This window comes from Python bivittatus, unplaced genomic scaffold (assembly GCF_059951505.1).
Source record: "Python bivittatus isolate LINGU-HERP-01145 unplaced genomic scaffold, Pbiv_v1 ctg000100_np1212, whole genome shotgun sequence".
Classification (NCBI taxonomy): Eukaryota; Metazoa; Chordata; class Lepidosauria; order Squamata; family Pythonidae; genus Python; species Python bivittatus.
Window position 1 is genome coordinate 423,048 of NW_028277038.1, and position 134,312 is coordinate 557,359.

The window sequence follows — 134,312 nt, forward strand, 5'->3', positions numbered from 1 at the left end:
CTTAACGACACCGCTCCGGAGCCCGGAGATTAATGGGTGGTTTATTCTGGGACGACGAGCCCTTGAGGTGAGAGACGGGGCTACGGGCAGCCGGGGAGGGCTGCGGCAGCGCAGGGAGGCATCCGAGCCGAGGGCCGGCCGGCGGCTGCTCCTCGACCCCCGGTCCAGCTGCGCGCCTTCGACTCATCGGCCGCTTCACTCCAGCGGCGCTTGGAGATCTGCGGAATCCAAACCCGATGCAATACAAACCGCACCCCGCACCCCCCCGGATCCAGAGCGGCAGACCATAATAGCGCAGAGCTCCCTCCGCGGCTAGCCTGGGCTCCCTTGGCTTTGCCATGGCCGTTCCGAGGGTTGGGCGGGTGCCTCGTTTTCATAAAGTTTTAGAAATCAACTATGCGCGCCGCCCCCCCGCCCCGCCCCGCCCCGCCCCGCCCCAGAACCATTGCCTGTTACAGGCAGCAGCAGAGGCCAGGGCAGGCCGAGCAAGCGCAACCCACTGGGCTCCTACATTCCACAACTGCCCTGGGGGATCTACCCATGATACCCCCAGCTGATTTTGCCAGGAGGCGCCCTTCAGGTCTGCAGGGACTGATGCCGAGGCCCCCCGCCAGCAGCCTTCTGGAGGAGCGGGTCTTGGACCGGAATGAATTCCGAGCTGGTTCAAAGGGCTGCCATAACGAAGGGGCTCCGTGGGAGTGAGAAAAGAAGCATTTCAAAGCTTCTAAGCCCGGGCACTTCCAACCATCTTCCCACTGCCTTGGGAGGCAAAGCGCAAAGAAATTAGTGCATGCCAGCCTTTCCCCTAAACTCTGCAGCCGCTCAGCCGTTCCGCCGCCTCCTCCCTCCCTCCCCGCCTCCCGCCGTGCAACAGCAGTTCTGCCCAGAAGCCTGCTGCAAGAGCTTCAGTTTTTTAAGTAAATCATTTAAATTGCTAAATCAAATTAGTTATCCCACTCCAGGCCTGATCTTGCAAGTAGAATGGCAAAGGGTGGAAACTTCTAGAAAGAATAATAAGGCACCGGTTTGGTAGTTGGGGCAACTGAGGTATGCCCCCCCCCAAAAAAAGCCGCTGGCAAAAAGGCTAAATCGCAGGTGGCAGTTTGTTCATCAGCCAAAAAGTATAACAGGCCCTTCTTTACTTCAGTAAAAACTACCGGATTTTCTACCAAAAGGCAGAAGGGTCAGCTGCGCATGAAATCTCTGCAAAGGCTCCGCTGTGACGGCAGCCTCCGGGCCCCCCTCGCTTGGACCCCCACGAACACCGCTTTCCCTTCAGGAACTAAATCACTATCTCATGGGGGGGGGGCTTTAGCTGGGATGCAGGCAAACAGAGATGAGATTGGCAGATTCCCAGCAAGGAAGTCGGCTGAAGGATTGTGGCACGTTAAAGGAATGCAGAGTGTTGCCGAAAGGAAATGTATTTGCTCCCCAGTTTTTCTGGGTTCCTCTGTTTGCGAGCTGAGGCACTCCCCTTGGCCCGAAGTCTTCACCACCCAGGGAGACAGCCAGTTTGGGCGCCTCTTTGGGGGTTCCTCAGTGATGCTTCAGAAAGGCTTGGAGGAGAGGTGCCATCTTAACCTCTCCCCAGCACCCCCCCCTTTCCTCGGCCACGGTAGCTTTTCTGCCAACCTCATCTTCCAAGACGCTGCAGGACATTCTGCGCGGCCCTTCCGAGCACCAGGCAGACTGGCATCAGACGCAACCGGGGGGAAGGGGACGATGAGCAACTGCATTTCCGTGGCAGGGAGGAGCGTGGCAGCCAGGCATCCTCAGCTCACCCCTACCCTAGGGCCCAGGCAGGCGTTTTCTGGCGATTGGGGCTTTGGGGTGCTTAACCCCTCGGATTTCTCCGTGACTCAGACCAGCTGAGAAGGAGAGACACGTGAGCGAGGAATGAGATCTGGAAACCCGTTTCTCCAAACAGAGCCATTTCTTAGAAACGCCAGAAGCTGCTGAGAGAAATGCAGGAGCTGTGGGCTTGGCCTTCCTTCAGAAAATGGCTCAGCGACAGCAGCCCTGGCCCAAATCCAGGATGGAATGACGGTGGGAATCCTGGCTTAGAGGAGCGTGAAGGGGAGAGCCTCCCCCTGCCCTTCCCACGTGACTTTCCTCCTCCATTCTGGCTTGGGTGGCCCTTCGCAGATTTCCCAAGGGAGAGCAAAGAGGGGGGCAAGGAAGGAAGCTAGGTTGAGGGCCCGTGTGTGTGTGTGTGTGTGTGTGTGTATGTGTGGGCGGGGGTTAGTTGCAGAAAGCTAAGTGTGACGCTGCTTCAGAACGTAGGTGTGCGTAGGAAAAAAAACAACGTGCCTAGTTGTTGGGAAGTTGTGCAAAGGGCAGTATTGCCGACTAGGTTGCCCGCCCCCCCTCGTTTTTAAGTTAATTTCTACCATTTTAACTAAAAGGCCGTGGAAAGAGGGGGAGCCCTCCCCTCCGCTTCCATCGAGGACCGGTTTTCTCTGCAGGCTGCCTTTCCTTCTCCGCCCTGGCCGAGGAGGGGCAGCGCTGCCAAGCCTTTCTCTAACCGCCGGCAGGGGGCGCTATGCAATTACTCTGTTGGAAGTGGAACGTAATTACAGTTAAACTGCAACACTTTGGTTGCTAAAAATTGCAACCCTCGGAGAGTGGTTTGCCAAATACATTTAAAAGAGATTAAAAGGGTGGAAAAAGGCTTTTATGATCTTATTTATGAGAAAGGGGTGGGGAAAATATACCTAAACAACAAAGAGCTTTCCACCTGGGGAGGTGAAAATGCTCCCCTCCTCGTGTGACCATTTTAAAAAGCGAACATTACCATTTAAAATAATAGCCTCTAGAAAGTTGACTAATTTCTCATTAGGTCTGGTGGGGAGGGGCTGGAGGAGCAGCTAAACAAATTCTGGCTCAACGAGGCATGATGCGAAAGCCAGTCCAGAGTCGGGCCCTTTCTCGCTCTGTCTGAGCCTGGCAGGATGAGCTTGGCTTTGTGGTCAGGCTGCAGCAGCACCAAGTTGGGGAGGCTGAGAAGAGCCCCGCCCCGCTCCTGCCCTGCTTGCAGCGGCCCGGAGGTGCTTGCTCAGGGTCTGTCATCTCAGAAGACCCCTTTCACCTGGGCGCATCTGATGCAGGGAGGTTGGAGCCTCTTTTCTGGGGGGTGGGGGAGAGGGAAGCAGCAGGTCGGGTGACCCGTGGAGAATGAGGACAGAGAGTAGCTCTGGCTTTCTTCAAAAGAGGCTGACGTGGGAGCACCCAGGGAGGCTCCCAAGGCAGCTGAAGGAAGAGGGGCCGCTTTGCACCGAGCAGAGACTCACCTGCTCGTGGGCTGGCCGAGGCCTTGGGAGAGCCCAACCTTTAGCGCTTACGACTGTGCAGGCTGCCGAGACCTTGAGAAGGTCACTGCTTGAAGGGAATGGAAGAGGCCCTTCGCGTGTGCAAGGAGATCCAATCAAGCGAAGAAGAACAACGCAGTCTTGTAACCAAAATCTTCCATCAGATCAACCCTTCCAGCTTAGAGTAATGACTGGGAACGGTGTTCAGGGCCTGAACATGCTGGGACGAGCCCAAACCCCCTGTCTTCTGCGGGGAAGGCTGAATGGAGCTTGACCATGCGCACCCAGAAGGAGAGGTGCGCAAGAGGAGGCCTTGGCGTCCTGTTTGTCCGCATTCGACCGTTTCTGGAAAAATCTGCTTGCTTTTTTTTTTTTAAGTGCAGGCAGGAAATGTGTTCCTGAGAGCAACCTTTGTAACCAACCAATGGTATAAGGATTTTCTTTTTGGATTTGATTGCACCATATTTGTGCACGTACCTACTTAACATTTATTGGGTTTTTCTTTTTTCTTTTTTTAAAAAAACAAACCTCTTTTGCCATCTTCTTAATGGTCTCTCCTGCACGTTTGCAGAACTTGTGTGGCAGATACGGATTCCTATCTCCTCTAACGGCTTCCTTCCCCTGAAACGGGAGAGCGACCACAGATCGACAGCAGTTGATCCCCGGCAGGCCAGAGAGCGCGCGCCCGTCCCGTCTTCCCTTCACCCACACGGGCTTCCTCTTTTTGAAAGAACACAAGCTACTGCAAAGTCCTCATGCAGAGTTTTTCAAAAAAGAGAATGAAATAGAACGGCAATTTGGAAGCCAAAAGACTCTAACCAGAGAAAGGAATCTCCCTTCTTACTTCATTTCATTCAGAGGGGTTAATAAAGTCACTTCTGCAAGAGATTTATCTAGGTCAGTCCATTCTGGCTGCCATGTGCAGAAACCTTGCTGCCTTCCCATCTCAGCTCTTTGGCTAGATTAATTGTCTTGATAATGGCAACAGTAATGAGGGGGAGGCAAAGAATTGTCCCAGATCCCAGTCGATGAGCAAATCCTGCCAGTGACTCAGACTTCAGTGGGATCTCAGCATCTCCTTCCTTCTGCCACCTCCCTCCCTGCAAAATTAGGGAATGAGGCAGAAAGCCTCTCATCACCATACTAAATCCACAGGGAGACATGCCTTGGCAAATTAAGATCCTGACCTTTGAATGATCTCAGGGCATCGCCACATTGCAGGGAAGGGGGGTTTCTGAAGTTCTGCAAGACATTCTTTTCTTCTTTTAAATCCACTGCAGAAGTGTTGCTCTTTCTCAGTAGCTGGGGCCCCTTTGGGCTGCCAGCTTGTGTGCTGGCATAGCAAGACCCAGATTCTAATTCCAGCTTCGTCAAGAACCCCCTTGCTGGGCCTTCAGACACTTTCCGAATCTCAAATTCTCCCATCTTACAAGGGGTTGAAAAGGAAAGAAGAAACTGCTCTGAGTTCTTTAGAGACAGAAATGTGTTTAGAGGGCAAAAAAAGGAAGCCTTAATAGGTAGGAAAAAGGAGATCTCCTGAATTGTTTCTGCTCAGCTGCTGAGATGTGCAGGTAGGCTCCCACTGAACATGGAAGTTTCATTTATGACCACAAACAGCTCTTGACAAAGCGCCAAAACAGGTTCCCCTCCTCCTTGAAACTGTCCAGACTTTAATTTCAGGAATATCTCACAACTTACACTTTGCAAAACGTATTTGTTGCTTTTTGTTTAACAAAACCCTCTGTTCTCTTTGGAAGGTTCATGGGCAGGAGACCAACCAAGCAAATCCTTGCAGCAACAGGAAAACTCAGCAAGCCCTTTTTAGCAGTGACCAAATTAAAACCAGCACGTTGGCAGGCTAAAACCGTCCATTCAGAGGATGCAAAAATAAGGATGCTCATTATAACAGACGCCTTTGCTTTGCATTGTCAGCGGCTGTTTCCTGCCCCTTTCTTGATTGTAATCCAAAGAAAGCGCATGAAAGGGCCACGATTGAAGGGGGGGGGCTCAGACACTGCTGGAGGGCCTCCAGTGGGGGAGGCTATTCTAAATCGAGCCCAGCGGTTGCCTCTGAATCACAGCCTGGGCTCCTCCTGGCAAAACGTGGTGCTGCCCAGCTCTCCTGCCCCTGCGTGCCCTTCCTAGGAGACGCTTTCTCCTTTCTTCTCTCTGGCAGCCCCCCTTCGGCTCCCCCCACCACAACTCCTTGCCTTGGCAGTCATTCGCTGCACATTTACATCTGCCCTTGAAAGTCCCCCCTGGGGAAGCCCTGGAGAAGAATGGATTGGGACAAATTCTCCCAAATCCTCAGAAAGAAAAGGAGGCACTTGTGGGCCCTGAAGTGGTGGGGCGCCACCCATTGCACAGGGGCTGCCCTTCAGCTGAGGGTGTGGGCACCTCCCAGGCCAAAGCCTGCCCCTCTGGCCAAGGGGTGGCACGCAGGGCAGGGCAGGGCACTGCTTCACCCTGGCCCAAGAAGGGAGCCAGTGCCCCCAGGGGTCAGGGAGGCAGCATCTTCAGCTGGGTCAGCATTAGCCTGCCCTGGTTTTTCAGCCCCCAGAGCCAAAAATTGGTGGTGCGACTTCTGCCATGTTGGGAGGCAAAACACTAAAAAAATAGCTTAATGCCATTTTTAAAACAAAAGACTGGCTGCTACCTCAACGTGGACAAAAATGGAGAACCCCGCCCTGCCCAGATCAGGGGTACCCCAGGTCATTCCCATCCATAGACTCCAGGGGTGAATACTGCCCCACCCATCTTAGGCGGCTGCCCACATTCACACAACCGCTGTAAGGATGACAATCTGACCTAAAGAGGCTGCCATGTTATGAGAAGGCACCAGCTCTAACCGAGAGTGCCCATGCATAACCACCCAGTGCCAGATGCCAGGGGCCATTGCACACTTGCTCTCCTTGCTAACGGCTTTGCGTGGCTGTTTCCACCACGGAGATAGAAATCCCCGGATGCTAAAATGAAGGACGATAGAAAAAAACGTGAAATATCTGAAGACGATCCATTTGTCACAATTCACCATTTTTAAAAAGGGTGGATTTGGCTCCCCCAAGATAGTCCCCCCATTTCCCAGTGAAAAGCTTTCTGAAAAGGGGGTCCGTCCCCACAACCCTCCCCTTGCGGCGCTTTGATGTGCTCTGCCCGCAATCTCTTCCTTGGGGTTTAAAAAGCAGACCGAATTAGGAGGCATCCAATGCAGTTTCTAAAAGTTAAAACAGTAAAGATGGTTTTCCTTCCCTCCTCTGGAGGAAGGCGGCCCCTCACTTCCCCACGGACACGCTCCCTCCCTCCACAACCTCTGCTTTCTTATTCTGCTCAATTGGTCTTAATTATATTAGAAAGGATAATGATAGTCCTTTCCGAGGGAGTGCGTACATTTCGCATGACAGTGACGGCCGGGCTGTGCCAAGAATCCCTGAGCGGTGGCAGCGGGAGGGCAGGGCGTCTGGGTGGCCGGAAGCAGCTGCCCTGCTGCCCGGCGGGGCTGCTGCGGGCCCCGGGCTGAGCCAGGCAGGCTGAAAGCCAGGAAGGGCAGCGCTGTCCGACCTCCCGCTGGGACGGCCCTTGGAGGCCGGCCAAGACAGGGCTCCCCCAGGCAGGGCCTGAGGCCCAGGCAGGACGAGCTGCGGAGCGACTCCGGACCCCGAGCCCAGCCTTAGCAGGAAGTCCAGAGGTTGGGACGGCCCGGCCAGCAGCCCCAGATGGCAGAGCGGTTGGAGGTGGCAAACTGGAAGGGAGGCCGCTCCTGTCGGCCATGGGAGGGGTCTCTCCCCACCCCCACCCCGCCACCTTTTCCCCTTTCTGCACCACCCTCCATTTCCAGAGTGACACATCCCCTTGTCCTGGCCCGCTGCCAGACCCACCACGAGGAATTCACCTGGTCATCCCCAAGGAGGTCGCCGGGCTGGCCGGATCGGACCCCTGCTTCAGATGCTGGTCGCAACAAGTCAGCTCCATTTCCTGCATTTGCTCTCTACTCTCAGCACACAGGATCACACCAGCACAAAAAGCTGCATCATCATCATCATCATCATCTTTGTTATTATTATTAGGGTTAGGGTGCTTGCTTAAAATATAATTCTGTGCCGCTTGGACTGGGAGGAGCCACCTGTACATTGCCCGGAGAAAGGGCAAACAGAAGGCACGGAATTGCCTTGGCGAACTGATGGGGGGCACCTAGAAGTAACGCAGACGGCTGTTCAAAGAAAATCCGAGCCATTTCAAAATGCACAGTTCTTCCCAGGAGCCGTCTCTGGAGCTAAGGAGCAAATGGAAAACTTCAGGGACCCTAACTCCTGTGCCTCACGGGGGCTCGGGTCTCAACTGAAACCCTGAAGACCCAGAACCATGTTTGCACTTGACTTCCGTTCCCCTGCAGCGTTAATTTTAAAACCTCTCTTCCTTCCGATTTTGTCAGTTCTTTGCACAGGCACCCAGATGCGGAGTAAGCTCTTTGGGTGCCCTTACTTCCCAGCGAACAGCCACAGGCCTGCAGAAAGTACTTCTTGGGGGTAAAATGAGATGTCTGCGCAATCCCTGGGCCGCAGCAGCAGCACCGCACACGTCACGCCTGCCCGCTGGCTCCGCCTGCTCCCTCAGCCGGGCTCCTTGCTTTGCCGTGCCCGGCTCCCGGAGCCTCTCCTGGCAGGCAGGTGAGGGGCAAAGCCGGATCAATATCCCATCTGACCCTTTCCTAGCGATAATCACACTCGCTCGTCACGAGAACGCTGCTGGGCAAAACGAGGCAAGCGCCAGAGACGCCGGCTTCTATTTCCCATAGATTGGAGCGAGCGGGGAGTTCCAGCATTGCGCCTCCAAAGCTCCCCCTTGCTCTTAACCCCTTTCCTACTGGCCAAGAGGTCTGCTGCCAGTGGTCCAGAAAGCAGAGGGGAGGGCTCCAGGGGGGTCCTGGCCCCCTTTCCATGCTCTGCCCTTCACCCGTTGATGGTTTTTGCATCGGGAGACACAGCTATTTCTTCCAACCCCGCCCCTGCCCCCATTGGTCCCTTTTTACCACTGTGGTGAGTAACGTGGGCGAGCTAGATCCCCTCTGGCATTGCTCCTCTTTCTGGATAAAGTCTGGGAAGTGTTGCAGGGGCAAGGTGGGGAGGGGGAGAGGAAATAGCTCCCTCCCAGGTCCCGAGCTCAGAGTCCAGCTTGGAGACGTCTCTGAGACATAGGCCGGCCTCTGGAAACAGCTCCGGAGTGGATCAGGCCTTCTCTGGCCCCTTTGAGGCCTTCTGTTCCAAGGAACCAGCCCTAACAACACCAGCCACCACCCGAATGCACCACAGACCGGTGTGAAGCGGGTTTATTCCCAGTGACAACACAGAGTCTGCAGCAGGCTGTCAAAGATAAAAACCTATTAAACAGATGGTTGCAGGGTGTTCTATGTATTAATAAAACTAAGGGGACTTTGGATTATTAGTCCACGGCTCTGGTGCTGCTGCAGAAGTAATGAAATGCACATTTAACCATTTACAAGCCCATCCAGCGAGAGGGCCCCTCTCTCCTGGCCAAGACCCTTGTGCAGAAGAGACCCGCTGCTGGATGTGTGCTGACAGGTCTTCCTCAGTGGCATAAAACCAGAGGAGAATACCTGTGGCGTGAGTCCAAATAAATCCCCCACTGCCGAGCGAGCGCCGGAGGGAGTGAGCAGGGAGAGGAGGGTCTACTCCAGGAAGGCTTAACCCTCTGAAGCCTGTCCTTGTCCCCTTGGTAGGCAGGCAGGCAGCCATGGAACCGGGTTTGGGAGCCTGGAAGAAAGCCCTGGCCTGCCCGGGCCGAGGGGGAGGGTCGTTTCCACATCACAATCCCCGAGGCTTGCGTAGTGTCGAACACAACCAGATCTAGTGGGTGAAATGGTTTCAGTGCCAACTCACACAAATTCTCATTAACCGCCCCGGGGGAGATGTTGGGGGGCTATAGGAGAAGCCGTCTGGAGGCCCTGCGCAGAATGGCCAGGAGCCAGCTGCAGCCTCCTGGCGGAGGACGTGCTCCTTCCCCCCTCGTGAGGTGGAGCAACAGACCTTGGGCTGATTTCATTCCGAGCAGCGCCAGCGCCTGCTCAGCTTCCTGGTCCCTCCTTCTGCCTCCACCGTTCCTCCCTGGGAAGTCCTCCAAGGCAGGAAAGAGGCGATTGGGGAGGCAGGCAGAGAAGGCCAGCACCCTTCTCCAAAAACCCCCGCAAGTAGACAGGAATCCGCGTTAGGAAACAAAAAAGGAAGAAGAGAGCCAGAAGAGGAAGAAGGGAGGACGAGAAGATATGATGCCCCCGAGCAGAGAGGATAGCAAATTTGGAGACTGAGTTTGGCAGTCATGAAGTCTGGAGACCACAGTTCCTGCAAGTCAAATTCCTCTCCTAACTCTTCACAGACACATGAAGTCTTTCTTTCTTTCTTTCTTTCTTTCTTTCTTTCTTTCTTTCTTTCTTTCTTTCTTTCTTTCTTTCTTTCTTTCTTTCTTTCTTTCTTTCTTTCTTTCTTTCTTTCTTTCTTTCTTTTTCTTTCTTTCTTTCTCTTTCTTTTCTTTCTCTCTCTCTCTTTCTTTCTTTCTTTCTTTCTTTCTTTCTTTCTTTCTTTCTTTCTTTCTTTTTCTTTCTCTTCTGCCCTACATTCACTTGTCAGAGTAGAAACCCAGCCAGTTGTTGAGTTCCAACAAACCATGGGTTACTGCAATATCTGAAGCCACCCCACTGTCTGTGTGTGTCCTTCTGCTGCTCTCCTCACTCTTGTTCTCACCACCACCACATTGCAATCCCTTTAACTGAGCCCTGATGAAAACAGGTTCCTAGAAGGAAATTCTCCTACTTGGCTTTGCACTTTGGCACCCGCAACAGAGACAACCTTTTTAAAAAGCAGATGCCAAGTTTGAGCTCCAGGGAAGCAAGAGAGGCTAAGGAAGGCTTAGCAGAGCAAGAACTGGGGGCCAAACACCTTCTGCACCAATGGATGCCAAAGGCTGCCCAACGGCCACTTGCGGATGAACGCTCACACAGAGCCAGCCGTGAATCTGCAGCAGCCGAGAGCCTGCTCGGCAGAGGGCTGGGAAGCGAAAGCAGTGGACCGACAGGCACCTGGGGCTCCTCTCAGGGCTGAGAGAGGGGACAGACTGGACCAGCAGGCCCTGGAGCAGGGAGGAAAAGCTCATCTCTCCCCGAGTGCTCACCACAAATGCAGGAAAATTAAATGGCAGCTCCAGCCGCTCACGTTTCCACAGACCGCTTCTGTGAGTTTTCTTCTCTGCCTCCCAAGCAGGTAATGAACTCCAATGGCCAGTTGCAGCCTTCAGCTCGCAGGACTTCTCAGTGGGTGGAGTGGTTTACAAGCTCCCGGGGCCAGGGATGGAGTGCAGGAAAATGTCCAGATTATGAGAGGTGCCGAGCTAAGACTGGCCCACCGGCGGGAGGCTGGAGACAGCCCGGCCAAGCGCCTCAGGAAGCCACGTAGCACCTCCCTGGCCAGAGGAGTCCACCTCCGCAGGGGAAGCGGCACTTTGGAAAAAGATGTTTCGACACACACAGCAGCAGCCTTCAAATGCCCAGATCCATTCTGTGGTATTCCATCAGCTAGACAATTCCGCTCAAAGGCTGAATCAAGCTGCCTTCCAATCGGGCTCCAGATTAAAGGTGGGATTCGTGGCCACAAGCCCACTAACGGTTTTCCAAGGGGACGGGCTGAGCTGAGGGAGGAGAGGCCTGCTGAGGGCCGTTCCCTTTGGAGACGCCATGTTACCTCTGGTTGAGTGCACCACCCCTGCAGAGGCATAATGGCGGGGAGCGTTACATCTCCATCTCCTCTCTGACAGCGGCCCAGAGGCATTTGCTGGCCGCATGAGAGGGAGACGCTGGGCCAGGAAGGGCCCCGGCCGCTCTGCGGTTCCCAAGCGCTCGTGCACAGGACTCACCCTGAGTGTGGCTACCGGCCCTCCCACCCGGGATATGTCCCGGCCCTTCTTAGTGACCGCAGCCCAGAGCAGGCCCCGTGCCTCCCCCAGCTGCTGCTGCTGCTGCCACATCTCTGGCCCAGCTGCTGGAACCAAGTCCTTGGAGAGGCTCCTTAATCGGCAAGCCCAGACGCAGCGCATTTCTGTCTGGTCTCATCTTCCTGGTTATTAACTGCAGAGTCGGATTCTCTCGTGGGCCTTGGGCAGAGGGCTCCATTTAATAGACTCGCCAGCCTTTACTCTCACACAGACAGGCCCTTAATGGGAGGCCCACACCACGTGAGAAAGGAGCGTCCTTTCTGGCCAAGCTGGCTGCATGTCAGCCGGGCTGGGCTGGCCTGGGCCGGCCGTGTCTGTTCCTTGCCCTGGAAGTGGCGAAGGGTGAAACTTGGGTTTGGCGGCAGGGGCAGGGCTCAGCTTCTCCAAGCCTGAAACTTTGGGTGCAGCTGCAGGATCCAGAGCGTTGGGGAGTCTGGCCTGTCCCTAAGCTCAGCTCTGCCGTCAGGTGGTGCTTCTCAAAGTGGGCGGCTGTTTTCTCTCCCCACCTCTGGCTGGCCTGGATATTCAGAGCCGGGGGCTGGAGGAGGGTTTCCAGCTTTCTTCCAGAGACACAGAGTTTGACCCTGCCTGACGAGGGTGCTCTGAGCTGCTGCCCGAAGCACTGGTCCCCCCCCGCCTGAGGAGAGAGCTGGCCCTGCTCCAGCCGAGAGAGTAGGCAGCCAAGCTACGGCCTTCAAAAAGACGCCCATGGAGACTGATTCACCCGGCAGCTGAATGGTTGTGCAGCCATGGACGTAGGAGAGCATCTCCCCAAAGGCGCAGCAAGGCTCCAATCCCCGGTGCTATTCTCTGCCTCCCCAGCATCCGTCTGGTGATTGGGCAGGTCCAGTTCCCGCTCTGGCATCTCCATTAGTGGGCCTGTGAAAAGGTCCCAGCCTATCCCAAACTTCGGCAAACGGTCCCCCGTCCAAGGAAGGGATCCCAGGAGGAATCTTCCCGCACTGGACAGAGCGGCTCCCTGCAGAGGGTGTACCCCAGTCCAGCATTTGGCACCACAGGTAGAAAGATGAGCCAATGGCCTGCTCGCCCGTGACTTATGCACTCTCCTTCCGTTGGGTTCCCAACACTTTACAGAAATGCAGTCCCAGAGACAGTCATTATACAATCAATGACAAAAGCAAACGGCAGTGAAAACAGAAGAGGGCCAGAGGCAAAGCCAATCTAAACAAAGAGGCCACACACACACACACACAGCAGGTTTCATTTAAACTGCTTTTACACCTCTTCCCTGTTTCTGGCCTGCATACATGGAAGATAGAAATATAATTTGAAATTCTTGCACACCCAGTGTTTTGATCCAAAGAAGGCAGATATTCAGTCACTTCATTTTGTTATTACTGGTTTGGTCACTCATGCATCGGCGTTCCCTTTCGTCCTTAGTCTTCCTCCCATTTGATCAGCAACTGCCCTCTGCTCCCTGTGCCTCCACCCTCACCTTTCCTCCCTGGGGCCTCCTCGTTTAAAGGCTAGGAAGTGTCGCTGTGTGTGCTGCTTCCTCCCTGGGACAGCTTCTGATCTCCGGCTTCTGCACATCCAGCCCAAGGAAGTGGGTGAACCAGAGGAACAAACCCCATCTTTTGCCTGGCATCGATGCCATGGGCCTCCCACTTCTTGGCATGCGTTGCCCAACCTCCGCGTGTCATCTGCATCTGGTAACTACATCTATCTCTGCCCTGGCTTAGCTGGGAAAGCAGTGCCTGATCTTCTGCCAGTCTGTGCCAGCTCTTTGCCTCAAGATTCATTCTCAAAACTTTGCAGCAACCTTTCCAGGTGATTCAAAAATCCACTCTTGCATAATCGAATCATTTGGCAAAGGAAAACCACATCGATCTGAGCTACAGGAAGGACCTGCTTGAGCAGGTGGGTGCTCATCTCATTCATCTGTTCTGGACCCCCAAAGGAGAGGAAGCAGAGGACTTTGGTGGTCCCAGCACAACTCTAGTGGCCAGGAAGCAGCACCAGGCTAAATCTGGGAGGGAAGGGAAGGGAAGAAGGGAAGGGAAGGGAAGGGAAGGGAAGGGAAGGGAAGGGAAGGGAAGGGAAGGGAAGGGAAGGGAAGGGAAGGGAAGGGAAGGGAAGGGAAGCAGGAGAACACCTTTCCTCCTTCCCTGGCTGCTTCCCACTGTCACCAAAGGCTGTGGATGGAGCCCAATCACTTCTGAGGAGGGGAGAGAGAGAAGGACTTGGGTGGGATTCACAGCTAAAGTGCCAACGGCAGGATGAACAAGACAGGTTTATTTAGGATGCCAGCTATCCCACAAGCCGAAGAGAATTCATTTGCAGCGTATCAAACTCAATTCCAGAATAATCTAATTGCAGACCTACGAAATTGTTTTGTACAATGAGAGATGAGAACTGTCTTCCCCTTGGATTGTGGAAATGTCCTCTAGATGAATCATGTTGGAAGGATAGCAGATCACACCTGGCAGCCATGGGATCAATTCTTCCTGGGAAATTGTGTTTGTCTCCACCCACCCAACTTCTTTTGTGCCTTCAAGTCCGTCTTGACTCCTGGCCACTGCCTGGACAAGTCCCTGCCGTTTTCTTGGCACCGTTTTCAGAAGTGGTTTGCCCTCACTGCCTTCTTCCTGGGGCTGAAGAGCACAACTGGCCCAGAGTCACCCAACTGGCTTCATGACTAAGGCACAACTAGAACTCACAGTCTCCTGATTTCTAGCCCAGTCACTAGACCCAACTGCTCATCGCTACACCCAAGGCTCAGAGTCCCCTACAATCCTGCGCGAGCCAACCTTAAGAGTGCCAGGGGAAGTGGCCTAGAGCCATCTCCCTGGACCTTGCAATAATTTTCTGCTTTAAGGAAATGGTGAGACCCAACAGTCCCAGATCACAATGCCACATTATTCTGAAAACCCCTCTGCACAACTCATTGCAACCCGTATTGAAATAAATGTGCAGCAGTTTGCTGCTGTTTCGTGGCACCACGCCAGGTGTCCCCATCCCTCTGCCTAACGTGGCCCCTGGCCTGCAGCGTGAAGGGAGACCCTTCAAAAATGGCAGGTGAAGACAAGGAAGAAGTCCGGGGGGGAGAAGAACTGACTTGTGGATCAGCACTTCCCCTCCCCAGATCCTCTTTCATTCTTCTTCCCCCTGATATTGTCGTGCTCAGTATTCACCAGAATAATGTGATTAAGCATGCATTTTAAAAACATGTCAGATCATTTAAGCTCATCAAAAACTTTATGTAAAGGAGCTCTGACCTTCCCTGCTTGAACAAGGGCCACAGAAGCTCAAGAATTCTGCGTGAACCTGATCACCCCAACATTTACGTCTTTGCAAAGCCAGCTCGCCTTTGGAAGGTGCCCCAGAATACCAGCCCCAGCCTTAAACTGTCCCCTCTTTATGGAGAACATCCCCAACCTTCTTCCGGGAATGTTAGAAAGGAAATGCCAGCATCAACATGGCACTTGGGGCACCCATAGAAGGACTCATCTGCCTTGTGGGTTCTGGGGAAGCAGCTTCTCTGGAGCCAAGGCCCAATTTGGGGGTGGGCGGAGGGTCCTTGGGCCTCCCTCTCCTTTTTCCAACCTGCCCATGCTTTCCCACCCCTATTTTCGTCTTGTTTTTCTCACGACAGAAACTACGTTCTAGAGGGAAATCACGCAGAGCTGCATCAGCCTGTTGCTCCTCCGAGCTGGACACCGGTCTCTGGAAGCCAAAGGGGGCGCGGGGGGCGCAGAATCCGGCCCGGCCTTTGTCTCCGTCTCCCTGCAGTCCGTCGCCCTGCATATAAGGGGCTCGTGGTTCCCATGGGGCGCGCCGGCGAGCTCTGGCCCTCCTGTGCCACGGTGGGGCCTCCCTCGTGGCTCCAGGAGACTTCTGCTCCGGAGCTTTGGCTCTCCGGGCGGGGCAGCCACAGAAACGGACAGAGTTGCCCCTTCAGCTTCCAGACGGCCCTGACCCCCGCTGCCTCAGAACTGCAGCCACATCAAAGGCCCTGCAAGTTCCCGTTAGCGGAGGCGCCCAACCCGAGCGCGCACAGCCGCGACCTTCGCCCGCGCTTGCTTTTGAGCGGCGGCGGCGGCGGCGCGTAACTCGAGCGAGCCACAACCCGCCGCTTTCCACCGCGCGGAGCTCCGGGAACGTGTTGGGGCGGGGGGAGAAGTTCCCGGACGCCCAGGCCTGGGAGGGGCGGAGCAGGCAGGCAGGCAGGCAGGCGGCGTGGAGCTGTCCGGCGCGGTGGTGCTGAAAGCAGGCGGCCAGAGCGGCGACAAGTGCCCCCCACAAACAGACACACGGGGGGGGGGGGTCCCCCACAGTGCAGCGAAGCCAAGGGGCGCCCGTATTCAGGGAGGGGGCGGCGACCCGGCCCGCCTTGGTGATCGCCTGCGAACTTGCGCCCGGGATGGGCAGGGGTCCCCCGCGACGCAGAAGCCGCCCCCATGTGCCGGAAAACTCCGGGCTGGAAGTCTCAGGTCGGGAAGGGGCTCCGCTGCTCCTCTTTCGCCGAGGAGGGCCCCGCCGCCGCCGCCGCCGCCGCCGCCGCCGCCGCTTCCCCGAGGATACGGACAGACTCTCCCCCCGCCCCCGCCAGTCGGTGGGTCCTACCTTGGCGGGTCCTCTCGGTGCGGCCGCCCACCAGGCGGAGGAGGAGGAGGAGGAGAAGCGCGAGCCCCCGGGGCCCCGTCATGATGCTGGGAACCCGATCCCCGCGACAAGCTGCTCTCCAGCCGAGCCGAGCCGGCCGCTCCCTGTTCGCGCAGCCCGGCTTGGTGGCGGCGGCGGCGGCGGCGGCAGCGGCAAGGAAGCCCCTCCTTTGCCAATCCGAGCTGGCGCTGCGGGAGGGAGGGGGAGCGATGGGCTGCCGCTCTGCCCCGCCTCCTGCCCACCCCGCAGGAAAAAGCCGGGGCTGAACCGGCGCCCTCGGAGCCTTCCGCCGCGGAGCCGGTCCGAGGAAGAAGAGCCGAGAATGCCACTGAGCGCGTGCAGAGTATACCGTGCCCCGCCCGCTGCCGCAGTTCAACCCTCTGCTCGGGGTGGAGGGCAGAGAGGAGGAGGAGGAGAAATTCCCTTCTCCTGTCTCACTCCCTGGTCTCAGGCTGGCAGCCGGCCTTTGCCCCTCCTCTCCTGGCCAAGCTTGCCTTCGAAGGCAGAGGTGGGCATTGTGACCACGGCCTCCCCAAAGGCCGGCCCACCATTCCCCTTCTGGCAGGCTGGGAGCAGGAGGTCCTCACAAATGCCCCTGCAGCCGCCCAGGAGCCAAAGCTGCTTCTCTTGGGGGGTGGCAAGACTTGCCCCCTGAGCCCTGGTGCAGCAGCCGGGACATCTGCCACACACATATGCCCTAAGGAGGACAACCCTTACGAGGGGCTCTCTTGGATGGGGGGGTGTTCCCTGCAGACAGCTGCTGAACTAAGGCACGCCAGCTGCTCTCGAAGGCACTTAGCAGGGCTGGATGAGAGACCACGAGGAAATTCTGAAGCTATAGGCTACCCTGGGAAGAGGGACGCCACCCCCAAGAAGACAGCAGCAAATGATTTCCATACCGTAGCTGAGAAACCAGCACGGAAATCTCCAGTCAGGCACATCAGCCACCTGCCCAGTTGGGGGGAGTGCTGGGAACTGCAGTTCAACAACATCTGGATGGCAACAGCTCCACGCCCAGAAGTAGATCTTAAGCCCAGTACTTAAGGGCTCTCTGTTTGGCAAGACAGCCCAGACTAGCCTAAGTCAGGCCTGGGCAAAGGACGTGAGGCTGTGGCTCCTTTTATAATTTCCTCTCTCAACTGCGCATCTCGCATCCACCCATGCTGGACGTCAAGGTAAGGAATCAGTTCTGAGGCTGGGTCCCCACATCACATGAAAGTGCCATTGTTTCCAACCACGCTTTGTTGAAAAACAAGCCACAACGGGGCCATTCAGATAGGAAGCTAAGCTGCAAGGGTTGGATTTGTACATCAGGCTCAGTCAAAGACCAAAGAAAATCACCTTGTAGATTAGCCCAAGGACAGCCTCACTGGTGAATGTCCAGAAAGGCCTTTTCTTAGCAGTCAGGTTCCCTGGGCTCTTTGCAAGCCGGGCGGCCAGAGCAGAAAAATCCCTCGGGCCTCTGATGCCCACCGGCCAGAACTTAGATCTCCCAGCGGGGCCAAGACGGGGGGTAGATGGAGCCTTTCCCGGACCCTGCAGATCTGAGACAGGCCCAGGCCGGTTCAGCCTTTCCGGATTGGTGCAGCCGAGAGCACGGAGCTTGCAGGAGGCTAAGGACACCGGCTCGGTGGGCCCTGCATCCTGAGAAGCTGTTATAACGTTTGCATTAAAAAAAATTAAAAAGCGATTACGGCAACTTTGGTCGCCTCAGCAACCGTCATCACAGAAAACGGTATCGCACAGAAGATCACAGGAAGACAACTTGGAAGGAGAGAGGGGGCAAAGTTACTTACGGGTACACAGCAGCCGGGGACTCCCCTTGGTGGGCTTCTTGGGGGCTGGAGATGGAGGGCTGGACCTCGTGCTCCCAGTTCAGTTTGGCCCTTCAAAGCAAACCCCAAGTATCAGCCCCAAGGACGGGGGCCGCTCTGCCTCCTCTCGCGTTCAGTCATTCTGGGGCCGGAGGCAGAAGAGGGTCACCCTGAGAGATGGAGGAGGGCTGCGGGCAGGGCCTTCGCCACAGTCGCGCAATTCCCCTTCGCATCTGATCAGCCGCAATGGGAGAAGTTGCTGGACCGGATTCACCACTTCCTTGCTCCATCGTGTCATGAATGGCAAGCAAGGACACAGAAAGCTTGCTGACTGCAGGGCCCTGCTTGGCCTCCTCAGGCCTTAATCAGGAGCATTTACACTAGCAGGCCTTCTGCCTTTCTTCTTCGTTAAAATCTCAGCCAGAAGAGAAAAAGAGGGACTAATGGGGATGGGAAGTCAATGGCCCACAGTCCACAAGGTCTTCTGCTGGCCTTGCTTCCACAGGCAACTCACCCACCTTCTGCAAAAGCTGCAGGCCAGACGTTTGGACACAGCCCCATCCTTTCAGAACCAGCTCCTGCTTTATATTATAACATCACTGGCTTTTATCCAGATTTCTGCATAGAAACAACAGCAACAAAACCTTCTCCTTCTCCAGAAATGTTATTGTGCTCTTTTGCAGGCACGCACACACACACAAAAAACAAAGCCAAAAATGGCTGGTGTGGGTCTTCTGGGCTGTGTGGCCGTGTTCTTGAAGTTTTGTTTCCTAACGTTTCGCCAGCACCTGTGACCGGTATCTTCAGAGGGCAGGAGCACAGACAGGAGCAGTTCTCTCTGTGCCCAGGAGAACTGCTCCTGTCTGTGCTCCTGCCCTCTGAAGATGCCGGTCACAGGTGCTGGCGAAACGTTAGGAAACAAAACTTCCAGAACACGGCCACACAGCCCGGAAGACCCACACCAGCCATCGTATGCCGGCCGTGAAAGCCTTCGACAATACAAAACCAAAAATCTTGAGCATCAAAAGTCTTTTGCCTGTTTTAAGAGCTGCACAGCACTACCAGTTAAGACCTGGGTCAGTTTGCATTAATGTGCCAAGCCACACGGTCCCCAAATGAGCTTCCTTTCTTGGGGTTCCTTGACTTTGAAGCCAAGGGAAAGGCCACAGATCAGGAAATGCTGCCGAGTTGTGCCAGCAGGAATGTGGGTGAAGCGTTTCCCTTAAAAGTGTACTTGTCCAACTGTCTTCCTCCTGCAAGGTCAAGCCACGGCTCTCCCCCCGCCCTGCCCTCCCTTGCACAATTTACAGGGTTTGTTTTGGAAAAGTTGCTCTTTTCTTGTTCTGCACACCATGGGGAAGCCTTCCCCCAATTTCCTGAAGGGAGCCCACATCTCCAAGTGCACCTTCTCTGCGGCATGTCTCTGTGTCGTTCAAGACCTGATGGCTTAATTGACCCATTTGTCAAATGCCTGACAAGAAATCCAACTGGTGTTAGAGGTTTCCAGCAGGAGAGTCTGTGGATTTCGAACCGTTGTTAAGGGTCCCAGAGCTGTGTTCCCCTCCTTGTCTCCACTCTGCAGGGGCTGGACAGTCAGCCACAAGATCCTTTCCCAGCTTGAAGTGGGCAGAGGACCCATGCAAGGGGTGCACAGCTTCCCACACCTCCGGCCAGGTCAGATCGATCTACCAGAGGTCTCGAGGGACGACAGGCAGGGACTCCTGCTTCAAGCTCGCCTCCCTTCCCTGCCCTGCAACTCTGCATCTTCAGCCTCTGACACTTCACAGCTAAAATGCTCAAGATCCCATTCGAGTGAGATTCATGGCCCTATCTCAAGACCCCTGGATACGGAGCCCAAACCTCTGCCAACTCGCCCAGTATTCTCAGTTTTGGGCATTGACTGAACTTGAGCCCTCCTGCCTGCAAAGCTGGGACTCTGCCATGAAGCTGGTCATCAGCTGGTGGTTACAAAGACAAGTGAAGGAAAAAGGACGTTGTACTATAGAAGAATAATATTCTAATGGGGGAGGCGGGAGGGGCTGCAAACTTCAGAGCTGTAAACCTCCAGAGAGAGAGGCTGGGCAGTTGTCCCACAGAAGGACCTCTCTGTCTGGCTTGCACAAGACACAAGGCCTGAATGCCCTGGTTTGGCAGGGCAACTCGTGGGATGTAAGCTAGGCCCTGCAGCCAAAGGTCAGCGTCTTGGCTTTCACCATCAAGGAAGAAGAAAAATGGCCAAGAGCCGGGGGGGGGGAGGGGGTTGTTATTTGAGGGCCAGCTGGGCCAGGAATTTTAATTGTTTTCAAGTTCTGTGGGCAAATACCCCATTCCCCACCCCAGCACCCACTTTTGCAGTTCAGCCTGTTAAAGTGTTCCCTCAGCCTCAGGGGGTCTTGTGAAAAGGGCGTCTCTGGATCCCAGATTTCTTCTAAGCTCCAGGCAGAATTACAACCAATACCTGGGGCAAAATCCAGTAGGAGGGAGGCAGGGAGGGAGAGGGAAAGCAGAGAACAGCACACAGAAGTGACCGAGACAAGAAATGATGCCAAATACAGTGGAAAACCAACATGGTTTCAGTTAATGTACTGAAAACTGCACAGAACTCTCTCCAAAGGAAAATGTCTTTCCATCTTCCCCAAAGGTAAATCTTTTTCTGCCTTGTTGGCTGTTTAATGTGTCCCATTAACCCCTCCCTTGCTCTCTGAAGAGGAAAGAGCAGAGAACTGGAACGGGCTGGTAAATATCGCAGAAAGGGGGAGGAAAAAGTCCCCTGTGCCTGGTCAGAGAGCTGCGCCTGCGTCAGCTCCTTTGCCCTTCAACCCTTGTGGGGTCCCACACATCCTGCCGGAGCCCCCCCATTCCAGCAATAAACCCCAAGACAAGGCACCAGGCCAGTCTGAGGGCGCTGCAGGGTCAACCCCCCATTTCCTCCAGTCAGGATGGGGATGATGGAGGTGAGAGTCCAGCTCCTCTGGAGCACATCAGCTGCAGGAAGGCACAGGCACAAGGGCAGAGAAATCCTCCAGCCCCTTCCTCTGCCTCCAATGCCTGCAGGATTCCCATGCCCGTTGGTGCTCAGCCCTAGATGCAGCCCCTGTGGAGGCAGCTCGGAGGGGAGGGGAGGGGAGGGGCGCAACCACTTCCCCCGACCTTCTTTCCTACTTGCAGCTAGAAATGAGGCAGAATTGCAGGCAGCCTCCTTTCCAATGGCGTCTCTTCCCCTCGTATATGTAACGCCAGGACCGGTGCCCAGAAGCGGCTGCGGAGAGGCTCAGAACAACCCCCGAGCCTGCTCTTCTAATTGCGGTTCAAGCCCGACCCGGGCTGGGGCTCCTTTGCCTTCCCTCCCTTTTAATCCTCGGCTGCCGAACGTGAACTGCAGGCCACCAAGGGCTGGCTGGCATCCATCGCTGGTCTCAGGGATTGTAAATCTATTTAACAGAAAGGCTGTTTGGGTGCCAGTTTGAGGCTTATAAATATGGAGAACGACAGCACCACACCTTGAGCAAAGCCAGAGAGGAGAAGAGCCCAAGAAGACTTTGTTTTCTGAGTGAAGGTAACCAGCCCCGATACCAATCAACGCGGCCAAGATTTTTGAGATGCAGGAGGGGACCCTGCTTCTGGGTTTGCCCCACCATTGCGGGAAAACCCAGAAGGACACGAGGGAGGCCAAGAGACTCAGCCTGCCCCGTCTTGGTAGGTGGGGGCGCCCCTTAGGCAACGTCTCCCCAGACCCCCTGGGATGAAGGAGGGAAACGCCAGGCAACTCGGCCCCTCTCTGCGGCCATGTGGCAGGGCGGCTTCGGACGGCTGCCCACCACGGCTCTGGGGTTGCAAACGTAGGAGGATCGCTCCAAGGCCACGGTTCCCATGGCAACCCCATCGCCAGGTGGACTGGCAACGAGAAGGACCGGCACCTGTTGCAGAGAAGCAGGCCGGCCAAGCCCTTCCCCAGCCGGCCCTCCCCGCCTTTCTGTTGCCCCCTCCCCAAAATCAGTGAGACAGGAGCAATGCTTGGCTCAAGGCTCAGAACCTGAGGGGGTCTCTCTCCCCGCGGGCTGATGGGGAGCCAAGTGACCATCAGACTTTCTGGCCGTGGGAGCAGAGGCTGCGCAATCCTCCGCTCGGGGGCCCTCGCAAGGGGCCCAGGACTGACGCGCTTTCCGCCTGGGGGCAGATGGAGACCTTCCGGCCTAACTTTTGGAGTGGCAGGGACATTTTTCCAATAGCCAGTTATGGCCCATGTTGTGCAATCTTGTGCCGAGTCAACACCACAATCCACACATCTGTTTTTTCAACCTGCTACCACACCCGCTTTCAACAGCACAGAGACCTTCATTGGGGAACACGAAACAGCCGCTCATCTGAGCCTCCCTGGCTTGCTTTCCAGGTCATTTGCTGATGCTTCCCATCAAACCTGACTTCCCAAGCAGGTGAGATTTATAACACTTGGAATTTACTCCTCACTCTCCTCCTTCAGCAAAGGCTTGTGCTCTCTTGCACACACACACACACACACACACACACACTGACATTTGCCTTGGACAAGCCTCACTTTGGGTCCATCCAACCAGACAGAGCAACGTGATTCCCTGTGTCTTTTCGGCGGAAAGAGAAAGAAAACCCAGAGCATAAGGCTCCATCTAGAAATACCCTTCCAAACGCACCACTTGGCTGTCTTGCTCTCTCCACCCACCACAGGTCTGGGCAGACCCCAGGGTGTCACTTAGTTTGTCCAAAGGTTGCCTACCTTGGAGACTCAGGGTGCTCTGTCCTGGTGCCAACAGTTGATCCCACCCGATCATGGGTTCCACTCATACCAGTCTGGCCTGACGTCAGAGAGATTCTTTTGCACCGAGTGCAGAAAATCACTCAGCTGTAAACAGACAATAAGTGTAATTTCAGCGGCATGCAATCAGCTGCCCTTGGGGCTAACCAGGCCCAGCTGCCTGGGAAACGCCTCCATCCAGCCTCCTGGAAGGCCGCCTCTGTGGCCTTACCGGAGGCCTCATTCTGCACATGGCAGCCTAACTTTTCTGGAATTAAATGGGGATGGGATACAGCCCTGTAGCCGAAAAGCCACAGGACACTGCAGTCTTCCTGCCATTTGGAATTCATTAAGAAATGGAGAATTCAGAGCATACCAGGTAGAGGCCCCGAAAGAAGCAAAGAATGTAATCCCTGGGATTATCAGCCTAATTGTTATGGCAAGTGAACTGCTGCAGAATCTCTGCTGAAATTGTCTTAACCGTCCTCCCCCTCTTCTAAAAATATAAGCAGGAAGATTCATTCAGAAAGACCCCTTTGAGGTCCAAGGAAAAAGGCGGGGAAGGATCACCAAGGAATGCATCTATCTGGGGAGGGGGCTACGAAAGGGTGTCCGAAGTGGGCGCTAGGAAACCTCCCTCCGCATACCTCTCCAGATCCATCCACCCAAATTACTGGATGCAAATTACTCCTGCGATGGAAAATAGAAAGAGCCCCCATCTCACCCCAGGGGGGGAGAATGTGGCCAGACCCTGCTTCAACTGCTGCTCCCTGGGGGTGGGTGGACCCCCAGCCAACTAGAGCAGGTGACAAGGAATGAACTGGCACGCCTCTGAAAACCTGGATTTCACACCTCAAACGCTTAAGGAGGAAGATGAGGCATAAAGGGAGGAGAGGAGAGGAGAAGAGAGGAGAGGGAACTGGGCGCCCCAAAGACCCCGCGTAGCACAGGAGTCCATGGGCTCTCACCAGCACGGTCAGACCCCTCCTGAGCTGGTCATTCTCAGACATTTGGCGCCTAATTGGAGCTGCTGGCTGAATGCTCAGCAGGGAGGGGTGCTTGGACCTCGCTCTAAGGGCCAAATAAGGTTGCCACAGATTTTGTTTCTGCTCAAGAGCCACGGAGTTTCTGGAAAAAAGGAGGCAGGAGCTCCAGCTTCAAGACTGCTTTTAACGGGAAGCAGTAAAAATAAGTGCAGCAATTTCTTGATTAGGGACCATTTTCCTTTCGTTCTTTGAGCCCAAAAACATTTGGGCCTGCTGTAGAGTTCAGTGAAACCTCAGAGCTCCCACACAGCTGCTTCTATTGACTGTCCTCCTATCTACTTAAAGGCACTAAAAAGGTGCCACCCCCCAAAGAAAACAGGTTTGTCTTCCACAGGCTTGTTGTGGGTCACATGGCTGTCCATCCTTTGCTCCCCGAGAGCCAGCCGGCCTCCACACCGAGCCACCGATCTGGCCTTTTTATTTTCCCTCCAGGAAATCTTTCCATAGTCCCCTGGTTTTGTCTCCTTCCCACCCAACCCACCCAAGTGTGTCTGCATGCAGTGTGTGTGTGTGTGCGCGTGCATGTGTGCATCCCTGAGCGCTTTCTGTTGCTCCAGAAAACCACCCAGCAGCCCCAGTGGGCGAGTGAGCGGTTCGCAGCAGCGGATCTGTATTCCGTCGGTTCACCCTGTCTGAGCGCTGCCTGAGAGCTGCATCGCTTCTGTTGCTCCATTTGTCTCCTTGGCCGCTTCAGCCACCACCAGCAAACAGCAACCCCCTCTCCACAGCTGGGCCCAGGGCAAAACTGGGCAGGACAGGCGGGGGCGTCCGCGTGGGGCCCCTCTGCCGCCAGTTCCTGGGGACAGCCAGGGTCCCGCGGGAGCTGCCGAGGGGCGTGGCTTAAAGAGGCCAGGGCACGTTTCAAAATCACAGTCACTGGGGAGGGTCTTGACTGGGGGTACAGAAGTTCTGATTCAGACAGAGATAAATTTACAGCCTGGACCTGTCCAAAGGCTGAGCTAGCTTGATCCCGGCTTCCATGGTGATGAAGTGGACATTTCCAGGAAACCCAAGTCAGGACAGGGCAGAAACACCTCGCCAAGTCTCCCGCCCCCACCCCCAGGTTCTCCAGCTTCCAAAACCTCAACCGTGCACCTCTCCAGGGCCTCCTTCGCCCCAAACTGATGGGGAGAGAGGTGTTTTCTCTCCCTCTCGGCAGGCAGCGTCACTCACATGGCTTCCGATCAGCGCACCCACACGCCAATTCTCCAAGCCGCCTGCTTGGAGCTTCCCGCCAAGTTTTGTCAAGGATGCTGGTGGGCTCAGCAGGAGCCCCATGTGCGTCACCCTCTCTCCACCGGCCGCCTCCCACGGCTTCAGTGGGGCCAGGTGCCTCTTGGCCAGCCGCCGCCTCCGCCTCCTCTCCCACCAGGGAGTGGGGCAGCTCTGCCACCCACCGGCACAAGTCAAGCCGCATCTTCGCCGGTGCCTCGCTCTGGCCCAAAATCTGGCACGAGAGGTTCCCTTTCGTAAGAGCTGATGTTTTATTCATCAGGATGGAACAAACGCATTATGGCTTTTAATTAAAAACAAAAAAAAACAGAAGACAAAAGATGCATCACAGAACCACTCCAAGAGCGCCTTGGGTTTTTTCTCGAGGCTGGGTCTCAGTGCCCTGCAAAGGAGGAAGGGAAGGGAAGGGAAGGGAAGGGAAGGGAAGGGAAGGGAAGGGAAGGGAAGGGAAGGGAAGGGAAGGGAAGGGAAGGGAAGGGAAGGGAAGGGAAGGGAAGGGAAGGGAAGGGAAGGGAAGGGAAGCGTTCCTGCCACTGGGCTACCCGGATCTGGCCCACCCGGCACAGCCAGTGGCTTCCCTGATTCAGCAGGGCGGGAAAGAAAGCCAAAGGTGGGGCTGGTGACCTCGAGGATCCCTACGCTTGGTTCTTTAGGAAACAAAGACACTATAAAAACGTCCAAAAAGCAACAGATGTAAAACATCCCCCCAAATTCTCGGCAAGAAGCGAACCGCCCTGCCATCCAGGGCAGAGGGCTCCGCGAGAGGGCCGCCACTGGGGGGCTCGGCAGCAGATCCTCCCCGAAGGCCCTGCAGCTTCTGCAGGCGTTTCTCAAACTGCTCCTGCTTCAGCGGCTGCCCCCACCTGCCCCGTCCTTGGACCTGGCTGGCCGGTCTCCTTCCTCTCCCCCCAGAGGAAGAGCGGTAAGCGCAGGGCACCCAAGGGAGCTGGCTTTCTTGCTCTCCCCAGAGCCTCGCCCGCTGCCGGGCTCTGGGCCTCGCTGTCTTGCCCACCAGCTCTGAGTCTCGCCACAGGGCTGGCTGCCCCTTCTCCCCCCCCCCCCCGCATGCTTGCCCTCCAGGCCCCCTTGCTTAGCCTGGAGAGCATCTCTGATGACATCTGCCTCCCCCGGCAGCAAGGCTGGGGGCTGCTCTGGCCTCGCAGGGCCCCCACAGGGTGACAACTGCTTCCGCCACTTTTCGCAGGGCCTCCTTCCAGCCCCTCCAGGAGGAGACAGAGAGGGCAGTTGCACCCACGCAGCCACACACACACGCACACACACGCACGCCCCTCTCTTGGGGAGAGGCTGCTTTGAGAGCCAGCACCAACAAGAGAAGTCCTTGCTGCTGGGATGGCAATGGTGGGGCTGGGGTGGGGAGGGGAGGGCCGGGGGCAGAGGGGAGGAACAGGCCAGCAGAGACTTTCCTTGGCGCCCGCTCCAGGCCAGGCACCCGGTGCACCGCAGTGGAAGGGTTCAGAGGCCAGCCCTCTGCCGCGGGGGGGCGGGGGGCTCTTAAAGGGCTGGGTGAGCACCAAAGGTGGCTGGAAAGATGCTGGTGGGAGCCAGGCCCCAACCGGTACCTGACTAAAGAGGCCACGAAGAATCCCCTTTCCGCCAACCTGCAAGCGCTGCTTGCCAGGCGGCCGTGCCGGCCCGGCTGAGGGCCAGACTCACACCCTGACGCTGCTTTGGTCGCGAGGGCCGCCTCGCCCCACCCTTGGAGCTGCGGCAGAGAAAACAGACGCTCCGGACTGGCAGAAGCCCCTCGGCCACGGCCCAGCGGGCTTTCCTGTCCCCGGCCGACAGGATCAGGGAGCTGCTCGCAGAGATCCTGGGTGGGGGCTCTATTTTTAGCGCCCTTGCAGAGGCACAGAGAGAAGCCTCCAAATTTGTGCTCCAAAGCCCATTAAGCTTCAGAACAAACTGTTCAAACACGTCTTAACCACCAGCCGCCACGACCATCTGTGGCACAGAATGCAGATGCCGCCTCGTGAGGCGGCTTCGTTCTCCTCCCCGGCGCCTTGAAGGAGGGAGCCCTCTGTCCTGGCCACCCCCAGGGCTGGCAGAGGAGGGATGGCAGGGATCCCTTCCTCAGCCTTCTCAAGCCTGGGGGGGGACGGGGCACAGCTCCGGATGACCCTCATCACAGGAGACCCCCCCCATCCAAACCTGCCTTCAAAAGGAGGAAGAAGAGGCAGGACAAAGCGCCAGCTGACAGAGGAGCCTTGCTGGGCCTGACCAAGGCAGCCTTGCAGCCCAGCAGGACTCCTGCCAGCAAACGGGGGGGGGGGGGGACTCTGCAGATGCAGCGCAGCTCCTCCTCCTCCTCCTCCTCCTCCCACTCCCACAAACATCCCTTAAAACCCTTGGAACTGCCCGTCCCTGAGTGCAGCCCAGCCCTCCCAGGAAGGGGGCTGGGATCCACGCCCTCTGGGGCAGGGCGGGCCAAGAGGGCAGGCCGGAGAAGCTTCTCCAGCTGCGTTTCCCCCCACTGCGTTTCCCCCCTATTTTCGCACTCCCCAATCCAGTTCCTCCCATAGAGAAGAGAGACGCCAGGCAGAGGGGGAGAAGCCAGGACTGCCGAAGCCAGGACGAGGGGCCAGGAGGAACAGCGAGGTCTCCCTTGCCCTGGGGGGAGACCAGGGTGCTGCTGCCCTCTCCCCTCTCCTTCTGCCCGCCTGGGGACGAGGGCAGTGGTGGTCCAAGAGCCCTGGAAGGAGGCACCAATGCACGAAAGGCCCCTGCAGAGTCGGAGGGATGCCCAGTCACGTGGAAGGAGGGGCAGAGGGTTTTCCAGGAGGAGGGCGCTCTCAGCATCACCCCTAACAGGGCAGGAGGGCTGCCAGGGTCCTGGAGGCCAGTGACCAAGGCCACAGCCCCATCCCCGGAGAAGTGGATGGTGGGAGAGGCGGGAACATCCTCTCGGCAGTCTACCCCAGAAACAGCTGGACTTCAACAGAGCAGCTGCAATCAGGAGCCTCCCTCCATTTTTGCCTAACAAATGACATTTATTCTGATGAAATGTGCTTACAGTCGCAGAAAAAGCCACTTCTTTAATTGAAGCACAGCCAGCATTTTAATAAAGCCATAAAGAGGATGTAAACAGGCCCATGAAATGGGAGCAATGGGAGTTTCGGCATGAAGCCGCACGGGAGGGCTCCCAAGCCAGCTTAGCAGGAGGGCTGGGGGTCCCCACAAGAAGGCAGGGGACACCTGAGCCATTCCCCCAACGGCCAGGCCCCCCGCGGCCCCTCCCTGGTGGTGGTGCTTGGCCACTGCTAAGGGGAGGTCCAGCCCCACCAAGGATGGGGATTCAGCTGCCCCAAAGAAGCGACAGCAGAAGGCAGTCCACACGAACATCTCCAGAGCGTGACGGCAGGAAGACATCCGTTCTGCCCCAGAGCCAGAGCTGGCCATGGGTGGATTTGGGAGCAGTGGAAGCATTCGTACCCAGAGCCTCCCTTGACTGAATTCCTGATGCCCCAGCAGCGGGAGGGCTGCCAGGTGGGGCAGGAAGGCAAGGGGGAGTGGCCTCCTGGGGTCTCTGCTGCCCAGCAGGGAGAAAGGCTGTCGCCCCCAGAGGGAGGGGGGCCTGGGCATGTGAGAAGGGGGCCCTGGCTGCCCCGCCTCACCGGCAGCCCTCTCTGGCTGAAGAGCAGCTTTGGACCACGCTGGCTCTCTCTGGCTCTCGCCCACACGTGGCTTGACTGAGTTTACAGAAGGATTTTTACTTCTGGAGAAAGGCGAATTTGAATAAATTAACATAATTAAATAATAATTTTAAAAAGATCTTTTAAATAGGGATTTAAAGACCGAGGAGAGATGATTAAATTACGCTGCTTTGCACCAGTCCCCTCCGCCCCGGCTGGCTCTCTTCAGGGCCAAAGCGAAGAAAAGGACACAGCCAGAAAGCGGTGTGTTTCGTGTGCGGGTGTGCGCGTGCGCGTGCATGTCACTGAGATGGCCTCCTGATGGTCTGGAGTTTTGCTCTCAAATCCTCCTTGGCAGCACCCAAGGAGGCCGAGCTGAAACAAGGCGCTTGGTTGATCCACCTTTTAGGAGTCCTCTGCATTTGGACGAATTTGCTATTTCCACCTCCAGTGTTAAAGCAGACGGGCACCAGCCTCAGAGGGCATTCCTTTGGGCAGCCTCTAGCTTGGGGTGGGAGAAGAGAGGGGCCAATGGCAGCCAGGCCTCCCCCCCTCCCTCCCGTGGCTCTCCCCACCAGTGGATGGATGAGCCACCCTCGGGGGTCCCGCGAGGCCTCCGATCAACCAAGTGGGAGCCGGCTTGGGGTCCCGGTGGAGTCCTCGTCCTCCCATAGGCACAGAAGCCGGCCGGGTGAGGTTGGGCTGGTCCCCTTCTCTCGGCCCAACCCACCTCGCAGGGGTTTTGTTGTGGAGGAAGCTGGGGGAGGAATATTATGCATAGTGCCTTGCGTTGTCCAAAGTGAAGGTGGGAGAGAAACGGAATAAACAGGGCATTTTAAAACAATGGGAGAATTGGGGAACAAGGGGACCCCAGGCAGAATAACAGCAGCACGGGAGTTTGACACAAGCCCTTGCGTTAGATCATTTTTTGTCTCAACTGATGAGAAAAGATGCTCCAGCGAATCAGGCAACGCTTGTGTGTTGTCTAAGAGCATCTTCTTTTAGCATCTCATGTCAGCTTCAGCGGATGCTTTCACTACACAATACCTGCAATTTGTTCTGGGCTCATTCAATAGAGATTCCTTTGTTTGCTTCTCCTCCAGGCTGTGCTGGGGATTCGCGCCTTGTCCTTTGCCTCCTTCTGTGGCGCTCACTCAGCTACTTTTTTTTATTTTCCAGGGTTCCCTTAAACTCCTACAAGGAGGCTGTAAATAAAAACGTGATTTTCAGTGCTGGTTCAACAAATAGCCCGCTGCCTTGGAAGAAATCTCCCAGGCTATGACGCAGCCCTCAGAGAGCTTCAAAGCAGGGATTCCCTTTGGGGGGCAGTCAAAGGGACCCCTGCATGACATCAGTCCTCTTGGCCAGACCCCCTGCCTGGCAGGGCCATAAACCGCCATTCTCCAGATCCTGACTGCATATTCGGGAACTTGCTGACAGCAGCAGCAGCAGCAGCAGCAGCAGCAGCAGCAGCAGCAGCAGCGCCCAGACCTGATGCGGCTCAATCGGTCACTTCAGCGAACAAGAACAGGGCCTCTGAGCACAGGCTTTAAGATTGGGAGAGGCTCAAGGTTGACCTGCTGGCTCTTCTCGCACAACTCTTTGAGTTTCATCTCTTTAAATGAGGTGTCTGTTTGCCTTTGAAGGCTTTCTGGGGCCAGTGGGCTTTCTCCAGATTGCCACTCCTATTCTAGTCTTCTTCGGATGCCCAAATCCTCACTCAGAAACTGCCACTTGCCTGAGAATTATGGGAAGTGTACATCGGAAGACCTAGAAATGCTGTCCCGGTCACTTCTCTGGAGAAAGCTGTGCGGCTCTTTCCCGTTTCTTCTCAATCTATGGCCACCAAGACGAGGACCTAGACATCCTGCCCTTGATGAAGGAAGTGCTCCACCTCTCTTCCATTCTCCAGAGCGTGTTTCATCAAAGCCTGGGCTGAAAGGGCTCTTGCGAGCATCAGATCCGACCTCCCACCACATGGAGAAACCCAAAGTCAAGCCTCCCCAGCAGGGTCACTGGATCTCTTGCCAAACCAGACAGGATCCAGGCTGATCTATGCGGGAGAGGAAGGGTGCGGGGTGGCGGGAAGAAAAAAAAGGCATGTAGACAAAACAAGGCCTTCACACTCCTCCGGGCAGCGATGCCAATGGGGCAACATGCCTCCTTTCCAGGAAGGTGCCCATGCGCAGAAGACAGCCCCAGCGCCTTCCGTCCGCTGGCTAGGGGCCACAGGGCCCACGCGGCCTGCTCTGGAGATTCAACTCTGGATCTCAAAAAATGCTGACAGAGGCTCGTCTTCAAGAACCAAAACGTTTTATTTGGAACAAGTCCAAGAGAGCTCCCCAAACAGCTTCTGACAGGTAAGGCCTGCACATCAATCTTTCTCTCTCTCTCTCTCTCTCTCTCTCTCACACACCTAGGCACACACATACACATGCACACACACACGTGGTTGTGCACTGTGGTTCTGGCAGCTCCAGCAGGGGGGAAGCCGTTGTCTACAGAAGAAAACCGTGCTTGCAGATCCATTTTTCTGGCTGCTTCCGACGAAGCCTTGGCCCTGGAGGGAAGAGGAGAGGATGGGTCTGCTTTTCCCCCTCCTTGGCAAGCACCCTGGCTTCAAAAAGTCCCCTCCCTCTTTCCCCCTGCTTGGTTTGCAGTCCAGACCCTCACCCTGACTCACTTCTGAACAGTACCTCGGGGAGTTCCCAAGTCGTGGTACAAACACACTTTGAGAGAGAAAACCACCACAAGCTGACGCCCCGGATTAGAGAAACCCGCTCGGATAAAAGCCACCCCGGAAACGTCACCCAATTTGCACATAAACGAAGAGGACATTTTATTGTCGAAGGCTTTCACGGCCGGCATACGATGGCTGGTGGGGGTCTCCCGGGCTGTGTGGCCGTGGTCTGGAAGTTTGTTTCCTAACGTTTCGCCAGCACCCGTGACCGGCATCTTCGGAGGGCAGGAGCACAGACAGGAGCAGTTCTCCTGGGCACAGAGAGAACCACCACACAGCCCGGGAGACCCACACCAGCCGAAGAGGACATTTGCCTGAGCCGCTCCCATCAAATTTCTTAATTGGCTCTTAATGAGCTCACTTGTCAGCAGAGCAGAAATGCAAAATGCTCCAGCTTGATGCAGCATCCGAAATAAAGTTAGCGAGGGCTGCGAAAGGAGTGGAATCTCCTCATGGTTTCCCATGGATTTGGGGTGGGGGGACGGCTGCAAATGCTACCACCAGCCCTCTCTTGCCCTCAGGTTTTATGGCAGCGGGGGAAATGACAAGCCCTTGAGGCTTGGAGGGGGAACTCAGTGGGCAGCCTGGGGGGCCTGTTGAATCCCAACTGGTTGCACCGAGTCTGTGGGTCGCGTAGAGCTATTTTCTGCTGAGGACCTCTGGCTGGCTTCTCCCCATGTATGATCCTTCAGTGCAAAAGGGTCAGAAGCACCAGAGCCGGGCATGTGTGTGTGACACAATAAAACCACCAGAAATAATGCAAGAGATGCTCTTTCTATCATGACTCCTTCTGGCTGGGTTAAAAGCAAGTCCAGAATTCATCCCGAGTCCACTTCCTCTCCCCCCGCAGCCCCAGAAATCCAAATCTCAGTTTCCTGGGACTGATTTGACGCTCGCGGCCCCAAGCCGCCCCCTCGGGGATGCAGATGGCGGCTCCTATAAAGAAATGTTTTATTAACACAGGCAAGTCGCCTGGCGTTGCTTTAGCAGATTTGATCACAGCAGGGCCCGGGAGAAGTCGGTCCAAAGGAGGCATCACCACAGAAGGCCTTAATTTGTTCCAAGCACTTAACGACAGCGGTGGAGGAAGGGCTCAAGAGCCGGCATTGCCACCTGGCTCTGGGCTGTCACATCCCTGAGGAAATCCAGCACTGCCTCTGGGTTGGCTGACTGTCTCTCCAGGCTGGGGTGGGGAGAGCGCTATAGCAAAGCAGCACCCCAACATCGAGCACCCCCTAAGACCTTTGCTGGCTGACTCACCCCCCAACAAGATGGGAAAGCAATGCTAAAGGAGCCGTGGAGACCCAGAAGTTGCGCGCATGTTCAGGGGAGAGTTGCAAGACCTGAGGAGGGCCCCACCTGAGGAGCCTCCAGAACTGAGAAGAGCTTCCCTCATCTAAGGCTGAGGAAGGAAGCCTCCTCTGGGTCCGGGCCGGGGAAAATGGCTTAGCTGACCTTGAAGAATGGGGGGAATGCTGCTTCCCAGGGTCCTTTGAAATGTTGGGGTATCAAACCAGGCAGCATCTACATGCAAAGCAAGTCCCACTCCTTGAATTCCTTCTCTAGGGACCCACCTGCAGACCATCAGCACGATGGTGTGAACTAGAGATTTCCACTAAATGGCCCAACCATCACCTTGGGCCCAAGGAGAAGGCCCTGAGGTTTGGACAGTCCATCCATTTCATCACTTGGTGGGGACAAAAGTCAACATTCACCAAGCAGGAAATGTGTCTAGGACTGACCGATCTTTCAAGGGGTCTACACTTTACCTTACTCTTTTCCAAGGTACTTCATCATGATACTGGTTACATCATCTTCTTTCCCTTCAGCCTCAGACCGTGGGTCAACTTTAGCACCTTCAGTGCTTCCTTTCCCCACACATCCTTCCCCTTCCTGCCTTTGGATTTTAGGCCGACACTTGATGCTGTCAGCACTTTTGAAAGACATCACTGAGCCAGAGGAAGAAGATGAGTCAGAGAGATTTCCACGGTCCTCTTTAGATTTCGACTGTGGAGATAAAATGGTCTTTATCTCAGATAAGAAGGTGCGGTGAGGGGTGACTTGGTCTTCAAAATGGACACTCAAGGGCCGCTGTCCATCCTTCTTCTCCTTGGGACCTCTAGGCAAGCTATTGGTAGACTGGGCTTTTCGGATGGCTGGGAGAAAGTCATCTAAGTCAGCATCTGTTTTTCGCTCGTAACTTAGTGTTGGTATTTTCCAAGAAAATGGATCCTTTCCTTCACTTGGAATCTCACCCAATCTCTTGCTTTGGAACATCAGAGGTTCTTTCCCAAAATCCATGCTTTCTTCCAAAGATGGCTCCAGGCAACTTCTCCATGGCCTTAGTCGTGATGTGCTGACTATGTCTTCACCCAGGATTGGAGAGCCAAGTTTTGGGTAAGTGTCATCTATATTCTGAACAAGGGAGTCATAGGAGCCAAATCTGGAGGCCCTTTTCAGAGCTGGGGAGAGAGATGGCCGTACCATGCAATCTGATGAGTTGCTTCTCAAATTGGAGGAGCGAACCAGGTCAACTCCAGGATTTGCACCAAGGTCATCCAGGCTTATTTGAAAATCTTCATTGTCCTTCAAAGTCCTACATCTTCTTAGGAAGGAAGCCCCTGTTGTTTGGTAAATGGGCAAAGAGGAGGCCTCATCCAAAGGCTCTTTTTCTTTCAATCTTTTTCTCCGCAGCTCTTCAATGTACTCAGAAAGTGCAGAGGAGGAGCGGGACAGCTTATCCTCTGCCAAAGGAGATATTCTTCTGTTCAGAGAAGGAGATAAAGGACTTGGAAACTTCTCTTCAGCTGCTGCTGGAGAGGACATCTGCCTCACTGCAGATGGTGACACAGCATCTAATTTGGGGGTGCTGTCAAATCCCTCCTTGCAAATGGGCTTCCCATATTCACGTCTCAGAGGGCCAATGGAAGGACTTTCAGCTTTGCTGGGAGCAGAGTCCCCTGTGCATCTTCCATATTCCTTTCTTTTTGCATTCAGCGTTGGCATTGGCTGCCAGCTTTTCTCTAGGTCCTTGTTCACCCTATGAGGAAAAAAGTTGAAAAAGAAACTCTGAGCTGGACATTACACAAAGGCCCCATCTCCACAGTCGCCGGAGTTAAAAGAGCAAACAAGACAAACAAACCCTGCATAGGAAGGACATTTAACACTGACATTAGAAGCTGCTGCTTCCCCGTCTTGTGGAATGCAGTTCTTGGTCCTCACTCAGCTAGACCCAGGCGCAGAGCCCATTTCTCTCCCTCCAGCGTTTGCTCACGAACGCTGCAGGACCAGCGGAAGAGAGAAGTGCACCCAGATGGGCAGAAAAGGGACCCAAATCCATCCCTGCTTGACCCCGAACAGCGCTGATCCCAAACTGAGTTTGCCAGGGAGCTGGGGGGCGGGGGGGGGGCTCAATTTCAGAACGCCTTTTCCTCCTGAAAGGCAGGCGTTAAAAAACCTCTTGAATGGGGAAAGGAAGGGAGAAAGACCCTGCTGTAAAATTGCAAGGGACTCTTCTTTTTCCTAGCTTTCGCTCTGCTTTGAGAGAGACAGTCGTTAAAACATTTAGGCTTGACAATAATAAACCATTCTCGCTAAGGAGAAGGGATCCCATTGCCATAGCAACCTCACACCAGCCTGTAATCTCGCAAAGTCAAGACCTCGGCCAGGTTGACCTGAAATGAAATCTAGCCAGAGAAATCTCTCAGGACGATCTCTCCATCCATCCATCTCTCCATCCATCCATCCATCCATCCATCCATCCATCCATCCATCCATCCCCTTGGGAAAGAAAGGGGCCTTTGGAAGGTCTTGGGCAAAGAGTCCAGCTCCTGAAGACCCCCTTCCAGCCATGTGGGGAGGTGACCAAGCCGCGACGGGGCAGCCTCAGTTTTCAAGGACAGCCCAGACCTACCCTCAGCTGGTCTCAAATCCATGATGGAAAGAGAGGGATTCTTGGGCCAGCCTCAGTCAACTCATGACTTGCCCTTATAAGACATGCCTACAAATCAGTAATTCAACCGCGCCCTTCCACAATTCTGCTACCATCCCAACAAAACGAGCTGAAATGGTGGGAAGAGGCAGCCCTGCCATGCTACTTGCAAACCGCTCCTCCTTTAAGGCAGGGCCATTCCTCTGTGCCCGACTCTCAGAGAGCCAGGTTCCGCTTAGACAAAGGCACCTGGCAGCCCTGCAAACGGAGGGGTGGTGCAGAAGGATTTTTGCCTTGAAAGCTCCTGCAAACTCCTCCAGGTTAGTCACAAAAGCCCCATGCCACCCACGGGCGGGCTTGGTGGGACTCGTGCACCTCCTGCTGCAATCCCCCCCCCATCTGCTCCCGCCTTGCATCACTTGCTTTTCTGGCTCCCTCCTCGCCAAAGACTGACACAGCCTGGATCTGTTTCTCCTGCCCGCCTGGCGCCCATACTCTGAGCATCACAGAGCTTGTTTACGGCACCTTTACAACAAAGGAAAGGATGCCCTTGATTTGCACACCCCTCCTTTATCTCCAACAGTGCCTGGGCTGTTTTGAGGGGCAGGGGGAGAGGTAGCATCACAACGGGGTGTAAAAAGACATCAGAACCAATTACAGACAGTGACTGGGCTCAGATGCCAGCCTTTGGACGTTGGCCTTGCACAAGTACCAGTCATGCCAGGAGCTCCCGTGCCCCTTCTGGAAGCCCCAGGGGCTTGAACTTTGCTTTGCTGTAGGTCCAGCCTCCGAGGCCAGGCAACGCTTGCCGTGCTTATGAAAGCCAAGGCGGTCCAGGGCGGAAACTCTCGGCACCTTTGTTGCCTTAGAAACCAGTTCAGGCCTCAGCAGATCCAAGAGGGAGCCTGTGTGTGTGTGCGTGTGCGTGCGCGTAAAGAACAGATCCCCCATCTTCTCTCTCTTCCAGTCTATCAAAGGGACCAGCAGGAGACCGGGCAGAAGAGAGACCCAGGGCTTTCCTTGCTATCAAAAGCCTTTCAAACGCAGAATGCTTGCCGTAGACCGATCCAAACGGATGGCACGTTGCTTCCAATTGCAAGCTCTGCCTTCTCCCAGATTCACTCCTCTGCGACCGAGGAGGAGACCCTTGCTCAGAGGCCCCAGCAGGACAGTGCTCTGTGCTGCCCGGCCATGGCAACACTCCTCCTGCCCAGCTAATGGGCCGACATCACCAAGCCCGCCCGCAGATGGGCACAGGGGACCTACCACCCGCCCAAGGGAAACCACCAGCAACTGGGAATCCTTGCAGGAGCTGCCAAGGGAAGCGGGAGAAGCTCGGGAGGCGCCCATTCAAGAGGCTGGCAGCCGATCCAGGCAGGCCTTAATTCCCCACAATCGATGGCTTGGGGGCCTAGCCAGACCCCTTCCCACCTTACAGGTTTGTCGTAAGGGCCACCTCCAAGGCGGCTGGCTTTGGACAAACACGCAGGGGACCCTCACAGCCCAGCTTCTTAGGGAGAGAAGCAGCTTCCTCGGGCAATGCGGTTCACGTGACCGAGGAGCAGCTCCCGTGTCCTGAGGCGGAAGAGGACTTTCTCGACACGTGCTCCGTGCCCTTCAATCTAACGAGCGGGAAAAGCAAAAATGGCCTCCAAATACCGCAGTAGCTTTCTTCTGTCTCTTTTTTCCTCCCCAGGTTTTTTTAAGGGAACCTCTAGTGGGAGAATCTGAAAGCATCCTGAAGCCAAATAGGATTTTTGCAGTGTGCAATCTGCACCAAAGCAAATGATATACAACAGTAATTAGTGAAGATTACACAGCAATTAGGATGATTATTATGCTTATGCTAGTGGAAATAATTTATGCAATAATATCTGTTCTTGAATTGAAGCATAGAGCATGTCCAGAGACAAAAGGATAGGAGCCGTAATTGCAGGGAGGGATGGACCAGGCTGAAGCACCAGAGAGAAGAAAAGCCGGTCGTTGCTGTCGCGAAATGCCAGCATTTCCTGGGATACCACCTGGCTTCAGCGCTCTGGTGGCACCAGGAAATTCAGGACACATGTCTGCCAGCTGCTGCCAGATCTTTCTCCAGAGGCTGGTAAGACTGTTCTGCTTCAGTTCCTGCAAGAGGGAGGCTGACTCAAAGAGGAATGGCAGAGCTGCTGCGCCTCGCACCAAAAAGGGCCCCCAGCAGGCCCGCCTTAGTTTTGCTTCTGTTCCCAACTGTCCTGCCCAGGCACGAAGCTGAACTCTCCGAACAGGGCATTCTCTCTTCAAACCACTCCAGGAGTCTTCTCCTGCTTGAAGTAAAAGTGTGGCCTCTTTCTTCCAATCATAGTCAGTCAGGAGCACCCTTCTAGCTTTGATCTTCTGCTGCCCCACCACGTGGGCATCGCAGAAGTCACCTTCCAGCCCCTTCACCGAGGCCCCCCAGTGTCTCCTGCACTGGAAAATCACTCCGGTGGACCCTTCCTTCTCAGGAGCTCTCACGCACAACTTCTTTCAGCTGACTAGGGAATTTCCTATATGCCTTCACATCCTCTGTATCATGCAAACCTTTCAAAACTGCATTGACCCCTCTGAACGTTCATAGCACAGCAAATATTAGGAACGTAATAAAGAGGCATGGTTGCTGAGATAAATCCAGCTAAAGTTTCTTGAAGCTGATTCCCTTTTGCAGAGTGTACTTCCAGACAGAGAGCCACAATTATATTTGCCAGAAAGAGGAAGCAAGCACGTCTCCGACTTAGCCCTCGCCAGTACACCCTGGAAGGTGCAGACAGAGTGGGGGAAGCCAGCAGCTAACAGAAGAAGCCCCCCAGCTCCCCCAGGCCTTTTCAGAGTTCAAACGATGGGAGCAGCGCTCCTTGGAAAGGCAACCTGTGCCTTCCCGGGAGCAGATCTGTTCCAAGAGCCTCTGCTCTCTGCTGAGGTGGGCCCTGTGAAAGGATTACAGGGGCTTACATCCAGCGCGTTTCTTCCTGAAAGGACTTCCAACCTTTACAAGAGCTAAATATCAGCCAGCGCTCCGCACTCTGAGTCAACACCACCCCGGGAAGCCTCTGAACAGCCGGAATAGGCCACGGATTTAGACGTCTCAGGCTGTCGGTGGAAAAGAGGGGCTTGTCTGCTCCCCTTCCAGAGAGGCACCCCACGCACAGAGGTGGCAGAGGCTGTGGGTCAGACAAAACAACCCTGCCAGCATCCTGCTCTTGGCAGGGACAAAGTGAGACTCCCCTGAAGCTGAGAGTGGGGCAGAGCCCCTCCGTGGGACCCAGCCTCCAGAGGCAAACTGCCTTGGCCAGGGAGGCCCAAGGCCCCACCGCCCCCTTCGAGGCCCTCACCTCAGGCCTTGGGTGCTCCGGCTGTCGACGGAGAGCTGAGACGTGCTTCCAGCCAGACTGGGAGCGGATGGAGAAGTCCAGCCTGACGCCGTCTCCAACCAGGACCTGACACTTCCCTCAGATTCCAGATTTAAGCTCAGTGTTGAACTTGAGCCCAAACTCAACTGACTGCCCCTGCGAGGAGAAGAAGAAGAAGAAGAACGGGAAAGCTGGTCTCCTCCGAGGAAGACATGGGCGGTCCCCTTACAGCCAGAGCCAGCGTAAGGTAGCCACGCGGGAGACAACCCCAGGCTCTGACAACTGCCGCATCTGAAAGGTCCCCCCGCCCCGCAAATTCGGGCTGGGAGTCAGGCAACATATACGTTGAATGAATTATGATGATGATGATTTAAGCTGCTGAGTCCAAGAAACCTCTCGGCCAGAGAGGGGCTTTTGGGCAGAAGACTTGCAAACTGGAGCAAAACCCCTTGGACTAAACATCAAGTGAGTGAACACTGGTGTTTCTCAACCTCAGCAACTTTAAGCTGTGTGGACTTCAACTCCCAGAATTCCCCAGCCAGCATGCTGTATCTTTTGAGGCCCCTCATGCTGGCTGGGGAATTCTGGGAGCTGAAGTCCACACAGCTTAAAGTTGCTGAGGTTGAGAAACACTGATCTGTGCAATGGCATCCCGTAACAGCTAACGCGGACCCTTCTGCTAACTGCATGGGAATTGCTGTGTTCAAGGCACACCCACCATCGCCCACAGACACATCCCCAGCCACTCTCCTGAGTGTGCACCTTAAAAAAAAAAGAAAGCAGAACTTTTTTGGCCAATGAACTCCTCCATCTCTGCCTGAGCTACCAAGAGAAACGGAAACCTCTCCTCCGTTTATTCTCCATTAGCAGGGAGAAGCTGCTAATAGGCAGAGCGTTTGGGAAGAGCAGTCTGAATTCTGAATAAATCCAAAAATCTATGAAAAGCTAATCGGTCCCTCCTTTCTATTGGCTTCCTCTCAGCAAACCCTATTTTTCACAGCTGCTAATCAATGGGCTTTATTCTGCAGTCACCCATCAGCCCCAGCCAGGCACCCCCTTCAGGTTGACTTACGTCTCCTGCCGTGAATTGAGGGAATCCCGGGCCGTCTGGACGCTGGAAGGAAGGAGAAATCTGTCAGGGTTCCTCATGACAGGCTGCCCCCTCCCCAGGGCCCCAGGGAAACCAGGATCAGGCCTTGTCAGAGGAGTTTGAGGCCCCCTGGGATCCATGATAGACAACCCCAGGTCTTGAACTGCCGTCAGGTGGGACAAAGTCAGCCAGGGCTGAACCTCCACTCCTGCACCAACTTCCTTCAGAGCAAAATCACAAACGCCTCAACCCAGCAGAGGAATAGGCATTCCTAATGACCTCCTTTGTAAAAGAATTGGGGGAGCAAATGCTGCTCTTCTCAGGCACTCTCAGCTTCACACAGAAAAATGGCAGATCCTGGAATTGCTTCCTACATACGTGCTCTTGAAATACATTCACTCACCAACATACGTGCGGTGAAATTGAGACCCATTCTAAACATGTCATTTCTCATGCACAAAAGCCCGCAGAGGCCTTGACCTCTCACTGGGGGGCCTCATCTAGGTCCAGAGGACAACCAGAGCTTTCTCATCAGGTGAACAGATTGCAACCCCCCTTGGCATTTGGGAGGGCGAGGCTGCAGGGAGAGGCAAGATCCTGCTATGAAAAGCAGCACCATTCCCACGAGAGGAACCCCTGCACTGAGCAAAGGGCTCCTACCGGAGAGAGACACCTAGGCTTAACATCTGAGGACAGAACTGGGGGAGAAATGCCTGCAGGATGGGAGCCCCCTCCACTAAGTCTGCTTCTGCTAGACCTGCACATCGCCTGCCAGCAGAAAGACACATGCCCTGGAGCCGTCAGGATAAGAAATGCCCAGGCAGATGGGTTCTAAAGAGCTGGGGGAGTATTTCCGACAAGGCTGCAGAAACGGGGAAGGGGGGCAGGGGGCATAGGCTGGCACCTTGGCAATTTCATTGTGATGGCCAAGGCCAACCCTGACAGAGCCGCATCAGTTCAGGAAGAGGCTGGAGAACAAACAGCTGTGATTTCTGGCATGCAGAACTTCCAGGCAGCCCCCGCCCCAGGGCTGCCCTCCTGGGGGGAAGGCTGAGCCAGCACTGGATAATCAGCCAGGAAGGGCAAGGGCATGGTACCCTCTCAGCAGGTAGCCGAGGGAATTTCCCAGTCCGGGAAAACAGATTCCCACTTCTGGCATCAATGATGGCTTTTCAGGTTTTGCAGTGCACTCCTCCCCACCCCCCAGTCTTGGGAATCTCGCCTTGTAGGGTGGAGCCTTAGAATGACTCTCCCAGGGCAGGAATTTCAAAAGGGGCTCCTGTTTTTTTTAAAAAATAGATGCTTTTTTTTTTCATTTGAAAATTCAGATGCGGTCAAATTTTTTTCTGTATGGAGTTTATAAACAATTGGATGTTGGCATTATTAACGCTAGATAAACTGACCTGTGGCTCTCTCTCTCCCCCCTCAAAACCTGAGTCTGAAGTGAGTGAAAATGAGCCGTCATGCAGAGTTGCTAATGCTCCATTAACATGCTTAATCATTGCTATTACCAAGGAAAATTATTCTGTGAATTACGCTAACATCAACACATCAGAGAAATCAACGGGCAATGGCTTTGACACGAAGGTAACAGCTATTCCACTTCCATCTTCTTGTTACAACCACCAGGAAGGTCCAGTAAATCGTGAAAATATTTTTCTTTCTGGCAACTCAAACCAGCATCTTGGTCTGAACTATCAGCCCCTCGAGCATGCAGACAGGAAGGGGAGTCTCTCCAAATAACATAGCTCTCTACAGATGTGACCCCCAAATACTGAGCCCCTCAGTATTTTTTGCAATCCTCCCCCCTTCCCCCCAGCCCTAGCTCCAAGTTACCAACTTGCCTTGTTGCACTAATCTGATTGAAGCAGACAGGAGGAGGTCAGCGCATGACTGTCTGTGGCAAGGACCGTGCTGGCTGGGCCAGCACATACCACGCTTCCCTCTTCCTCCAGCTTCCATTTCAGTCACGCTCCGCAGCTCAGCAAGGTTCACATCACAATCAACCCAGTCTTTACATGCACACTCGTCGTCTGCTTTTGAAAAAGATTCCTTTGTGGTTTTGGCTCCTGGGATCAATTCCCTTTCCTGTTCATTGCGCAAACCCCAGAGCTGGAGAACAGGAAGGTTGGGGGCAGTCGACGAGAGAAACAGTGAAACTGCACTGGGAAAACAGAGGCCCTATGTTTGGGCTTGCTTTCCCCAAGCCTCCTGCTGCAGACAGCCATCACACTTCGTCGCTAAGAAAATGACCGAATTTCAAGGAAACACACTTTGGAATATAGCTTGGCATTAAGCAGAGGCCTCGAAAGAATGGAATCAGAGCTAGCCAAAGAAACGCCTGGGGGGTGATGCGACCCCAGGCCCACTCCCTAACCCACAGATCCCAGGATGCAGGATGTGGCCCAGCCACAGGGACTGGGCAGAGACACCTATCCAAGGACACTTCTAAGCTCCTTAAGAAGACAAAGGTGGACCACTTGCTGCACAGTAATGACATTTCCAGAGTATTTTCAGCTGAAAGGAAATGCCAGGCTGGTCTAGATTCTGGAACCAGTTATCAAGCCTTCCCCGAAAGTATGTGTGTAGGGGGGTAACTTCTACTGCACCCCAATAGCAGTTGGGAGGAGGGTTCTTGCAGCACCCGGGAAACTCTACTTCCTGGGCCCTGTCCATGGTGCTGAAACCGCCTCAGCGGTGCAAAGGGGCAGAGTGGCACCTCTCGGTTCACCCAGGCCCTGACCCAGGCCCCAGAGCAGATTTCCACCTGTTTTAGCCAGCGCCATGGCTACCTGCCTTAGGAAAGCCAAAAGCCTGGAAAAAGATCCGCCCATGGCCGGAAATCTGTAAAATTGGAGGGGAAAGACGAGCCAGGACAGAGGTGGGCTGGAAAGCCGGCCTCCTTGGCGCACTCACCTCTCCGTCTCGCTCTCATCGCTCGACTGCACTTCTTCCAAAGCCACCTGCAGGTCCGCAATGCGCCGGATCGAGGTTTCCAGGTCTGCCTGCAAAGTCTGCCGTACCGCCGAGAGCTCGTCCACTTGCTTCTCCTGAGGAAAGGGGAGTGGGTTTCAGGGCGGCCGGAGGCCAGGCAGGTAGGCTGACTCCCACTCAGAACAAGGCTGTGGGGCCTTTGCATCTATTTCATTGATTAACGCAGAGAGACAACGCAGAGAGACAACGTTTGACTCTCGGCCAGGTTCACACAACACCCTTAACTAGGTTACTGCATTCACCCATTTTCTGAGTTTAACCCAACGCTGACCATAAATGAACCAAAACGGCTGGTTTGTACAAGCGCTGAAGGTCTGCTCTGCCCTGGAGCAGCAGCGCCCCGGCCGGTTGTCTTTCCAGCCCCCGCTGGCAAGCTTTCCTTGGAAAGCAGCTCTCTGGATCTCTGATCGTCCTGCATTTGCAACAGCCGAATCTCAAGTTTTTATCCTTAGAAAATGGGTTTGGCCACTTCCTCCCCCCCCCAAAAGAGTGGTGAACGTCGCCAGCGTTGCAGAGCCCCGCGATTCCACTTGACTGAGGCTGCCAGCAATGACATGATCACCACGGAGGTGACAAGGAGAGCAAGGCGCCCACACAACCCTGCAGCTCCTGAGAGTAAATCCAAGAAGGCCCAAGGCTGGAGGGCTGGATGAGCCGAAAGAAAACAGGACTGTGGCTTAAAAAAAAAATAGTACAAGAAATGTAGTGTGTGCAAGAGGAAACACTCAGCTCCGAAGGACGCCTTTCGGTTGGAGAACAGCCCAGCAACGCTCCCAATGTGGGAGGGAGGGCAGGAGCACCGAGCAGTGAGCTTCCTTCGGCCGAAAGGCAAATGCCACCACCAGGCCGCACAGAAAGCCAGTGGCCCTCTCGCCCTGGAAGCAAAAATGGAGGTAGCACAGACGGCCAGAAACGTCCCCCCCTCGGCCCTTTCCTGCCTCAGAGAAGGCAGCTTTGCAGGAGAACAGGCTGAACCCAGGACGGGAAGAAACCGAAATCTGTGGCCCCGACGGTTTGCTCAGGGCTGCCTCTTTAGCAGCACGGAGGAGAGCGGCCGGGCCCAAGACGAGGAAGGCCGTGGGGTGGTCAAGAAGAGAGCAAGAGGGCTGCCTCCTCCTTGGAGGCCAGAGCGGGGAGGGAGGCGCCGCGTGGCTTGCCGTCTGGAGGAAGGGGCCGGGAGCCTCCCCCCGGGGCAAAAGCAGGACCCCGGAAGAGCGCCTGCCCCTTCTGTGGTGGCTGGAAGCGCTGGTTGTGGAAGAGCTCTTTAAAGCTGACCCCGTGCGGAAGGGCCGCCTCGCTTACACCAACAGATGCAAACAAGCATGGAAAGATGGCCTCTTCCAGGGAGACCAGCCCAGGGCTCCCCAGGCAGCAGGAGCCATACTTGGACATTTGGAGGGGGGAAATCAAGAAGGCAAACAGACTATTGATCCTAAAGACGCTTGGCCGATAGCAGCCCCCATGAAAACAATTTCCTCACTCCCCGTCTTCCGGGAGCGGAAATTCAAATCTCAGTCCTTCTGCCGGCCAACAGCCGTGGGGCAAAATCCCTTGGCCTGGTTCAGAAATGTCACCCCGCCTGCTCTCCTAACCGGGGGCCGGCGACTGGCGGAAAGGCAGAATTCTCCAGTGCCAGCCCCAGCCGTGCCATCGCTGCCCTCTCTGCTCTTGGCTCGGAGCTCGCTCTCCTTTCTCCCTGCGGTGTCCCTGCTTTCGGAAGGGCGAGCTACAGCCTTCCCAAGCCGTCTCAGGCCCTTGCAAGCAAAGCGGGTGGGAGCAGCATTGGCTGAACCACCGAGGCGTAAACAGGGGGGAGGCCCTGTAGCCGGGACCTAGAAGCAAAGGCCAGCGCTGCGTGGTCTCGCCCTCAAGGGAAAAGGGCCGGGTCTCGCTAGCAGCCTGCGCAACAGCTGGCAGGGACCCAGAGGTCACGCTTGGCGTCAGGCCAGAGCTGGACTCTGGAGCAGACCTGCAAGAAAAGGGGGCAATGGTACAGCCCCCCCATGGATGAAGAGGATTTGTCTGGGTCAGCTTAGCTACGCCCCACCCAGGCCAAACAAGGAATCGGGATGACCACAACAGCAAGGGTTTCACTCTGACCAGCCCGGCGTGGCCGAGGGGGACGGCTCCTCCTTTCCAGCCAGCAGGAGGCCAGGGTTGGCCCTGGGCCTTCCAGATGCTTTGGACCAGCTGTGACTCCAACCTACCAGACATGGGGAAGGTGGCCTGAGCAGCATCTCTGGGCCCCGAACTTTGGGGCCGCTTGGTCTTGAAGCCCCCTGTGCTAGGTGCAACCCCAAGCACAAAACACCCCGCGCAGATGACAGGAGGGTTAAAACAGGCATTCCTCCCCCTCACTGCACCCCACAGGGGCTCCAGGAGGCGAGAAGGGCAGCCCCCGCGAAGAATAAAACCCTGCGCGTGAGCTGTTTCCAGGAACGGGGGGGGCGAACCAGCCATCGGGTATTCTCCTTCTGACTTATTCTTCTCACGTCACAAACGGAAGTCGTTGTGGTGGAAGTGGCGGTGTGCGCGGTTAGGGGCTTGGGGTCGGTTCTGAAAAGGAGCAGCCACCCTTCCCGGAGGCGGCTTCGTATTCAGAAGGCGGGCAGAGCCAGGCTTGTTTCCTCCAGGTGGTTTGGAAACTCGGCATGCTACGTGCGGAGGCGGTCATTGTGCGAATGAGAGATATTTTAATGCCACAGCAGCGAGATATCTGCGTGTGATGACAGGGAGATGGGGCGAGGGGGCTGGCATAATTGCACACTCCTAAAGATATAGTTCTCTCTCCCTCTCTTGCTTTACCCTTTGCTATTTTAAGTATACCTTGCAATCTTCAAGCCTGCTCAGCCCGAAGAATCCCTCTGGAAGGCTGAGGGTGGCCTGAGAGCTTTCATCAGAGACGGCACTTCCCCTCGCCCGCTTTATCCTCCCAGCAATCTTGTGAGGTAGGCCAGTTTAAGATTTTCAGGGAGCTTCCTGGCAAATGGAGTGAGAATTCCACCCGCTCTCAGATTCCTTACTGTTTTTTATTCTTTTAAAATAAATGCAATGCTGCCCTTCGCTTTTTAAAAAAATCCAAAGTTATTCAAAGGCAGTAATCTTAAACTGTCTCCTGTTTCTTATCTTCTTCCAAAGACAATGAGACTTTCATCACAACTTACTGAATAATACACTATCCTTTTTGTGCAAAACTGAGAAAAACCTGCTCCAGGCCCCCTTCTCTCCATTCGCTCGCACGCACGCACGGACCCTTTCAGGAGTGACTCTGGATTAAGTGGCGCTCCGGTTCAACCCCACTTCTCCTTCCAAGAGCAGCAGAAAGGACAGGGAAGCTAAAGAGAAGGGGGCCCTCCAGCCCCGGGGCTCTCCGTCAGGCACTGCTCATTCTTCCCCTCTGCAGGAGCGAGGGGGTCTCCTGCCTCCCTTTCAAGGACGCAGTCTTCCCAAAAGGCCCCCCCCCCGATGGTTGCACCTCACTCATGGGCAGTGGCAGGACAGACAGCAGGGAGCAGGCCGAGGAGAACCGGATTCGGAGGGCGGCCAGCAGCCCCAGCCCGGAGGAGCCGGAGCGGCACCAGTCAACACAGTCCGCCTGCTTATTTCTGTGTCCATTACGAAGACTTCTGGCTCAGCGGACGTGGCGCGAAGCAAGGCTGCTGGCACCTCTGATTGGTGGCGAAACCCTCTCTTCTCCTGTTCTTGGCGCAAAAGCCCCCAACGGCTCCACGCAGCCATTGTTGCCAAGGAAAATGGACTTTCTCTCCTTACGGAGGATGGACGGGGGGCGGGGAACGCAACCAGGCACATCTGAGCAGTGAGCGGCTGCCTTTCTGATGACGGCTGCGGCTCGGACAGGATTGCCAGGCTCCTGCTATTAGTGCCCCCGCATCGACAGCGCTTGCCCAGCCTGGCTAGGAAGGCTTCTCTGCCTTCGTTTCTCTTGGTGACAAACCCAACGGCGTTTCAATTCCTGCACTGATGCGGACACACTTCCACAGGTACGGGGGAACCACTCGGACCCGTGCTTCTGTTGGAAAAGGGCCTCATCCTTTGCAGAGCCCTGTGGCACCTTTCACACGTTTATGACTTACGTTTGCATCAGCAGCATGGGAGACTGACCTCCAGGTGGTGCATTTTACACACACACACACACACACACACACACAGAGCTGTTGCCTGGGGAGGGTCAGAAGAAGAAAGGCGAGACACAAAGATGACCTGCCCATCACAAAGAGGTCGTCAGGTGTGATCACAGACATCCTGCTGCTAGTGCGCAGGGTGGAGGCCCCAGGCGAGCACGGTTCATGCACTGCCTAATCCCCGTGAAGCTACATTTCTTAGCCTTTCCGTGCCGCAAGACCCCCGTCCCCAGGCGGGGATACTCCCCCAACCCAAGGCCTTTCTTTCTTCCTGTTCTGCAGCTCCCTCGAAGGGAACCGGTGGAAACAAAGACAGGGATGGGGCGAGCTCAGAGGCTCACCCCGGGAACCAGCACCCCAGTTCCCAAGGCCGGAAAGCCCCCTGCCTGCTCGGAGCTCCCGGGGCAAACGGTCCGCTCCCCGGGCAAGGCGCTGTCAAGGCCGAGGTAGATTTCTCTCCACCGGACATGGAAGGCCCCTACCTGACGCTCGGGTCTCCAGGGCCACCCCTCACTCCTGGGAAATGGCTAGTCACAAAAGCAGGGAGACCAAACCTCCCTCCTTAACAAAGGAGTGCAGAGCAACGCTGAAGAGAAACATGCTTCCTTTCACAAAGGAGACATGACAGCATCATTGTTTTCACTTACACACAAATTATTTCATTGACATTGTCTCTGGGGAAACAGGATTTTTCATAACGGCGCTCCCAAACCTCGGGAGCAAGATGACTAGGTTTGTGTCTTACATAAAAATGCTTCAACAGTCCCATCTACAATTCAAATTTTAAAAAAAAATCAATTCTGTTGGTGCGCTGATCAAGCCCTCCTAGTCAAACTTAAGCAGTCAAAGAGGAGGCTGGAAATGATTTTGCAGCAGCCAAAGGAGAAGGAAAGCCAACAGCTACCAAAATGGACATCAGATGAGAAGCCCTATTTCTACGGCCAACCTCCCTATAGAAATAACCATAAAACAGCAAAGGGAAAAAATGCCCCAAGAAATGGCACCCAACCTAATGGATTAGGAAAACCTCCCCAGGGCTCCCCGCAGGATTTTTCGCTCATGTTCTCCTCCACTCCAATGGCACATTTGCTCACCTTCCACTCTTGGCACCATCTCACAGCACTATTTGCAGGCAGCCCATTAACACACATCCCTTCAGCGCTGCCGCGAAGTGGAGTCGTGCCTGCTCGATTCGGGCTAGCTGCTGCCAACAGAAACTGCCATCCAGATCCCCTCCTGAACCCAGCGTGAATTGGAGTTAGTCCATCCAACTGAGGAGCTTTGCTCCTCCTCAAGCAAGACATTGTGCAGGCTGGATTACACCTGCCCGTTTCTCACAAATCAGCCCTGAGCTGCAGCCACGCGTGAGCCGAAAATCAAAGCCAATTCAGAGAAACCTCCAACCAGCCGCCGCCCAACTTTCTTTCAAGAACAACTGTGCCTAGCCAGAGATCTGTCCTCAGCAGCCGAGTCTGCCCACAGCCTCCCTTCCTACGGATTCGACTGATTTTAATGGTTCAAATTCATTTTATTTCTGCCACTGAGCGTACTGGGGCTTCTCTCTCTCAGTCTCTATCTTTCTCTACTTGTGAAATGAGAAAGCGCCCGATCCTTTTAAAGGCTCAGGTGAGATGGAGAGGGGAGTCGACGCAGAGCAAGGCCAAGCTGCAACGGGTGGAAGACAATCGTCAGGCCTGACAGGCCGAGAAAGGACCCCGCGCCTTTCCTTCCCGAGACGCATAGAGAAATCAGCTTCCTTCTGCAAAGGAAACGGCCGCCTTGAATCCACTGGCGTGATTTGCTCCCAGCCCTACAGCAGAAACCCAAGGGCTCCCCCGCCCCGCCCCACCCCGCCCCCAACCCACGGCTCGCACTGCAAGGGGGGGACGGGGCCCTTCCACGGAGCTCACAGAATCACTCCTCGGCGGTTCCCTCCGTTGAGTTAGCAGCCAAAGCTGAGAAGCGATTAAGGCAGGCAAAGTGAGAACGGCTTTCGCGAACGGCGAGAAGGAAAGCAGGAAAGCACCAGGCTTCCCGGCGAAGGGCGTTGAGATAACAGCTCCTGCAATTAGGAAGCATGTCTGCTGTCAGGAAGGCCCAGTGGCAGCAGCGCTGCAGCCCACAAGGCGGGAAGGGGGGGGACGACTCTGCTGTTTGTTTATTTCTTGCTCGCTCGGATTCTTTGCTTTGTTAATTTTTGTTCCCTTTTAATATCTCCCCCAGGGGCCTAGGATAAACGAGAGAATTTCTCTTGGCATGTCCTAGCGTAACCTTCAGCATCCCCCCCTTCTCTCTGCAGCTCCACCGCTGCGCTCTTGAGGCAAACAGAGGGGTTGGATCTTAATCACAGGTTGGCGCTACGGCTGTTGCTGTTTTCCTCAGCTGTTCTCCAGTCCTTCAATCGGTGCACAGACCAGGACGATGTGCGGGCAGCTTCCCACCAACTCTCGCGTAAGGATTCAGAACCCTCCCTGCCCCCCCTGGACCTACCCAAGAGTAGACATGATGCTGCTCCCTGCATTTCCTCCGCACATACATTTACCTAGGAATTCCCTTGCACCTGCAAACTGAGCGGTTACCGCAGCAAGGAGGGCGCCAAGCCACTGGAACCCCCCCAGTCTTGCACTGGACAGAAGAGGCCCTCAAGGAGGCTGAGCTGAGCCTGGGAGCCGGAGAGGTGGGGTTCCCTCTGGCAGGAAGGCCCTTCCGCTGCCAGCTTCTCAGGAGGGGCCTCGCGTGACGGGCCTCGGGATCTGGCCCCGTTCACCCGGGAAGAAGTCAGCCCAGCGCAACAGGTGCAAACCACAATTTATGTATTTGCTTGCTAAGAAAAATGGGTCTGCAGCACTCAGGTACACAAACGCACTTGTTGTAAGACGTCTGTGCTATAAACTGTCCTGGGACCTATGGTGCAAGGCAGCATCAACATATTTTATCTATAAAACTAAAAGATTTCCACCTGCTTTGGTCTTAACAGTGTTTCATACCACCTTACCCAGCCACAAAAGGGATTTTCAAACCGGCTTTTTCTGCCCTTCGGGGTGCTTGAAAGACCGCACAAGCCGTGCGTTCGCGGGCCGGGGGCCAGCCCTCCCGAGCACGGCCCTTACCAGATCCACCCGCTTGCGACTGGCCTCCAGCTCCCTCTGCGCCAGCTCGCTCATGTCGGCCTTCATTTCCTCCAGCCGCAGCCGGTAGTAGTGGGCGTTCTCCCGCTCGCGCGCTTCACTCTCCTTCGCCCTCTCCAGCTCCTCTCCCACCTTGATCACGCTGTCTCGGAGACGGAGCACCAGCACCTGCAGGGAGGGAGAGGCCGGCCGGCCGCCCGCGTGGAGCTGAGCCACGCCTGTGCAGGAATGATGGCTCCCTCCGTCCCCTGCCCAAGGTGCCTTCCGGGTGCGCGCACTCGCACGCTCATCCTCGTAACATCCCACAGGGTGGGCAGGGCTGAGAAGATGCAGTGGGCTGAAGGCCCCCTGGCCACCCTGGCTGCGGGAGAGTTGCCGGAGCAAGGCTCAGGCTGCCTGTGCACAGAACGCATTTCCTCAGGGACAAAGCGTGCAATAAAAGCAGCGCCCGCTGCTCAAGGCCTCCGCCTGCTGCCCGCCCGGTTCTCACCGACAGGCGTATCTCCACTCACACGGAAAGAAGCGTGCGGTGCCGGCGATCCGGGGTGCTCACTCTGGCCGGGGATCCTGCCCTCCTCCCCCTCCCCAGGCTGCGGAGCCGACGACAGCCATCGCCATACCTCGAACCTCTTGATCTGAACGCTCTGGAACTCCATCTTGTTCTCCAGGTCGCAGATCAAGGCCTCCTGGCGGCTGACGATGGACCGTTCCACCATGGCTTGCTCCAAGTAGGACAACCGGGCCTGCGCTGCCTGCAGCTGTTTGTGGAGAAGAGGACGTTGACCCCCGCCCCGGCAGTTTGCTCAAGTCCCCCAAAACATGGGTGGTCCGGCTGGGGGGGCGGGATGGGGCCGTCTTGCATTGAACGTTAGAACAACCCGTAAAGCATAATGCAGGTGAGTGGGACGGGGCGCTCCTGCCTCTCCCCCACCTACACGTTCAGCTCCATCACGGGCAGGCCTGGCCATCGTATCCCCAGCCAGCTCCCCTCCTGCCCCACGCCAGCTTTCCCGCTCTTACTTTCTCCTGCAGGGCGTGCTTCTCCCTCTTCGCTTCCTCCTGATGCACCTGCAGTTCTCGGATTTGGGCAATGTCTGTCGCTGACTACAGAAATGAAGAAAACAGAAAGGCGTTGTCTCTAAGCCGTTGCAGGTGGAAGGCGGAGATGGGCGAAAAGATCACAGGTAGGAACCCTGAGGCAAGGAGGAGGTGCTGGTCGGCCTATGGCAAGGCGGGCAGTCTTTCTGAACATGTGTTTTGCGGGTACCCTCACAACGTGGCTGTCCCAGCGGGCATGGCCAGCCACCACATGCCTATTTACCAGAAAGTTGGCAGGCAACGTTGCTCTGCTCAATCCTCATTCCCACCAGGATGTTTCCTGTTAGCTTATCTGAGCAGGTGGGCGCTACTCGCTGGGTGATCCGGGCAGGGTTCTGGCTTTGGAGAATGAGGGTGGGGCCTTGGAAATGCATAAGTTTCCCGTAGTGTGGTTTGTTTAATTACAACAGCAATCTCAGAAAAGGAAAGGTGGTCAGCAGGAGGGGAGGCCAGCTCTTATAGGGCCCCCCAGCAGTGACCTTGCAGTCCTCCGCAAAGAGGACAGTGGAACGAACGGTGCAAGGCCACTCTCTGGCTAGCAGACCAGGCACACCCTCTCTGTACCCATCAGTGAGTGTGCCCAACCACCCCAGTAAGGCAAGGCCTGTTGCGGGTAGGGAGGGGGTCCTCCACCCCGCCTGCTTCACCTGTGCAATCAACGCCTTGTGCTTCGCCATCAGCTCGTTCAGATCTTCCTGGTCCTCCTCAATGCGCTTCAGCAGATCGGCTTTCTCATGCTGGAGCTGGTACAGCTGTTCGTCGACCTGCAGCAACACAGAACAGCGCCTATAATCTGGGCTTCGTGTTAGTGGCGGGGGGGTGGGGTGCATTTGGGCCGAGAGGCAATTCTCCAGTTCTGTACCAAGTTTTTGTTCCTGGTGGCGGTCTCCAGCTCCGAATGCAAATTCTCCACCTCGAGCGACAGCGTCTTCTGCAACTCCTGGGCTTCGGCACATCTGGCTGCGCTCTCTTCCCACTGCCAAGAGCAGAAAGGGTCAGCCCCTCCAGGCAGGGAGGAAAGGCACATTGGCTGACCTTGTTTGACCCTCTTCTTTTTAAGCAACCCCCTGGACACTCTGCTGCTGCTGCTGCTTTTCCCCTCACTTCCACATAGCTAAATCCAGCACTAGCCACCAGTGCAAGGGAACCTTGGGGGGGGGGCTTCCTCCTCCTCCTCCCCCTTCCTACCTGGGTGGGAGCACCTAGGAAGAGGAGAAATGGGGCCATGCTCCAGCAGCAACAGCGCAACTTCTTTCATAGCAGTTGAGCTGAAGAGCTGGGCTCATTAATTTGCCAATGAGGTGAATCCCCCCCAATTTGCAGAGATTAAAGCAATTCACAAGACAGAGTTTATAAACGATTGTTTCTTGAACGGCGTCGACTGCAACCGCTGGGTACAAGCCCAGGATGGCCATCTGCAAGGGCAAGGGCAAGGGCCCTTCTGCCCTCGAACAACCCCCTTGCCACATCTGCAGAGGTCTGGCTGGGCAGCCCGAAGTCCCCTCCTCCTCGCCCGGTTCCTCCTCCTCCTCCTATTCCCACATGGGGCTTCCCAGCACTTCGTCTTCCCCAACATGCCCGTTCAGCTGAGCCCGTGTTGTTTCGTGTTCGTTCATTGCAGCTCACGTACAGCCCCAGCCCAGCTCTCTGAGGCAGCTCGGACTCAGCAGCTACGGTTGGCCTCCTGAAGGTCATCAGATCCTGCACCTCCATGGCTTCCTTGGCCCCTGGGAGGGGGCAATGCCTGACCCACCTAGTCTGGACCTTATACTGGAGACCCTAAGGGTGGGCTGCTGGGTAGATCCCCTTGGGGCTTTATCTGAAAGCCCCCCAATCAGTCTTTGGCCTGGCCCCCTGGGCATGTTTGTCTCCCTTCACACCACAGAGCTCAGCCAGAAAACGCTCTGTGGAAAAGCACTGCTGGAGCGCCTCAACTGCGGACGAAGCCAGCCAGGGCTGTGCTCAAACGGGCCTTGAGACTGATCGTTCCCAGGTTAAGGGGCAGAAGCCGGACCCCCTCCGGGCCCCTCCAGTCGCACCGAAACACAGGACCTTCCAGACGGAGCCATCCTGCTCGCACACGGCCTTTGCCTGCCGGTGTCGGCTTCGCTGATGGAAAAAGCCAGGTCCACAGGGGAGGGTCTGGAAGCTTCAGCGCACCCCAAGGAGTTGCCCTTCTTTTTCTGTGCCCTGAAACCAGCTTTGGCTTTTTATGCAGAACGCTTTGGAGACGATAATTAAAGTCTCCCACCCGGGGATGGGGGGGAAGCTTTAGGCGATATTAAATAACAGGGATTGAAACAGCAGCAGACAATTCTGCAAAGGAGGAACTTGGCCCTGAGCAGCAAGCAAAGAGCTCCCTGCTGCGCGACCCACTTCTTGGGTCAGAGGGTTCTGCAAGGAACTTGCAAGTCCACCCCTCCCTTCTGAAGACACAGGCATTTTGCAAGCCTGAAGGGAGCCCCAGGCGAACTCGGTTGTGCTGCCTTGCAGTTCAGCTGCACGGCAGTCAAACGGCCAGGACCTTTCTCTGCAGGCTCCCTCAGAGAAAATGAGGCAGAGCCGATCCCAGACAGGGCGCAAAGAGGGCTCTGTGCAGCCCACAGCTGACCAAGAGGGTGGCGACAGGCGCTAAATGCAGAAGAAGCCCCCTAAGCCTTATTTGCCAAGCCAGCTGTCCTATCCGTCCGTCTCCCCCCATTTCGGAAGTTGAGGGCAGCCTGGAGAAACGTCTGCAGCCCTCCCAGAGTCTTTCCCAAAGGAAGCTGCCACTGGAATGAAAACAGTGGCCCTTTCTACGTTCGGGTGAGCCATGCTCAACAGCCGTACCGCCAGCCCGTTTGAAGCAGCCTCTTCCAGTCACCCGCCACTATCCAGAATGCACCGTTACCCTTTAATTCAAGGACAGGCTTCGTTTGATGGCCACGACAATATCCTCCCAGCCCTCTGTGTCTTGCTTAAAGATCTTGGTCTGCCACATCCCGTTTCCAGCCTTATTTGTCCAAATTTGTGAGGGTAAACAGATTTGGAACAATCCAGAGCGCTCTCCTTCTGTACTTGTAATTCAGATTATAATCCCCAGACCTGTTAACGTCCGTCCGCTTCTGACTGCCTCTCCTGAAAGGGTTAGTTCCCCTCCCACCCTTTGATTTGTCATACTTCTGTTTCCTCCTTTCCTCCTTTTTTTTTCTTTAAATCTGCATAACAAATTTTTCCCACTTGGGAGCAAACAAACTGAAATTCCCATCAAAAAAGATACATAATGTATGAACAGATCAAATGCGTTAAGTTGGCAGTGTTCTGCCATCTGTTCCATGCCTCTTTTAAATGCTTACCAGGCTCCCTTCTAAAAAGGCTCCATTTCTGGTGAATGTAAGGAATGTGCCTTTGGGGCTGGTTTTTAATCCTCCCCATGGGGAATTTCCTCCAGTTTCTCACCCTCCAGCCACCCCACTCCTTAAATCCTCCTGGGGATGGTGGAAGCGAGAAGAGAATTCCACAGAGAAGCCCCTGGAATCCATTCCACTCTTACACCAAGAACCACGCGAGCCTCCCAAGGGGCTGCTTGCGCCTCCATCCTTCCAGCATCACCTTCCTTCTCCATGGCTCGCTGGCCAGGTTCTGCCCAGATCCCCAAAGGAACGCCTGCCAATTCCAGGGAGGGGCAGCGCCCGTTGCTCCCAACTGCCCATTCCTGGCCTGCTCCTCCCTGACGGTCCCCCTTCCTCTGAGTTTCTTCTTGCTGGTTTCTGGCAAGAATGGCCCTCCTTTGGCCTGAGCCCCCCCACCCCACCTGGGGAGACATTGCCTTTGAAAGCCAGGAGCTGGTGCGCCCCCACGCATGCCCTCCTGTCGATTGGCAGGGTCGCCTCTACAGCCTGGATTCAGAGGTAGCCGAAGACACCCACCTTCCGAGAGCCCCTGTGCCCCTGGGGAGGAGGCCGGCCATCGAGCGCAGCGCCTTCTTGGCCATTCCTGGTTTATCCCCCTGCACTGCTGCTACGGGGCCTGATGTGCCATTATCAGCACCTGGAGATCGAAGGGGGCAATCGAAGGCTGAAACCGTGGCACATTTCCATTGGGGACGCATAATCACTGATTTATACCCGTTTCCAGAGGCCGCCGAAGAAGCTGCAGGGGGCTCTGTGCCCTTAAAGATGCCCAGAAAGACGTAGTCTTGGAGGCGTTCAGGTTCCTGGGGCCCAAGGGGACCGGGGAAGGCCCTGCCCCATGCATGCGTGCACTGGGGCACTCACACGCAAGGAGCTGCCCCCCACCCCAGAGCAGACTTGGCCACTGGCAGACACACATCGCCTCACGCCTTCTGCACCCCAGTTTCTTTTCCAGCTCAGGTTGGTTCTCCCCAAGCCCACCGCTCGCCACAACAGGTTTGTGAAGCTGGCTGCCAATTCTTCTAAGAAAACCAGCCAGGTGTTTGTTTCACCGCGGTCTGTGTCAAACCACAACAAACTGCCTAATTAAACCCAACCTGCGAGCCAGTGAACATCACCTGCTTTCAATACCCCAAAAAGGACCCAGGAGACAGGCTGGGATTCACTTCAAATGTGTCGTAACACCTGCAAAGGCAGAACCGAGATCTCCCTCTCGGCTTGCTTAAAAATGGAGCGAAAAAGGGACGACCCGGAACATCAGCAAGGTGAGACCGTAACAGCAAGACCTCCCCTGGCAGGCATTCCCTCTCTCTCTCTCTCTCTCTCTCTCTCACACTCCCGCTTTTGAATCCGTTAGGATTCGTTGCTGCAGTTGCCGAACAAGGCATGCAATCTGTCAGGAAGCACTGAGCGATACATGCATCGACATAAGAAATAAATGGACCCTCCACACCCAGAAGCAGTGTACCTCTAGTCCCCATGTGGACAAAGGAGGACGGGCTATCTCTGCCACACCCACCAGCGGGAATCTAAAGGGACCTGTCAGAAGGAGAGCGCATGGGACTCCATCCGACATAGGACTCCCGTGTTCTTCAGGACTTTGCAAGCCCGAGGCCTGGGTGACGGCCTCCAGCCAGGATAAGACCCAGGAGACAAACTCACAGCAAGAGCAGTCTATTGCCAGCTGCCCTGCTGGCCCTCCCGTATTTAGCTGTGCCAACTGCGTGGCAGTGACACCCACGGAGAAGAAACACGCCATAGCACAAGGTAGCCCTGAGAGCGTTCGGAAGAAGAGCGGGACACGAGCAGCCGAGAGCACTAAGTTCAGGGCCCTCCGGAAAGGGAGCCAAGTGCGCAACGCTGAAAACCCAGCCAGCCGTCCGTGAGACTCGGACCAGATTGGCTGCCCACCTTGGACTGCAAAGGAGGAGAAATATATTTCAGATTGCTCCCCCCCAGACACGGATCAGAAACCAAACTGAGGGAAGAGCCTCAGGCAGAGGAAAAGGTAACACGTATTCCAACAGCTCTCTCCGCCCCCCTGCTTTTCTGCGCAGAAACCGGAGTGCTCCCCCATGCAAAGTGCAGCATCTCTTTAGTTCCTGAAGGGCAGGAGGGCCACAGCCCTGACAGGGATTTGCAATTCCCCTCCCGCTTCTGTTAGACCAGGTAGAAACATCTGCAGTTCACAGATGCTGTTTACACAGAATTATTATCCCAATTATAAACGTCTGCGCTAGCTGTAATTGCTCGCATCTCCAGAATGGTGTGTTTTCGATGGAAAAAGCAAGGGGGTTTATTTATTGAATGGCTCCGGAATGCTTGTGCAGCTAAATTAGAATTACTCTTCCTGGCCCCCCCTCCAGTCACGCCGCCCTCTCTTTCGGGGATCAGACGCACCTTCCTTCCAAGACTGATCTGGGGCAGCTGCGGACTGCCCTTCTTTCACCTTCTCTCCCCACCCCCCCACTCCGCTCCACTCTGCTGCAGCTGCGTCCAAACCGGGCACAGGTTTATGGCGTGTCCAGGTGAGACGCCCTCCGTCCCAAAGACAGCCACATTTGCTCCAGTGCTGGGGAAGAATTTCCAAGACTGCGAAGAGTTCCAACAAAACCATCACCCACCCAGCTGATGGGCCCCCAAGGCAGTTTGGAGGTGCCTTTCCTTAGCCAAATTCTCCCCCCAGCCTCAGCTTTCCACAGCCCGCCCAGAGGGCTGCAACGCACCCAGCCCCTCCAGAAATGCCATTTTTTCCCAAGAACAGATGCTGAAAGCAAAGCTTGGTAATTACAACCAGCTAGACAGACATCAGTGAACACAACCTATTTAACTAATTGCCTTAATTAAATTCTAAACACTTCCTGAGAAAGATTCCTCTCTACACCAAAGACACTTTAAAAGGCGAGTGAGGGAATGAACAGTAACAGGTTCAGAAGCTCAGTTCCCATTTTCAGCAAAGAACTTCTGACCCAAACCTCCCCTTCATTTGCCACGCTATAAGGAAGAATATCTCTGCACAGGGTGCAGCCTGTAATTCAAGTTTAGGATCGATTCATGAGCTTGACGTGGAGCACATCAGGGCAGACCCAGGACAAAGCTTCCAACAATGGGGGATTAATGTTGGGAACTCGTGGCTGCCGGGCGTGGGCATGGCCGTGGAGCTACAGGGCTCTAAAGGTGGTGAGGCAATTCCGAGGAGGAAGAGGAGGACGACGCATCCATGGCTGGGCACCATTTTAGATCCCCTGCCACCAGTTCCAGGAGGGAACTGCCTAGGGCCACCTAACCCCTGATTCTGGTGAGCTCCCTGCTCAGTTTCACCCCACATCGAACAATGGGGAGACATGCCTCCGTGTTGAGGGAGAGTCCAATGGGCCCCACGTGAAGGCCAAGAGATGCCCAGCTGCCTCTCGCAGAGGCCCTCGGGCTACCTTCCCCGGAAGCCCCACTCCTCACCTGGCTGCGAAGCTTGGCCCACTCCTCCGGACTTCCGGACAGACACGGATCTGCCCCAGAGCTCTCCAGCAGCAGCTGGACATCCGCCAGCAAGGCATGTGTCCTTTTCAGGTCACGCCGGAGTCGCTTCTCCACGTCAAAGTCCCGGTGGCCGATCTGAAGGAAGCGGGGAGTTCAGGGGCCTTGCATTCGGGCCTTCATGCGGCGTTCCCAAATGCAAAGAACGGGTGCCTCCCCTTTCTTAAGCAAAGGCCTCAACCACCCTATCCAGGAGAAAACTGAGCCCATCAAGAGCAACACTGAGGTTAATTCTCTTTTAGGTAAGGGAGGGTCTTCAGCAACATGGCAAAAAGGGGACTCCAGAGGCCATCCATACCAGCAGTTGTTCCGTGCCTTTTTGCAGTTTGCCTGCAGGGTTTGGAGCCTCTGGGGCGCCCCCTGGTTGCCTCTGCCCTAGGTTTGCCATGAGCAGGAAAGGCCCAGAGCTGGGCGGGCCCTCCTGCATGCCGGGTGGCTGTTCTTCCCTCACCTGCTCGCAGAGCGTTGCAACGAGGCCCTCCAAGTCCCGCTTCTCGCGCAGGATTGCCTGCTTCTCTTCACACTCCTGTTCGCATTGCATCTCCAGCTGGCGAAGCTGCGGCCGAGCAAAGGGGAGAAATGAGGGGGCCTCGTGGGCTGGGAGGGGGCTCCCGGACGGGCAGACACACCTCCCCCCACCCTGCCACCCCCCATTCAGGCGGGCCATACCCTCTTCTGGCAGGACTTGCGGGTGTCCTCCAGCTCTTCCTCCTTGTCTTCCAGCTCCTTCTGGTGAATCTGCTTCACCCTCTCCATTTCCAGTTCGAGTCTCAGGTGAAGCTGGAGGGGAAAAAGCAGGACGAGCAGGAAGCACGTTTGGCAGTGGGCCTCCCCCTCCCCCAGGGGTCCCCCCGGTTGGCTACGTGGGGTTAACCCCACGTCCCCAGCTGCCATGCCAGACAGGCAGCCAAAGCCTCACCTGCTCCAGCTGCTCGACAGTGCTCGCCTGGTGGCTCAGCTCCTGTTGCTGCTCCGTGGTTCTGGATTCGAGATCCCAGAGCTTCTTCTGCAGAGCAGCCGTGGCGCCGGCGTCCAGGCTGGCAGAGGAGCTGAGCTCCTCCACTTGGGAGCTCAGAATCGCGACCTGTCGGCTGAGGCCGTCGCTTTCCGACTCTTTTTGCTACAGGGAGCCGGGAGAGAGCAGGAAAGTGGGCACGCCCCCGTCCGCCCTTCTGGAGAAGCGCCCTCGGAAAGCCAGCCTCTCGAGCCCCGCTTCCGAATCCCAGGCAGAGGCGCCATGGGTGCGGCCCCTCCTCCACCGCGCCCACCCGGGCCTTACCTCGAGGCTCTGCTGCAGCCTCCCCAGCCGGAACTGGAGGCCGGTGTTCTCCTGCGCCACTTTCTCACGAAGGCTCTTCTCAAAGGCCGACTCCCCCAGGGCCTGAGCCAACTGCATGTCGAACCTGCCGAGGAAACGCGGCCTTACGGTGGATCTGCGCTGGCAGGCGCCGGCACCCGGAGCTGGTGGGCTGAGGGTGACCCCCAGCCCTGGATCCCCAAACTGGCTGCTCTACCGACAAGAGAGGAACCGAGGGCTAAAACAGCACACGGGAAACCGAGCATCGCCCTCGGTTACTAGTGCCACCGACTCCAGGTATTCAAAACTCGCGGGCTGAATACCTGGGAACTCCTGCGCCCCTCAGGGTTTTTTTCCTTTTGTTCCGGCAAACTGAACACGGACTTCAGGTCCTGGGGGCCCATCCCGTCCTTCCCCCACGCCAAAGTCTTACTTCTTCTGCTTCTTCTCCAGCTCGTGGCTGCGACTTTGCTGGTTCTCCGTCAGCACCCGCGCGTCTTCCAAGTCACAGGCCAGCTGCTTGCACTTCCGTTTCAGTTGCTGGGCAGTCCGCCTGGCACCCTCGTAGAGCTGCTGGACCTGGCTGAGCTGCAGAGCAGGAATGCCCCCCTGAAGAGAGGAGTCGGACAGGAGAGCCCACATCGTGCGGGCCGTGCGCCCTCCCACCGCCACCACCGCCGAAGGACTGCTTTGAAACCCTCTGAAGGTGCCCTGTGCCCAAGCCAGCTTTGTTGGATGTAACATCTCTGGCACGGAGGATGAGCTGGGGCACTGCGGCGTGCACCCAGGAAGCCCAAAGGGACTTCGCGCCGGGCTAGCACTTTCGGTGGTCAAGCAGACTCTGGCTTAGCACAAGGCACATGCAGAGATGCCGAAAGGCGAAAGGGCGGCAGCCGGGCAGCGGGGGGGAGGCCCAGGGAGGGCTCCAAGGGGAATGCGTCCTGCGCACTGGGGAAGCTTCAACTCGGCCACGCCCAGCCAGCACTCCTCGGGCATTCACATGTGCACGAATGCACACGCACACCCTCTCCGTGGCCTGCCTTTTGCTCCAGGTCCGCTTTGGACTGCTGCTCCCGCTCCAGCCTTTCTTCCAGCTGCGTGATCCTTTTCCGCAGAAACGCAATCTCGGTCTCCGCGCAGTCCAGGCGCGTCTGCCACTCGTCCCCTGTCGGCGCAAGGTGATCAGTGTCCGCGTGCCCTGCCTGTCAGGCCCAACTTCAGGGCCGGCTGCTCGCGCACATGCAGCTGGGGCACATTGCAGGCGATGGTTTCAGGGCCCTGAGCTGCCCTCCTGGGCAATTAGAGGTGCCGAAAACGTTCCCCTAGAGCTGCGGTTCTCAGGCATTTCGTTCTCAGGACCCCTTTGCATTCTTAAAAGTGATCGAGGACCCCAAAGAGTTTTGGTTTATGGGGGTTATATCTATAGAGCTTTACTGCATTAGAAATCAAAACTAAGAAATTATTGGACTTCATGGAGCCCCAGGGTCCCCAGACCGCACGTTGAGAACCGCTGCCCTAGCAGCCAGCAGCGCTCAAGCCTCTGAGGCCGGACCGGGGACCCACTGCTTTCAACAGCTGGCCCGGGAGCAGCACAGTCGAAAGGGCTCGCTTGGTTCCCCACCAAAAGAGCTCCTCTTACTGAAAGCGGTTAGGAGAAGGCTGCTCCCTGAGGACCAGCCCAGGAACCCTGAGTCCGGAGCCGAAAAGAAACCCTGCACCCCGCGTCTGGGCTGCACGGAGCTTCTCCAGACTGAGCTATTGGGGTGTTGACCCCGGGCTGGATTTCCCCACCAGCGAGGACCCTTAGTGAATGCACAGAGGCATGTCCGATGTGTCTCAGCGCCTTTCACGCCACGTTGGCAATAACCTTGGATGTGACGCTCAGCCCGACTCACAAGATTTCCTAAGACATCCTGACGTATCTGGAGCAGAAATTCTCCGGGGCGGCCAGAGGTGCTGCGTGGCTTTACTCAAACTGACACACCCCGATTATCCCCCCGCTTGTCCCGGGGCTTCCCCCGAGTCAAAGTGACAGGGAGAGACAGGTGTCACTTGGGAGAACTGTCAGATGCCCCGGTCTGGCATAGCAGTGGGTTAGGGGGGGTGCCGTTGCTCCAGTAAAGCTACAAATTAAGATCTGAGGCAAGGAGCAAGTTCAGGAATGTCCTTGGATCGTTGCCCCACCATATTCAGAGGCCAAAGCCAGTTGGGTGTCAGAGGGAAGCTTTGGTTGGAGGGAGGGAGGGAGGAAAGAGCATCAATCGACAGCAGCTGATTCCACCCCAGATCCTGCTGACATGCTTTGGGGGCTGGGGGGTGCCTCCCACCTTTCCCAGAGCTGTTGGCACCAGTTTCACGGAGCTGAAGCTGCTGTTGCGTTTCCTCCAACTGCTTTTCGGCTGTCTCCAGCTGCTTCTGAAGTTGGTGCTGCTTGCTCTGAAAGAAAAGAAGTGCTTAGGAGTCTGCCTGTTGTTAAATATGAAGTTCCCAGGGATGATGGGAATTCCCAGGGAAACACGGAGCTCCAGTTCCCCTCAATCTACTGAAAGATCATTTGCTTTCCAGAGCTATTTCAAAGGAGAAGAGCATTTCAGAGATCTTCTGGAGGAAGCGCGGCATTTGGTCTGTCTGTTGAGCGGGGATTGACCAAAAGTCTATGGGTCTCTCTGTCCACACCCTTTCCTTGTCAATCATATCTCAGTGGGCCCCGGGGCCTTCATTCTCCTGTGGGGCTTTTTTAGAAGCAGCACTGAGAGTCCAGGGGAGACCTGCTCTTGGAAAAACGCTGGCGTATTTCTCCTCCCCCAGAGAAATTTGGAGAAATTGTCCTCCAAGTGGGGTGCAGCATTCCCAAAGGCCAGCCGAGATCAACTCCACTATGAAACGATCAAGGGAAAGACTGACCGTCACCAGCTGCAAAACGGAACCGCCTTCATAATTGCTCGGGGCTCAGCTGGTATAGCCCCAAATCTACCAGGTCAGCCACGGCTGTACCAGGTTGTGTGGAACAGACCTCCGTGAAGCTCCCTGCGTGGCTGACCGAGAAATGAGATCTTGGCGCCGCTTCCTCTGTAATGAGGGGATAGGTTCGGGCGGGGCCTCCTTGGTGGTAGGGCCCTGATGCCGGACCTACCGCCCCAAAGAAATGGGTCAGCCCTTCTTCTCCTTTTAGAGTTCTTTTTCAAACCAGCATTACTCTGTTTCAGCAGCGCTGAAAGAGGAGGACAGCTTCAACTGATTTTTCAGCAGCTGCTCCAAACTGAAGATGGAGAGCGAGGGGATTCTTTTATGGCTGTTTTGGTTTTTTTATGTCTAGGCAATCTTTACTCGACACCATTGTTGCTTTTAAATGGCTGAATTCTCCGAGCTTGGCAGTATTTATATTTGATGCGCTCAGGCACCACTTTGAAGTCTCCCAGGTAGTCAAGTGGTGGAGAGAAACTGCAAACTAAATGAACAAACCCTGGGAGGACTGAAAGAAGGGCATTTGCAGAGGCAGACAGCTGCAGGACCAGATTACTGCTGGGGGGGCGGTGAGGGGAGCGCCAGGCAGGAAGATGGTTGTGGAGGCCCTTTTCCTTGGTGTCGGGGGTGGAAGACCACTGCCGGGTCTCTCTGTGCCCACCCCCGCCCCCTGCACACCTGCAGCTCTTTGACCTCCTTCGACGCCCGCAGCCTTTCAGCCCGTTCCCCTTCCAGCACCCGACAGGCGACGTCTCCTTTCAAGTGCTCGTCCGACAGCTCTGCTGTGAGGTCTATGATCTACACAAAGCAGAAACATGTGGTGGGAGGGAGCCTTCTCCAGGCACCACCACCGCAAAGATGTGCTGGAATATACGAAATAAATAGAAAAATAAGGAAAGCTGCATTGTTCAAAATTGTCCATTGTTGCGTAATTTGTCCAGAACTTGGGTTCCCTTTGTGGATTGAGTGCAATAGATGATGGATGCATGGATGCATGGATGCATGGATGCATGGATGCATGGATGGATGGACGGACAGACAAATGATAGATCTCACTAAATCCACACAGCCAGTAATGCCAGCTCTTAAAGTATCTGCCAACATCTACTGGCTTCCAGAGTAGTTGCGTAGCAGTGGCTGTGGCAGACTCGGGAAAAGCCAGTTTCCTTTCAGCCGGGTGGCCCACAGCAGGATCCTCAGCCCCGGCTGGCAGCAGCTGGGGCACCGCGGCTCCTGTCTAAGCTCTGAGAGAGGATGCGGCGCTGCGATCGCGGTTTTGGAGTTCCTCTGCTCATGCAAATCCTCTCCGCAGGTTTATTGGAAACCTGAGACAATTTGACAATCTCCCGGGTGCTCCGGGCATAATGATAGTGTTAATTAATTAATTGCTGAAAAGAGGCTTTTGCGGGAGCATGCCAAACAACTGTTGTCTAATTCCCTGCACAGCCAAATGTGCAACGAATGCCTGCCAAGTTCGGGGGGGGGCAGAGGGGGAGGAAAAGCCGGGGAAGCTGATCTGGCAAAACTCCAGAATCTCCCTGGGAAGCAACAGAAGAAGGAGAGCCAGCTGGGCCTGGCAACAGAGCAGCACGAATTGCCAAGGGCACCCTTCCGGGCAAGGGATGCAGAGCACGCCGGCCGAAGGCTCAACACCTTTCACAGAACCGACCTTCTTCCTCCACCTCCTCTGCCCACAGAGCCCCAAAGAGCCCCTTTTGGGGCTGCAGAGGCCAAGGGCAAAAACGTTCGCCTTTCCACGGGAGACCCCCAAAGGCCAGAGCAAGGAAGACCAAGCCCCACCCAAGTTTCTGAGAAAGTGACTGACAGAGTGACTGGAAGCAGGAGAGCGATTCCCAGCCCCTTGCAGAGGTGAGGGGGGCAGCGGCTACAGAACCTTTGGGTTCACCTTTCAAGAAAACCACAGGGGTTTCCACCAGGAGATAAGTCTCCAGTCGCCCCTTCAGTGCCCTCAGTTTATTGCCTGGGATCAGCCACTCATCGCTCAGGTGCAAACACGATTTGTGCCTGACCTGCCTCAAGACCACCTGCTCCAAAATCCTCCCAGCACACGATCACCTGCAGGAGTCTTTGACTCACTGCTTGCAGTTCACACTCAATCCTGAGTTTGCCCATCATCCTTTGCCCATTGTCTGGAAGCCCAGGTAGAGGACGCAGCTGGAGCGATGCCAGCGCTGGACTGCCCTTCTCCCCGAACTGCTCCCTTTCCAGCAACAGGCAGTTTGCAAGAACTGCTTGGGATAAGCGTTAAGATGGCTTCCCTCCCCTCCCCTCCCCTCCCCTGCTACACCATTTTCCAACCACTCTATATTCTTCCCAATCTATCCATTGTTCTGGGAGCCACGCTTGATAAAGGACTCGACAGAAATGCCGTACATAATGAAAATTAACTCTTTTGGGCTCCATAACCCCCTCTTTGAAAAAGAGCCAAGTTGGCAAGGGATCCAAGCAGACCCACTCAGCGTGGTGCTTCCAACCCTTCCTCCCTGCAGGGCGGGAGAAACGTGGGGGGCCGTTCAAAGCTGTTGGCCTTGAAGCGGACCAAGCCAAGGGCGGGATGGGGAGGAGGCAGAGATTGCCCGGAGATCTCCTGGGTCAACTGGGTCTCAGGCAGCCGGGGGGGGAGAGCGCTTTAGCTGCTGCTCCACCCAAGCCCCTCTGTCCGCCCCCAGCCATTCCCGGCTTCCTGGCCCAGTTCCCAGCTTCGGGCCCCAGGATGCTGATTCCTGGCAGTAGCTGAGGGGAGCGAGACACCCCAAGGGCCACCCCAACTTAACCCGTTTAGGGCAGCCCTGCCGGAGCCGCAGGACAGTGGTCGAGATGCCGGGGCCTTCCCTCTGCTGCGTGCCAAGGAGGAAGGCAGCTGCCATTTTGCGGCTGCATCTCCAAGCGATGCCAAGCGCAAGGCTGCTTGCACCCTGCAAGGCTGTTTGCAGGCTGAGGGTCCAGCAAGATGCCAGCCTGCCATGGCGCAGGGGACGCCAACTCGCACGCTCAGGAGGAGGAGGATCTGGCCCAGAAAAGGATGTGAGCAGAAAGGCCTCCTCTGGGAGCTACAGCTGTGCAGCTTAAAACAGGTCATTTAACTCCCACGAAATGTTCTAGGAAGGCACCACGCCAGGTTCAGAATTGTTTTCCTTCCTCGGTTGGGCAGCGCTGGAACCCAGCAAAGTTGTTGACGGCAGCTCGGCTGCAGGAGGAGAGGAGGAACCCAGCGACTGCTGCCAAACCTCTCCTCCCGGCCGCTGGGCCGAGGGATGGCTGGGCAGCCCCGCACACGGACTTGGTCCCCTGCTGGGTGCCGCCACCCGGGGAACGCAACCGTCTCTTCTTCTAAGCGTCGGCAGCCCTCCTCTGGCCGCATTTCTCCGTGCCCTGCTTGCAGCAGCTGGAAATGCAGGGAGAGAGGGTGGCCCCCGCTCTGTCTCCGGCACTCAGCGAGACCACAGGGAACGCCCCCCGCCCGGGCTGCTGGCAGAGGCCAGGCAACTCACGCGCCTGCCAGGAAATGAGCTCAAATTTAATTATTTTATTGGCTCGGCCTTACAGCGCCACCGTCCAAATGACCGCAGCCTTTCCTGCCAGAGAGCAGCAGCTGGAAATGGCTCTCGAGCAGACCGCTTGGCCGGAGCGTTTCCCCATGCCGCCTGGGGCTTGGGCGGCCCGTGGGAAGGGGAGCCAAGCAGCCAGAAAAGGCCTGGGGGGCTCCGGAAAAGGGCCTTCTGGGGAACCGAGAGGTGCGGAAAGGAAGGCAGAGGCAGGGTTTCCGCCACAGGGCTGACGCTGCGGGAAGACAAGATCTCGCTGCTGGCCTCTGCTGCCCACCATTAGGCGCCCTCTCAGCCCGCACCGGGGTGAGGCGACACCACCGTAACCGAGAGAGTGCAACGAGAGTGTGTTTTGTTAGCTGCAATTTCCCTGCTGATTGCTGCCTCAGTCACGAAAAGGGATTATGTGCAGGCTGCCCCTGCTTCACATCTCTCCCCTCTGCTTCACATCACTCCCGGAACAGCGCTCTGCGGCATTCCCGTTCCCCGCTGGGCCATGCTCTCGGGCCAAAACCAGAGGTGACTGCAGGCGTGCCAAGTCCACCCCCCCCGTGTCACTTCATGGCACAAGCGCCCCTTGGCACTGCTGACCGCAGCGCCAATCCAAGGAGACGCGGCTGCGATTGGCAGCTGCTGACCCGTGCTCAGCCTTAGGAGGGTCCTGGGGAGAAACCCATCGAGGGAGAGGAGGAAGACCCCTGGCCCAAAGACTGATATTGCAGAGAGAGAAAGCCCCCTCAGACTATTTGGGCAAGGGCAGGACAACATGCAACCTGTTGAGTGCTCCACCGAAGCCAGAGTCTGTCCATGCTGGCACAACTGGTGTAACTGCTCTTTGGCGTTTCCACAGACACCACGTGCTCTGCCAGGCTTGCCGCTAGAAACGAGCTCTGAAGATTCCCCTTCGCGCTTAAGCCCCCCGTTCCTTGTCTTTCACGCACAGGCCTCCGAACGAGCATCTCCTGGCCCAAAGACGTGCCGGTGCAGCTGCACATCCTACCTTGGTTTCCAGCAATTCGGTGTTCTGCCGAAGCTCCTGGTGAGAAATTTCTGAATTTTCCAACTTCTTTCGGAGTGTTGCAAGTTCCTCCTGAGGAAAGAAAAAGGAGCTCCTGTTCTGGCTCCTATAATAAAAGAACCTCCAAAGAATAGAAGTAGGTGGGCAGGGAGCTCGGCGAATGCCAAGGCACGGACGGGTCGGGGGCACTACGGGAACTACAGGTTTCTAAGGCTGCCTTATTTCAGAATCTACTATGGGGTTGGCTGCTACCTCTTCGAAAAGGGGGTGGACATTCTCATCCAGCCCCCCTACTTGGCATCTTCCTAAGTAGTTGGACTACGATTCCCCTCGTCGCCCAGCCAGGACGGCCCTGTGGTTGGGGGGAATGGCAGGTTGCAGCCAAGGTATCTGGGGCCCCAGACTGGGGGAGCTTTCAGAGATCTCCTAGTTCAGCTCAGGGAAAGCTTCCTGCTGAACCTGAGGAAAGGCAGATTTGAACCTGGTTCCCCTTTTTCTTCCTGGCAACTCACGGAAGGGGGTCTCCATACCTCCTTGGCTCGGAGCTGGCCCTCTGCCAGGCTGATGGTCAGGAGTGGCCGGACGCTGCACATCAGCCGCCACCACGGCCAGTTCTTCACAGCTTGGAAGACAGTCAGGTTCTTCTGGATGCACCGGACAGCCAGGCCCTGAATCTGGAAGCAGGAGTTGGGAGGCAGCCTCAGGGCCAGCTGAGCCCCCGGGCTAAGACCACTACCCCCTGGGAGCCTGGGGTCCCCAGGAATCAGGCTAGCTGGCCCCCGTGCAGACCAGGGAGAGGGAGGATTGAAAGCATTGGAGCAGGACGGGGCCACTGAAGCCACACAGTCTCGCCTCCCCTGGTCCCTGCGCCACTTCTGGATCCAACGGCCACCCCAGCCAGCAGCGTTACCTTTAACTTCTTGAACTTCTGACGAGAGAGGAACCCTTTGCAGGCCGCCTGGAGAAAGACCACGCTCTGTGACACCAGCTTCTCCCTCTGCTTCTCCAGCCGGGGCAGGACCCCGGCTTTCAGGAAGACCTGCCAAGAGAGGCAGGCAGGGTGACACCACTAACTTCCCAAAGGTGCTGCCACCAGGCAGATGGGAAGAACCAGGATGGCTTTCTGGTACCTGAGTGTGGCCCACTGCAATGCTCTTCTTCTCCAAATCGAGGGCCTGGAAGAGTTCCTCCAAAGCCTAGAGAGAGAGAGAGAGAGAGAGCGAGCACGAACGCTCAGGAGACCGAGTCCTGCCATGACCTGCAGCAAACAGCAGAAATCTCGGGGGAGGAGCCCTCCGGCTGCCCCACACCATGAGTCCCGCTAAGGGTGCTTGTCTTGCTTGCCCCACCTTGACTGCAAGGGCAAATTGGCACCAATGTCTTTAACTGCTCCACTCAGTCAACGTGTCACCTGGAGATTGACCCCAGACTGAAGACTTTCCAGACGTAACACCTGGACTAATTTTTTGGGGCGTTCTCCTTCTGGAAAACCCAAAACCTGCACATCCCTCAGTCCCATTTTGAGAGACTACCAAAGTAGGGACTTGGATTTTTTTCTCTCACGGACCAGCATAGCCAGGATTATTTTGTGTGTAACGGGGGAGAAATTCGCCCAGCAGGGCCCAAACCCGCTGGTGGTGCCCGTGGTCGTTTCCTGCTGCTTGCCTGGCCTCAGCGCTTCGCCACAGCCGTCTGCCCAGGTGAAACCCGATCCCCCTTCAAGTGTAAGAGGACGACGCGTTGGCAGCAGTTGCTGCCGAGTCAAAGTCGAATGCCATTGCTGTCCACGGGTTCTGCTGGTGGACAACATCCTTTTGGGGTACCCAGCCTGCCTTTGTTGGGGAGACGGGGGCTTGAACCAACTTCGTGTGCCGTTGGCTCGAATGTGAGAATGTTCCCTGTTGCCGCTCTGTGTTCCTCGTGCAGCTCACCCCCCAGAACTCCGGGCCCCCCAGGAGAGATGAAAGAGTCAGAGTGAAGGCAAGGCCAGATGCTTGTTCTACGAGTCTCCCTGCAGCGCCGCGTAGCAAGGGTGACCTTTCTCAACTGTCAGGCGCGTCTCGTTAAACGCTGAAGTCTGGACTGCGCGCACGTGCATGTCTACAGAGTCCACGGGGGCAGCCGCTTTAGCACGAGGCCTTCGCGGGCACCGTGGCCGTTGTTTCCTTTCCTAGCGCCTGAGGCTGCAGGGGCCGCCCAGGCCCATCCACCCCTCGCCTCTCCAGCACGTCGCATTCCTACCTTCCTCTCATCCGCCACTCCGTAGGCTGGGCTGAACTTCTTCATCTCCGGCTGAGCCAAGATCTGGAAGTGCCGCCGGAACTGGGTCAGCGCCACGCGATCCGCATATCCTGCGGGAGCGAAAAGGAGGTGCCCCTCGAATGCTTGGTACGCAGGAGCCGGCTCCGCAGGCCGCTGAGACCCCCGTGAACCACAAGGCCCTCTGAGAGCCCCACGTAGCAAGTTCAACCCAGCGCATTTCTGGGGAAAAGCCGAAGTGGTTTAACGTGCTCCTGTAAACCCTAAAGAGCTGACGCCTGACCAGCCCCCAGAAGCCCACCCACACCCCCAGCTGGAAATTAAACGGTGGGGGGGATTGAACAATTGCTCGGCCCCGAACCTGCTCTGAGCCGGATCTTGTGCAACAGGGAAGGAACTCACGTGCAGCGTCCGCTACAACTTCCCCGGCAGCATGCATATGGTTAGTACCGTGGCGCCATTTGTATGGCTTCTGCTGGATTTTATTGACATTAGAGCTGTTCTGGAGATTTATGCTGCTCTTTTATTGAATTTCATTGTGTTTGCGGTTATTATTTTAAAGAGTGCGCTGTCCTGGGAACCGTGTGCTGAAACAGTTTATAAATTCCCCCCAAACAAACAGGCAAAGCAACGCGGCGTATTCTCGCAAACACTAACAAGCTGCTTGCAGAGCGAAGAGGTTGGGGCAGTGCAAGCCAGCGAGCCACGTGGAGGAGGGACAACCTGCTGCCCTCCCGAGCTCTTGAGACTACAACTCCCAGGAATCCCAGCCGGCGTGGCCCTCGGGCTCACTTGGTTCCGAAGCCTCCTTGCCCAGCCAGCTTCCAGTCGACCTCCATCCCTCCCCTTTATCCATAACTCCCCCGCCCCCCTATCCTCGGGTCTCCCTTTGCCTAACCTGCACTGCAACCGTACTACCGAGGCACCGTGGCAGACATTTCCCAGCCCCGTACAGCGCCTTGCACCCGGCAGGGAGCAGCCGAAGCAAACTCTCCACCCGAAACCCTTCGGTCCGCACCAATTCTGTAGAGCCGCAGCGCCTCCAGGATCAGGCTTCCGGAGAGCTGGACGCGCAGGGCGGGAACATCCCACGCCGTCCCCGGGGCTGCTTCCAGCGTCTCCGCGGGTGGCTGAGCCTCTTCAGGCGTTCCCGGGTCGAGGCAGTGGAGGAAGTGGATCTGAGATCGCTTCACTAGATTGCTGAGGGCATCCTGTGAGGGGAGGAAGGTTTGTTTCTGCGGGGAGGCAGAGATCACTGAGCAATCCATCTCTTTTTGCCTCCTCCTGGTGAGGCGGCAAAGGGCAACAGCATCCCAGAGAAGCTCCGAGGGGCTCCATGCGGCTCCAGGGGGTCCCCGCATGCCTCTAAGGCCGTGGGGTGCACTTCCGAAAACTATCGCTCAGATTGAAAACCATCTGTTTTCTCCCTTGTCAGTCATGTTCACAAGTGATTTCTTTCTAGAAAGATCTGTTGGGGGCAAAGGAGAAGGGAAAATACTCCCCGCCACCCCGACTCAGTCCCCCCGATGGAATTTCAAAAGCTGCCCCTGCGAACCGACTGAGACGCCAGCGGGCCTCTGAGAAAAGGCAGACCCAAACTGGAAGGGCAGGGAGAGCCGTGGCTGCCCTGAGCAGCCCTGGGCCACCGTCCGGAAGAGGCTTCTGACCCCAACCCAAATCTCAGCCAGACCGGATGGCCGGGCCTGTCGCTCACCAGCTGGAGCTTGATCTGGGCGCACACGGACTTCTTCTTCATGGCTGCAAAGCTGCCAGTGAACGTCTTTCTCACACAGCCAACGCGCTGCAAAGCTTGCTGCGAGTGGCCCTCCAGACCTGCCACTGACCGGCAGACCAGGGGCACCTTGGAGCGTGGCAGGAAGACTTTTCTCAGAGCCTCTCTGTGGGAAAGGAAGTGGGGGAAGGCTCTTCAGCAAGGGGACCCTCTCTGCCTCCCCAACCCACCCAGGTGGGGCACCTCGACTTTTAATTTTGCTCAGCTGTTGGGTTACAGCCTTGACCCCCCTCTCAGCCTAGCCTACCTCACAGGGCTGTTGTGGAGTGCAGGGGGCCACCTGGGTCTTTTGGGTAGGGAGACCTCCCGCACCATTTAAGATCTCACCCTCCAGCCACCGTTTTCTGTGCTGAACAGGACGTTCCAGATAATAAGAGCTTGTTTCTCCATTAAGCTTGCTCTAAAAACTCCCCACTTGGATCCAACCCCTCCTCCCAGACTGAGCCGCACAGCTGGATGCTGACCCACATCTGTTACATTTTTAAAAAGCGAGCAAAGCTGTGAATTTTGCTTGGCAGCCTCATTTGCTTCCTCCCGTCTTTCTTTTTGGCTTAATGGAAGGGAAGCCAAAAAAATTATTTTCCCCCATGCCCCTGGGAATAAACTTTCATCACCAGTCCCAGTTCCAATTAAAGCTCTTTGTTCAGGAAAGGAGGCACAGAAAACCCATCTCTGCAAAAGGCCTTCCTGGCGAGGCTGGCATGGCAAAAGATGGGAGGGAAGCCAGGCTGGCTCCTGTCATCCCCTGATCCTGCAAATGGCCAACCTCGGTTGGCCTCTGTGCCCCAAAGACACCCTTCCTTGCCGTGCAGAGTTTGGCAGAATGATGGTAAGCACCAATGCTTAAAAGGAGTGGAAACTGACCAGTAATTAACCCCAGGAGCTGGAAGCTGGGCCAGACCACCCCCAGCTTCCTGCTTCCAACAAGGTGTTGCTGAGGGTGCCCTGAGAGGCTCACCTGGCCACTCCACCCACCCAGCCCCCCGGGCACCTCCCTGGAGTGGGCTCTGTTATCTCAGGCCACAGGTGGCATTCCTGCCTCCTGCCCCGCCTGATCATTTGTTTAGGTTCTTTCAATTAAAACTGTCACGTTGCCAAAGAAAACAGCAGCTTCTGGCATGGCAGGATTCTTAGGAAATGGAGGTGTGGGCAGGCTGCACTCCAGAGCTGCCCTGGAAGGAGACCCAGTTGAGCCAGCCAGCCAGGCTCTGCAGCCCCTCTTCCATCGCAGCTGCACAGAGGGAGAAGCCCCCCACTCCACTCACATCTTGGACTGCTGAAGGAGCTGAATGGCGTTTTGCACAGAGAGGTTCCACTTGGCCTTGTTCACCCAGCCGGTGGCATCGTAGCGGACGGGGTCCTTGCCCAGCCGGTGGGCTACCTCAAACTGCAGGGGCTGCTCACACCTGCGGAGGACTCCCTGCTCTGCAGGAAGAGGCTTAGTCAAGCTGAGTTACGAACCCAAAGATGCCAAGCCGTCTCTTCACGGGCTGACGTCGATCGTTTATTGACTTTATCGGCTTTTAAGCTTGAATGCGGGCTGTGCGATTGCCTCGTTTTTCTGTCTTTGTCCTACGGCTTTCTTGGGCACGAAGCGGGCAGCACGTAAATGAAATGCCATTCGAAGGAGGGGCATGGGGCGGCCCTCACCTGCCCCTTCGAAGCATCCGAAGGACAAGGCTGCCACTTCCCTTGGTGGGGCGGAGGGAGGGCACAGCTCCCGGACGGGGCTGACATTTACGAAGCGGGGAGACCCCTCCTTCCATCTCAGCCTTACCTTCCCCGCTCACCCCTTCCTTCCCGAAGGCCGAGCACAGGCGGTCGAGGGCCTGGCTGTCGCTTGAGCCTTGGATCAGGGCCTCTTCATCCAGGATCCAGAGCAGGCCTTTGGGGTCTTCCAAGGGGCCCCCGGAAGAGAGAGGCACCTGAAGGGGGAAAGGCCAGCTCGCCTACGTGGAGTCGGACCACCTCCCACAACATCACTACCAAACGCTCCCGGTCCTTCTCAGATCTGAAGCAAATTTCCTATTGTTTATTAATTACTAATGATTACTCATTTTCAATTATCATTTATTTATTGATGGGTACATATGGATGATTATGTAATTCCATCTGTACAGGAAATACTACGTTTTTCTCCCAGCAACCTGCAATTTTATAACTCCGGGGGGGGGGAGCCAATTTGTCACCTCCCAATAACTTTGTCACTGAAAAAAAAAAAATCTCTTTCTCACGTCCTACATTCCCCCGGCAGGAACCGGAGGAAAGCCTACGTCCCACGTGGCCCCGGTAGCGGTGCTGCCTCTGGCTGGGCGGCCCCGGGGGTGTCACCCATCAGGACGGACCCCACCAGGGCAGTTCAAGCACAAGGGCACTGGCCTTGCGACCCACACCACCAGCAGCAGCAGCAGCAGCACATTGTTGGTTAGTTAATGCCACCCTTGAACCTGACTTGGGTGGTGCTATTTTGAAGGATGGACTGGCACCAGAGTATCTCAGGGCTTCCTCACCCTTGGCCGTTTGGCCTCTCACAGCCAGGGAACGGAAAGCCTGCCTGAACTGGATCATCTCTGGCCATCAGTTTCCCAGGACAGGAAAGGTCACTCAGAGCCCCTAACTACTTCCGTCAGCTCTGAGTAGACGGCTTCTTCCTGGGTGCACCAGTGTCTGGGGCTTGGAGGAGAATGCCCAGAGCTGCCCACTAGACTTGCTTCCCTGGGTGGGTTTTATCTCCACTGCCTGCCCGCCCGCCCACCTGCCCACCCCTCATGCTTCGTGCCCCCCCCCATCCTTGCCTCTCCAGCAAACCCACAGCAAGGTCTCCCCCCGTCCCCAGCCCCATTAGTTACCTGGGATGGATTTTGATCTATGAGGGCCACCGTGGCGGCTGGCGAGAGTTCAGGCAGATCAAAAGGCACCTCCACGTCTTCCTAGGGAACATGGATGGGAGGGTGGGGCGTAGAGGTGAGTGAAGGAAGTCCCCTCCCTCGCGTTCGAAAGAGAGACCTCTTCCTCGCTGCCCCCCATCTTTTCTATGGCTTCCTGCCGCTGCAAGCTTTCAGGATCTAGAGGCCCCTCTCTCAATCCTCTCTGCCACCTCCAGAGCCAGAACGGTCTTCCCCAGAGCCACGCTCGGCCTGAGGGGGACCAGCAGGGAGGCCAGCGTCCAGCGAGCCTCAGAAGCAGGGGCTGGGGGGCTCTGCAGGAGGTCTCCCTGCTCCCAGTCTGGGCAGCTGAGAAACAGAGGAGGAAGCTCAGAGTTTGCCACGGTAGAAACAAGCTTCAATAGGACGAGTGAAAAATGAGCAAGCTTCGGGGGCCATGAATCCATTGGGCGTCTTACAGTGTTGCCTGGAAACTCAGGCACCCCAAGTTGCATGAGCGCAAAAAGCCTGGCGGGGGGGCAAACCGGAAGGCACAGAGCTGTTGCCAGCTGACTGAGGGGCAACCTGTTTGGCGGTAGGCCACATCCCGGGGAAGCGGCCTGGATCCAGAGCCCCCGGCTCCCCCACCCGGCTGCTCCTGGCCTCAGGACTCCTCCTGGCTTCCCAGCCCCCCCGCCCCCACTGCCAAGAGGCTGGGCACAGGAGGATCTGGGGGGCCCCACCTCCTGGTATCTTGCCACTTCCGACTCCAGGGCGGCCTTGTAGAAGAGCCCTTGCAGTCGCTCCTGCCCGTAGTTGTGGCAGAGCTCCTCGAAGGTGGCCGCCCGCTCTTTCTTCTGGTGCCGGGGGCTGAGGAAGCCGGGGGTGTCCACCACCACCAGGGAGGCCGTCGAGAGATGGCTCGAAGAGAAGGACCTGGGCGAAGAGGGAGAAGCTCCTCCGTCACACCCGTTCCTGGGCATCCGAGGCCTGACCCCTGGAAGTCCAGTACGAAGACCCCCGTCCCGAGAAACCCTGAAAGGGGAGCGGACGGGAACAGACTTTCCACCAGGAGGGCTGAAAGGCACCACCAGCCTTCTGGACTGCGGGAGGAGAGGCGGGGGGCGCCACGGTGAGGGGAAGGGGAAACAGGGCCCCGGGCCACAGCCCCCAGACGTTCTCGAGCAGCAGGGGCCGACTCGAGCGGCGAGCCGCGGCTGTCTCCCCCCAAAGGCTCTCGCGCTCTACCTTCCCACGTGGGGTCCAAGCCTGGACTGCTCCTCTTGGGCGCCCACGCCCTGCAGCAGCCTGGCGCTTCCAGGAAAGGCGAGGTCAGGCCCGGCCTTCCGTTCTCCCCATGCCAATTAGCTGACCGGGATTGTGTCCGCAAGGGAGGCATAAGCGCAAAAGACCCTCCTGCTCCCCACTTTACAGCCTCTGCTGCTGCTGGAGGAAATACGCAGCCGTGACGTCCAGCTGATGGCCACTTTCTCCGTCCTGAGCTGACCTAATCCTCTTTTAATCCCGCTTCTCCACTCAGCCTCCCTGTGGGCCTGTTGGGTTCCAGTCTCGGAAGAGAGGGGAGAAAAGCCCCTCTCCCCCAGCCCACCTTGTTGCGGCACCGGGACCCCTGTCAGAGGGGCTTCCCAGCCTAAGCCTCTCCCTCCTGGCCTCTCACCCTGCCCTGGGATAAAATGAAGCTCGGCCCAGGAGCTGCAACACCCGTGTGACTTTCCCAGCCCAACTCTTAATCTGAACATGCGAGTAACCTTCGCCTCCATCCTGCAAAGTCACATCCATTATTAATAAGCAAGCAGGCTCCGTCTCCCAGCCACGCCTGGGTCTTAACTCCCCGCCCGCCCGGGCCCTTCCATCCCTAAGCCGGCATCCGGGGGGACGAGGGCCCCGGCTGAGAAGGGAGCTGCGGCAGGAACAGCCCCAGCGGGACCTGTCCTCCCAAAGCGGTGGCGCTCCATTTGGAAAAGTGCCTTCCTAGCAAGCAAGTCAAGGGGCCAAGAATGCCAACCGCGACTCGGGTCCCTGAGCGGCGCACGTGCCTTCTGGGGTGCCACCATCCTGATCTTGCGTGCAAAGCTAATGTGCTGCCCTGCTGGGTCCTCATGAGACGGGCAGGCTGCCCTCTGCATGTCTACAGAGGGGGGACCCTACCTTGCAAGGGCACAGGGCGAGCAGGGAAAGGGAGGCCCGTGCCAGGAAGAGACCCCGACATCCACCTGCCCAGGAGACGCCTCTGCGCTATTTTAAAGGCGTCTGAAACTACAGCACAGGCCTGTTCGGCTTCCGCTGCTCACCAGAAGCCCATCTTCATCGGGGGGGTGGGGCACAAGACAGGGGTACAAAAGTCTCTCCCAACGGCGCCTGCCCCTCCCTCATCTCTTATCTTCTATGCACCTTTATCATTGCCTTTTGTTTTATTGCTTCTATTGTAATTTATTTGATTGTTGTGAGCTGCTCAGAATCATTGGGAGCCAGGCATCATACAAGTTTAATAAATTATCATCTTCATCGTCATCATCATCATCATCTTGGGTGCCAAAGGGAGAAAAAGGGGGGCATACCTGTTGATCAGCGTCACGACAGCCGCAAACAGCTCCTCGTACAGCCCGGCGGCCATGCCCTCGAGGCACTCCACCCCGGTCAGCTTGGGGCCTGAAGAAGAAGAGGACCAGTGGGCGGAAGTCCCCTCCTCGGGACCCCAGCCAGGCTGCCCCCAAGTCCCAGTGAAATCCACGTGGAACATCACACGTTAAGAACCTGCTTAGCGCCCCCAACCCAAAAGAGATTCCCCTCCTGAGCGCATTACTTCCATCTAACGAAAGGCCGAGGGGACGATGAGGCTTCAGTTTTGCATATCGGCACCAACAGTGGGCCTCTCCAACCGAGATTTATTGGAGTCATTCCGAAATTCTGTTTCATGCATAATGCCAACGGCATACTGATTTTATGGCTGGTCTGTAGCAAATATCCCCCCCTCCCTCCCTCCCTCCCCAGGAAACGGGTTTGGGGTGCATCCTCAGCATTTGGCAAAACATATTGTGCTTAACTGCTCAAAGGACATGAAACGTTTCTTTTTCTGCTGGAATAATAAGCTGAGGTGTCCCGAGAAAATATCACGGGACAACGTAATGATGGAAACAGGTGGCCCATTCAGTTTTTATTAGAACGCATATTAATATAATAAGAACTAAGAATTGAAGACTTCCCTATTACTGCTCCGGATGTTTATCCTGAGCGTGCTGCTGACTTGATGGGACGATGCATAAATTAATGACCTGAACTGTGCAGGAAGCAAATGAACACAATACACTATCAATCAGCTTCGTTTGGAAACAACCGGCTCTAATAAAACGGGAGATGTCTGGGGCCATCCATCTGCTCCCTTCCCTGCACCAGCCATCAATTCCTACGCTTCTGCCAAGCCAGCATCCTGCTGAATAACTTGGCGCTATTAAACCGGGCCCCTCCAGGCGCTTGGCTGACAGAGACCTCACCTTCTTCTTTTCCTCCAGCAAAACGGCCACGGGCTGCACAACAGGACAAATCAAGCTGAACCAAAGCCGCGGCCGTCTTTGCTGAGCTGCGAGGTCCGAGGGCGAGGCTCCGCGGGGCCCTGAATCGCAAACCGGCCGTCCTATTTCAGCCGCCTGGTCAATGGCGCTTGCTTTTGGAGGGGGGGAAAATCCCCCTGGGGCAGAAACATCCCTGCCTCCACGCCAAGGAGAAGGGCCTGGCCAGCAGCGAACCAGGCTGTCTGCGCAGCTCTCTGCCAAGCAAGCCTTACCTGGCACCTGGTCCGGTTGCTAGGAGACCAGCCAAGGCTTGCTGGGCGCCTCCAGATCGGCAGCTTTTATGCTTGGCAAGCCTCAGCCACGCGGGCTGGTTGGAACAAAGGGCGCCAAAGCCAAGCCCAAGGGAGAGGGGCGAAAAGGCAGCTGGGGGAGGGCCAGGGGAGGAGGCCCCGGAAGGGAGCACGAGAAATCGGGGAGGGGCAGCAGGGGGGGGCTCCAAGGCTGCCTTGCTTTTTTGTTTCTGTTCACGCCTCCAAACCGTTTCCCTGCTTGGAGGTACCTGGGTTCTGGGAAGGGGTGGAAAAGCAGACAGAATGGGGAGCCCTGCTGAGCAGACGACGACGCAACCCTTGGGCCGAAGAGAAAAATGTCAGGGAGCAGAACTTGGACCCCACCTCGGTCAAGGAAGGAGGCTTGGCCTGTGAGGGCAGAGGGGCCACCTGCGTGCCCTGCGCTGGCAAGAGGAGGGGGAGAGCAGCCCCCAACGGTTGTGCAAATGCAGAAACCGAGTCACTTTGGGTTAGGGCCACCCAGTGCAGCCAATTTCTCTCTAAAGTGAATTTGCCACCTGGGTTCCCATGCTGCCCGGAGGCGCAGGATGTCTGAACACAACGCTCCTTACCTTATACATACACCGGCGAACGAACACTGGCCCGCGTTTAGCCACAACCCGTGCTTTTGACCCACAGTAAACCAAGGAGGAATCACCCCGCAACGAGCACGCTCTTTGGGGGAGGGGGACGGCCGTACCGTCGGATGGTTCCTGGTCTCGCTTGAGCTCCGCGCCGGCTCCGGTGGTGACCTGCTCAATAATCCGCTGCAGGTGGTGCTTGAAGACGGCCGTGGTCAGCTCCTCCGCCTCGCAGCCCAGGACGTCGGCCGCGCGCAGGGCCCACTCGAACTTCAGGAACTGCTTCCTACCCACTAGAGGCGGAGGAAGGGGGGGGCAGAGCGTTGCCATCCGGGACTTCACCTTCCCAATGGCACGGTCCCTGCTGCAGCCCTCAAATACCGGACCCCCAGCCCCTCCTTCCCTCTCCCTGGAAGGCTTCCCAGGGTCTTAGGGGGGACTGGAACCTGCTCCCCCCACCCGCCACCCTGTCCTGCTTCAGCCCTCGAGCCACACAGGCTCCCACGGCCTTGTGGGCGACGCACCCGGCTAAATTCATTCCTCGGCATCTGGCCAGTTTCAGGGGAGTCGCATTCGCATCCTGGAATCCTATAGAAACCCCGACTAAACCAAGAAGAACATCGTTGGTTCTCACACGGGCTACTATCTGAGGGCGCCAAGCCGAGACGGGCAGCAGGCTGAGGAATTTCCCCTGCAAAAGCCCCGCGGAGTGCAGTGGTTTTCAGAGGGCTGCGTCTGCAGCCCAGCAAGGGGGAGGCGAACCCGACTACAGGCCCCACCTCAACGCAACACCAATACAGGCTTGTGGTGCCTCCACAACCCTGGCTCTCCAGTCAACTCCCAAGAGCAGCTACAGAGAGAGGGGACTCGTGGCAGATCTCCGCTTGCAACCTTCTCAAAAAGAAGAGGGGAGAAGGGAAGATGAAAGCAGCTAAAATTAATGGCTGCTCAGGTGAAATGCGCGGGTGCTAATTAGCTGCCATTTTGATGGGGCCCATTCATAAGGGGAGACAGAGAGCGGAATTAAACTGACTGCAGCAATTAGGTTTCATTTCACCTCCCAGGGCCACCTTCCGCCTCCCGCTGTAGGAGCCCGCGTTCGTGTGCCAAAACGCAGCTCGGCCTCAAAGGGCACCCGCCAACGGAGCCCCTCTCCTTGCAGGACGTTCCCCAGCAGCTCCTGCCTCCATCCACCCCCAAGCCAAGCCGCACACGTGTTTTTGGAATAACCATGCAACCCAGGGGCGATGATTCCAGCTTCACGTGTTAGCAGGCAAGAGGCAGAACAGGCCCGTCTGCAGAGCTGCAAACAATGGCGTCCGAGGGGTGGCAGGAGACCAGCCCGAGCCCGCTGGGAAGGCTGGGGAGAAAAGGGAAGAGCGAAACGGGTCGGGAAGGGTCCCGACTCAGGGCCACATGTCGAAGGAAGAACCAATCTACGCTGGAGCCCCTCGCGGTATCGAACGGGCAAGCCTGCTCCCAGATGCCACCCGCCCGGTCTCTCTCGCTGCCCGAGCAGGTGCAGGAAAAGTGGCGACAGGTGGAGCCCTCACCAAGCAGAGAAGATCTGAGTGGCAGGTTCACCTTGCTAAGCAGCCTTTGGGAGAAGGGGGACGATGGATCTTGCCTTACGGTGGGGACTGATCCGGGCAGCCCGGCCTCGGAGGCTAAGGAAACGTTTTCAGGCTATTCAAGGTCTCTCGTGAGTGCATTAAGGCCACTAGCTGGCAACTGAGCCAAGGAGGAACCTGGCAAGAAAAGCCAGAATCCTTCTCCCAAACCCTGGCCTGCCCTGGCCTTGGCTTCCTGCAGAAAGCGAAACGTTATTTCAGGGGTCAGACCCGTCATAGGATGCTCCTTGAAGAGTCACTGAGTGAACACTTCATCAGGGGAAAGGTTTACTGCTTCTGGATGAAAAGTGGGGACCCCATGGGTGTTCGGGCCCCCCCTAAACTGTCATTTAAGAGGAGAAAGCCCTTTCATCTTCTCTGGCTCAGATTAATTCCAGGGACGTAACGCTGACGTCCCTGGAATTAGAAAAGAGGGTTGAGTACTTGGAGACCACACCAGCTGGGAATGAGGGGAGCTGTAGTCCAGCCAGGCTGTTCCTCTTGCGCAAGAGTTTGCAGCCTTTTTGAATAACCACGAGGGGATTTACCGCCCGACCACGTTCCGCCTCTGCTAAGCGTCAGACGAAGCTGCACCGTGCAGCGTCCTGGGCGTCTCGTTTGCTGGGCTCATTCTGCACGCTACTCCACCGATAAAGAGACACCCCCGCCCGCCATAATTTATGGCTGACTTCTTACAATTTGCGGGATTTGATGCCTTCAACCAAGCCCTTCAATTACTTGTCTGGCTAGCAATACTCTGTCCTACTTGCCGTGCCACTCATCTGCAGAAAGGACCCACAAGAGAGAGAGCCTTTCGCCCCAGGCGGGAGAAATCCCCAATGGCATCTTCAAGGAGACCCACCTTCCCCAAGGCTGCAGACGGAGGCAGAGAAAAGGCCGTCCCTGGGAGGGCGGGGGGAGATGCCCCACCTGGACAGACTGGAGGCTTCACCCTCACCACCGCACAGCTCCAGAGCGCTAAGCAGTGACGGCCACAGACCAGCCCCTCTCCCTGCAACCTCATTCCCCTGACCCCAAGAGTGGGGGGAAAAGGGAGGGTGGCCACCCTCAGCCGTGACCGGGGAGCCCACAGAACTTTCTAAGCTAGAAACCAGCGAGCCTGGTGATGCAATGCCGGAAGCAGCCAGCAAAGGAGAGGAAGGGGAGAGGAAGCAAGAAAGCCCGGAAGCATCAGCCGCAACGCCAGGAATCAAATCCTCTTGCAGGTGGAGTCTGCTATGGACCTCCTCGGGGAATGCAAGGCCATCTTCCTCCCTGGCAGGCAGGCAGGCAGGCAGGCAGGCAAGGAGAAACCTGGGGACTTCTCAGCCGAGAATGGGGGAACGGGGCCCCGCGGGCACAGAAGTAGAGGGGATGCTTGTGCGGGGGCAGTTCCCTTCCCCTCGGTGGCAACCTGCCCAGAGGTTTCCCTCCCTCCCTCCCTCGGGCTCAAGCCTGTCTAAAGGGTGCAGCGGAAACCCCTCCCCTTCTCCCCCCTCCCATCTTCAGCTACCCCACTCCCTTCACCCCTCTGCAGGAGACAAGAAGTCAGGCTTTCTGCAGCAGCAAAACTCAGCACTCTTCCAGCAGGGAAGAAAAACCCGGCAGTGGGTTTGCCGGTGCCCACTGCCAGGGCATTTGGCGGAGAGGCTATTCCCCCATCCGTGATGCCAAAGGCCGCTGCATCGCGGAGAAGCAGAGAAACGAGCTGGTTTGAGCTTTCCTCAGCCTGCTCGGGAGGCACCGCCGAGGCCAGTTCCCAGCCCTTGCGTGAAATTGAGTAATTAGGAGCAGCTTGATGCTGCCAGGTGCCCTTTCAGCAGCTTTGCCGACATGCCAATTACCACCTGTGTTAGTTGCTGCCTCAGATCCCCTGGAAGCCTTCCACTTTTTAACCAAGATCACCGCTTCCCACATCAACATGCCTTCCTGCCGGTCCCAGCTCATTGTAAAGGCCTTGTTGCATGCCGTGGGCAACGTGCCTCTGAGCATGGGCAGAGCGGCCAGGAAGGACTCTTCTGCTGAAGTGCGCATGAACCTGGAAGGCTGGAGCCCTACAACCCACCCGTTTCAGGTTTGAAAAGGAACCTGCTCTGGTTCTGCCGCCACCCGCTTATTCCCCCGGGCCCTGATCCTGCCAGGAGCTCACAGTCTCGCAGGCGCCTCCCACTCTTGCCACAAGCCCTCCGCCTGGTCACTCCCTCCAAACCGTCCAGCTCCCCGCCACAGGGGGAAGGGGAACCCCACAGAGCCAGCAGGGAGCCGACGACAAAGGCCCAGGCCTGGCCAAACCCAACCAGAAACTACGCCCTGAGTAGGCGCCGATACGTGAAGCCCACGGCCCTCCCGGGAGGCCAAGTGTCAACCGTGAACTGTGGGCACCAACCAGAGAGTCACCTGCTGCGGAACCCCCCAAGGACCCAGCCATTGGGTAACCGCTCAAAATAAAGAAAATCGTGTAAGGGGAACAAAGCTGCACCCAGGCCAAAAAGAGAGACCCCGTGTGGTCCCCAAAAGTGAACCGAGGATACCGTGCCTTTTGCAAAACTTCCCCACTTTTCTTTGCTTCGATGGAAATGCTGGAATGAGCAGAATGTCTGTGTCTAGCAGACCAAGGAGCTAACTTCCCTAATTTCTTAATAATTAATCATTGATTCATGGGTGAAATTACCATAAGGCGCGGTGGCATGCTACTGAGACGTTTATGAATGGGGTCCCAGCAGATTTCCCAGCCCGCGTGCCTCAGCTCTTTGAAACAGAAGTGCATAAATCATCAGGAGCTGACTTCAGAAGAGGTGGGAGCCCACTGCTTTAAAGAATTTATGAGGAACATCTCTCTCTCTTGCAGCGTTTGAAGAGGTCTTCACAAACAAGGACAGTTTCCACCAAACCGTCTCCCAGTTTAACTCAGACACAGCCCACCAGTAACAAACAGGGAAGAACGTAAAAGGGGTCGCTGGCCGGGCCAGGCAGCCGTCACCAGGGCTCCTCGGAGAGGGGAATACAAGGGAGGCTCGGAGCCAGTGCGTGCAGCAACAGGGTGCCAGAGCACGTCTGCATCCTGAGCGTAGATGCAAACTTTCTGGCACACCGGACAGCCCCCATCTCCAAGAGCGTGGCCCTGTCCCAGCCTACGATGCCCCCTGACTAGGAAAGGGCTCAGGGCACAGGGAGACCTCACAGGTTTGATCTATTGGGCCAGCTGCAGACTCAGGAAAGAAGCCAGTGGGCCTTTCCCGCGAAGCCCAGGGAGAACCCTGGAGTCTCCAGACCTCTCCGTCTGCAGCGGCTCCTCTTCCGGTCAGCTCAAGCTTAACCCCAGGCCCAAGAGAGGCGGGGAGTCACCTCACCAGCCTGCCCCAGCAAGGTGGCGCTGCTCGCCTGGGCAACTCATATCTCCTTGGCTTTAAGAAGGGGCTCTGCAGGTCAGTTTTGTGCCTCAGAAATCCCCCCCCCCATTGACTGGATTGGAAGTAGCAGCCAGAGAAGACCAGGAAGCGCTTCTGCAGAGCCAGTGGCACCTCTCAAAAACGCCGACCGGATGGACAGACAGAGGAGCCTGCTCGCACTCCTGGCCCATTAAGAGCAACTGGAGCCCCGGAAGGGGGGATCCAGATCAGGAGGGCGAACAAGGATCCTCCAGGGCAGGTGAATTCTCCACCCCAGAAGGATGGAAAGGTTTCCAAAATAAAAGACGGCCAGGGCCAGGGCAGGGCCATCGCAGGGCAGGGAACCAGGAGGAGGAGGAGGAGGAGGAGGAGGAGTGGGGGGGAGCACTGTTCCACGGGGGGGGCAGCCAATTAGCCCCGTCATGCCTCTTCCCACCAGTTCCTGGCTGTACCTTTGCAGGCGCCAGCAGCACCAAGGTGATAAATGCCGGCCAAGACGCGCCAGAGAGCATCCTGCTCAGCCGCCACGATTCCCAGGGTCCCCAGGGCGGCCTGCAGTTGGGAAAAGGCAGCTGACGCCTCCCGCTTCTCTTCTCCCTGGAAGGAAGGAAGGAAGGAAGGAAGGAAGGAAGGAAGGAAGGAAGGAAGGAAGGAAGGAAGGAAGGAAGGAAGGAAGGAAGGAAGGAAGGAAGGATGGATTTGGGGAAAAGCAGAAGAACCGTGGGTGGAGAAATGGAGCTAGAGACCAATGTCCTTTAATTTTCTCACCAATTTAAAACCTTTCCCCCCCGACTTAGAAGAAACCCATCTTCCCAGAGCAGACCTACAAGACCCACAGGCTCTTTCCCACGGGCCCTGCCCACTGGGCTGCCTTGAGCTTCAGCTGACAGAGCACACAGCGGCTCTCCCTCGGATCAGGGCACGCGGCGCGTCTCCATCAGCACCATCCGGGCAACTCGCAGAAGGGCTGCTCTGTAAGAAGGCCGCCAGAAGAAGCGAAGGCGGAGGAGGGCGGTTCGGTGCCCAGGGTGTCTGAGGGGAGGACAGAGGTGCGCCCCCCCAGGCCCAGCCCCACTTTCCACCTTCCCCGCCCTGCTGCCCTCCAGCTAGGAGCGGGCCTCCCAGAATCCCCCGCCAGCCTCGGGCCAGGTCCAGGAACGAGAGCATCTCCCGTCCAAGGGGAGATTTTGCCCGACTCCAGCATCCCTGGCCAAAGGCTCCGAGAGGAGGGGGCTACCCTCTCCCCGCCAGAGAGGCCGAAGGCCTTCGCTGGGGCTTCTGCTCCTGTCAGCAAGAATCGGACTCAGGTGGAAATTGCTAACGGGACAGGCTCAGCCCGGGTCACCTGCCCGACACGCACAGCGTCAGCAGCAGCCTTCAGGGAGGCATGAAAGGCAGGAAGGGCAGCGCAGGAGACGGGAAGGCCTCCATTGCGGGATCTGCTTGTGGAGGCACAGATTCCCCTAAATGGACATTTGCATTGCGAAGGTTCTTTTTCGCTCTCTTTCCTGTGCCCAGCACCTGAATGTTCTTCCCAGAAACAAAGGCACAAAATCACATTAAAACCTCCTAAGCAAAAACGCTCCGACTGGACTGGAGTATTAACAGGCCATTTCCATAACGGATGGGGGCACGTTCAAATCCCCAGGGTTTTTTTACTGTCTCGAACGCAAGAGAAAGGTGGGGGTTGCTTGGTTGGTTGGCTGGTTTCCCCACGGCGGGAGTTACTTGGAGCCCGAAGAGGCATTTGGGTCCCCTTTTCTGAATCCCAACTGCCGCGAGCGCAAGGCTAATGCAAACGCTGATACGGCCCCTATCAGGGCACGGGGGACCACAATTCCCACACCGTCTGTGGATAAGGCAAACGGGAATCCAACACCCTCTCGGGAGTCCCGTTCAGAAGCTGAAAAAAGGGGCAGAGAAACAGCGCTGCTCCGAATATACCACCCCCATCTGGCTGTGTTCAGCCCCGAGCCAAGGGGGAAGGCGGGGGCAGACGGGGGGACATGGCTGCTTACCTTTAGGCAGGGTCTGATGCCAAAGGAGTTGCTCTCCGCCATTTGATGCAGATGCAAAGTTGACCTAGTTGCAGAGATTGGGGAGGGGGGAAGCAAAGTTAGGCGCTTCCACGGTGGGGGACCATCCACAGGCACAGAGAAAGTTGGGGCAGAGAGTCTTCTGCACCAAACTTGGGCAGCAGAAATTCAGCCAGGGCAAAAAGTAGAACCCGGGACGTTCACGATGTTCTGACTTGTTCCAAAGGATTTAGAGATGCTCCAAGGGGCGTCCTGGTGCCGTACCCTCATTTCTACTTGTAGTTGTCGTTGTTGCTGTTATTAATTAAATTCATTGGCCACCCAACTCCAGTGGGCTCTTGTTGCTTTAAGAAAAGAAGTCAGTCTGCAGAAGTCTCAAAAGGGGCTCTAGGGCCACACAGAAAGGGCTCCCAGCTGTCATTGCTGTCTCCCCACAGCAGGCAAAAAAGAGGGTCCCCTGATGTGACATCGCAAAACCTTTCCAGCGTTGCCCCTTCCCCTTGAGAAAAAAGGGTTCGGGGCTGGGAGAGAGGTGGCTGAAGTCCCAGGGAGCCCCCACACCCACTTCTGACCAACGGATCTGCAAGCGTTGAGGAGGGGGTCGGCATCCTCTGTCCCAGGAGGAGCAACTCCAACAGGGGCTCGCCAAAGAGCCCCTCACCGCCACCTGGCACGGCCAAGGACAGAGCCTCCCCCAGGCCTGGGTGCCAGTGAATGCGAGCCTTTCCTGGCTCTCTGGCCCCCTCTGCTGGGGAAGGGAGCACCTCTGCCAGCATGGCTGAGCAGGAGCTGCCGGGCATCAGCCTTGCCTTTGGGGTGGGAAGACCTAAAGCTCTGCTGAGCCACGGAGCCCTGCTTGCAAGGCGGAGGCCGTGTCTGAGGTGACGGCTAGGGCCGCCCTCTGCTGCCTCGCACGGGAGACCTACGCGCCCCCTCCCAGGCCATACCCACAGTTCAGTGATTTTCGAGGGAGCCTGAGGGCCACCCCTCCTTCTCCACCAGCGCTACAGGTGCTTCACCGCCCCCATCTCTGCCCCTCCCCAGCAGCCTACCTCTGGTCTAAGTCCAGCCCCGCCAGCATCTGCGTGAAGACATTGAAGGTGCCTTCTCCCTCGGGCTGCTGCGCCACGCGGGCTCTTTCTAGCAGCATCGTCTGGGCAGGAGAAAGAAGGGAGATCTCCAGGTCCAGCTCCCTCCCTGCCAACTCCACTGAGACTGCACGTCACTTGGGCACAGCGGGGGCGTCCCCGTGTGAGCACGTCCAAAGGCAGGGCAGCAACACTCCGACCTGGTGCCACCTCCAGCCATCTTACCTGGAGATGGGCAGCTGTTACACGTCCAGTGGCACTGAAATCCAGTGCCATGACCATGGAGAAGCGGGTGGAGGCTTTGTTAAGACCAGCAGACACTGCGCCAAAGGCTCTGAGCACCGTGAACATGGCCTGGATCTTCTCCACTGCAAAGCCAAGGCACGCTGGAGAACGCAGGCATGTAACTCACCACCACCCTCCCTCTGGCCCTGGCTGGGCGGGCTGGGCGTTCACCCAAAGCACCTGAAGGATGCTGGGTTGGGGGAGGCTGCCGGGTTGGGGGAGGCTGCCAGACAGTGCCCTACCTGTGACCCGGTTGTCCACACTGCCTGCAGTGCCCACGAGGTATTCCAGGATACTCTGGCAATAGGTGGTCTTTCCGGTGTGGCTTCTGCCCAGGGGCACGATGGCCTGATCCTGCCGCTGCATCAGCATGTTCCAGTAGGCCCGCTGGGCCACGGCAAAGATGTGTGGAGACATCCTGTCCTTCCTGCCTTGGAAGGCCTGGGAAAACACGGCCCTGCTTGTTCCTTGCAAAGCCACCACGATCACCCGCCAGAGGGGCCACGGGACAAACCAGTGACTGCCCCCCAAAAGGACGCGCCCTTCACCCAGCACCCAGGTCAAGCTCTTTACCTTCTTGGAGCTGCTGGCCACGGAAGAAAACGGCCGGAGGGCGATCAAGTGAGGACCGGAGTATGTGTACGGCAGCTGTGACTGGCACCTCTGGCGGAGAACGTGGAGGACGCTTGCCTCGTTCAGGCTGACCAGCGCAGCCAGGTCCTCGGCGTAGTCCAGGCTGGACGGGTTGGCCTGTCGAGAGAGGTGGCGGAGGTGGGCCCCCAGGCCCCGGGAAAGCCATCTGCTGCCTGCCCCAAAGGAACAGGCCGACCCTCGCCTCCTCCCCCAGTTTTGAGCGCGCAAAGGAACCAAGAGACCCAGCCGGGACGCTTGCGCAGAGCCAGAGCGGACAGGGATGCTGTTGACATCATCCCTGTAAATACCGCCATGGGGGCTGCTTGCGTTGGGGGGGGTGGGATAGAACAACTCACTTTCTGGACACTTTCTTCTTCCACCTCAGCGATGGAGCCATCGGCGTCCACGCGAACCCGCACGATGCCTGGAGGCGGCTCCAGAGTCCCCACGTCCGGCTTTAGTTCAGTGGCTGCAATGTTAAGACTAATCGTAGTGCCAACAGCCTCGGAGCTGAACCACCCTACAAGGGCTGGGTTTGCACCCCACGCTGAGCCAGGCCAGGCGAAGCCCCCCCCCCGCCTTCTCACCCCAGACTCAGCTTGGGTCACGTCAACTTCAGCTGCTCTCTTTGGGCTGGCTCAACCCATGGTGCGAATCCCTGATCAGTGAAGGGTGCTGGGATGTGCCCCGGTTATTTGCCCCAGGCCGTTTGGACAACCTAGAGCCGCTTCCCGCCCCAGTGGTCCCCAGCCCTTCTGAATCTCATCTCCCAGAACGCCAGGAAAGCTGCCCTCGAGGCCCTCCGCTGCCTCCAAAGATGGGGGTCAAAGATGGGGGCCAAATTGGCGCCCGTCCCCATCCCCGGAGCCCCCCGAGGGGGTCACGCAGGGTCAGCTCTGGGCCAGGGAGGGTCCGCGGCTCCCTTCTCCCAGGACCCAGTGACCCTGCCTGTCCCAGGCATTGCCCACCTTGCCATGGTGGCCTCTCCCGCCTGCCTCAGCTGCTCCAGCCTCCCCACCCCCATAGCACACACACACACACACACACACATGCACACACAGCAGCACAAGCAGCAAGGAGAGCACAATCTTTGTCTTTTATTTATTTATTGCATTGATATTCCACAACAGTCCATGGACTCTCAGCAGCTTCCACGATATGAAAAATTAATTAAAACATCCACGGTACATTAAACCTAAAAAAATTAAATCTAAATCATAAAATCCGAAAACAGTGAATTCACTGAAAACAGTGAACAGTGCCCCAGCGACAGCCGCACAAAGGAAATAGAGGCAGCGCGTAAAAAGCGGCAGAAGCCACAGACTCCGCCGGGAGGCCCTCCGGAGGCGCCGGGCCCCTCGCGGCCCTCCCAAAGCCGTTGGGGAGGGGCGGTCGGATCTCCCGCGAGGGCCTCCCCCGCTCAGCCCTCGGATCTACACGCCAACCTACCAAGGGCGAATCTATCCTTCTGGGCCAGCCAGACCTTCTCCGTTTCATACCACACGTCCTCCGAGACCTGCTAGGGGAGGAGAGAGGCTGAGCGCGCACGGCTGCGGCGGTTTCTCGGCTTCCTCGCGAAGGGGGAGTGGGAGCTCCGCGGGGACCTGCAATCCTTCGGAGGACTCCCCACCACTGCGCCCGCCCGCCCGCCCCTTCCTCCCGAAGGCCTTCCCCGGGCTAAAGACACTGGGAAGACGTCCGAGGCTGAGCCCCCTTTCACCCCTGCTTGGGGCCTCCCCTAAGGCATCAGGCCGGGGTGCGAAAGCAGGAATCCCGGACGGGAGCAGAGGTCAGGAGCGGCCGCTGCCGCCGCTTCGTTTCGCTTCTTCCCTTCTCGACTCTGGCGCAAAAAGCTGCACAAAAGGTCACTCTACAGTCACAGCAGGACGGGGGGGGGCGAGGGGGCAACGTTTCATGGATGCAAACGTGTGCATCAGGAACGGCGAGGCAGGTGGGGAGCCAGAGGGCGGCGCGCGGAATTCAGAAGAGGAGAAGAGGAGGAACCGGGAGAATTCTCAGCATTGCTCCTCGTCTTTTGGGGCGGAGGGCGGGCAATCTGGCGAGCAGACACCAGAAGGCCCTCCAAGCACTCCGTCCCGCCCGGCCAGAGCCCAGGCCGCTGGACTCAAGGATGGGGCTCAGCCAGCCAACGCGCCTCTGGCCTCACCTTGCTGGCACCGGGACTCTCTTCCGGATCTTGTCGTTTTTCTCCCGCCGACGCCCCTTCTGTTTCTTCCGACTTCCCCTTACTCTCCGCTGCAGAGGGTCCCTGCTCCCTTCCTCCTCCAGCCGGAGCTTCTGCTTGCGGGACCCCCTCGGGCTCCTTCCGGGCATCTCCTCCTTCCCTGCCAGTCGCTGCCGGTGCCCCTCCTGGCTTCCTCCCGGCTTCGGCCGCTTCCCCTTCCCTCGCCCCCAGCCTCTCTTTGCCTTCTTCCGCCGGTGCCGCCTCCTCTCCCGGCTTCTGTCCATCTCCCCCCGACTCTTTCCCCTTCCCCGTCCCCTTCGCCGCCCTGCCTGGCTGGGGCAGCCCCTCCCTCTCGGTCCTCCCTTTGGCGTTCTCCTTCCAGGGGCTTTCGAAGCGTCTGCTCTGGGGCAGCCTGCCCTTCGCGGCTTCTGTGCTAGGCCCGGGCTCCACGGCGCCTTTGCCCGCTTCTGCAGCGGCGGCCTTGGGACACGGCGGCGCGACCGGGCGGGCTTTCTCTTCTGCTCTGGGGGCAGCCGGAACCGGGGCAGGCCCAGGCGGCTTGGCGCTCCTTCTCTGGGGACCTCTCCGGAAAGGCGGCGGCTCCCGCGCCGGGAGGCCCACCATCCCTTCCCCTGCGGGCTTTTCCCCATTCAGCCCGCCTGGCACCAGCTGCCCCTTGCTGCTGGCCATGTCGCCGGCCACTTCCAAAAGGTTGGCGTCCTGGATCACAAACTGCTGCACGGGCCCAGCGCCGGCCTTCCCCGGGGGCTACGAGGCAAAGAAGAGTCCGTCAGCACTTTTGCCGGTCGCAAAGGGGGCAAAGCGCGGGGGGCGGGTGGGACACAGCAACAAGGGAGCCCGTGCAGATGAGGCGGCACGCGGCAGGGCAGAGCCGGACTGGCCCTCCTTGCCCACCCGACCTGGATGTCCCTCAGCGAGGCCCCCTTCCCTCTCCAGGGGAGACCCAGACCGCAGAGCAGAGCCCTCCGCAGCCATCACTCCTCGCTTCACCCCAACAGGCCCTCGCCTTCCTTGGTACTCACATCTTCCTGGGAATTTAGGGTGACGGTCTCTGTCAGCGTCACTTCTTTTGATGCCTTTTTGGTCTTCTGCACAAGCTGCTTGATGAAACCCCCAGGAATGACCGAGAAAGGCAACGGTGGGGATGTTGGCGGGGGGCTTCGGTCCTCTGCCCTAATCTGTTCACACCAAGTTGTTCAGTTACTCAAAGGAAATGGAAGAAGTCCGTCTCTTGGGAGCAGATCTCCAACCGCCCTGCCTCAGGGAGCAGAAGACCCCCTCCCCAACCAACAGAAGCCCCCCACAGGACAAGGAGGATGCCTCAGAGACCCAGCCGAAGCCCCAGATGCGCTGCATGGGTGGGGTCTGCACATGCTCCAGAAGGACAAAGGTTTTAGCTGAACCAAATATGCTTGCAGAACAGCACTGCTCCCTGTGTTCATACACACACACACACACACCCCTTTGTCCCACACAAACAGAATTTGCAAGTTTTAAGGTACAGGAAACTGCCAACTTGTTTGGCCAGATGTGGAGTTTCAACGTCCTTCAACTCTGTAGGAAAAATTAGAATTAGTTGCTAGTCAAAAGCAGAGAAGCTGATGAAAAGAAGCCAACGATGTAGAGAAGAAATTAAGCCGTTAATAGGAAGGAAGGCAGCTCAGTGGCCACAGCAGGCCCCTGCCATCTTTTACGTAGGCCTGCAAGGGTGGTGGGAGTCTTCTGAGGGCACCGGCACGCCCCCCCCCCGCCCGCCCCAAGCTCATGCCGCTCTCCAGCCGACTCATGCAGCACCGCGTCTGCCCGGAGTGCCACTTCCCTTTTGCTCCCACAGAGCAAGTCGTGATGAGATGGCCATGCTGATGTGGGGACGGGCAGCTCAGAGGGGGGGTGAGCTTCACAGATGGAGACAAGGCGGGAGGATGGCTGATGGAGACGCGGAACAGCAGCCTGCATCCGGATGGCACACGCACACGGCACCCGGGGCCAGAAGAAGAGGAGAAACTGGTCAGGCTCAATCTCACTCCTTCACTCCGTTCAGGGACCCGGGCAGGGCAGGGCAGGGCAGGGCAGGGCAGCCTAGATTGTGCCTTCTGCTTCCCCAGACCCACTGAAGGAGAGACAGCCTCCCTTATTCTCCCGCTAACGCTGGTAGGCTTCCTTCTCACGGGCACAGCCTTCCCCAACCCTTCCCGCTGCAAGTGAGGAGGCCGAGGAAGAAAGACACAACGCTTCCCCTTTCCCCCGATCTGAGCCCTCCCAGGGGTCTTCAACCTGAGCAACCTCGAAGGGACCTTCACCGGCCAGGCAAGCCCATCTACTAGCCACTCCTTCTGCCCCTCGGCCCCTCCCCAATATTCTGAGGGCTTCTGAGCTTGGACTCCATGCCAGGGCGCACAGCCCTCCTCTCCCAGCGCCAGGCGTCTAGGACATGGTTCCCTGGACAGCAAGGGGGACAACAGGTGACCTTTCTCTGCTGACATTTTGGAAATCTAGCCTTCGCAGCTTCTCGCAGCCACCTGGCACCAGCACCACTCAAATACCTCCGCATTAAAGTCACCCTCCTGTACACAGGCCCAGGAGGAGAAGCCAAGCTGACGGACCCCAGAGTTGCTCCTCCTCTTGGGCAATTTAGAGGGGGAGGGGGGCACAAAAGCTCCTCAGCTCCACCTTCTTCTAAAGAAAGAAGTGCCTGCAGGACACAATAAGGAGGATCCACTAAAAGTCTGCAGGTGTTGGTCTGACATGTGCCATATCCTGCGAGCTGGGGGCCTGCAACTCCTCGGCCAGAGAGAAAGACACCTCGAATGCTTTCCACCCGTCCTTAAACGGCCATCAGGACGACCCAATTCCAAAACAAGCCTGATTTTATCAAGAGCCCCTGGAAACAGGAGGCTCGCAGGGACGTCTCCTCAACCGCTGGCTCTTCTCTCTTGCTCTCCGAACAGGCCCGCCACGCCCCCCTGACTGGCACAGGCTTCCCCAAACCAGGAATGACTGCCGGCCTTCAGGACCTGCTGCAGAGATTTCCAAAGAGTCAGCTCCGGTGCTGGCCATTCCCCTTTTAAAGGACTGAAATCAGGCAGATTTTTATGTAAAGGCACCAAGAAGCCTCCGAAGAATGTGCATTTTGCTTTACTGAAAGTAAAAGGAAAAAAGGCTACTGCTGGCCGGAGACTGTGTAACCTAAAGCTGGAAAGAGGGTAGCTGTGAAGAGCTGACAGTGGTATAACTGAGGGTTTGCTTTCCGTCAGGAAAAGGGAACATTTCAAAGACCCTTGCAAAACAGGCCAGCGTAGAATTAAACGTCCACGTTGCACTCCTCCTTCTCCCCAAGCGGACTCTGTGCCAACGGTTTTCAGGGGTAGGCAGGAGTCTTGCCAGGAGGAGCACCAGTGCAACGGGCCCATCGGGCATCATTCCAGGCTCCCAGAATCTGGTGGGCCTCTAAATAAGGGGCATTATTATTATTATTGTTATTCAGAATAAAGGAAGCTTTTTAATGGCAATACAACCCACCCATCCCGGCCGTGAATTATTAGAAAATAAAGAGGAGACCAGCTTCTCCCAAGATCTCTGTACCAAATGTGCATTAAGGCAGTTGGGAAGTGCTAAAATGTACATTTTGACAACTGTTTCTCTCCCCCCCATAACCACGGAGACATTTCTCACTGCCAGCCGCCTCGGTTCCTTGACCACACGCGGAGCTCTTTAAAATTCCAGTTCACGCACATCCATACAAAATGGTAAAAGCAGCAGCCGTCAGGACGCGCAAGAATAAACGCCCGAACAAGGAGTCCCGCTGCCGCCTGGGCACTGCCTGCCTCGCCCCTTGGCCCACGGGCTGCCCCTTCCAGCACACCTCTCTGGGCAGGATCGGCCCTGAAATCGGAGCGTCGCTGCTAGCAGCCCGGTGGATTTCACCTAGAGCGAGAGGTGGGAATTCTTCAGGAAACCCGATCATCGTTCCCAGCAGAGAAGCTGGCAGCCGCTGCCCCGGAGACTGGGGCCAGCGGGCCGGACTTTTCTGCAGAGGGGCTGGTCGTGCGGAGCTCGGGTCGGCCCCCTCTCTGGCGGGTGGGCGGCTGACGCTTCCTTCGCCCGCGCCGACTTCGCAGCAGAAACCCCAGCCTCCAGCACCAGCAAACGGACCAGCCAGAAACCACGGGTGGGAGGCCGCTGCTGCGCCGTCCTGGCCAGGCTCTCCCAGTCCAGCAAGGACTCGGCCTTGTGCGTGGCCACTGCTGTGATCTCAGGCCCAGCCACCTTCCTCTGAACCACTCAACCTGCGCCACACCCGTCCAGAGCCCCCGCAGTCAAAATCCGCTCTCTACTTGCAAACGCCGGACCTTGCACCAGGGCGCTCCCCAGCTCCCCACTCAGCTGTTTCCTGAACTGGCGCTCGTGTTGGCTTCTTCGGCCTCCTGGACTAAGCTACGATTGGGTTACCCAATCCCGGTTACGTACCAAGGGCTGAGCTCACAAAACGTCCTGAGCGGAAACCAGGCGACCCGTTACGGCTCCGTGCAATGCACGAATCTGTCACACACAGATTGTGTTTGTACACTAGGCCTTACGTGGTTTCTGAATTAACCTGCTTTCTGTCTTTGCCGAGCCCACGGTGTCAGAAATTCACCGCAAAAAGTATTCAGCAATTTGGCTCAGGGGAAGGCATTTACTGCTTTCCTTGGAGCAAAAAACTGCCTTGGATCAACCTTATTTTATTTCGTTTACCAGGTGTCTGTATCGGTCAGAAACAAAGTACCGTTTGTTTGACAAAGTAACGACAAGACCTTATGCGCACTTTTGTGAAAAGAGAAAAAGGTGGTTCAGCTATTTCCATTTCCAAACACGTCGTGGTGGGAGGAAATCTAAAAATGCGCCGGAGACGATCAACCGCTCTCTATTCACGGCGGAGAATTGGGAACCAACTGAAAATGCATTTTCTGGGAGGGCCACCAAGTGACTTAAAAGGGGGCATATATTTTTAAACGTGCATTTCTGCCTTTCGCGTGGATTTGCCAACAGCAAGAAACGCTGCCAAGGGGCCTGGCTGAAAGCTGGCCGCCGCCGCCGCCTGTCTTTCCCCAGCGTGGCTACCCTGTTCCTGAGCCTTCAGTGGGCACAGAGGACTCTCACCCACGGGACCTCTTCCCAGCTCGAGGGAGCCCAGAACAAAAGCTCCCTGGCTCTGCAAGCCAGCCGCAATCGCACAGGAATGCAACATGTTAACGCTAACTGCGCGTTCCTGCCACGCGGGAGCAGCAAAGCCAACCATCGCTGAGGAAAGCCTGCTGGTCTGTCAAACCCGATCGATCGCTAGGAAATCCTGCAGGCCTTCAAGGAAACGCACGGCGCCGCGATTCGTGCCCACTGCAAGACTCAGGAAGGGCTCTCCGGCCCACGAGGCCTCTCTCTTCCCAGCAACCTCCTTCTTCTCACACAGACGCAAATCGCTGCCTCCTGGTCACCTTTCAGTTTCTGACCTCTCCAGATTTGGGGTGCACAAAGGCCCCCCATAAAAGGGGAGCACCCACATCCCCAGGCTTTCTCCGTAAGCATGTTAAAACAACTTTTAAAAAGGAAACAAATTTGGATGCTTAATAGTCCATGGTGTCGATTTCTACAGGACCCAGGAGGACCCCAGCCCCCCACATCTCCCGAGGTCAAATTTGGATCAGCTGCTGAAAGCCGAACCAAACATCAGGCCCCCATCTGCCCAGCAAATTTCGATTAATCAGGCAAAATTTTAAACATTTCAGTTTCTTCAGAAACACCTAACGTTTCCCCCCCAGCTTTCAGGTTTTCAGGAAAAGTGCCCCTTGCTTTTAAATTTTCCGATGTCTGAGCTGGCTTGTTCTCACCCGGGGCGCCCTCCTGGGCTGGGGCTGCTTTCCCAGGACGTGTCTGGGTTCGGAAAACAAGGGTCTCGCCCCCCCGGGCTGGGTCCTCCAGTTTTCCCCAGGGATCGAGAGCAAGGAGAAGACGACCAGTCCTGGGAGAAAGGAGGGCGGGACGGCCCCTTCTTCCCAGTTCAGTTATTCCCCGGCCAGAATTCCCTGCCCTCGGACCGTTGGCTGAAGGGTTTGCTCAGCCATTGCTCTCAGACGTTCTTGCAGGCTGTTCTTTGTTCCTCTCTAAAAATAGCAACCTGCTGACCCTAAGCCGTGCATTTCGGGGCCCAAGGCAGACGTCCATCCCAGAGCCTCCCAGATCCTTCCCCGCTTCGCCCCCCACGCAGCCGCAGGGGTCGCCTACCTTCTCGATCAGCCCCCTGGCCAGCAACAGAGTGGGCGGCTTCCCACACAAACGACCCCCGGCTCTAGGAGCAGCTCCGGGTTCCTACCAGGCAGGAAAAGCAGACAGCAGGAGGAGGAGGAGGAGGACGGGGGGAAGTGGCTAGGAGGTCCCCTCCCCAGATGAGAGCCAGCAGCTGAACAGGAGGACATGTCATGGCTAAAAATACACCCGGGTGTCAGGCTGCCGGGGGGCTGAGTGGCAGAGCCAGAGAGAAAGAGCAACCCGCCCGCCAGCTGGGCCCCGGGAAGGGGGGACTGGGCGCCCTCTCCCTTGGGCACACCCTGGGGTCAGCATCTGCATGTACAACCCTGGCGCACCCACCCACCCACCCAGCCTGGCCTCTGAAGGAAGAACGGGGCTGCGGAAGTGGGCTCGGAGTAAGAATCCTGGCTGCAGTCGCACAGGCTGAATCCCACGGAGCGCGGCCACCCAGGAGTCACCATTAACCACAAAAAACTGACCATCCACCACCACTTCTAGATCTTACTTCTCACCCCGGGATGTAGAACTGCTGGCTATTCATATTCATTTGTGGAGGCTTAGATTGCTAAGTGCGTATTTGTGGCAACTAAGCCGTGTTCTACAGTAGCCTACTTTCTCCAAGAACATCAGGAGAACGAATATTCCATTTCTGCCAAGGGTTAAACAGAATTCCAGGTCCATCTGCTGCCCAGAAGTCTTGGTTACTGACCAAGAAGGTCCCTGGATCCTTTTCCAAAGCCCCCTTTGGCCATCAACCAGGGACAGGCCCATTCACACCCACACTGCTCGATTTCCAGGCAAAATCCCAAGGAAGAAACGCAGCTGATCATGACCACCATTGTCCAGCCCAGAGGAATATGGCTTTGCCCTTTTCTGCTGGGCAGAGTTGGGTTTCTTTGCCAAGCAAACCGTGTGTGGTTGCCAAACTTCTGATTGGCCCCTGCTCCTATGCTTATAACAGGAGTTTGATTTGAAGGTCTTAACCTGTAACACAGGTCATCATCCACCATACAGTATGGTGAGTTTCAAGACCATGGGCATTACTATTAAAAACAAGCATAATCTTATTAGATAAGAATGACTTACTTGGATGATCAGGATGTGCAGTTGCGTTCACCAGGAGTCATTCTGCTTCTGCTGCCCAAGTGAGTCACTTCATCTTTTCCACCGAACCCAGTGCAGCCACTCACACCTTGAGATCATCATCTGGGATAAACCAATGACCCAGCTTAGAAATAGCCCTGCCATGGACATGAAAGCCCCACCCCTCCAGGTGCCAGAAATGCCAGCAAGAATCATGTAACCACGAAATGTAAACACAGCCTTGAAAATGCTCAACTTTCCTTTCAGGAAGGAAAGGGGAGATGGGCTGAGGTCTCCAAAAGGTGGCCATCCAAGAAGTTCCTTCTCCTGGTTTTCCAACCTACAAAAACATTTCCCCCCTTCTTTAAGCTTCCAAGAGCTCTCTAGGATAATGTTTCGGGCAACATCTGTGGTTACTAGATACCCTGAAAAACTGAGCCATCGCTTGCTTTTGGGGAGGAATGACCAAGGAATTTGGCCAGCCCCATCAAAAGCATTGGAAGGGGGAGCTGATTCAACTGCACAACTGGCTGCCAGCTGTTGTCCCTCCATTAGAAGCATCATGCTCACAATCGGGGCGTTGGCCAACTTCAGGATTTGGTCAGAAAGGACAAAACAGCTGAGCCTACGAATTGGCTACTAAAAACGAGACCAAGCTGGCCAGCCTGGATCTCCAATAGGAACAAGAACGGCCCTGACGGATCAGGCCAAGGGCCTCCCTGGTCCAGCCCCTAGTGCCCCAAAATGGCCAACCAACCGTCCCCGACGGGATGAACCGCACAGGGGGAGCACGGGCCCAACGGTGGGCAGCAGCAGAATACGCACTGTCCGCTCACAGCCCTCTCCCACGCTCACGTGGGTAGACCTCTATAGCCCCACAGAAGCAGACCCGAAGGGGGACCCTGAAGCTACCTTCCTCACCAAGGACGTCCACATGCAAAGAGGATGTTGCGTGTGGTGGTAAAGGCCCCAATCCTCTCTTTCCAGCCTCACTCAGCATGTGAAAATGTGATTAAAAAATACATATACATATCTATATCTATATCTGTATCTATCTCCAATAGATGGCAGCAGACATTCACTTCTGGGGGAAGAGAAAGTTACACGAAATCCTCAAGTGCTCCTTTCTATCCTAGGCGGGTAACCACCTGAAGCCCAGAACCTGCAGAGGAGACCTCCTGACGGTTCTCCTGAGGATGCAACTCTTTTCCTCGCCCAGGTCAGGAAAGGGACGCAGCCCAACCCCGCCTCTCGGTCATGCTTAAATAAGTAGGGCAGAATTACTGAAAAATCGATAAATAAATCCGACCACCTTGCATCGGTTCACATCAGAGAGAGGCTCAACTGCAGCGTTTTCAAGGGGAGGGGGGTACCGCCCGTTCTCCGGCCTGGAGCTGCGAAGTCCTTTCCTTTCTGCCCTCCTGCAATGTTCCTTTGGTCAAGAATTCCAGAAGCGGGATCTCCCATCGCGTCAGTCTTCTTCCAGTTGACTTCATGGCACGTCCGTCTGGTTTCCTCCCCAGCGGCAGCGGCGGCAGCAGCAGCAGCAGCAGCAGCAGCAGCAGCAGCAGCAGGGAAGTGGGTGGCCTCCGATTTCTCCTGGGGAGTTCTCTGACTCCCCAGCCTTGCCGCCGCCTCACATCCGTGGATGGGCCGGGCTCTGTCCTGATCAGCCTTCCGGCCCAGACAAGGCCCTGCTGGGCTCAGCTTTGCGGAGTCGTGTCCGGGAGCCCGCCTGACCAGCCTGGCAGACCTGCAGCTCAGCTACTGGCACCAAAGGCTAGAAGGCGGCGCCACCCGTGGAAAGGCCCTCGCGTTCCCGAGATGCCTGAAGCCAGAAAAGGGAGACCTTTTTTTCTCTGAACTGGTTTTATTGGAGACGGCAGGACAAGGTAAGTCCGGTTTAAACACCAAGTTTATGAAAACTGTAATAAAAAGTTATGGAGTCCAACTGGGGAAGGATCATCGTTGCTTAAATAACGTACAGAGGATGTAGAAGAAATTGTACAGGGAATCGAGTCAACCAAAATGTCCGGACTTAAAAATAAATAACATAAAAATGCCTCTGAGTTAAAACATAATTCTTGGATTTTGTTTAATACTTCTGAAGATAAAAGTAACTGAATGCAGTACCAAAATAAAACTTTGATTTTAGTTTAACACTCTAAAAAAATTAACAAATTATTAGATGCTCTAATATTCAGTAGTGCTAAACCACATAATATTTACATCATGGAATATACCAGCAAGCACAAAAAAATTCCCTATGTTCTTTTGGATATACATACATTTTTCAACATTTTTAGATATATTTCTCCCATTTTTGTGTAATACTGAAAGTAAGCAATATAACCTTAAGATTTTCAAAAATGTATATTACTGTCAACGTTTTTTTATCAGTTCTTAACCAGAAGTCCTTTCTCTCTACAGCACAGTTGAAAATACATTTCCTTCCAAAACTGTACTTAAGAGTACGCATACATCGTAACTCAAGATGGTCAAGGTGCTCGAAAGCAGATCTCCAACAGTGCATTGCCCAAGGAGGAAAAACTGTAAATTGCAATTTGCCTTCAAGAGATGCTGCACGGATGTGCTATGACGGGAGCTCTTAACCTTTTCCAAATCAGTGGGGTTACAACAACGGCCCAAATCCTACGGGAAGGGCTGGTTTCGCAGGAAGTCGCTCAAGCAACCGATTTCGCTTCGCCTGGCCCACAAACGAGCTGCAACTTCTTACAGACGGACAAGAAAACCATTTTGAAGTTGTGCTGTGATTGGCGAAACTCTGGACAATCCCCAGTGGAACATTCTACGCCCCCCAGGCCTCCAGAGCCGGGACATATTATTTTTTCAAGCCAACCCGGTCACCTTACGTTCCCCTTCGCTTCTGCACAGGTGCACAGAACTTGCTAAAACAGATGCACGAAACAGCGTTTTGCACAGGCCCCTGGAGAGCCAGCAGATGGGCCTCTGGCAACCAACGGGGGCCCCACACAACACCCCCATCCTTCCACTTTGGGCCCCCTGGAAGGGGGAGGGGGCCTTCACACTAAGGTCAATACAGTGCTTACACCAGGAGAAGCCACTGGTCCAACCCTAAACCAAGGACAGATGGCCAGATATTATTCCCTTGGAAAACTGACCGCCGGAAGGGGCCTTCGCAGTCCAATGCAAACAGGACTCAGCCCCCTGTTCTTTCTCACACACATCCATTCCAGGTAAAAACAGTAGATATCATCATCATCATCATCGCAATGTTCTTCCAACATCGCCAGAGGCTCTAAAATGCATTTTTGTGCTTTAAAAATATGAAAAACAAACGCTTACCTCTTCCCTTAAAAGAAAATGCTCTCAAATGCCTAACTGAGCAGTATTGCAGACTTAATTATCTTCCTCGGCTGCAACATAATCCCACTGACAGAAACTGGTTTTGGTAAAGAACAGCTAACCCCCTGAAATCTCACTTTGGCTCCTGGACCTCCCATTTGCTTTAAATTCATTTGCAGGGGGAGGGAAGAAAAGAACTCCAAGAATTCAGCTTAGGATTAAACACCTTTCCCTCTCAATGAGTGGCATGAATTAAGACCGCCACGCCAAGGGTTCCTAGGCCAGATACTTGGAAAGCCCCAGCTGGGCTTATTTGAATCACCTGGAACCCATGAGAAGAAGGTAATTTTAAAAAGTGCTTTGCAAGCCTTTGCTTTCAGAAGTTAGTACATTTCACATCTTCCACAAATCAAATGCCCAAATGAAAGGCCTGGTTTGCTAATGGCCAAGCAGGCCCCTGTCAGCTCCCTGGCTGTGATTCCTCCCCGTTCCAGCCCAAGGGGATGTTAACAGCACGCCCCTTCCTCGAGACCAAAGAATATGGAATCAAGAGGAATTCTTGCCCAACCTCCTTGGGGTTGAACGCAACCAGCCCCTCTTGCACCAGGGAAGGTGAAATTGCTTATCCTTCTAAAAAAATAAATACGCGGCAGCTGAACTCAGATTCTCACGAACACAAGCCTCTCAGATAGCCGAGAGTGTAGCAGATCTGAAGCCGTGTGGGTTTATCACATTCCTCTCCGCTGCTATTCCCCAGTGGTGCCCTACAGTTGCCCCTGGAATGAACAGACACACACACAAACACGCACGCACACACCCCTAAAATAGCTAGGCTAATCTGAACAATAGCTTAATCTCTGCCATAGTCTATCTGGGTCTCAGCTGGCCAACGTGTCCTCCCTATGAAGCTGATTCCCCCCACTGCCCCTTAAAACAATCTTGCATTTCTTCCACACAAGTTGCATCTTCCTCTTCACAAAAACCTCTGGAGGGGGAAAAAAACCCTTGCAATGTGGCTAGAAAACACAGTGCTTGCTAAAAAACGCTCTCCTAAATAACGCAGCATGAGAGCACCACCCCAACAGCTTCTCTCGGCCGGGGTGGGAGAAATCGGAGGAGGCAGATTCTCTCTTAAGCCAAGCGTGGGGGGGGAGAGGGAGGGGGAACAGCCGGCCTGGGAAGCGAGCCCCCGCCCGGTCTGGTCCGTTGCAGGCCGCCAGCTGGCCAGCCCAACAGGCTCCAGGGCTTGGCCACCAAGACCGACACGGAGCTGGCGATCCAAGAGGAGGCCCTCCTGTTTTTAAACAAACACTGTAATTTCAGTTTTGCTGTAAACAGACTCCTGGAGAGCCTTCGGCAGCTTCAACGCAGCCCTGGCGTTTGGACCAGGGGAGGCCAGAAGAGAGCTCGCACCCTCCCCGGCCCCTGCTTCATGCCCGGAGACCATCGGGCGCTTTGCCACGTCCTTGGCTGCAGCCAAACCCCGCATTCCTTTGCAGCCCCTCCACAGGAGGACCGGGGGGGGGGCAGGCGGCTGGCTCTCTTGCCCCGGACCAGCGCGAGTGCGAGTGCAGTTAGGGTCCTGCCACAAGTTCGGCAGGCCTCCTAAGGGGGTCTCTCGGAGAGCGTTTCAGATGCCGCCCGCCATCAACAGGGCTCTGAGAACTTCTCAAGGGCAGCTCACTAAACCCAAGCAAAAATGGCACAGGAGGAGAAGGGGAGGGAGAGCTGGCACGGTGCCCGCACACCAGCCGATTCGCACTCAAACCGCCTTCCAGTTCCGGAGCTGGGGGGGCTCTTGGGGGCTTTCTTCAAACTTTCAGACCACAGAAGCTGCCACGGAACAAGAGCCACGTTTCAGGGCTGGCGAGGAGTGGCGCCGACTCACAGCTGCCAAACCCACCCTGTTGAAGGGGGTTCCAAGATCATCTCCCAAAGGGAGAACGATGGCTTCCCCAGGGCCCACGCGCAGCCAAGATCCCCGGCAGGCCCAGGCTCCCATGGCCAAACTGCAGGCCCTATCCTGAAACTGCAGAAGAGTTGAGCCAGGTCAGCCGGACGCCTGCAAGCTGCCTCTCGCCTTCACGCGCCCCACGTCTGACTGCTGGGTTTAAAACGTTTTTCTAAAGTGCCACTAAATCGGGATGGAGAAAGGTCATGACAGTGTTCATCGTGTGCCTCTCCTGCGGCACCCTCCCTCGTGGGTGAAGAGGAGACAGACACACACACACATACACACACACACCCAAGTGCACCATCCCCCATTTCTCCCCAGCCGGGCTTCTGCTTGCCCAGCCCAGCCCCAGGTCAAAGGAGCAGGACCCGCTGGCAGGACAGGCAGGGCAGCTGGTGAGGGGGACGAAATGAGAGCCCGGTCACTTTTGCCTAAAAGCAGCAGCAGCAGCAGCAGCAGCAGCAGCAGCAGCAGCACAAAACTGGAAGCCACACAAAACACTTCAGGTTCAGCTGGTCAGAGGGTGTGAAGAGAACGCCCCGGTGAGGCCAGATGTCCAGATGTGGCAGGCAGGCGCAGCCAGGGAAGAATCGCTGTGCCCCAAAGGTCCAGAGCGCCATCTCTGCCCTGGGCCCAAAAACCCAGCAGGCGGTCGCCATCTCAGATGCCAGGGCCCAGGCAGCTGGGCTCCTCCGGGCTGCGCTGTGGCATCTCCCTCCGGGTCACCTCGCCCGGCGGGGCAAGTGGCCCTTGGCTCCTCCCTGCCCCGGGCTCTGCCCTCTACAAGACCCCCTCTGGGCAGCCGAAGGGAGGACAGCCGGGCAACAGGACGACCAGGCCCGCCGGCCAGTGTCCCTCCCGCAAGCCGTTACAGGCCGTTGCTGTTCCTGTGGCTCAGAGGGGGCTTGGTGACCTCCATCCCCGTGGAGCATGATTTATTCAGGAACTTGGGGGCCCTTCGCAGCAGCTTCTGTGCCTCCATGAACGCTTCCGTCAGCTCCTTCTTCCACTGCACAAACTCGGGGTCGCTCTAGGAGAGGAAGCAAATCGACGCTTCAGCACCCGCAGGACTGACCGCAGGACGGTCCTGACGCACGGACTCACTACGACCTGGGAAGCGTGGGACTGGGAGGAGCGGCACACTGTGTGGCATAGCGGCCGACGCGCCATCTGGTCCAGCCTCCAGCACGTCCCGTCAAAAGGCTTGCGGCAGAGGGCTGTAGCCCTCAGCCTCGGTTCTCCAGTCTGCAAACTGGGCGTGTTCTAGGAAGCTGCCACGCAGCGCTGACAGAACACCTGCTCCGAAGACTCGCTGCTCTCCCGGCTGTGAAGCCCGGAGCCCTGGAGACAGCGGGGCACGCAGCGAGCTTAGCCCCTGGGACGCCTGGCCTCGGAGCAGCTGGCTCCCCAGGAGAGCTCTGCTGCTTGGCATGGACCGAAGCCACCCTCTCTGCCATGCAAAGCACGGCCCCCCAAACCGCCAGGCGGCCCTCCGCCACCCAAGCGTGGCTCCTCTCCATCAAAGCTGGCACGCTCGTTAGTTAATAGGGATTACGGATCAGGTGCGAGTGAGAAACAGCAGCATCGCTTTTTCAGCTCCACCTCTGATGCCGCAGGAGCCGCAGAACGGGAGGGGGCGGCCCAGACATTCACTTGTTTATTTCCAATAAATAAACTCCCCGCGACCTGCGCAGGGACGCAGCTGACTCCCCCAAGCCGCCCTGCTCGGTTACCTCACACTGCAGGACAAACTGCTTCCCTCCTTTGATTCTGAGCAAGACGCACGTTTTGTCCTTGATCTGCGTCTCCTCCACGGAGAGTATCTGCTCCATCGTCAGCAGGTTTTGCTGGGGGCGAAAGGAATCCAGAGGTTGCCCACCCTTGCGGCCAGAGCGCGGCGGGGGGACCCGGGGCCGCAGAGGAGCACCCCACTTACCCGGGACTCCCCTTCTCCTCGCCACTCCAGCCGGTTTGGGAAGAGGTAAAAGTAGCGCCTCTGCCACTGCGTCAGGAAGGGGTTGCCCAGCTTCAGCATGTAGCCATGCACGATGCAGTCTTTCCCGAGGGCGTAGTCTGCGGCGGGAAAGCGCGCCGTGAGCGGCGGAGCCGGGAGGGCCCCGTGATGTTCCCCGCGGTGGGCTTGGCGGGCTTTGGAAAGGCCTGGAAAACCCTGCGGAGCGGAGCGTGCGCCGGAGGGAGGCCTCCCGGACCGTGCCTGGGCCGCGTGGCGCGAGAGCGGCTGCCCCTTTGCTGCCTGCTGGCAACTGGGCGAGGAGAGGGCCAGCGCAGCCTTTGCCCTCGGGCTCTCGGGGCCCTTCTGTTCCGACTCAGCTGACGCGGCTCTTGGGTCCAGAGGTGCTGGAGGACACCCCTAAATGCCAACTGCCCTCCCGATCTCCCGGGCCTTTACAGCTGGATCCGGGAGTTGTTGCTAGCAGCAGATCAAACGGCGCGCCTTTGCCTGAGCCATTCCCAGGAGTCAAACACGCCTCGGTGCCGCCACAAAGGGGCGCCTGGAACCCACCCGTCCTCTGAATCCTCCCCAAGCTCAAACCTTCCCCCAGGCCACTGCCTCTTTTTGAGCCGTAGCCAAGGCTGGGCACGTACCTTTCCACTGGGGGCTTTTTAGAGAACCCGCATCTGGTAAGGAAGCCTAGCGAGCCACGGAAGGCTATGCGCCCCACCCCTGGACGGGAGGCAGTCTGGTGGCCCACCCTGCCCGCTGTGAGTGGGACCCGGGTCCCTGGGGCAGCAGAGCTGAGCGCCCACGCCGGGGCCGGGGCATTACCTTCCTCATGACCCAGCTGCTTGTTCTTCGCTCGCTTCCGCATCTCCGCTTTGTCTGTGTCGGCATTCACCGCCTCGTACACCGTTTCGGCCACTTCCTGCTGCCAACGCTCGGAGATCACCAGGGGAAAGTTCTTGTACAGCTCCTGGTCGCTATCCAGCAGCTGGTGGGAAGGGAGAGGAGAGAAAGGAGTCACTTCCAGAGCCATCCACCAGTCTGCGAGTGACGCGCAGCTCATCCTCAGCACACAGAGAAGCAAACCAGCAGGCTAGTCCTCAAGAGCCACCCTGGCCTGGGACCTCCTTGAGCTGCGATGCCAGCCTCACCCCAGCCATGTAAGGCTGAGGTCATACGGGATGCCCAACGCAGTACCAGCCCTCTCCCTCCCCCACACCTCTGTTTATGAGACAGGCCGCAGGGACCCCCAGAATGGAGCTGTCCTCCCCCCCAAAGGCCCCCTGGCCACCTTAATGCCCTTTGTGTCTTCTTCATCGAAGGAGCCGATGTCAAAAGCGTCTGCTGCATTCACTTCTCCCCTCGGGGGAATCAGTGGGGGGGAATACTGGCAAAGCAAGGAGAGCAGAGTTACAAATCCACCCCCCGTGGAGATGAAAATCCTTGTTTTTTACTTATTTATAAGAGCAGCACTGGGTGAGAAGGCTTCAGCATAAACCAGGTCTTAGCAATCGCGTTCAAATTCAGCAATGAAGCGCCATCAAAGTTTTCCTTCATAATTTCTATGGCTTCATCGTCCGTCGGGTAATGGGGTCCTCACACACTCGAGACCTGCAGCTTCCAGATGTGCTGAATGGCTGCCCAACACATCTGGAGGGCGTCAGGAGTGTCCCCGATGGGCTCTGAGGGCCAGAGGTTAAATTCGGAGCGGGAGAAAGGGGGAACTGGGAAGGCAGGAAAACGCAAGCGGGCACGTTGTCAGGCGGGGAGCCAAGGCCTCCATTTCCTCTGAGGGCCTGCAGAAAACTGACTCGGGCCACCTCGGTCTCCCTGCCTCCGTGGCCCGAGAAGGCAGCCTGTCCTGCAACAGCGCCGGAAGGTCCTCTGGCAATCTATGGCATGAAGAGGCTCACCTTTTGCAGGTAAACATGCTGCCAGTCGATCCCTTGGAAGAAAGGGTGCGCTTTGACTTCCTGGGCACTGAGGGATGAACCACAAATACAGAGTGAGCTTCACAGCCCCGAAGCTGCACAGCTGTCCTGGCTCCTATTTAGAGTGGCTGGATTCAGCCCCGCAGCAGGAAAAATAGAGGCCTCCAGGGATTAACTTCGTAAAGGACCCAATGCCAGGGATGGGGGAGAGAGTTCAGCCGCTGTAATCCCAACCCAATCAGAGCACAGGTGCCCGCCATGCCAGGATCCACCTGATATGGCAGGCAGGCAAGGCGGGGGGCTCTGAGAATACTTGGGCTGAGCAACCCAAGGGTCCTCTTGGGTCCGGGGCTGGCGGGAATGGACTGGCTGGGGATGGGGGTATTTTCTACCCGCGATTGTTTCAATTACTTGCATTAAGCAGCATGAGGATTTTTTTTTTTAAATCAGGGTTCTTTAGCCAATTAGACTGGGTAAATATCCAAACCGCCACAGCCCTCGTTCCTCTGCCTCAGGCTCTTCCAAGCAGGACTCACCCACCACCTTGGCAGCCGAGCCTCTTGGTAACGTCTCGCTGGAGAAACCCTTCCAAGAGGGCCTTGAGTTCGGGGGAAAAGGAATCCGGCAGTTCCACGTTCTGGGGAGAAAAGAAGGGCTCAGTGCTCCGGCAAGGGAACCGGCCCTCTGCCAGGAGATTCGGATCGGCCAAGGCACGCCTGCGCGCACCACAGGCCCCCCTGCCAGAGATCTCCGGCTCCCCCGGAATGGGAGCCGGGGCGCCCCACGGGGCTGCCAGTGCGGAATTCCCCTCTGAAGCCGGAGGTCCCAGAGCGCCTTCCCAAGGGCCGGAGAACGGAGCCGCGGCATATTCAGATTAGATTTCACGGTTCTCGCTGCGCTGGGAGTTTCCTTGGAGGAAAAGCTTCTAAGCCCACCAATGCAATAAAATAGAATGCATAATGCCGGTGGTGACCGTATTTTTGTCCATGTTTTTAAAGTGGCTTGGTGAAGTTGACTGTAACTAAAAGGCAACACGCCAAACATTTGGAGCCGGCTTTAAAAGGGGTCCGTGCAAAGAAATGGGGGGGGGGCGACACGGTTTGAAACACGAACTGCTCAAGCCGCTGCTTACCACGGTGAGCGTCATGCGGTCAATCTCATGCTTGTCTTTGGTTTTGTGCTGCCTGAAAGGGCTGTGCCTGCGGAAAGAACACCCAAAGCACAGATTCAGCGGGGCAGAGAGGAAACACGGGGGGAGGCACCCTAATTCCCCAAGACGGACAGAAGACCCAACAGCTGGCACGTATGGAGAATAAATGCTGGACGTGCACTTGTGGGACTCCCCATCCCGGACAGACGTGCCCGATGGCTCACACACCGAAACGATGGTGCCCCAAAACACCGGCTTCACCAAGAGGAAGAGGGAAGAAGGCGCTAGTCTAATCCCCAAACGCTTCTCGGCTGCCCAGAGCAGGGAAGCACCTCGGACGTCCCTCCCGGCAGCCTAGCCTGGAAAGCCTGGCCCCGCGGAAGGAGAAGCGGACGCCTCCGAGAAGGGAGGCTGGAGCCCCAGAGCGAGCCCTCCGCTTTCAGAGAGACGCGGCATTCAGCGATCCCAGCGGCAAACTCAAGCCTGCTTCCTCGGGCTTTTTCCGGCACAGCCGAGGGAGGAGGCCTGCCTCTTTCGCCTCTGTCCGCGGCTCCGGGGCCTGCTGTTCCTCTGACCAAGGTGAGAAGCCATGCTCACCCTTCCCTTCCAGAGGCCGTGAGATCCTAGGCAGCTATCCTCGGGCGAGGCAAACAAGCCTCTTCCCTAATCCCCAGCTGCCCTTAGGAAACTGTCTATACGAGACAGGGGAGCAGTACTTTCATTCAGCGTTAATGCTGAGGTACTAACCAATTAATGCTGATCCCGAGTATTATCTCATCCCCCAAAGCCTGCGGAACCCAGCGGCAAGCTTGCTCTATTCCAAGGAGTGCATTTCCGCTCAGTCCTCGATCCAAGGCTACGTCATCTCATTCTTTACTGCAAAATTATACCTAACAACAACATCCCGGCGGAGAAGGCTCAGCCAGTCCGAGAGGGCAGGACTCACCCTCGGAGGAGCTTGAAGAGCATGCATCCCAGGGAGAACCAGTCGGCCGTGCTGTCGTACGCTGTCCCCTTCTGCAGCACCTCTGGAGCCATGTAGCCGTGAGTTCCGCTGGGTAAAGGGGTGAAAATGCGCGAGTCACTGGGGAGATCCACAGAAGTGACACGGACCAGCACGCAGGGTGACTAGCAAGACCGTCCAGAGCTCAGCACCTACGTCTGGGCCAACCTCTTGCAGCAGAAGAGGTGGGGTTACTTGCTCCTTGACGAGGGGCCCCAGGGTCAAACCCTGGCATTGCCCATTGCCAGGATCGAGGGGTAGCTGCGGAGGGAGGGCGGAACTCAGGGCTTGCCCTAAGCCCGCAGGGGAAGCGTTGTCAGCGTTTCCTGGCAGAGCACGTCACACTCAGTAGTAGTGTTCCCACTCTACTCACACGCTGGCGTGGGGCTTCTTTTTGGAGAAGTCACAAGCCAGACCCAGGTCAGATATCCTCACATGGCCATGTTCGTCCAAAAGAATATTTGCCGGCTAGAAAGAAACCAGGAGGCACCTGTCACTCTGCAAGTGAAGCAAGGAGATGCTTGCCCAATGGAACAGCTCATCAAAGACATGTGCAAACACACAGGAAAAGTCACAGACTGGCTGCAGAGTCAAGCACAACTCTGCGCTAAGCCCTTCCACTGAGACGTCCCAAGGAGAGCTTAACGAAGCTCCAGCTTTAGGAAGAGGGTGGCCAAGAAGAAATGCAGAAGGTCTCTGTAAAACCCAGAACCTTGCAGACTTTGGTACCAACCAACGTGGACCGGAGAAAGAGCTCCCTCAGCAGACAAGCCTGTGGTGTTCCTTGGAGAAACCGTGACAGTCGCCGCTTCCAGCACAATCCTGCTGCTCTCTTTCCACCTCCGTTTTGGCCGCAGCAAGGAATGCCCAGGATGAGGCGTCTTCAGGGACACGGCGCTCGTCACAGAGGCCGTTCTGACAAAGCCACCAGTTACCTGCCTCGGCCTCCCTGGAGCCTCTTCACCTCCCAGCAGCAGTTACCTTCAAGTCTCTGTAGACCACAGAGCGGCTGTGCATGTGCTCCAGCCCAAGGACGATCTCGGTCGCATAGAAGCGCATCTCCTTCTCCGAAAACACTCCGTGCTGCGAGAGGTGGTAGTGCAGGTCTCCACCTAGGGCCAAGAAGGTCCAACTTCAGCAGCAGCTCTGTGCGGAAAATCCTGGGTTCAATCTGTACTGTCTCCACCTGCGCGGAGTACTCGGCGCGGCCGTTGCGGACAGCCACGGAGAACCCCGCTATGGCAGTCGATGGCCTGGCCCGTCTCCACCAGGGACCGGCTACTTTCCATGTGCCCAAGAGTCCCACCAAGACTCCCCTGCTGCCGGCACGCGGGGGACCAAGTCAGACCCACCTGACTTATCCTGCTGTCCAGCGCCTGCCCAGCAGCCTAAACTTGCTTCACCCGCTCAAACCCCCCCCCCATTGCTCCTGTTTACCGTTCATCAAGTCCAGAATGAAGCACAGCTTGTCAGGCGTGTGGAAGGCGTACGTCATGCACACAATGAAAGGACAGTCCTGGGTGGGGAGAAACCGAGGCTGGCCCAACGCAAAGAGCCTTTCCCACCCCACATTATCTGGGCCACCCGCAGGGAGGACGTCTGGCCTGAAAGAGGCGGGAGAACCCGGAAGCCGCTCACGGGACCACAGGCACAACGCCCCCCCACCACGAGAGGCTATAAGCTGGGACGGGACCAGCCAGCGCTGGGAGGAAGCCCCTGCCATCTCCTCTCTCTGCCTTTGGACATGCCCGCTCAGCTCCAGACGGGCCTCACGCCTTTCGGCTTGACCAAACCGGGGGCCCCAGTGGCAGAGTTATGGACTAGCTTGATGATCCCCCAATATTTCCACAAGAGTAAAATCGGGGGAAGTAGTGCAGAAGCACGTCAGGCCTTCCCTTGCCGGCTGCTCCCAGAAGACCTGCAGCTTTTCCACAAGAGCTTTTTGTAAATCCACATCCGTCAACTGTAAACTTTCAACGCTCAAAAACGTTCTCTCTCTAGAAACTGAGAGGGCCCCCACCCGGAGACGGGGGGGACAAAGCCGCCCTGGCCCGTGTTCCTCTGAAGCTCGAGTTGAGCTTAAGGGCGAGGAATCTGAACCACACAGAGATTCCTCCACCTCTGTCCTTTCAGGGCCTACTGACCCATCTTCCCCGACAGGCTCTGAGGTCAGACGCGCTCTCTGGATCGCAGCTGAGGTCCCCATTTCCCCCTGCGCTACGGCCTCGGACCCAGCCAGGCGAAAGGCAGCGCACTCACCCCGGTGCTGACAAGGGAGAGCATGATCCGCTCATTCAAGGCCAGCGTTTCCCCTTGTTTCATCTTGATCCTCTTCTTATCCAAACACTTCATCGCGTACCTAGAAGGTTGTACGAAGAGGCTAAGGGGGAGCTCCCCAACCCTTGGAGGCCGCCAGAGGGGAGAGCGCCCACGCCGGCAGCACCAACGGAAAGAGCAGGGCCTTCTCCTCGCCTGCTCCAGATCCTTCACCCAGAGACAAAGAGGACTTGCGCGGTGATTTGTTGCTTTACGAATGAAAAAGAATCAAACCCAGGGGCTTCTCCAAGCACAACCCTCACTCTGCCCATTCCTTGTTTAGAAACATTCAGAGTTTATGCCTATTTGTCCAGCTGCGCCCAACCCACGCCCTCCGCGAGGGTCCAGCTCACCCAGCTTCATGCTCATAGCTGGAAGGAGCGAGTCCATGTGGGCAACACCAGCGCAACAATTCTTCCCACAGTTAAGCAGTCGGTTGCATTTTATGTTTGGGCATAACAAGGGAGAAAACCTATGGGCCACCCCTCCACACACCCAGACCCACACGCACCCTTCCCACGCTGCTGCCCTTCCCAGGTCAGCTGAAGCACAACTCAAACAACGGGGCAAGAAGAGAAACTCTTCTTCAAATTTCCGGAGCATGGGGAGAACTATATTCGCAAGATGGTAACCCCCACCCTCTCTGACTGCTCTGTTTTCAATGGTTTTGTCTGGAACAATTCAAGCTTCTCTCATCGTAAATGCGAGCAACGCAACTGACATTTTCCCCGTGTCTGCTTTACGGCAGCCGTAGACCTCTCCGAAGCCCCCTCTCCCGATGATCCGATGGACGCTGAAGTCATTCATGGTCAGCTGCGGAGAAAAGAGGGCAAAATGGAACCATTCGCCTCCCAAGCTCAGCTTCCCGGGGGCGCATTCGGAAAAAGCCCCCTTCATCCTTTTGCTTTTCAGACCTTGAGCGAAAGACCGATTCTTTTCACGGGGCAAATCCTGTGGAGAGTTGAGAGGACACAAGGGGCTTCAGGGGACAGAGGGCACCCGTGAAACGTGAGGGGAGGATTCAGTCAACCACGGGAACCAGGGCTGAAAGCGTGGGGTGGGGTGGGGGTCCCAGTCCTCAAATGCCTCTTCCCCACAGTGCTCAGAAACTGCGCCTTCATGCCAGGTAAACCGAAGTGTGGATGCGGGGCCAGCTAGCCAGGAGTCCTAACCACCAACCTCCCTCAGCTTTGGAGGTTCACCAGTGAGTGGGGTACGGCAAGGCTTTCTTTCTAAGCCAACAAACATCGGGTTATGCCTAGCAGGGGGTTGCTAAGAAGGCAAAAGAACCCATCCTTCTGAAGAGGGGCCTCTCCTGTGGCCTACTTTCTCTTAATTTAATTTCTTTAATTCACTAAAATCCCACATCCCGTGGACATTAAAGCTTTGCCAAGCAAGATGGCATTCTGAACACTTAAGGGACAACTCCTCTCCGTGGTGTCCTCCCAAACTGGAACTCCACCCAGAGAACATTTCTGGATCCCATCAAGCGGTTTATACAACCCGCAGCCAACAGCCACCACTCCGTGGTCCACCAGAAAGTGGACCGTGACTCTGCCCGTCCTGATTTTAGGAATGTACATGGAACAGCCAGCAAAATGTCAGGAACGTGCCCCAAAGGACCAGCAAATACTTACGTGAATGTTCAGCTCTACATTTTTCCACTGGCAAAATCTTGTAAACTTATCACTGGAAACAAGAAAGAGCGAAATAGCTATGGTCCGTGCCCACAGTAAAAATAAAACTTTGTCCTAAGATGAATTAGAAAACAAAACCAAACCACTTTAAACCACTTAACCATTTTAAAAAAGCTCTGTGGATTAGCCACTTTTTCTCAGCTGGTGTCCTGAAATCAGGTCTTTAGCAGCAGTGCAGAACTCCTTCTTCTAGAAAGCATTGGGGCAAATCACTGCAGAAATAACATCAGGCTTCCATATTTCCTAATCCCCTAAAATTCCCATTTGAATTGCATTCTAAAAAGTCTTCAAGTAAATCCTGAGGGAAAAAACCGAACACTGCAATTCAGAGAACTCAACAGTTTTTTTTAATTATTATTAAAAAATAAAGGAGTGCTTATTTCTGAAAAGTCTCTTTGTAGGACACCCCACATATAACTCAACGGTGCAAGTCAATTCAATGTCTGGGGTGCAAGTAGCCCCAACATTTCTGGAGGGCCCCGTGTTGGAGAAGGTCCGCTTAGACTCCCACAGCTAAGCTACAGCTTACACCCTTCCATAACACGCAGAGCATCTGCCCCCCCCCCGGCGGGCATTTGTTCCTTCCTGCAGAGACCCCCCAGGGCCATCAGGCAGGGGGCTGCAGAGAATGAGCACACCACCCAACCCTTACCTTTCCAGAAACATATGGAAGATGGTTCCCCGCAAGCTGTCACAGATTTCTTCTATGTAGGGCTATGGGGGGGGAGGGGGGGGGAACCAAATATTAAAACCATGCTGGTATCCATACCATAAAAACAAGACTAAAATCAACTTTCCCCAGTCTGGTGAATGATTTGGGGCTATGCCGTTACTGGCTGAGGATGATGGGCTTCATATTCCAACACATTTGAAGGATGTCAAGTTGGGAAAAAGTGATTAAACTGAGTCCACCTCACGTCTGGACCAAAACCTTAACCGTTCCATGCTTTCTGCACAGTAAGTCACTTTTGCCCAGGGACTTACTAGAGCTGTCGTTCTGCAAAGACGCGAACGAATTCCACGCTCACCTGGAAAAGGGTTGGCGGGACCTGCTTCTTGGCGAGGCGGGACTGCACGTGGCTGACGGTTTGTTTTGAAAACGGCTGTAGGGAAAAGGCTTGTATTTATTCACCCGTGTATTTCTTGGGCTGAAAGCAGTTTGCAGTAGGAGTGGGGCACCCCCTTCCCCCCTTGGGGCTAGAGAAGCAGAACGGGGCGGCTCCAATGCCCTGCACCAACACTGTAGCTTAAAGATCAGAAGCCCCTTTTTCTAGAGCACGCGCCAAGGCGGGCCGCGCAAGGAGTCTCAACTGCCTTAGGCCAAGTGCGTCCCCTCAACGACCGAAGCTTCCAAGCTGGGCGCGCTCCCGTGCCCAACCGCTACGGACTCCTGGGGCTCATACACACGTGCGAGCAAGACAGCAGCTCCTTCATAATGTAGGTGTCGTAGATTTGCCGGCTCCTGATGAGACGGTCCTCCTCGGAGTCAAGTTTCTCGTATTCTTTGATCTGCAAGACCCAGAGGTGCCAGCGGGTCAAGCGACGGCCCACGCCCCAGCCAGAGGGGAGGGAGCCTGATGCAGCGGGACCCTCTGCTCCTTCATCCTGCCACCCTGACCAGCCTCCGGCCAGCGCGCTCTAAAGGGAGGAGCAGGAGCACCTTCAGGGCACACTCTCTGCAGGTGGCGCGTGTTGTGCCTCTGACCACAGCACCCCTCCCCATCCAGGCGCCAGGCCACATATTCGTAATCGGACGCTGCCGCTCAACCAGGGCCTGCCAGACTCAGTCCTACTTCTGCAAGAGCCACGCGGGCTGCGGGCCCCGGGGGGCAGGCAGAAGAAGCACCACACGCCGCCTGGACCTTCCTACCAACCAGTCAGGGCATACCAAGCCCTACAATGCCCACGCCATAAGGGCTCGAGGGCTTCCTCATTCAGATGGCCGCCTCCTGCACCTTCAGGCCGACTGCAACCCTTCGTGCTGAAACGTGGAAGGCTTGAGGCCAGCAACGTTTGGCGGCTCTCGGCACGCCCAGAGCGCCATTCTGGGCCTGAACCGCCGCTGCCTCTAAACAGCACCAGCCCTGCTCCAGGGCGCTCCCCTCCTGGGGCTAAGACCGGAACGCCTGGAGGCCAACCGTGCAATTCACAGCGCCCGGCTAAGTCACAAGTCCGTGGGGCGCGGGGGACTTACTCGGTGGGCAGCCTCAATTCAGGGCCTTCAGAGCCGCAGAGCGCGTCTGCAGGACTCAGCAGCCGGCCCACGCACCTTCCTAAAAGCCACCACGAGAAAGCCCAGGTTAGCGGATGGCTAAGCGCACGTTTTGCAGCTGGGGTGAATCGTTCCTCAAAACACGCTTCGCTGTGGCTCCTGGAGCTCCTGGAGCGTGGAAGCGCTCGACTCCTTGCAACACATTCCTCTGATCCGATCTGCTCTCCGCTTAAGTGCGCCGCTACCCCACCAGTAAATTCTCGCCCTCGCGCTCCGCCAGCAGGTGGAAACAGCCTCGCGCCTAGAACAGGGCAAGTCCGTCCGGCGTCGCTTCATCCCGCTCAGAGCTATTTAGGTCTCTGACTCATCTTGGCTGGGCTTGGCCTAACGCGAAGGAGGCCCCCGACCTTCCCTCCAAAACGTCCCGCAAGGATATTCCAGCCTCTGCTAATCCTCGGCCGAGGGCTCCGGGTTTCTGCCAAGCCACAGGGGCTGGGGTCTTGAAAAAGGAAGAGCAGCGGTTCCTCGACTGAAGCCCTCTCCCCTTCTCCTGCCCAGAACAGGAGGGGCACGCTGGCTGGCACGTCCAGGCAACTCTGGGTCACAAGAGCGGAGGGCCTGCAGGCCGCAGTCCTCACGGGGGAGCTCCTGACTCACAGGCACGTCACCGGACGGGGCCACCTTTGCCGGGAGGAGCACAGCAGCTGACGCCCGAGCACCGATTCCTTGGGTGCAAAGGTCCTCCCTCGTCTCTCCTCCCAGCCTCTCCTCCCACAGCGGTCAAGAAATGACCTGTTCTTAATTTGCCAACTAACCAGTGAAAATTAAGAGTATCTGCTTCTCGTCAAAACTGCATAAATGTGTCTCTGAGACACTGAAGGAACTGCATAGTGTAGCCCTTCGTGTCGCTAGAAATCAGGGTAGAAAGAAAGATGGTGTAGAAACCAAGACGGGTGACGACCCGAAGGCCCCGAGTTTTAAAAGGGTGGCAGGAACGCCCCTGGAAAAGGCCCCTGCCCCTTTGAGTCCCCACCTTTCCCAAGTCAGTTTCATCTGCCATGCTTGGCTTTGTGTTCCCCATGACACAAATACACCAGAACCCGAACTGTGGTTTCTACATCTAAATTCTCTCATGCACAACTGTCATTAATCCACAGCCAAGACTGTTGAAGTGGCACTCATCAGCCAACCACCCAGGACTGCAGTGCTCTGCAGACGTATGTCCATCTTCAAAAGTTTGCTACGCGAAACCCTCCCAGGGCACTGAAGAATAAACAGATGGATGCACGCGTGCAATACGGAAGTAAGCTCAACAATCACTATTTGAAGCACGGACAGACATAGGTTGCAATGTTGCAAAGAATCCACCCTGTGTTTTAATTTAATGTTGGTCCTTTATGCTAAACACACTCAGTTCCTTTGCTTTGCCTTGTAGCAAAAAAGGAAAAAAAAGGCAGAACTGAAACAGCCTAAAAGGAAAGTTGTTTAAGCAAGATATAATGGTGATCAAGAAAAAAACATTTTTACATGCACAAACCATTCATGAACTGTGAGCAATTCCTTCCTGGACAGATACTTAAACATAGCAAGACTCTTTTCGTCACTTCAAAAGAAAACAAACCCTCCAGCTTTCCGGGAGGATCAGAAAGGCGCAGGTCTCACCTCTTCGTAAAACTTCAGCTGCGGAACTCCTTCCTCGACGTCCGTCTGGCAGAAGTCCCTGAACAGCAGGAACCCTGGGAGACAAGCAAAGGGCACGATCACAAGAGAAGTACGAAACGTAGCCCCAGGCAGGACGTCCTAACACCCGGCTTCCCTATCTGTCCCTCAAGGAATGGGATTAAATGGCCCCAAAAGTCACGGCCACGAAGAACAGAGAGAGTCGGTGGCTTGCAGGGAGCTGCTCGGCTGCTAATAGCCAGCCGCGTCCTGGAAGAGGAGAAGCCGCTTTCATCAGCAGGATGCCAAGGAAGAAATTAGGAGAGGCAAAACCGAGGCTCTACCTGGACGTTATTAGAATAAACATAAACCATGCGAAAGCGTTCGCCAAGAGCCGTGAGCGAGGGTGTTCCTACGGACATGCAAGCACGAACGCTGCATGGACTGGATCGCCAGCCGTGGTAGCCGTCCAAGGCACGCCAGTCCGCGGGCACTGCCTCCTCTTTCCCCACTTGGCCTTGGATGCCCCACCTGCACCCCCCCAAAACACACGCGGCTGCAGCTTCCAAGTACCACCAAAAGTTGATGCTAAACTGCACCTCTTAATACGACAAAAAGGAGGACATTGTTACAGACAGAGAGATAAATCCAGAGGATGCCAGGTTGTGGGAGAGCCACTTACGGTCAAAAAACATGGGAAATAAGCACATTAACTGTACTTAATTTGATCTCTATTAGGGTAAAATTAAAAGTAGCCTCCTACTTCTTACTTCCCCGCTCAAACCCTTTTGGGAGCGTGGCCCCAAAGTTCAACTGAGGCTGGAAAAAGGTTGTACGTTGCCGCTGAGATGACCCGGATCCAGGCCACAGCTGGAGCTTCTCCTCCGATCTTCCACCAGCTGCCAGATCCCACTCTTTCCAAGCAAAGAGAGGGCGAGAGATCTGTTCCCCTGGCGATCACACCTGGGATGCGTCTCGACGCCGAGTTCAGAGCCCTCCCAGTGTTTTTGCCTGGAGCCGTCCTCAGCCCACCCCGGCGGTTCCATTTCTACGTCAGCAAATATGGAAATAATATTAAACCGGTTGACTCGCCCACTCTGGGCAGAGGTGACTCAGAAAGAGCAGATGGATTCCTACATCACTCAGTATCAGCATACGGCCAATTAACGCTCCGAGACACAAAGCCACGAGGAATATGCTCGTTTTGCAAAGGACTGAAAAAGCCATTAAGAAGTTTAACATTTGCTGATGGATTCAGGGGCAGCCTCAACTTTGTTTGCAGAGGAAATGCGGACATTTGCAGGGAGAATATGGCAATTTTCTTGGCAAGGCTGATCAATATAGGCGTACGCTGTTTGCCAGGACAGAATTATTACCAGGATATACCTCCCTCCATAAACACCGGCGTTTATCGTTCAGTTATTTCAGGGCTCTCTTTGCACTGGGGTAAACTTAACGCAGCCCTCCCAATGCCTTTTGATAAAAATCCTCAGCGTTTCTGGTCGCTGGTCTCGGACACTTACCCCCTTCTGAATCTGTAAGCTGTCCTCTTGGGGTTGACTCTCCCACGGCATTCACTGCGTATTAACAAATGGAATAATTCACGCAGAAAACAATGCAGGCCCCCCCCCCATCTAAAGTATTATCACAGCAATATGATGAACGGTGAATGATCAACAAATCAACCAAATAAAACAAATATTACCAAAAAAAATCATCTCAAATTGGCAACATTTCTTTTTCTAACACAGGTGGGCAACCTGTGGCCTTCAGGTGGTGAAGGACTACAAGGCTCATCGTCCGACCTCACTAGCTGGAGCTGGTAAGAGCTGAAGTCCAGCACATCTGGAAAGACAAATCCGGTGAAGGGTTAAGTTCCTTTAATGTGTCTCCTAGACTTAGGCTCCATTTGGTGGGCAAGGGATGGGGACGAACCTCCTGGGTCACTTTAGCCTTCTACGGCCAGGATGGGAGAACAGTGGATTAATCAACAAATGAGTCTCAATCTGAAAAGCGAGTGTGCTGTACCAAAACGCCAGGACTATTTTTAAACACATTCTATTTTCACATCTGCTTCCTTCATTTAGCAGTGGCGTTTCATCTATATTGTCTTTTTTTAGAAGGCCGTGTTTTCTGTCTTCTTAGCCCAACAACAAAGCAGCCCTGCTCCCACATTAGCACGGAAAGAACGAACAAAACTCAGCCTTCGGAAACATGGCAACGAGACAAGCAGATGCTGCCACAATCAGCTACGGACCCGCTCAGACCGCCCTGTTCTTTCTGAGCTGAATTTGGCCAGGAAATTCAGCACCTTTGGTTCCCGCTTCTTCCCCAACCTGGCGCCCCTCACGTGTGCTGGCTGAGAGCGTCCTTTGGCAGCTCTCCACACCCAGGACAGCAAGGAGGAACGTGACTGCACAACCGCCGGTCTCGGGGCAGCCCTCCCACCGGCCCGGCTTCCTAGGAAACTGCAGTTCCAGACTACGGGGAATGGCCTGCCTGAAGGGCTGTCTGCGTCCCAGCTGAAGCGGCCCCAGAGGGCTCCCCAGAGGTAGCAAGATCTCCTACCCAGATGCCCACTTTGGCAGCTCCGCGGTCCCTCAAAAGGTCACCTCTGTCTCCAGCCCAGCCCAGCCCAGCCCAGCAACACCCTGGCCCGAGTGCCAACGAGCCTCTCTTTGATGAGAAGTCAAAGCAGAGAAAACACACACACCCATTGTCACAACCCCGTGTCGCTTTTGCGTCCCTTTGTGCGATTTCTTGCCTGCACCCTTCAGCATCTTGCCAGCTCAGAGCCCTCCCAGCCAGCAAGGAGCGCACGGGCCCACGCTCCACATCGCCGCCTGCGCCCATTATCCGCAACGGGAGGACTGCCAAAGGGTAGCCTGTCTCCGGGAGAACGCGCTCGGCCGGCAAACTGTGCTGTGACGGAGCCACAAAAAAGAACCCCACGCTGATGCTATAAATTAGGACCAAGATTAAAGGTTTATAAAGAAAAGTGTTGAATGGGGCTTCGGAGGGCAGCCTTTGTGGAAAAGAGAACACCAAAACCTCTTCCATCTCAGTGCTGCCAGTCGGTCAGGAACATCTCCAAATGACAAGAGCAGAGACATGGCGATGTCAGCCAAATGCTCCCCCCTCCCCACAACTTCCCCTGCCAACATCCACAGGGTGCCCCCCTCCTTCCATTTCTCTGGGTGCTGACAGCACACCGAGACAGAGAAGGCAACTCCTGCAGTCAAGACCAGGAGACCCCAGACGTGGGACCTCGTCCCAACTAAGTAAAGCAGGCCAGGCTAGAGGCCGGCGGGGGCAGACAAGAAAGGCTAAAGGCATCTCCTGGGGGCCCTGCAGCCCTGCCCAGGCGGGTTCCCTGATAGGCTACGCACAGCCTCCCAACTGCAGGTGCTCACATCAGCCCCAGAACCTGCCCGCCTATTAGCCCTTCACGGCAGACCAGACTAGGACACCAGTGTCACGCATGCGAATGCTACTTTTATTATAAGGCCACAGTAACAGAATCTTGCAGGTCTGAATGCGCTCCCCCCTCCCTCTCTTTGTCTTCATGAGAACCAGGGAGGGTCAAGTCTGAGGCGCTTTCTCGGGTTACAGTCCTACCCTGGACTCAGATTTCTGTTATCCGACTCCTGTCTCGGTCGCGGCTCCTCCTCTGGTTCCTTGAGGTTGTTCCTCCCGCCCACTACGTTGCCTGTCCAGAACCCACAAGCCCGGCTACCCAAAGCAGCCAACTTGATGAAGCGATGCCGGGACAAGGTGTCCGGCAGCTGCTTCTCCGACCTTCGACGGTTATCACCCCCCGCCAAGCAAGCAGCAGCTAATTTTAAAAGACTTTGCACATTCAAAACAAGTTATCCTTTTAAGAACCCCTATCCCCTTACTGTAAAGCGGGTGGGGGGGAGTGGATTTAAGTCAAGTGCTTTCAAACTCACTTTTCACCTCTAACCATCGGCGTATTCCCCATCGCCCAAACCAGCGGCTGCAAAAACCTTGATAATCATTTCAGAGTCCAACCAAGTTTTAAATAAAGGTAGTGTGAGTGACTCCCCTGACTGAAACAAACAGCTCCCCAACATGGTTTCTGAGGATGCCGGCAGACAGAAAACCGCTTTCAGACCAGCGCGCCCAATCTAAGCTGCCGATAAAGATTTCACCTTTCCCGGGAGCCAGAGAAGGCTTCCTGCAACCAGCCTCAAGCTACTGCCTCAGCACAGGAGACAAACAGCGAGCCCGTGATTCCTTAAATCCCAGTAAAATAAAATTGGAGCAAGAAGGCAGTGGTGAAAATCCCCCCCCCCCCCGTTGAAGATTAGTAAACACAGAGAAACCCCTGGAGCAATTGGGTGGATTATCCAGAAAGCCATGCTGAGAGATTTGGCTTTGCAAGCATTACACATCCATTCAGCGTCTGTTCGGGTGTTGTTTACATTTCTAAGGGCAATCTTACCCAGGATTTCTACAAACCGAGTTGCTGAAGGCAAACCCCGCAGAAAGGAAGTGCTGAGCCTGTCACCCACGCTCGCTCTCGCACACACACTCACATGCAGACGCACTCCGGGTAACACGAACACCCACAGCCATACCATAGCCTCCCTCAAGGAGGTTTCAGGGGCTGTGAAGGTGAGGAGCAGGCGAGGGTCCGGCCGGGCACCTCCTGCCTCGCTCTGGCTCTGGCCCTGCCCCTTTGCACACCGCCGTCCCGTTGGGTGGGCCTGTCCAGGAAGCCACTAAAGCTGGCCAGAGCAGCTGGCCTGAGCCAGGATGCTTGAAAGCAGCTCCCCTGAGCCTCGCCAAGGGTTAGCAGCCGTGCGAATTGCTAGCAGGAGAAAGGGCTACCAAGCAAGGCCGAGCCCTCAGCCGCCCACTCCTCATCAGCTCCAGCCACACATTTGCACCCTGGCATGACCCCTCCTCACCCTTCCTCCGAGGAGCTTGGAGGCACGGCTTTATTTCTGCGCGATCCTAGCAACGCAAAGCCATGGTTTCTTTTAGCCACGATGTGAGGGGGTTTCGGAGCAGTTTCCCACAACAGCAGGATCGATCATCCAAAAATCCCAGCCCCGAAGGATCTGCCAGAAGCCCTGAGTCTGCAGGCGGGCGGAGGCTCCCCGGCCAGGAAGGCTTGGCCAGTGCAACAGGTCACCTTCGGGAGAGCCGCCCGTCTCTCCTGCTGCCCCTTTGCACGAAGTGCTTCAAAACCGGCAGCTTCCCAGAGGAGAGACCAAGCCAGTGTTGTCTGCTCAGAAGCCGCCATCCTTGCCCTGCCTAACCCGCCGCTCTGGGGAGGTGCCGGGCTGCAGCTCCATCATCCCCGGCCAACGGGGGCTGTAGTCCCACACCCTGGGATCTAAGGAGATGCTCGCTCCCTAACGCGGCTGCAGAAAACGTGCTCCCCCAGGCCCATCAGGGCAACACGACACAGTTAACAGGGACAACAGTTAAAGGCAGTTCAGGGACTTCGGAGGGAGCACAAAGTCTGCTTCCCGGCCAGCCAGGCCGGGGACCTCAGAGGAAGCCGTGGCACAAAACAGCCGCTTCGCTGCCGATAAAAATAGGGTTTCCGACAAAGGCGTTCTCTGAGGGCCGGCCGGCCGGCCGCACCCACGCTTCCTATTTCGTTCAGCGAGGACAGGGCCAGGGAAGATGGGCGGATCTGACCCCGGGAAGCTCTGCTCCAGAAGCCCCCTGGAGATGCCACAGATCTGCACAACGGCCGTCCTGAAAAGGCTCCCTGAACAGGGTGCCGGGTTGTAAGAAGTTCCGGGCCAGCCTCACAGTGGAGCTCAGCAAGCCGCAGCCTGAACCTGAGAGCAGGGCCAAGCCCCTTCCGCTCGCCTGGGGAACGCATTTCTAGCTGCTTCCCTCAATTTTCCAGTTATCCGCTTTGGGAAAGCAGCGGGGTGCCGAGGGGGAGCCTGGCGAGGGCAGGCCTGTCGGTCCAGGACTGCGAAGCGGTGAAAGTCGCTTCAGCGGGGAAGCCCTCAGCGACAGCCAGACAAAGGCCAGCATTTGGCTAGTCCGCTTGGGGTGCAAGGGCCGTGGCAAAGGCGACGCTGCTGCTGCTCCTCACGACTGCCCTTGCCCTCCGGCGTGAGGGCCGAGACTCCGTCCCCCACAAAGGGGTCCCAGAGAAGGAGCAGAGGGCGTCTCCTTGACTCCATGAGGCCTCCAGACTGTGGGAGCTCGAACAGCCCTTCGTCCTGCGGGGCTCCTGGAAGATGCGTTCGCATTTCCAGGAGAGCCATGTGCCACCCAGAAGACGTGGTGTCCAAGGGCCACAGCTGCCCGGGGCTTTGCAGGCTGGACCAAGCGGGGTATTGCCCTAAAGCAGAAGCACCAGCTCTTCTCGCCCAGCCTGTCCTTCCCCCACACAAACCGGTCTTCTCCGTTAAGAGCCCTCCCACGCTCAGGCACGGCATCGTGGGCCCCACGCTCACCCGAGACTTACCAATCTTCTGGTTGAAAACCTTGTTAAAGGTCAGCTCCCCCCTCTCCTCCAAATACTTCTGCATCACGCTGCGGATGCTGAAAGAAAAAGAAGAGCAAGTAGGTTACTCCTGGCAATCTCTGGCTCTGACTCTGAGGAAATCAGGTGGATGAACCCCTCACGAGCGCTAAGGGAACGCGGGCAGGCCGGCAGTGCCGCGGGACAGCCCCACCCAGGTTCTCGCTTGCGCACTGAGCCATCCCGTGGGAGTCACCTTGCCCGGAGCCGCTCTGTGTGCGCGCGTGATTAAGAGGGTCCCGTCACGTCCTGACCCAATCAAAAGAACAAGACTCAGGGCATGCAGAAAAAACAACAAACCCTAAAAATTATGCTGCAGAACAGCCAGCTTAGCCAAGAGACAGAAAACGCCTGATCGGAGGCAAAGGAGGCTTGCTTTCGTCCAGCTCAAAGTCTCTTTCCGCCTGCTGGAGCGAAGCCGGTCGACGGTGGCTGCCCAGTTCAGCCCGGCTCGAAGGCTGCGGAAGGCGGAAGCACCGACGTTCCTCCCATTGTACCTCTCCACTCTCGGGGGGGGGGGCAAATCACCTTCAGCTGCCTGGCCAGCCCTGGGGCTCCTCTGCATCGCCCAACCCACTTCCCTGCACCCACCCGCTTCTCGCGGCGCCTCTGCTCGCATGGCACAAGATGGATGGCTCGGGGACCAAGTCGTCAGCTTACCTCGAGCATTACGTTAGCCAAGAGGGATGTGGGAAGTCAAGAAGTGTGCCGTGATGTTCCGGCTTCCCATTAACCGAACTGACTTCTGGTGCCCCGCTGTTTTTCAATTATAAGCAAGCGAGGGCAGAGGAAAGCAAGCACAGCTCGCGACTGTCTGATGGAGTGCCTCCCCCACCTCAACAGGATACCAAATTCAACAGGCGGGTGGAGGAGGAAGACTGTAAGCGAAGACCCCGAGAGGGGCTCCGCCCTGCAGGGTGCACAAGGATACCGTTCCTCCAAAAACTCCAAATCCACAGCACGTTTCATCGCCGTATTTCTTCCCCACTGGGGACTATGTGACTGGAATAGTCAGTCCTCAGACAGCTACGAAGCTGAGCAGCAGATTTGGGGAGGGGGAGAAAAGGCCACGCAGGACACCAGCGAAAACCACACGTCGGACTGAAGACTAATAAACCACACGATCTACGGGTCCTTTCAGCGGCCTTTTTTCGGATCAGAGCCTGTCAGCAACACTCACCAACTAAACCATTTATCACAGCTTATTTCTCAAGACATCTGGGGCTGGATGGTACAATGCCTCCACCACGGCAAACAAGACATCTGTGGGAACAGGAGACGTTAGGCAAGGCGCATTTCAGCTCAGCACAACGCGGGTGGGGAGCAAACATCATCCAGTTCGACCAGCGCTGCAAAAGTGGTCTAGCAAATTTGCAACTCAGGCTGCCTGCGAAGCACTGGGCCACATCTTGGCTAACCTAAAACACACTCCAGAAACAGAGTGGCTTCTTCTGAACAGCAGAAGGAGGTGCCATTTGCACGTCCGTATAACCGCGCATCATGCCAGCCCTGGCATTTCCCCAGGGAAGGTCCTTTCACGCTCTCCCGTAGGATAATTACTCAGTCTCACTGAGTTCTTATTCTGAACGGGGAAAGGAGAAGTAGCTGAGAGCGTTTGCCAGAGATTTTTGGAAACGGGGAAGAAGCCAGGGAGGGAGACCATTTTCCCCCTTCGTAGTCTCCGGGCGAGCCCTGCTGCTCCAACGCAACCGTCGTGGCCCCCAACACAAACACCTCCAGTTACAGACTGCGTGGATTTCTTTCAGAGGTTCGCTTTCATTCACCACCGATGAACATCCCCCTTTCTCAGCTTGTAACTATAAACATTTTCCTCTAAGCCGTCCCTTTGTCAACAAGTTGCATTAGGGATGAAGACAGGATGCCTGAGAAATGAAGTCAATTAACGCTCCCATCCTGCATCATTAAGCCTGCAAGAGCCAAGCAGAAGCACCCGTGTGCCCCAGACGTGCCCAGGGGACGCCTAAGTGGGCTGCTTCACTCCCCCTCCCCCTGCGCGGCACCAGCCATCCCCCCAACGCATCTCTCGGGGAGCTGAAAGAAGCCAATTCAGAGCAGAAATTTCAGTCCACACCACCCAAACCCATCCTGGCCCCCGGGGTGCTCCCCAGATCCGAAGCGAAGCAGAAGAGGGCCTCCTTCCCGTCACCTGCTGCTGGGCCTTTCCACTGGGGACCAGTTGCTGCAAGGGACAAGCTACGCGGTTGACCCCAACCCAGCCGCTGCTGCTCCCGGACAAGCGAGGGATTCTCCAGGGCTACGGACCCCTCCTTTCGTGTCAGGGGTTGATTTGAGGAAAGGGCCCTCACATTCCTATTACGCAGTTAAGTCATTTCGATTTATTTAGGATAGGAAAACAGGGCGGGCAGCAGCTGCAGCGAACAAAGCGAAGGCACTTGGCCGTATTTCTTCGCAGGAGGCAACGTCGACGGAGGCTTGTGGCCAGACGCCGGTTCCACACTCAGAGAAGCAGGCACCAAATTTACAGCCCAGAGTTCCTTTTAAAAAATAAGGTGATGGTAAAGCACAGCCCAGAAGCCTGGAGGCCCTCAGGTTGCCCTTTCCACCGTCAAGGTGCTTGCTCGGTATTCATGAAAAGGGGCAGAGGGAGGGGACAGTCCCGCCCCCGACAGTCTCTCCCAGGTCCTGCGCCCGCATTCCAGGTGCCTCCTGTGTCTCTTCCCTAATCCTTTTAACACAAATTTGGCAAGCGGGTTCTATACAGGTAGGCGCGGAACTGCCACCCAAAGCAGCACAGAAAGATGAAAGCAGGAGAAGGAGCAGAGGCCCAGCGGGCACGGTGCTGTGGGGCAGAGGGACAAGCGGCCCCAGTCCTCCTGTGCATGCCCCACTAAGCCGCCAACGGGCACGCCCTCCCTTCAACAAGGCAGCGTGCTTGGCAGGCGTCAAGGCCCGCAGGACGCCAAAAACTCATTCTGAACATTGGACAGGGCAAATATTAAACCAGAGGTCCCGCAGGGTCTAAGCCACATGCTTTCACCTGCCACTCAACTTATCTCTTTCTGAAGGCCTGGAGACCTCCAGCCATTTCCCGAGGCAAGGGCTGCTGTAACTTAATTAGTTACCTCCTCTTGCTTCCTTGATTCTGAGAAACGGCACCCCTTGTCTCCCTGGCCCAAGCTAACCCACCTGCCCAGGCTGCTTTGGCTGAGCCTGGCCACTGGAAGCCCCCCGAGACACACCTCTGGGCCAGGACTCCTCTCCCTGCCGCTTCGCACGTCCTGCAGGCCCCAGGAGGCATCAGAGCCAGGGAAGGTGTCTTATCCAAAACGAAAGCCACGGAAACAGTTCTGGCACTGAAGGGCTGGCCAGGGGAGCGCTTTCTCCCAGCACCCAGCCTCGACCCACTCCTCCAAGCGCTCTCCGGCAGGAAACCGAGGAAGGTGCTGCAGAACCATTCAACTCTCCGGTTGGCACCAGGATCACCATCCTTGTGCAGAAGCCGCACGGGAAGGGAGGGAGCCGTTCCTTCCCTGTCCAAGACCGCACCAGCGAGCCCCCTCCCTCTGACCTCCTCTTGGGGTTCACCAGCCCTGAACCAAGTGGGGCGGAGCAGTGACATGCAACTGCACCGTTAAGAGGTCATCTGGCCCTACGCCAGCTGCAGAGGCAGGCCGTGAGTCACTCAGGACCCTTGTCCAACGTGGACCAAGGCACGGTCCAGCACACATGGCCGGGAGGGGAAGCCTCCGATCGCCTACCCAGAAAAGCAAAGTTTCCCGCCTCCAGCTATTTCAGCTACAGGTCTCCAGGTCTTTGCTCCTACTAACTTGGAAACAAAACGCGAAGGCCGTTCCCAGCACGGAGCCAAAACGAAGCCTCGCTGCGCCCTGTCTGGCGGCGGCAGCAGAGGTGGGCAGCGGAGTGCAGCAAGAAGAGCCAGGAAGGTCGGTCAGGAAGTGCCACGGACAACGTTCTCCGAGGGTGCCGAGATAACAGAGCAAGGGGGCCAGGACGGAAGCCTCAGCCTCAGTGGGGCACCCTGCTTAGAGACTTCTCTGGGAAGTGGGGACTGCCTGGGGGGAGCACGTCCCTTGTAATCCTTCACGGTGTCGGTTTGGCCCAGAACGCAGGATGGATCTCATAAGCCGCGAATCCAGGGACAGGATCGCACCCTCGAGGCCCGACAGAAGACGATCCTACCTCTGAGAGCTGAGGGGGGCCAGTTGCAGAAATGGAGAACTCCAAAGGCCCCGGCCATAACCAGCACTGACACGCAGCGCAAGGATCCGTTGGGCCAGCCGTTACTGTTTATAAGCCATAAATTATGGCTTAGTGTGATGGATGAACCTGGCCAACCGTGACTTAGGGCTGGAGGTCAACCCCGCCCCCGGCAGTCATGGAGAGGCCATCCCAGGACAAACGAAGGGCCCGGGAGGAGGAGAGGGAGGCCCTGGCCAGCCAGGGACCTCCAAGTGGGATGGCCAGTGGGGGAGGGACCCCCAGCATTCAGGTGGATCCCTCCACGTTTGTCCATGCCCCAGGAGGAGGAACAGAGGGCCTGTGGTCAAGTTGACCCCCCAGAATGAAACGTTGGGTGTTCTTCATTCCGGATATTGGCAACGGCATCCCAAGGACCCACACCCCACCTTTATGCAAAAGAACATACGGATGCTGGAAGCAGAAGCTGGCCCTGGAACGGCTTAGGAGGACTGGGGGGGAGCAGTGCCATACGGAGACACGTATGGCACACGCACCCCACGGGACCTCCCTTCCTTCCAGCCCCTTTCGGGCAATGGTCGAGGAATGGGGGGGAGGAGGCAGTTGCTTTTCCGGGGGGGCTGCAGCCCAAGAAGCCTTACAGGCCTCTGGGGGGGCCGGTCCTGGGGTGGGGGCAAGCACAAGGAGGGGCAGATTATCAAACTGGTGGCACAATGTCCACCTGGGGATTGTGCCCTTTCGGTCCTTATTGGGGGCTGAGCGCAGGGTCACTGGGATGGGGGAAAGGAGGCTGCTGCTGCGACTTGGGGAGGGGGCTGTCCAGGAGGGAGCCTCCCCCTCTCCTCTGGGCCCTAGAAGGGGGGCAAGAGGGGAGGCTGCTGGAGGAAGCAGAGGTGGGGTCAGCAAAGGGTCGCTGGCAGGGAGTCCCCGCCGGGAGCTGCTGGCACCGGCCTCGGGGCCTGGCCTGACCCTCGCCTGGGACCCCGGAGCCCGGGCCGGGCCGGGCCGGGCCGCCTCACCTGGGCTCCGGGAGGGCGATCTTCTTGCTGGCCCGGGCCGCCGGGGAGCTCCTGCTCTTCTCCATGGCCATGAGGTAGCTGACGTCCGCCAACACCGCCTCCAGGTCTGCCATCTTGGCGGTGCCCGCAGGCCGAGGGGCCAGGCAGGCAGGCCCTGCCCGCCCCCCCGGGCGTCTGGCTGCGCCCTCGCCGCCCGCCGGCCCGGCTACCCCGCGCCCCGAGCGGCCCCCATCCTGGGCTGCCGAGCCCCCGCCCGCGTCTGGGGCGCCCGCTCAGAGGGGCATCGCCTGCCCCCGCCGCCCTCTGCCGGGGGCCCCGGCGCTCCCGCGGCGCCCGGCTCCGGGGCGGCGCAGGCGGGGACGGCGGCCGCGGAGGGGAGCCAAGCGGCGGGCGGCGCGGCGGGCGGCGGGGCGGGCGGCGGCTCTAGGCGGCGGGGCTGCGGGGGGCTGCGCGCCGCCGCCGCGGCCCGAGCATCGCTCCTCCGGCGCAACCGCCCGGCGCAGCGGCTCCTCAGCACGCGGCTGGACTGGCCGGTGGCGCGCTCGGCTGGCGGCTGGCGGCTCGCGACCCCCACCCGCCCGGCCGCCCGGCGCACTTCCTCTCCTGGCCCGGGAGGAGGAGGAGGAGGCGGCGGCGGCGGCGGCGGCGGCGTCCTTGGAGCTGCGGCGCTGGGTTGCGTCTCCGCGGCGGGGCGAGGCGAGGCGGAGCGAAGGGTGGGCTGGGCCGGACCGGGCACCGGGTGCGGGAAGCGAGCGGCGAGCTGCCCCGCCCCGCCCCTCGCCCGGCCAGCCCTTGCCGAGGAGCGCCCGCCGCGCGAGGAAGCCCCCCGGAGCACCTGCTGCCTCCCGGCGCGGCCGGCTGTGGACCAGGAGCCGGGGCGGGTGCGCCGCGCCAGGGGCCGGGGGGAGCGCCGGAGCGGGGCCCCCAGGGGTGGAGGGAGGCTGGAGGGCGAAGCAGCCCCCCGTAAGGAGCGGGCGCGCGACCCACGCGCTGCCGCTGCTGTGCTGCTGCTGCTGCTGCTGCTGCGCCCATCCTCTGGCAGAAGCGGCGGAGGGCCCCGGGGCCACGAGCTTTCCCTCGGCCAAGCCCAGCGCCCCCTCGACAGGCGAGGGCGGCCCCCTTTCAGCGCCGGGGGGCCTATTCAGCGGGCCGCGCAGCCTCCCCGGCCGGCTTCCTCCCTCTGCGCTTTCACCAAAGCACCGGGAAAAGCGCGTCGAACAGAAGCGCCACCGGGCGCGGCGCCGGGGCCACCCTGCGCGGGAGCCCACCGAGAGATGTCCCAAGCCTGAACCCCTGGCCGGGAGTCCCACCGGCGCCCCGAGAGCGCGGCTGGCTCGATTGAAACAATGCAGAAAAGGCCGGAGCGGTTGGTTACCTGCACTGTAATTCACTGAACTAACTCGCTTCCTCCGTTCACACAACCCACCGAACCCAACACATTTAGACAAGTTGGCTTGGCTAAGGCAGCACCTTCCCCCAAGAGAGAGGCCTTCACTCCCTTCACAGAGACATCCAAAAAGAAAGATGCTCTTGGGAGTATGCAATATATGCAGATTTAAGCATTGCAGCTAATTGGATTAATTAAGATTTATTTAATTCAGCGATGGCCTTCATGTTAATCATTGTGTGGTTGTCAAAGTAACTAAACGGTACACAAAAACATTTTTCAGATGGTTTTCTTTTTGAAGTAGATTTGGTTTGTGTTACTCACATGTTTGGTGCATTTAAAATAATTTAATTTAGAAGGAACAAAATTATGCTATGAACATGACTCAGGTAGGAGAGAGAGGTTAAAAAAGACTGACAGTGATTTTCCTTGTTTCTGGTTTCAAGTTAGTAAATTTGAAAATAATTGAATAAACAATGAGCATGTTCTAATTTGCATCCATTTTATTGTGTGGAAGAAAAAATTGCATCATGGTTTCAACAGCTGGAGGGCATTTTTTGGCAGCAGAGAAGCTCTTTCACTGTAACGCAGTTGGGACAAGGGCAACCTTACAGGCGACGGGAAAATTCTCTTAAATTAAGCTAGGGTTTAGTTTTGTCATGCTATCGCTTGCTTTGTCAACTATTTTTTCTAAACGTTAAATATCAGATAATTGTTGGAAAATTTAACTTTGGCTAGGTTTATTACTATTATTATTACCTACAAAACTTTTCATTAAATTGAAACAACACCCTGAAAACCTGCTTTCTTTTCCACGAGTTGCAGCGCCAGCGCAGAAAGCCAAGCTGCCTGCTGGGCCCTTTCTCCCCCACAACTGGAGAGCATTAGAAACCATGACAGGTTTGCACAAGGTTCAGAGCGGCCTCGGTGCTCCATCACTGACGATTGTCCCTCGCTTGCCCCGGGAGCTGGGGAAATCACTCTCGAATTCCACATCAGTACTGCCCAGGGTTTAGAACTGTGCGTGGAGGCCGAGGGATCGTGAAGATCACCTAGCTGACCCCCTGCCTAGTGAGGGCACCCATAGCAGATGGCCGTCCGACCTCTGTCAGCCAGGGCGGCTCCTTCAGGACAGATTGAACTGGATTCCATCAACAAACCAGGCCGAATTCTTGGCTACCTGAAGCTCCCAAACCATCATTTGGGGCAGCCCGCTTACACCACCACTGAAACACTAACTAGCCCCATTGTAGCCCAGGCGGATAGGAATGTGTCCTGCCTTTCTGGTTCTGTGTGCTGTTTGAGCCCCGAGAACTGAGTAAACCCTGCTTCGGTGGTTCACCAATAAATGTAATGCGTGAGCCCACCCGAGAAAGGTCACAGCCACCGACTAAGGGAAGCTGATGCTCCCTGGCCCTGCAAGTGCAGCGGCCCCACCCCAGATGGCCAGCCCTGGGCAGCAGAGCCAGCCGGCCTCTCTCCGGCCAAGCAGCCCCTGTGGGTGACCAGTCAGCCCTCACTGAAGAGGCTGGGAGTCCCCGACCAGCACACAGAAGCCAGCGGGCCCCGGGTGTCACCCTCCGCCAAGGCAGGCCTCCCTTTGGGAGTGACCTCAGCACAAGCAGCAGATGGACTCTGTTCCTCCAGAGCGTACAATTTCAGTTCCTATCAAAGACTCGCATCCGATTTAGCCAAATATTCGGATTCTACGTTGCGGTTTGCAGGTGGGCATGCTCCCTCCCTGATCTCAGTCCCGCATCCGTGGATGAGCAATGGCTGCAAAGAGTTTTTAAGAAAACGATGCCAAGCAATCGTCCTTTACAGAAACGTGTTTTGCAACGAGAGAAACATCCGTAACCGATCTCATTTGCAAAACAGCCGGAGTACCGTCCAATTAGGAATTTAAAAAGCTACAAAGCGGCAGCCCATTAGCAGCACCGCTGCCGCCACTGCCGCCATAATAGCTTGGCTTCGTGCAGATGTTCTTTTCCCTAAAAAAATGAATGAGTCAGAAGGAGATTGCTGGGAGTCACAGGAAGGGCTGCCACGGGGGATCACGTCTGTGCTTGTTCCAGATCCCCTCGCCACGGAGGGTTTTCTTGACACAGAGCACGACCCTCTCTGCAGATGCAAACGCTCCGTTTCTGGGAGCAGCGGATGCTGGAGGCCTTGAAGTGCTGGTGCTCCTGTCAAAATCCAGCAGCCTCCTTCTGCTGAGGCAAGACGGGGGGGGGGGGACACGACTACGTCTCATGGCTGCCTTTGTTCCCCCTTCGCGCTGCCGCCGCTGCCACCACCACCACATCCCTCCAGCAGCGTTGGCCTATGACTCCCAGCATTCTCTGCTGGCAGGATCTCTGGCAATTCCAGCAGTTGTAGCCTGGCACAGCTGGAGGGCCCCAGAGTGAGGGAAGCAGAGGCATCCAGTGCGCAGATTCAAAAGCTCCAGAGGTTCTCCTTGGATTCAGGAGAGGCCTACTGCCAGCGCCAGCGCCAGCACCAGCGCCACCTTCATAGACGCCATCAGAAGCGGGAAAAAACTCCCGTCACAGCAATCGAACTGCCAGGCTGCCTTGCCTGCCCACGTGGGCACCGAGGCAGCTGCAGGGCTCCCACCCTCTCAGGGAAATTATAGGGAACCTGCAGCTCACAGCTCTCTCGCCACATATCCCCGCCCAGGACAGATGGGTGGCCATGCGCAGGGGAGGTACGTGGCAGCTCCAGAGCGAACGGAGCAGAGGATGGCAAGAGAGGGCGGCCAAGGTTCCCGGGGTCTGAGCAGCCTTGCCTGGGAGAGGGGCCCACCCTCCAGCCCCACCCGTATTCATACGCCTGCCCAAACGTGCCTCCCCAATTACGTTCTTTGGGTGCCTTGGAGCCAAAGGAAAAAGGGTGCCAGATGTGCCGGGTCTCCACAGCTACTTCTGTAGCCTTGCAAGCCTTTCAAAGGAATGGCACCTCCTCGTCTGCTGCTGCTGCTGCTGCTGCTGCTGCTGCTGCTTTTCTTCCTCCTCCCAAAGATCAACTTCTGCGTGTTTTGTCTTCCGTCTGCCATTGGCCAGGCTCCGTTCCTGACAAGGACAAGTGACGCCCGTGAGAGTCCCCACGTGCTTTGCCACTGGGAACATCTTGGGACTCTCCCCTCGGCCCATCTCTGGAGACCTTTTCCAGATCTCCCCTCCTCTCCCTGTGCCCCCCTAGCTTGGTTCCTCCCCACGTTTCCAATTATTTTGCCTCCCCATCAACACGTTTCGGTCACCTCGCGAACCCTCCTGCCTGCGCCACTGAAACAGCTTCGTTCATTGAAACGGAGGGTTTTCCTCAGGAGTCTTTGGAGACTGGTCCTCCAAGAAGGGTGAGGAGAGGGGCAGACAAAACAGCTCCTATGGGACCTCCTCCAGCAATCAGGACCCCCTAACTCAAGCCAAAGCATCACCCTGAAGAACCAGCAACCCGCCTTATCGTTTCCTCACAACTGGACCCGGGATTCAACGGCAGCCTTTTTGCCACATGATTTCCCGAAGAAACACGAAGCTCTGGGCGTCCACCGGTTGCAACAGGTAGACTCCTAACAGGGCCACGAGAGACGATGAGGCTTTTCCGCCAAGCGGAAAGGAGGAGCAAAGTCTCCCAGAATTGGGGTGTGGAGTTTCTGGCCACTCCCGTGGGCCTGACACCTGCGAAGCTCTCCGCTTGAGCTGATAGCGACCGAGGTCCTCCTCTCCGCCCCACCCAGGAACCGGCTGCTGCTCCAGACGGTGCCCTCCTTGGCAGGGGAGGAGGCGGGCTGGCCAGCCAGAGGATCGCCACCAGCAAGGAAGAGGGACCCCCTCAGCCTGCTGGCCCAAACGTAGCAGCAATCGCCTCCCATCGCAGGCTACGCTTCCTTTCGGTGATGCTGGCCCCGTCTTCAGGCACAGCCACCTTCCTGTGCCAGAGAAAGCTGAATCCTTCATCCTTATTTGGCGTGTGGGAGCCGTGGGTGGGCAGTGTCCGCTCTCACCTCAGCTCCTTTCTTCCCTCTGCCAGATCCCTCACCCAGCCAGCCCGCCAACCCGCAGCTCAAGCCTAGCTGCCGCAGAAGCCCTGCCTCTTCTGGGCAGCTTGTGGCTCCTCGCCCTTCAGCGAGCCGGCTTCTGCCCGCCTCTCCTCCTCCCAGAGCGCAGATGACGCTCGGAAAGGCCACCCCTCTAGGGGTCCCAGTACTCGCCACCGCAGGAACTGGGGACCTGCAAGTCAGCCCTTCCCCAATGGCACCGTCCTTCTGGCACCGACCGACCAGTGCAGCCCCCCACCCCTTGTGGCATTGCACGGACATCTCGGGCCAAAGCCAACCGTTTTTGCTTGGGCGGCCTCGGGGGACAGCGTCTGGAGCGTCGCCTGGCTTTGGGAAGCAACCCTTTTCCTGTGGGCTTCTCTCCCCCTCCCAGCAATCTCAAAGCCAGATTCCGCAGGAAGGAATTGCCGATGGGCCGGATGGTGGTTTTTCTGGCACCAGGAAGCCTGGCAGCAGGCTTGTGGCTTTGGAGCAGGAGGCCGAAGGGTTAAGAAGCAGATTACTCTCAGATCCCGCCCCCAGCAGATCTCTTTGCAGAAAGGACTTCTCCTTCAAGATGAGGGCTTTTCCTCATCCTATTTCCCCAGAGCTACGATGCCACCATCCGCCTACGCCAGCCACGTGCAATCGGCGTCTCAAATGTGCCAAGGCGCAAGGACACAAAAGCGTGCAAGAGCGATGGGCGAGTGAGGCTTTGGGCCCACTCCTGCCTCTTCCTCCAGAATTAAAGAGGGCACATTGTCCTCCTGACAAGAGCAAGTTTGCCCCATCTTCCCCAACTTGTTGCCGCTCTGCCACAACCCCAGGAGGCCATCCAGGGATTTCAGTTCCACCACGTTGCCAGCCCTTAGAGGTGAGGGAGGAGCGGCTGTGGTGCTAACTGGTGCCTGCCTGAAGGGTGGGGGCCGGGGGGGCCTTTCTCCAAACCAGGCAACCCTTCCTGAGAAAGTCCACCCGCTTTGCTTTTGCTTCCCAGGGCTTCATCCTGCTCATCCTCCAGCCCCAGCGGCCCCATCTGCCCCCTCAGCAGCCACAGGCCTGGCCTCTGAGCAAGAGGCTGTCGGGCACAGAGCCGGGCCGAGACCCGCCTGCTGCCATTCAGGGCACCTTTCCCTCTGCCAAGTTCAGGGGCACCCGAGCTGCACAATTTGTTCTCGCCTTGGCTGATTTCTGGCCTGTTTGCCCAGGAAAGACCTTCCGGCCATCCATTGTGCAGCATTTAAAAACAGATCTAAATATTTTGCAACA

The 134,312-nt window shown here is 56.6% G+C and overlaps 2 protein-coding genes across 6 annotated transcripts; both read right to left on the reverse strand.

Moving 5' to 3' along the window:
• Positions 1 to 30,731: 30,731 nt before the first annotated feature.
• Positions 30,732 to 91,250, reverse strand: MYO18B (myosin XVIIIB). The gene is made up of 43 exons (XM_015888744.2): positions 91,121 to 91,250; positions 90,324 to 90,479; positions 89,263 to 90,048; positions 88,545 to 88,614; positions 87,452 to 87,564; positions 87,036 to 87,212; positions 86,705 to 86,903; positions 86,403 to 86,545; positions 86,142 to 86,242; positions 85,072 to 85,135; positions 83,506 to 83,650; positions 78,174 to 78,347; positions 76,194 to 76,284; positions 74,358 to 74,550; positions 73,600 to 73,680; positions 72,528 to 72,675; positions 72,016 to 72,175; positions 70,673 to 70,856; positions 69,977 to 70,169; positions 68,941 to 69,050; positions 67,830 to 67,895; positions 67,610 to 67,738; positions 67,230 to 67,373; positions 66,682 to 66,771; positions 62,794 to 62,913; positions 61,479 to 61,587; positions 60,192 to 60,316; positions 59,585 to 59,739; positions 59,134 to 59,257; positions 58,774 to 58,974; positions 58,524 to 58,634; positions 58,306 to 58,410; positions 57,777 to 57,932; positions 51,791 to 51,904; positions 51,576 to 51,692; positions 50,851 to 50,934; positions 50,451 to 50,588; positions 49,813 to 49,998; positions 42,483 to 42,616; positions 39,549 to 39,590; positions 38,459 to 38,632; positions 32,950 to 34,220; positions 30,732 to 31,000 (listed from the first exon to the last, which is right to left on the reverse strand). The coding sequence occupies exons 1-42, from the start codon at positions 91,157 to 91,159 to the stop codon at positions 32,951 to 32,953; spliced, it is 7,221 nt and encodes a 2,406-aa protein (XP_015744230.2). The 5' UTR covers positions 91,160 to 91,250; the 3' UTR covers positions 30,732 to 31,000; position 32,950.
• Positions 91,251 to 95,905: 4,655 nt separating this feature from the next.
• Positions 95,906 to 127,881, reverse strand: GRK3 (G protein-coupled receptor kinase 3). Of its 5 annotated transcripts, none has more exons than XM_088135052.1 (22): positions 127,621 to 127,881; positions 122,345 to 122,421; positions 115,882 to 115,955; positions 113,415 to 113,516; positions 113,036 to 113,110; positions 112,660 to 112,721; positions 111,948 to 111,999; positions 111,032 to 111,123; positions 110,254 to 110,353; positions 109,432 to 109,510; positions 108,976 to 109,106; positions 108,368 to 108,462; positions 107,938 to 108,045; positions 106,974 to 107,040; positions 106,378 to 106,478; positions 105,824 to 105,890; positions 105,202 to 105,297; positions 104,736 to 104,898; positions 103,884 to 104,020; positions 103,681 to 103,794; positions 97,979 to 102,977; positions 95,906 to 96,789 (listed from the first exon to the last, which is right to left on the reverse strand). In XM_088135052.1, the coding sequence occupies exons 1-21, from the start codon at positions 127,731 to 127,733 to the stop codon at positions 102,816 to 102,818; spliced, it is 2,067 nt and encodes a 688-aa protein (XP_087991178.1). In that variant the 5' UTR covers positions 127,734 to 127,881; the 3' UTR covers positions 95,906 to 96,789; positions 97,979 to 102,815. The 5 variants fall into 5 exon arrangements, with proteins under 5 accessions (XP_087991178.1, XP_025024909.1, XP_025024908.1 ...); XM_025169141.2 differs by lacking the exon at positions 127,621 to 127,881 and adding an exon at positions 123,582 to 123,702; XM_025169140.2 differs by lacking the exon at positions 127,621 to 127,881 and adding an exon at positions 122,598 to 122,781.
• Positions 127,882 to 134,312: the final 6,431 nt, after the last annotated feature.

Coding starts and splice junctions, on each gene's coding strand:
- MYO18B (XM_015888744.2), bottom strand. CDS start 91,159: ATGGCCATCTCATCACGACTTGCTCTGTGGGAGCAAAAG. Junction 86,243..86,402: donor TAACAGCTGCCCATCTCCAG/GTAAGATGGCTG, acceptor TCTCCTGCCCAG/ACGATGCTGCTAGAAAGAGC. Junction 59,258..59,584: donor CTGGAGAAGAAGCAGAAGAA/GTAAGACTTTGG, acceptor TTTCCTCGGCAG/GTTCGACATGCAGTTGGCTC.
- GRK3 (XM_088135052.1), bottom strand. CDS start 127,733: ATGGCAGACCTGGAGGCGGTGTTGGCGGACGTCAGCTACCTCATGGCC. Junction 122,422..127,620: donor ATCGCCCTCCCGGAGCCCAG/GTGAGGCGGCCC, acceptor TTTTTCTTTCAG/CATCCGCAGCGTGATGCAGA. Junction 108,463..108,975: donor TGGTCTACAGAGACTTGAAG/GTAACTGCTGCT, acceptor GTTTCTTTCTAG/CCGGCAAATATTCTTTTGGA.